General features: G+C 43.8%; 4 protein-coding genes across 13 annotated transcripts; 2 read left to right on the top strand and 2 right to left on the bottom strand.

Annotated features, from left to right (window-relative positions):
- Nucleotides 1–13,951: 13,951 nt before the first annotated feature.
- On the top strand, nucleotides 13,952–60,314 carry NAPB (NSF attachment protein beta). 2 transcript variants are annotated; one of them, XM_032859331.1, is made up of 11 exons: nucleotides 13,952–14,117; nucleotides 30,626–30,705; nucleotides 33,407–33,523; nucleotides 35,431–35,477; nucleotides 35,632–35,709; nucleotides 46,387–46,442; nucleotides 46,619–46,703; nucleotides 54,694–54,798; nucleotides 55,815–55,883; nucleotides 56,255–56,305; nucleotides 57,322–60,314. In XM_032859331.1, exons 1-11 carry the CDS (start codon nucleotides 14,020–14,022, stop codon nucleotides 57,430–57,432), a joined length of 897 nt encoding a protein of 298 aa, XP_032715222.1. In that variant the 5' UTR covers nucleotides 13,952–14,019; the 3' UTR covers nucleotides 57,433–60,314. The 2 variants fall into 2 exon arrangements, with proteins under 2 accessions (XP_032715222.1, XP_032715224.1); XM_032859333.1 differs by lacking the exons at nucleotides 13,952–14,117; nucleotides 30,626–30,705; nucleotides 35,431–35,477 and having other exon boundaries at nucleotides 33,464–33,523.
- Nucleotides 39,524–41,082, top strand: LOC116868695 (ubiquinol-cytochrome-c reductase complex assembly factor 1-like). The gene is given in 1 exon segment (XM_032859334.1): nucleotides 39,524–41,082. A coding segment is annotated over 1 exon segment (576 nt). The 5' UTR covers nucleotides 39,524–40,302; the 3' UTR covers nucleotides 40,879–41,082.
- Nucleotides 60,315–62,635: 2,321 nt separating the features above from the next.
- On the bottom strand, nucleotides 62,636–99,501 carry GZF1 (GDNF inducible zinc finger protein 1). Of its 8 annotated transcripts, XM_032859323.1 has the most exons (9): nucleotides 99,395–99,501; nucleotides 79,860–79,993; nucleotides 76,008–76,092; nucleotides 75,302–75,555; nucleotides 68,534–69,932; nucleotides 67,109–67,203; nucleotides 65,390–65,557; nucleotides 64,656–64,813; nucleotides 62,636–64,287 (listed from the first exon to the last, which is right to left on the bottom strand). In XM_032859323.1, exons 5-9 carry the CDS (start codon nucleotides 69,907–69,909, stop codon nucleotides 63,937–63,939), a joined length of 2,148 nt encoding a protein of 715 aa, XP_032715214.1. In that variant the 5' UTR covers nucleotides 69,910–69,932; nucleotides 75,302–75,555; nucleotides 76,008–76,092; nucleotides 79,860–79,993; nucleotides 99,395–99,501; the 3' UTR covers nucleotides 62,636–63,936. The 8 variants fall into 8 exon arrangements, with proteins under 8 accessions (XP_032715214.1, XP_032715212.1, XP_032715216.1 ...); XM_032859321.1 differs by lacking the exon at nucleotides 76,008–76,092; XM_032859325.1 differs by lacking the exons at nucleotides 75,302–75,555; nucleotides 76,008–76,092.
- NXT1 (nuclear transport factor 2 like export factor 1) lies at nucleotides 95,865–99,507 on the bottom strand. Of its 2 annotated transcripts, XM_032859330.1 has the most exons (3): nucleotides 99,395–99,505; nucleotides 98,941–99,240; nucleotides 95,865–96,605 (listed from the first exon to the last, which is right to left on the bottom strand). In XM_032859330.1, exon 3 carries the CDS (start codon nucleotides 96,550–96,552, stop codon nucleotides 96,130–96,132), a length of 423 nt encoding a protein of 140 aa, XP_032715221.1. In that variant the 5' UTR covers nucleotides 96,553–96,605; nucleotides 98,941–99,240; nucleotides 99,395–99,505; the 3' UTR covers nucleotides 95,865–96,129. The 2 variants fall into 2 exon arrangements, with proteins under 2 accessions (XP_032715221.1, XP_032715220.1); XM_032859329.1 differs by lacking the exon at nucleotides 98,941–99,240 and having other exon boundaries at nucleotides 99,395–99,507.
- Nucleotides 99,508–129,145: the final 29,638 nt, after the last annotated feature.

The raw sequence follows: 129,145 nt of genomic DNA, 5'->3' as shown, positions 1-129,145 counted from the left end.
ATACAGCCTTATCCCCCATCTCTGGGGATAAGGATGTCCTCCCTCTTCCTGGTACATGGAAGTTTCCTTTCACATGGGCGATTTGTCTTCTGTTTTCAGGGAAGAACAGCTCCGGGTAGAGGGTGGGGGATGAACAGAGTGTCCTTCCTGCTTCACCATTTTCTCAAACTCCTTCGGCTTAAGATCTTCAATGCACCGAAGTGCCGTATTTGGGGGTAACATGTCCTGAGCCCATCACCTGCATCCAGAAGCCTGCAATAGCTCCCCATTTTAAAAACTTTTAAAGTGGTATATTAAATGGGGTCCTGCCACAGAAAAAAAAGAATTAGTGGTACAATTAATGAAATGTGAATCAAGGCTGTAGATCAGTTCATAGCACTGTACCAATGTTAACTTCCTAGTTTTTACTGTTGCACTGTACTTACATGAGATGCTAACATTTGGGCAAGTGGGGTGAACATTTTTTTTCTATTCTTGTACCTTTTTTGTAAGTCTGAAATTATTGCAAAATAAAGGTTAAATTTTTAAATTTTTTTGCTTAAATTCAATTTAGTTAACATACCCTGTATTATTAGTTTCAGGGATAGAATTCCCTTCAGCAGCCCTCAGTTTGTTTCTTAGAGTTGAGTCTCTTATGATTTGCCTCCTTCTATGTTTTCATCTTATTTTTTTAATTAAATTCAAATAGCCAACACATTATACATCCTTAGTTTCAGATGTAGTGTTCAACAATTCATCAGTTGCATATGACACCCACTGCTCATCACATCATATGCCTTCCCCAATCCCACCACCTTGTTACTCCATCACCCATCCACATTCCCTCCAGAAACCTCAGTTTGTTTCCTATAGTTAATAGTCTATCATGGTTTTTCTCCCTCTCTGATGACTTCCCCTTCAGTTTTCCCTCCCTTCTCCTATGATCCTTTGTGCTATTTCTTATATTCTACATATGAGTGAAACTATATGTTTATCTTTCTCCAATTGACTTATTTCACATAACATAATACCCTCCAGTTCCATCTATGTTGATGTGAATGATAAGTATCCATCCTTCCTGATGGCTGAGTAATATTCCATTGCATATATAAACCACATCGTCTTTACCAATTCATCTGTTGAAGGACATCTCGGCTCCTTCCACAATTTGACTACTGTAGACATTGCTGCTATGAACATTGGGGTTCAGGTGCCCCTTCATCTCACTATACCTGTATCTTTGGGGTATCTTAGTAGTGCAATTTCTGGGTTTTCATCTTATTTTATTTTTCTTTCCCTTCCCCTATGTTCATGTTTTGTTTCTTATATTCCACGAAATAAAGGTTAAAATGTTCAAAAATAAATAGGACCTTAGTCTTCAGGAAGCAGCACACATGCAGCACCACCTTGCAATCTGAATCTCCTGGGTAAGAATAGGAAAACTACTAATCTTGGTTTGTGGTGGAGACTAAATCAGGTACCAAACAACCCGTTCCCAGGTCAGGCATCATCCAGAGCTCAGAAACATCCTCTAGGTGATTCTTCCATGACTCTGAATGTACATGCAGAAGCCCATGGTCTGTCAGACCCCAACTGCCCAGGGACAAGATCACCCTCTAGTGTGAAAATCCTACTAGGACTTGTTACAACATCCTCCCTGACCCTCAAACCCTGCCTTGTAGGACTTGTCCAGCTGATGGAAGTGGCTGCTTTGGAACAACCTGAGCCAGAGCTGCAGGAGCACCACTGTCACATAGATGCATAAGGATTCTGACTGATGTGCGTACAGACTGGCCTGGAAACCTGAGATATACCCCGTGGACCTGAAGAAGGCAAAGTAATATTCAATGGGTCGTATTAGAAAATCTATGAAGATGGGGCCAAATACATAAAAAAAAATGATCTACTTAAAGTAATAAGCAGTGTGGCTATATCCATAAAGTAAGGGAAAAATGAATTCCCAGTAATTTGTGTGGAATAAGAAAAAATATATAGACCATGGTTCTCCCCATACAATTAAACAGAAAAAGGGACCATATCTGTCACACCTGGAGTTCTTTGGCTTATGGTGGCATAACAATCTCTACCCCTGTCCACATGGCCTTCTCATCTGTCTCTTTGTCTCAAATCCCTCCCTCCTTTCTCTTAAGAATGCCAGTCATTGGATTTGGGACCTACCCTCAATCCAAGGTGTTCTCATCTCGAGATCCTTAACTTAATTATGTCTGTGAAGACTCTATATCCAAATTACTTCACATTCATGGGTACTAGGGGCTATGACTTGCACATATATTTTTGAGGAACACAATTCAACCCACTAACTTGTCCACAGAATATGAAGAAAATTGGGAGTACAAGTGTGTCCATGTATATTAGTTTCCTATGGTTTTGTAACAAATTCACATGAATTTGGTGGCTTAAAACCACAGAAATGTATTGTCTTATAATTCTGGAGGCTAGAAATCTGAAGTCATTTTCACAAGACCAAAATCAAGATGTTGGTAGGGCTGTATTCCCTCCAGAGGCTTCAAGGGAAAATCTACTGGCTGCTAGCATCTCTTGGTTTGTGGCCACAACACTCCATCTCTGCTTCATATGCCCTCCTTCTCTTCTGTCTGCCTCCCTCCTATAAGGATATATGGATGGTATTTAAGGCCCACCCAAAAAATCCAGAATGATCTGCCCATCTCAAGATCTTGAACTCAATCACATCTGTAAAATCCTTCTTTACCACATAAGACAATGTTCACAAGTTCCAGGGGGCCATTACTCAGCCTACCACATCATGGATTCAGGAAAAATAGGAAGAGTGATTATTTCCACGGAGGGAGGGTGACAGGGGCCCTGGTCATGTCCCTGGAGAAGGAAAAAGGAGAAACAGACACATCCATGGGAATAAGGGGAAATAGGAGGGCTCATCAATTCTGTGCTTAAAGGGAAAACAAGTATCCTGGTTATGTCTGTGGAATAAGTGAAAAATAGGAGACCTGATAAAATTCATGGGCTAAAATGCCATCTCATATGCTGAAAAATAAAAATAAAATAAAATAAAATAAATTTTCTTCATTCTAAATTAAAAAAAAATTCACGGGATAAGTTGAAGATAGGGATCAGCGTTTATGCATGAATCAGAGGAAAAGTACAGGAGGATGGATGGTTTCCATAGTTGGAGGGGGAAATGGTGGTTTTGATTATGTCCATGGAACAAGGAGAAAATAAGATTCCAATAATGTTTGTGGTATGAGGGATAAGCATGGGGTGTGGTAAAGATCATAGAATAAAGAGAAAATGAACAGGCTGGTTATATCCAGAGTCAATTGTGAGAAAAGGCAGTAATATAGGCCATAAAATGAGGGGAAATGAGGGACCCTGGTCATGTCTATGGAATATGGTGAAAATAAGGTGTCTAGCAGTGTCCATAAATTAAGAGAAAAATACTGAGCCTCATAAAATCCATAGAAAGGGAAAATATTAGGGCTGATATTTCCATTCAATGAGGAGAAAATACAGGGCTGGGTGTGCCTGTTTAATGTGGGGAAAGTTGGGGAATTGGTTGTGTCAGTGGAATAAGGGGATGAGCAGAGTGTTCTGGTCATATCTATGGAATAAAAGGAAATTAGGCAGCTTTGTTGTGTCCATAGAAAAAGAAATAGAGAGGATGGCTATGTCCATGTAGTAAGGGGAATATAGGGACCCTGGTTATGTCCATAGAATGTGAGAAAAAGCCCTAGTTGTATACACGAAAGAAGAGAAAACAGGGGATGTCCGTGCATAAAGAGGAAAATAAGAGGTCTTATAGTGTCTGTGAAATAAGGAAAAGCATGAGGTCTGATTGCTTCCCAAGGAATAAAGGGAAAATAAGGGTCCTAGGTGTTCAGGAATAAAAAGAAAATTGGAAACATGGTCATGTCCATGGAATAAGGGGGAAACATATGGCCTGGTTAAGTCTATGAAAGTCTATAAGGAAGATGGGGGGTGCTGATTATATCCATTTAATAGCAGACACAGGGAGTCTGGTCATGTCCAGGGAATTAGTGGAAAAGAAAGCGGGGTCTCTGGGTGTTTCCATGGAAAAGGGGAAAGTAGATAAAAAGTAAAAACTCAGCTTCCCAGCTTCCCACCTGTGTAGGGAAAACCCTAGCTCTTCCCTATGTTCTCCTGGGAACTCCGAGGAGTCTCCTTTTCTATCTTACAAAACATATTTTCTGACACTTCTGGCTACCAAATATGTGAGTTTTTCCTCACAAGCAATTCTCCCCAACACAAGTTACTTGTCCTTTATAAGTCCACTCTACCTGGAGACAGCCTCAGACCCCACAGATGAAGGGCTTAGTCTGCCTATCACCACCTTCAGACGCCAGGTGCAAGTATAGGTTGTCAACTGGGCTTCAGTGACCCACTGGCTATAAATCCAAGGTTCTCATGACTCCCTTTCTAGGTTTAAATTAATTTGCTAGAGTGGCTCATAGAACTCAGAGAAACACTTTTCCCCAGCTTATTGTAAAAGCATACAGATGACCATCCAGATGGAAGGATGAACCGGGCAAGGTATGAGGGAATGGGTGCGAGGCTTCCATGTCCCATCCTGGAGGGCAACTCTCCCAGCGTTTTTACATGGTGACCAACCTGGAAGCTTTCCAAACCCTGTATTTTTAAGATTTTATAGAGACTTCATCATATAAGAAATGATCTATCTTTGACTCCATTTTTACCCTTCTCCCTTCTCACAAGCATAGAGGGCAGGGCTAAAAATTCCAAGTTTCTATCCATGGGTTGTTCTGTCTGGTGACCAGCCCCCCACCCAGGAGCTCACTCAAAGTCATCTCATTAGAACAAAAGGCACTCTTTTCACCCAGGAAATACAAGGATTTTAGGAGCTCTGTACCAGGAACCAGGATCAAAGACCAAAATCAAATATTATAACTAAAGATGCTGTTCGTACTCTTACCACTTAGGAAATTACAAGGGTTTCAGGGTTCTGTGCCAGGAACCAGAGGCAGAGGCCAATACATATATTTTATATTATCTCATAAATTAAAACCTATTTATGTCCCTAAAATAAAAGGGAAGTAGAGGCCCTGGCTCTATATATGGCCCAATAATGTCCACAGAACAAGAAGAAAACAAAGAACCTATTTATTTCCATAGAATAATAGGAAATTACATTGTCAGTTACAATCATGGGCTAAGAGGAAAATAGGGACCTGATTATCCATGGAATAATGGTATATAAGGTGGGCTGGTTATGCTCCCAGGAAAAATGGAAAATAGGAGCCTCATTTTGGTCAATAAAAGAAGGGAAAATGAGGTTCCCAGTTATAGCTTGAAATTATAAGAAATATGGAGTCTGTGTATGTCCATGAAATAAGAGTGGGTGGGTGGGAGGGAATGCAAAGGGACATGAGGAAACTTTGGGTGACAGATGGGTTCATTTTATGGAATAGAGTGGTGATCTCACAGGTGACACACATCAAAGCTCATCACATTGTGCAGTTTATTGTAATCAATTATACCTCAATAAAGCCATTTGGTTAGGTGGGTGGATGGATGGATGGATGGATGGATGGATGGATGAAGGGTGTGGAGGAATAAGCACAGAGCTTCCTATGGGATAGATTTGGTTGCCCTTGTGCCCCTTTCCATGACTGGTACCCAGGGCACTGAGAAAGAAAAAGCTTCCTTTGTAAAGAGCCACACGGGTGCAAGTATGAGAACAGTGAGGACTGCAATGCAGCATCTCCCACCTGCATGGGCCCAGGTCACCTTCTCACTTGCTGCTGCACCCTTCAGAGGAAGGCAAGTCAGCCTCATTAGTAGTTGGTGCTTAAGAAAGAATAAGCATCTTTCCCAAAAGCCCAGCACACCTGGCCTTCTGACTCAAAGGCTAAACCTGGTAGCAGGGCCACTGCTGGAGCAGTCACAGTGGCAAGGACATGAGATTTGTCTTAGATCAACCCACAGCTGTGTGGTATGTGGGTGACACGGTGGTAGGCTAGAGGGGGTTGTCTGTGAGCTGCTTAACTGCCTAGTTGTTGCCAACCAGGCTTGGAAATTCTTTGTCAGGCTGCTCCCAGGGAAAAAAAAAAAATAGCAGAGAACAGAGGGAGAATGTATCTTATCACTGCAGGCAGTATGGCTCTGCTGGTATGGGGCGAGGAGTCTGGAGACTGGGAATTTCCTGGCTGCAGCTTTTAATCTACCCCTTTATCTTACCTTGTCTTTACTGCCCCTCCCCCCCAGAGGAACTTCATAAGCTCTTCCTTGACCCCAGTTCTCTTGGGCCTGCACAGACCACTCACCAGTCTGGTCAAAACCATTGCTCATCATGATTTGCTTCTGATTGGAAACCTGAAGCAGGGTGCTATTGCTTCCCAAAGTGGGAAGGGACCTGGAGGTCATCTAGCAGGTGAGACTCCATGCCCCAGGATGCTGGGTATGTTCCAGGACAGGTAGCTAGGTAGACCATCCCCACTGAGTCTAGATCTCCAGGCTGGTCAGGAGATCGCTGTGGGGCCAGGGGCTGCCATGAAGAGTAGGAGAGACGCAGAGCAGAGTCAGACGTGGAGCTGCCTTTCCACAGTTGCTTGGCAGCTGCTTCACCTCCTGAGTCTTAGTTACCTCATCTGTAAAATCCATATAATAGTAAATACATCAGGTTATTATAAAAGGTACGGAAGTATCTAGCAGTGCCTGGCACACAGGGCTCAATCATGTTGGCTATTTTAATAAGAAGGGGAAACCTCTGGAAGCCTTGAGGGTAAAGCAGGTAAAACTGCCCTGGGGGCTTCAGGCTATTTCCTGGGAACTTCCCCCTCCTGGCCTCTCTCCATCCCCATTGCCATTGACATCACACGACATAGAGAAGGGTCGCGGTGTGATAACTCTCAGAGAACAAATATGCCATTGCAAAAAGCAGGGATGATCTCACTTGGGTTCTTCTCCCCTTATTTATTTACTTACTTATTTACTTACTTACTTATCTATTTATTTGTTTGAGTACTGTTTGATAAATTCTTCCTTGTTCTGCTGTCCACTGGCTGCTGACCTGAATATTACCTCGACAAGAAGCAACTCTATTTGAGAGCCCCCCCCGCCGCCAGAAACCCTTCAAAGCCAGCCCATCGTCTGGGCACCTGCTTGAAGACTCTCCCAAGCACGGCTGCAGGGGAGCATTGCTTTGGCTGCTAGTGGCAGCTCCAACGACAGCCCCAAGCCCCTGAGCCCTCATCCCTGGAGCTGCAGCAGAAGGACACGGCTGACATTGGCTGGAGATGCCCGCTGGTCCTGGGGAGCAGGCCAGCAGCAGGCGCAGAATGTCAACAATGACAAGGTGGTACTACAGATGGCTCAGAGCTGGCATTGCCCCAAAAGGCTCAGTGTACATTTTCCCTTTCCAGACAAGGGAACAGGGGAAATCACAAGGCTCAGAAAGTCAGAGATGTCACAAGACACGGAACATTCTCAATGTCTCTGTAGGACCTCCACCTGGGGACTGAGGGTGACAGGGTTTGTCGTCAGGCCATTGTCCTCACACAGCCTTTGGTCTCCTTTCTGTGGCCATTCTCCCTGGTACAGCATCGGCTTACCAGCTCCTAAACAGGCTACTCCATTTAAGGAACCCTCATGTCTCATTTTGAAAGCAAATAAAAAGCACGTAGTCTCTGCAGATGGCGGTGCTCCAGCTTCTGCTATCCAGCTGGACTTCTGTTTTCCTGTGAGCAGGCAGCCATCCTCCTGAAGCAACAAGCAGCAGAAGCTGAAGAGGCCCAGCCTTCGTTGTAACCTTCAAGTGTTCAAGTTCAAGTCCTTTGTCCATCTTTTCTATGTGGTTGTTGGCCTCCTATTGATTTGCAGGGTTTCTTTATCCTTAGTAATAACTATTTTGGGGTATATTTGCTACAGATACCTTTTCTGGGTTGTGGTTTTGTCTTTTCATTTGAGTTATATGCTATGTTAGTGAAAAGAAATCCTTCATCTTAATGGAGTGAATGTATTGATTTTTTCTCTTATGGTTTGCAGTTTTGATATCTCACTTAGGAAGTCAAGGGCACGAAGCTACTTTCCTGTATTTTCATCTAAAACTTCTGAAAGATTTCACCCAAAACTCACGTGACATCAACTATACTTCAATAAAAAACAAAACAAAACTTCGAATAGTTTTCAAAGTTAAGCATTTCACACTATGTCCATAACCATCAATATTTTTGTGCCAGGTGTATTTGCTAATATCTCATTCAGAATTCTTGTATCCATGATCCTGAGTGAGACTGGCCCAAGATTTTCCTTTCTTATACAGGCCTTTACTAGTTTGGGTCTCAAGATTTCACCTTATACAACAAGCTGGGGAACATGTCAGTCAGGGTCCCTGCAGTAGATAGAGCCACGATGAAAACAGGAAGGTTTATTTAAAGGGGGTACTTACAATGTTGTGGGTATAAACGAATCCAAGGGCACAGGACTGTCATTTGCTGGAAGATAAGGGGAGTAATCTAAATGTCAGGGAGCCTCAGCTGGCCACCTGGCAGAGGGACCAGGGAACAAATGCCATGATCTCACTCACTTTCTGCCCTCTGCCTCAGGCTGGGTAACTCATTGGCCTCCTGCACCAGAAGTCAGAGGACATGGGACCCTATTGGTGGAGTGCCTACAGATAAGCCTCTTGGGGCAGAGAGCAGCATAAAGCAAGTTAATAAATGGGATCCGCAACCCACTTAAAAAAAAAAAAAAAAAAAAAAGGCAGTGTTGCTTTGTCCAGCCTGAGCTGAAAACATGTATATCATGTCACTCAAATTTTTCATGACTCTGCACATGTCTGTAAATGACTGCAGAAATGCATAGTAATGATTTGAGGTTTACAAATGGATTTTAGCAAATAGACAAATTTGCAAATACAGAACCCGTGAATGCTGAGCATTTACTGTATTTTCAAATACAGTCACTATGACAGCATGGAGTGGGCTTAATTGCAAGATTAGTAGCAATCTGGAAAATGCTTATGTATCCTAAAAACAAAATACAAACAGATATACATTCTAATAATACCTGTGCCTCTGTAGGTTTAAAAAGATTTGATAGAAACAAACAAACAACAACAAAAAAAACTAGTAGAAATGGGTGACTTTTTCCTAAAATTTCTTTTAATTAAAGAAATTTAGATCAATTAAATTAAAATAATAATGTGAAAGGAAATCAAAACAGTCCAGAAGTACACCCATTTTCTTTGTAAGCCATTGTGCCTGTAGCTTAGAACCATAACTCTGGCAAGAACTATATCAACTATTGAGAAGAAAGGTCTTAGAATATTTCATTATATAAATAAAAGTAGGATAATCTTGTTTCTTATATCCATCTGGCATTTTAAAGCATCCAGTTAATTTTAAGCTGTGTGGTGGAATTTCATATCAGTTAATGAAAAGAATAACATTAATTAATGACAATACTACTTTTTCAGAAGTATTTACTTGAACTTAATTTACCATTTTCTATGTTTCCTTTAACAGATATTTTGTAAATTTAATTTTGCTTTTTCTAGTATTTTGGTCTAAATTACACAGAATAATTTCTTAAGAAAATAATATTAACAAATATAATTACATATAATAAATATAAATAAATAATTAAATATGTATTTAAATATAAAATAAATATAAGTAATTAACAAAGCTGTCTTCAGGAATATTTGTAGCAATTTCGACATGAAATCTCTCTCAAACACACAAACATACACACACTACTACTGGCTTGAAGGTTAAAAAAATATATAATAAAAACCACTTATTTAATTATCCCTCTGAAGTTCCCCATTCAGTTTTCTCAGGTTTTGCGAGTCCATGAGGAAAATGAAAAGAATGACCATAAATAGAGCAATTAAATTCTATCCTCAAAGCTGCACAAACTGCGGAAGCCCAACCTCATCATGAATAGAGAACATTTATTTTCATGAATTCATTACGTTGATGCTTTTGAATGAAGAACCTTCTGGAATGAATTCTTTTCCTCCCTGCCTTCTAAAGGGGACCACACTGGAGCAGCCCAGGCCTTCTCCCTCCCGACACCTCTGAGCCACCCTTTGAGTACAGACAGAAATAAGGCTGAGATATCAGTGGAGGAGGGAGCCGAAGATGGGGCAGAGCCTCCCAGGGTTCCAAGGCCCTTGCAGGTGACAGGCTGCTCCCCAGCCTGGGGGAGTCCAGCTTCACAGATTTGTTGGTGCAACCAGGCTCCCTTGAATACAGCTCTGGTGGGTTTAACACATCTGCAAATCCTGTAAGACCCTCTCCTTGAATACAGGTGGACCTGAGCAATTTTCTTCAGGAAAACAGAAGTGATGCTTCAGAACTTGAGATATTAAATCATAAAAGTAATTCAGCAGCTGCCTGGCTACCATTCCTCTAGCACCTTTGGAGCCCTGGCCACCATGCAAACATTCAGAGAGAGATACCAGGAAGCTCAGCTGTTCTAGCCTTTCGAGTCTTCCCCTCTCGGGCAGCAGACATGAGTAGAGAGCCCTAAGATGACCACAGCTCCAGCTACCACCTGAGTGAGAAACCCTCAAGTGAAAACGACCCATCTGAGCCTAGTCGGGGCCCAGAACCACAAGTGATAACAATAATAAACAACTGCTATAGCTTTAACACCCCTACATGTGAAGTGGCAACTGGAACCCCAAGTATACAGTTATTCACAGATGACAATACGGGCTTATGAATTTGTAATGAACATCATGATTGTGCCTGGGTACCAGAACACACCTACTGTTCCTCAGTGCATATGCCCCTGTCTTAGTTTGTGTTGTCCCAGAAGCAGACCTTGAGACCAGGATTCTAGGGAAAGTAATTTCCTGGGAGGTGACACCAGAAGGCAGCACCAGTAGGAGTGTGGGGAAAGGCAAGGGAAGAAAGTCAATAAAGAGTACAGAACAAGCAATGTTCTACTGTGAACAGCTGGAGCTCATTGCCACTGTGGATCCCTAGGAGAGAGTGTAAAACATTGCTCAGAGTTGTCCCACCAGAAGGGTATTTATCTTCCAATTTTCCGACACTCATTGATTGGGGGCTGCTCCTATGAGGCCAAGAGGTATTAATTTCCTTGTTAATGTAGTTAATTAATTCTCCTCATTTCTTTGGCATTCAAGCAGAGCAGCCTAGAAGGCCAAAGAGAACCCTGAGGAGAATTTCAGGTGCTGGCAGTTGGGACCCACAGACATGGGAACACCCAATGCTAGTCATGGCCAGAAGTTTCCTACAGACTTTGGAATCAAAGGGAGGGGAGGTGGATGACACTAGGTGAACTGCTCCTCACGTAGCTGCTGCTCAGGTGTGGGGCAGGCAGTGGTCCTGGGAGCCAGCTGTACTCAGCAGCATGGGAGATACTCACCCAGTGCATTGGGCCGCTGCACTGGCCACTCAAGACATCAGTCTGGGGATACAATGCATTTGTGCCCGCTGCACCTTCCCTTGGTGCTGGTCTCCACACAGGACTCTTCTCATGCTGCACCCCCTTCTATGAACACATGCAAAGGACCATACCTTGTTTTTCACCCAGATCATTTTCCGATCCTGCCTCTCTAACAGCTGGCTATTCTTAAATGGCTTCAGCCTTGCCTTTGCAGAGCACCTCTCAGGGTGGACAGTTGGACACTCAAGATTCCAGTTTAACTTCCAGTGTGTTCATTCAGTCTGAATGCCCATGAGTCTTCCTTGATGGTAAGGAAAGGCCTGCAGGTTGTTTTTTGTTCTGTCTGGTAAAGTATGCAAGCTCCCCCTTTCTTGCTCCATCTTCTAAGAAACTGTTTGAAGTCTCTTCTTCCAAGTGTCCAGAGCTGCTGAGAGGCAAGACATGCCTAGACCAGCAATGCCAACTTTGTGCAATAAATCGAAATGTTCTGTATTTGTGCATTCCAGTTGAGCAGTTGAAATGTGGTTAGAGTGAGAAACAAAATTTTACATTTGATTTCATATTATTTGAGTTAGATTTAAATGGCCTCTTGTGGTGAGTGGCTACCATCCTGGTCAGCACAGGTGTACATCATGGGTCCTTCGGGCCTACTCTAGGACAGTTTCTACTTGAGGGCTTCACTCTCTCCCTGGCCCACAACAGTGCAGGTCCCCATTTTCTTCCTGCTTGGAGGATTCCTCATCTGTCTCTTGTTATCCTTGTTCTTTGAGTTTTGTCTCTCTGCCCTGCTACATTCCCTTATCTAGCCCCTGGAAGAATAAAACAAGTGCTCTATAAAATTGTGATTTGAAGTTTTTTTCCCACTTGGGTGTGGACTGGGGAAGGATGGAAGTGCCTGTCAGAAACAAGAGAATGAAGGAAATACCCAGAAACATAAAAAAATGTCAGGATGTACACTGTCACCCTAGCTGCATGTTCTGGCTTAGAGAAGGCAATCTATTCTACCTCCTTTTGAGCTGATCACAGATTTCAGAATCTAGAATCATATGCTTTACAATAGTGCACAGAGAATTCTTTTTAAAATGTACATTTCCTAGTCCCCAACCTCAGGAGATCCTGATTTAACAAGCTAGCAGCTTAGGGATCAGTATTTTTGAACATCCTTTACTTTGGGCCAGCATTGTGAGCTGCTTAAATCAACATATTGATGCTGCATTTAGGAGCTTTTGAGTTGGGCCCACTCCATGAAATCCCCATGGACTGCTCTGCTTTTCAAATGTTTATGTCTGATTTTGCAGTTTTTCTCTTTAATCCTACATTTACTGACACTTCTAATTTCCTGCCTCCTTATTCTCCAATACTGCTACAAAAGAACACAAATTAGGTTTCCGAAGTTAGAATACTGCATTTAGTAAATAAATTCTGCCTGAAGATCTGACACTTCCATCTCTAGAGTGCCTTCGATGTATGGACTCTGCAATATATGCTTTAGTTACCTTTCTAGGAGTTTGGCCTTTGTTGCCTTGATCTCTGAAGACAGCCTCATTCTCTTAGATATATTTCACGTGCCAGTGCCCACAGTGTATTTATTAATAGTTTGACTTTGTCACAAGTTCTCATTTGGCAGTGATTTTCTTGTTTCACCACCACTGCTTTAGCATTGCCAAATGTAAATGGTCTAGATTTTGTATAAAACAAAAACAAAACAAAACAAAAATAGCCACTCCCTCCAGGACAGGCCTGGAAATTGTTGGCACATGATAGCATCTATCTATGGATACTTCTGCCCTGAAATTAGAAGTCCTCTGGGCAGGCCAAATTGTGCCCCAGGAGACTCGGCCTCTACGGCCAGCACCGTGTAAAGAATAAGAGAGCTCAAAGCCTCCCAATCATGGGAAATAATTCAGTCAATTAAAAGAGTGGATTATGCATATGTAGCCTAAATGCAACTTATTTATAACCAAGGAAGAGAAGACCGACATTAAGTTGTAACATGGAGAGACTGAAAAATAACTCTGAGTTTATACTGGGGAAAATGATAAATTCTTAAACGCCTTGCTCTGGAGATAAAAATGGCTCTTTCTGCCAGCTGTTGCTGGTGGGTGGGTGGGTGGATGGGCATCACATGGTTAATGAATTTGCTTTCGGTGGCTGCGTTAGATTCCCTCCTGCAGAACTTGCGCGTAGGCTGAACGTTCCAATCTGTTATCCTCCGTTTCCTCGTCCATCCCCTCGCCAGATGTCAGTCGCGGTGACCAAGGGATTCCTGAACCAACGTGATACTGCGTGTTTGAGGTTATCCTTACTAGAGAGCCGCGCATCATCTTCCATTTGCCCCGCATACTTAAAAGATTAAAGTTCACCTTGGACTAAGACCCCTATGGAGAGTCACGCCTCTCGCCCCGAAATCCCCGGCGCGGGCAGTCTGCAAGCACCGATCCCCACCCCGCCCCGCTCTGCGGCCTTCTGGGAAATGTAGTTGACGCCTCACATGTCTTCGCCTTCAGGACCGGACCCGGCACTACAAGTCCCGACAGGCCTTGCGCGCCTCGCCGGCGCTCCCCGCCTCTGGGAGAGAAGGGCGAAGGCGCGGAAGGCGCGTCGGAGCCGGCTGAGGAGGTTGTGGCGGCGGCAGCGGGCGACATGGACAACGCGGGGAAGGAGCGTGAGGCAGTGCAGCTGATGGCGGAGGCCGAGAAGCGAGTCAAGGCCTCCCACTCCTTCCTCCGAGGGCTGTTTGGGTGAGCACCAGACTGCGAGTGCCCTGAGGGGGGTCTCCGTTGCGGGCCCCCTCCCCAACCAGCCGCCCCCACGCGTATCCTGTTGAATCCCCTCTCTCCCCTGAGACGTCTGTGGGTCCTCATTTCCCCTGCATCTTCCCGACAGCTCCTAAGCCTTAGGGCATCCTAGAAGCACCACCCTCCAAAAATGCCCCAGTGGCTCTCAGAACCCCCGCCCTCCCTCCAGAGATCCCCTTGGGTCCCCAGACCTCAGCCCCGTACCTCCTGGAACCTCCAGAATCTCTCGGGGTCCCTCAGCCCCCACACACCGTCCAGACAGCTCCTGGGGTCCCCAGAGGGCCCCCACACCCTCCACGCCCCCACCTGCCGGGTGTTATCCTTGCGTTGGTGGGGGGGTGTCCCACGGCCTCGCCTGGAGGGTGCTGTCGCCGCGGCTGCGGGACGTATTTGTTCGTTTCGCCACGGTTGAAGCTGCATCGCTAGGAGACCCGTGTTGGTGGGAGGCGAGCCCAGGAGGAGCCGGAGGGGCGGGTCCGGGGACCCCCCCCCCACCCCGCCCGCCCCGGCCCCTGACCCTTGCATCTGGACTCATCAGGCTGGGCGGTGGGCCCCGCGGAGGAGCAGACTGGCGCGGCGCCCCCATTCCAGAGATCGTGTGCGGGTTTGCCTTGCGCCAAGTACATATTTAATAAACGTTCGTTGGAGCATGAGTACGTTTCCTCAGCGTAGTATTTTTACTTCAGCAGAGATTGATGGGTTTGCCAGGGCCTGCTCTTTTGATTAAGGATAACGCAGCTCCTGTCTAAGTAGGTGTCTTTTGGGAATCCCGTTAATTTTCTGTAATTCTCCCATGTTCTCCTAGGGAAGGTCTTCAGTTCACACTTAGCAAAAAGCAAAGCTTGCACTGACAGTTCTGGGCGGTTAAATATGTGAATGATTCAGCTGTTTAGGATTAGGGAGGCTGAAATTTCCTGGTGGTTTTTGTTGTTGTTTTTCTTTTTGAAAGTGAAAGATCTGCCGAGCAAGAGCATATTTTTATTTTTGAGAAGGACCAGTACTTAATCGTTGCATTATTAGACAGTTTTATTTCTGCACTCAATTCAGTTTGGAATCTGCTTGTTTTACCACTAGGATTCTTTTGATTATAATAAAACACTACCATCAGGGATACATCCCCAGGAAATGCTTAGATGCAGGTTTCATGCAGAGCACTGTAGTAGGATGCAAAGATGCGTAAAGGTGAGGGTTCCTATCCTCAGGAACCTCTCAAAGGGCATTTATCCTAGCTGGTTTTTAAGTTTCTCATAGGATTTGTAGTTCCAAACATAGCAATTAATCACAAGTTCCCCCCTTTAAAAGTTACCCAGATATAAGGTGATACTTAAGGAACACTGTTCCCCCTTTAAAAGTTACCCCCATATATGCTGTTACTTAAGGAGCACTGCCTAATACTTGATGCTAACACCAAACAATAGCTCCTTTCTGTGATTCACAAAACGTTTAAAATATATCCATATAAAATTTAATGTCCTAGCACCTCCTGCCTAGAGGTGATATTAATGTCACAGAAGATTTCAAGTCAGAATCTATAATTGGTGGAGGAAAATATTACTGCACTTGATACTGGTCTCAGGGGAACCCTCCTTTTTGTGAAGAGGTGTCGTGTTTATTGTTTTTATGAAATTGGGCCAAGTCTTGAGCCAGTAATCCTAAAAGGATTTTTTAAAAGGCTTTTGTTTATAAACAAGCGTCTGTTTTCTCCTTGATTGTTGATCACCTCTTTCACTGACAGAAGGTATAGGAAGACTTTAACCTTCACTCTTTACAGTCAGTTTGCACAAAAGTAACTTCATCCTAGGCCTGGATATGGCAGGCTAGTTGATTGTCTTAGCTATTGAATGGGGGGTGTGGGGCGGGGGGGCAATGTACTTAGCCTCTCTGTGCATTAGTTTTGTCTGTTATAAAAAGGGGTAATAATAGTATATCTTATAGTGAGGGTTGAGTGAGTTTATGCTTGTAAAACATTTAGAACCATTGGAGATGGTGATTATGAAATATTAATTAGCATATTCATCAAAATTGTCAGCCACTACTTACCAAGGAAGCAAAGAGCCAGACAGATTAAGTGACTGCCAGAATTTCAGAGCCAAAGACCTTTAGGACTAGGTCTTTGGTCTTTTTATTAAAGATTTGAAAGAGCTTTGTACCATGTAAGTTTATTTATCCTATGGGAAACTGTGTTATTTTTAGTGAGTATCGGCTCCAGGAAAGTTTAGGGAAGAAGAGTACTCAGGGTTCTATGAGTTTTAATGGTATATAATTACTTGAAGCCAAAAACCAGGCCTAGTTTCTCTGTCAGTAACAGTAGGAAGACCGATTCTGTATCAATTTTAGATGTTTAGAATCTTCCAATATATTTGACATCATTTGTACCTCTCCTCATCCTTCTAGGCTGGAGCACATGTTAGTCCACCCTGCCACCCTTCCTTTGATGTAGAAATTTCCCATCTACTTGTTATCCTTTCTTGAAACCACAGTGTAATCCATCTCCCTGTGTCAGACTCCTGAATTAACTGAACTTACATAACTGATGTGTATCATGAGTATCGTCCAAGCCCAGTGTAGTTAAGAGCTGACCAGTTAGTGCTTTAAAGGGGGCAGGTGATACTGTTCTGAAGACATGGCAGCCATGAGAGGTGCTCAGCATATTGTAGCGTACTTTGTATGGACTCATTCTCATAATCCAGACTGCAGATTAAAATGTATTAGGAGCTTATCTTCTTCACCCCCTGTTTATCCACCACCCACACAGGTTTTATGGCAATACTGTATTCTCTGTACTATTCTTTTTCTCTTCTTTGTTGCTTTCCGTAAGGTTAGATGAAAATACACATTGTATATTCCTGAGAAAAGGTCAATCATGTATTCTGTGTAAAAGGCATAACAAGACCCATTCTTGTCTCCAAGATGTTGGTGAGCCACTGAGGGATGCAGCCATCACAAAATACCTGTTATGCGTGTTCTGCTTTTCTCCTTGACTGCCAGTTAGACAGTGGTGTGTTTTTATAGCTGTAGTGTTGAATTAAAATTTACTATTTCTGAAGCGCTTAGCACAGTATAGCAAAACTACCACCGAAAGAGCAGTGTTTTCATTTCATTTGTTCCCAGGGATGAGCTATGGAATTTTGTAGTTAATTTCAAATTCAATTATAGAATCTTAATGAACTGCCAGTAAGATCTTAAACTGGCCTGAGTGTGACGTAAAGTAGTTTTGAATTGCTAAGGTCTCTCTTACTGTCTTTTTCTTGTTAATAGGAGGCCAGATTGGGGATAGCCTGCACAGTGTACATCACAAGAGAATGTCTGCTTACGAATGACAATTGGAAGATGTTCTGCATGGCTAATGCTGTCTTTCACTTTGGGATGTTGCCCAGCCATAAAACTTGTAAAGAGCCATGAATTTGGCAGTATCAAATTTAATGAAAGACCCTATTGGGTTATCTTGATGCAATTATGAGTCTGTAATTTCTTAGCTATTTTTGAAAATTGGGAATATTTCGGGGCGCCTGGGTGGCTCCCTGGGTTAAGCCTCTGCCTTTGGCTCAGGTCATGATCTCAGGGTCCTGGGATCCAGCCCCGCATCTGGCTCTCTGCTCAGCAGGGGCCTGTCCCACCCCACCCCCACCCCGTACCCCCTGCCTCTCTGTCTGCTTGTGATCTCTCTGTCAAATAAATAAATAAAATCTTTAAAAAAAAAAAAGTAAAGAAAATTGGGAATATTTCTTAAATATTGTAGGCCATTAATTATGAGTATTCTTCACGCAGCTTTATTTCTATAAAGACTGTTTTTAAGTTTTGCCAAAATGTGGTAAGGACATATGATAGCATTTGTAAAGCATTAGGGGCACCTGAATGGCTCAGTTGGTTAAGCAACCAACTCTTGGTTTTGGCTCAGGTCATGATCTCAGTATGGTGGGATTGAGCCCTGAGTCAGGCTCCTTGCTAAGTGTGGAACCTGCTTGAGATTTTCTTCTTCCCTCTCCCACTGTCCCACCACTCCTCTCTTAAAAAAAAGGGGGGGGGGTTGGTTTTTTTTTGGTTTTGTTTTCTAGTTTTAGTGCCAAGTTATAGTTTGTGTATCAAATAATAAAATCTTTCTAGCTTGGCCTTATTCTGTTTGCATTTGCAGTGTTCACCATCTGTTCTCTCATTGTTGTGAGCTCTGTGAGGTACACTTGTTTAGAAGAGGTAGGGAGGACCCATGGTGGTGTGTAGCTCCAGAATGTAAGCTCCTGGGGAGTCCTCTGTCATTGATGTCACCCCACACCTCACTCGACGTGTGTCATGCAGTAGGCACTTGGTGGATATTGGTGGAGAGAATGTGTGAATCCTCCTACCATGCTGATTTTTTCTCTTTTGCTTTTGTTTAGTATTCAAGAGCAAAGGCAACAAAGTGAAGGGGAGTTCATGTCACTTCCTTCTATGTTTTACTTAAATATGTGTTTATTATAAATGTAGTAGCTTCTACATATGTGAGAAAAATGCAAGGACTATGGAAAAGTTCCAGTTAAAAAGTAAAGTCTTCCCTGAGTCTCCTCTCTCCTAAAGAAGAATGATACTCCCAAGAAGTAATGATTTTGAATTTCCTTTTAATTTCTCTGATGGTTACCACTGTAATTCTAAATAATTTTGGAATACTTCTACTTCCTGATTTACTAATTTTAGACCGTATCTATTGACTCTGCTAAAAATGATGAATAGTTGCATGGCCTTGTATTTTCTCTCTTACCTCTTGATTTTACTTAATTAACTGTCAATCTCTGAATATTAACATTTATATATGAATAACATTTAAATTGTAATTCTAGTTTTAATTTTTAAAAAAAATTTAAAAATTTTTAAATTTTTTTTAAATTTTTAATTTTACAATTTTTTAAAATTAAATTGTAATTCTACTTTTAATTTTTTTTTCCAGTGGTTCCCTATTTCTGTGAGTTACATAGTGGCCATGAGTAGGTTGTCCAAACTGGGATATTTTTGAGATGCCAGGAAGATGGGTGTAAGCCAAGGGTGTCTGTCCATCCAGCCAGGACACAGGATCATCCAAGTTCTAGGAGACTTTGCAATCTGTTCTTATGCTTCACTTTGTGTTCATTTGATTAGATGGTAAGATCAGTAAAGCTTTTGTACCTTTAAAGCATTTTCAGTGACTAACACTTAGGGTTCATCTCTTTAATCTTAAGCCTTTTCAGAATAGCTTTATTTTAGTTGTATCTCTCCTATTGAGCACACAGTTGGCTTTTGTTTTATGAGCAAATCTAAAAACCTTCAGTCCATTTACATTGTTTGTATGGCTGGTATATAATTGGTTTTTAAATCTGTCATCCTGCTTTGTTATATTTATTATGTCTTTGTATTGATTATGTATGATGCTTTTATTTTCTTTCTTCAGGTGATCTCTTTTTTTTTAAGATTTTATTTATTTATTTATTTGACAGAAAGAGAGAGGAAATGCTAGAAGTAGAATTTCAGAATGCTAACCATTTCTGTATTTAAATGGACTTACTATAAGTAACGGTAATTTAATTATAATTGAAATAACAGATCATTACTTTCTTGGCTTAAAGTACATATTCATGATAAGGAAGTCTCTGTCAACTTCTGTTTTAATGAGTGTTTTCATTAAAAATTGAAGAGTTATATTTTAAAAAAGATTGTATTTATTTGAGGCAGAGGGAGAGAGAGAGCATGAGGGGTGGGGAGGGGCAGAGGGTGAGGTTGAAGCAGACTCCCTGCTGAGCAAAGAGCCAGACTTGGGGCTTGATCCAAGGATTCTGAGATCATTACCTGAGCTGAAGGCAGACTCTTAACCAATTGAGCCACCCAGGTGTCCCAAGCTTATATTTTGAAGGCCTCTTTAGTATCTGTGGAGACAAACACGATTTTTCTCCTTAGTTACTAATATGTTAATGAATGGATGTCCTCATATTAAACTGCTCTGGCATTCCTTGAATAACCCCTCTGGATTATGATATAATTTATATTTTTTAATGTGCTATTCAATTCTGTTTTTAATTCTTTTCTTTTGAATTATTTTCTTTATGGTTCTTTTGTGTATAGCCCATCAGGTTGAAGTATCAATGTTACGGGTGCCTCATAAAACTAATGTAGAGATTTTCCTTTTAACCTCATGCTATGGTTTTGAAGGTTTAAGTGAACCCTCAAACGGATTTTTTTGAACGTTCTTTAATTCAGTAGTTTCTTCCCTCTGTCACTTCTGTGTTTTTGCATTTACCCTTTTTTCTTGATTCTTTTTATCTTTTTCCTCCAAACAACTAATATTTTTGACTTATGGGTTTTATTACTTTCCTGTTTTCTGCTTTTACCTCGATAGCTTTCTTCCATTTTTCCCTCTGGCTTTTTTGGGGTGAATGGAAGATGGTTTTTTTTTTTTTTCCTACCCCACTATTTTCATTATTGTATTTATATGGATCCGAATATTCATGAATGAATTTTCCTTTAAAACTGTATTAATGTTTTAAATTGTATCCCCCCCCCATCATGATATATAGTGTTTTTTATTGTAATTTTTTCCTCTTTAGCCCAAGGGTTTATGGGTTGTGTTCGAGGTGGAGGTGCTTTGATTTCTAGTTTTCTTTCATTATAATCAGAGAGCTTACTAAGGTTTTCTTTGCCCCTGATATATGATTGGTATTTATGAATGGCCCTTGCGCACTTGCAAAGAAGGCAGATGTTCTCTTATTGGAGTGTATGCCTTGATAGAGATCCCTGAGATCTAGATATTGATTATGTTGCCAGGCCTTTCACATCTGTGTTTATTTGTTGTCCACTTGACTTTCTTGGAGTAAAAGGGGTATGGTCATATCTCCTTTTATAAATGCATTTCTGTCTATCTTGCATTTCTTGTAGTTTCTGGTTTATAAAGGTGGCTACTTATATTTTGGTAAGTAGATGTTCACAATTAATATAATTTTGTTATGAATTGTATCTTTAGCATTAGCAAGTGAATTTCTTTCATTTGGTATTTTTGAGCCCAAATTCTGGCCTTGTCTAATACTGGAGTAGCAATCCTTGCTTTCTTATTATTTGCATTTGCCTGCTTGAGGACTGTATTATGTAAGAGGATTATACATTCAGCCTGCTGCCATGTCACCTGTGCTGTCTGGCTCTGGGCAAAGTGCACTTCCCCTCCCCATTGAGTCTTCTCTGGCCCATGACTGACTTTGAGGGAGTGTGTGGAGGGGGGATGCACACTCTACTTGAGCAGAAGCTGCAGGGGTCATCCCTTGCTTCTGCCCTGGTTTAAAAAAAAAAAAGAAAAAAGGGAAAAAGAAAAAAAGAGTACTCCAGATAGGGCTACATGCCAGAATAGAGAGATGACACATGGAGAAAGAACAAGCACAACTGGCCTGTAGTTACAGGTAAACTGAGTGAGAGAGAAGCCTTTGAAGATTTGAGGGTTATTTGTTGTTGCAACAAATTAAACAAAAGTTGGTAGATGTATGTGGTATACTTTTGACAATCTCTTTAATCTTAAGCCTTTTCAGGATAGCTTTATTTTAGTTGGATAGCTTTATTTTAGTTGTCTCTCTCCTATTGAGCACACAGTTGGCTTTTGTTTTATGAGCAAATCTAAAAAACCTTCAGTCCATTTACATTGTTTGTATGACTGGTATATAATTGGTTTTTAAATCTGTCATCCTGCTTTGTTATATTTGTCTTTATATTGATTATGTATGATGCTTTTATTTTCTTTCTTCAGGTGATCTCTCCTTTTTTTTTTTTTTTAAGATTTTATTTATTTATTTATTTGACAGAGAGAGAGAGAGAGAGAAAGAAAGAGATAGCAAGGGAGAGAACGTATGCAGAAAGTGGGAGAGGGAGAAGCAGGCTCCCTGCCCATCAGGAAGCCAGATGCGGGACTTGATCCCAGGACTCTGGGATCTTGACCCAAGCCGAGCCAAAGGCAGACACCCAACAACTGAGCCACCCAGGCACCCCCATGTGATCTCTTTTATGTGCATTTTTTTGGAGAGGGGGAATTTTGTATTTTTGTTCTACTGGTAACCTTTACACTATGAATCTTTTTTAATGCCCTTAGCTCTAGTAGGCATTTAGTATTTGTTTGATGTGGAAAACACCCTTTACCTATGTGCCAGTCCCTGAGCTTGTTCTAAATTTTTCCTTATGTCCAGCGTATGTATGTGGAAGGACAGGGTTCAGTTATTTGTACTTTATTGGAACAGATGTCTCCATTTTATTTTTCTACCCTGTCTCTACATTTTTTTCTCTTCTCTTTGATCTGTAGTAAAACATACCTTTTCACTGATGTTCCTTAGTCATCTCCGTAGTTGGAAGCCAATATGGTATTCCTTAAGTCCTTGCTGCCATCAGTAGTACTTATTTGTCGACTTGGCTGACTGTGTGATCTTTTCTTCCCTTGAGTTTCTTTAAAAATGTTGTTCCCCTGTCACCTTGCTTTGTATGTTGTCTTGCTTTGTACGTTGGTGTTGAAGTCTAAGTCAAGCTAACCTGATTTTCTTAATTTTGTAAGTGAGTTTTCCTGGAAGCCTAAAGATTTTCTTGATTTATAAAATCTGATAGTCTTGAGGTACCTGGGTGGCTCAGTGGGTTAAGCCTCTGCCTTTGGCTCAGGTCATGATTTTAGGGTCCTGGGATAGAGCCCCACATCCGGCTCTCTGCTCAGTGGGGAGCCTGCTTCCCCTTCTCTCTCTCCCTGCCTCTCTGCCTACTTGTGGTCTCTTTCTCTCTCTCTCTCTCTCTCAAATAAATAAATAAAGTCTTTAAAAAAATCTTTAAAAAGGAGCACCTGGGTGGCTCAGTGGGTTAAAGCCTCTGCCTTCGGCTCAGGTCAAGATCCCAGGGTCCTAGGATTGAGCCCCGAGTCGGGCTCTTTGCTCCGCAGGGAGCCTGCTTCTTCCCCTCTCTCTCTCTGCCTGCCTCTCTGCCTGCTTGTGATCTCTCTCTCTCTGTGTCAAATAAATCAAATCTTTAAAAAAAAAAAATCTTAAAAAAAAATCTAATAGTCTTACTAGATGTGTTTCACTGGGTCAGTTTTCCTAGTACATGATGGACCCTTTCAGTATTTAGATTCACATCTTATTTTGTTTCTATAAAATTTTCTGAAATTAGAGTTTTAAATATTATTTCAATATTTTGTTTTACTCCCATTTTCAGATACTACTTTTATCCTATCACTTTTTCTTGAATCCATTTCCTTTTCTTATTTCACTTCCATGCTCTTGGCTGTTTTCATTTTTCTCCTCAGTGTTAATAGAATTTGTTCTCCCCATAGGTATGTTCTATATAAGACTTTACTTCTGAGGTGATTTGGTCTTTTTCTTTCTTTCCTTCTAGAATTTGAAATAGGAGTTCATGGTCTTATTTTTTATGTGTGCATGTAGGGAAGGAAGAACTTCGCCTTTGTTCTTTACTCTCCTAGGTTCTCCAGACAGACAAGAAAAAGTAGTTTAGTGAACACAGGTAGCAATGAGTAACTCAGAGGGGTAATTAGAACTGGGCTTATAGCGCCTTAACAAAGAACAAAGTATTTGTAGAGAAGTGTCAGGACAAAAGATTTTAGTTTTCTAAGGATGGCAAACTGGAAAACAAAGGAGTAAAGTTTGTGGAGGCTCATTTCTGTATGAACTTTCCATCTGCTTCATGACCATAAAACTTTCCCAAGAGAGGGGATTATGGCAGTCCTCATTTCTTAGAAATTTCTGCGTTTAGTCAGATGGGGAAGCTCTGAGAAGGTGTCTTTCTGGATCTGCTATTCTCATTTTCCTCCAGCTTAAAATAATCTTTATGCCAAAGTGGTGTATTTTGGGGTGGCATATTCTGGTCCCCTGCATGCTCTTGCATTCTGAGTTTTAAGTTTCTGACCCGTGATGTAGTTTCATATCTATAAATGTTTGTTTAATAATCTTTAAATTATATGGAATTGTTTTTGTCTGCTTTGTGGTAGTTTGGGGGAACATTTTTGTCAGTTGCAAAGGTTTTATTCTTCTTATGTAGTAGCTTTGTATGGATGCTGCTTGCCTTCTGTTTAGAGTGTCTTGGGTTTTCTTGGGATCATAATAGCATATGTTTCTGTAATGGGAGATAAAGGGTTTGGGTGCTTTCACAGGTTTCTTAGTTTAAATCCTCTCTTCCATAGATACCATTAAGGACTTTTTTTTTTTTTTTTTTTTAATGAAAAGTGTTAGGGAGGGGTGCCAGGGGTGTGGTGTGACTCTTGGTACTGTGATACTCCTTTGTTTCACAGGACTCTTAGTTTATTTCTATCACTGGTTTTCTTTCCCTTCACTACCAAACTTCCATGGAGCTGCCTCTGCCTCTCCCAGAAGCCAGTTCTTCTGGAGGCCACCACCTCTAGCCAAGTTTTCCTTGCGTTTCCCTAGTTCTAGTGCTCCAGTGGCTGTGATGTTGTGATGTAATAAGAAATGTATATTTGTTCTTCATCCTTGGTTCCGGGCACAGAACTTGTAAAGCACTTGTGGGATCCTCAGTGGTAAGAGTGAGAGAAGGATCTTCTGTACCATAATAAACCCCTTTCAACATTACTAAAGTTTTTGCTAATGAGGTGACTGTTGTTGGCTTCAGAATGAGGGCTGGTCCTCAGAGGAGCCAACCGTATGATTAGAGGGTTGGAACTTTCAGCCCCACCCCCAAACCTTCCCAGGAGAGAAGAAGGGTTGGGGATTGAATTAATCACCAGTGGTCAGTGATTTAATCAGTCATGCCTTTGTAGTGGAGAATCTTCCCAGAACCCTAAATGGTGGGTTCAGAGAGCTTCTGGGGTGGTGAACATATGGAGGTATTGGGAGGTGGTGCCCCTGGAGAGGGTGTGGATGCTCCTTGTACTCCTTCCAATATACTTTGCCCTGTGCATCTCTTCCATTAGCTGTTTCTGAGTTACATCATTTGTGATCTTAAGAAAATGTTTTCCTGAGTTCTGTTTTCATTAATGTTTCAATTAATGTTTTCATTAATTCTTGAAAATTAATCATATTTGAGGAGGGGGTTGTGGGAGCTCCTCATTTTTAGCCAAGTTAGAGATGTGAGTACCTTGAGGACCCACTACTTGAGAATGTTGTCTGAAGCAGGGGCAGTCTTGTGGGACTGGCCCCTTATCATGTTGGGTTTGCATTGACTCTGGGTAGTGTCATAGTTGAATTGAATTGTAAGACACCTAGTTGGTGCCTGCAGAGAACTGGAGAATTAGATGTGGAAAACCCACATGTTTGGTGTCAGAAGTGTTGTGAATAGGGAAATAGCATTTCAGTTAATGGTGGAGATATTTTAAACAGAGTTTGAATTTTTCTCTCCTTTCTGGATACTTTTTGTGTTTGCTTTTTAGTTTGGGTGATAAATGGGAAAACTTCAAAAAAAAAAATGTAATGTGGGTAGTTTCTTCTACCCAGATCCTGAATGGTCAGCATTGTTATTGAGACCTATGTGCCAGGTCCTGTCTGGTCTCTGTCCCCAGGGTCAGCCTAAGGGCTAAAGTAATGTTGCTCACAAGTAGTGAAAGTAAGGAGCTGTCCTAGTTGGTGGGGTTTTCCCCCACGGGTCCCAGGCACTCGGAAAAGTTATCCCTTTTTGCAGTCCTCTGATGTAGTTTGACATCCATTCAGGATACTTCGATTATGATAGAGTTGAATTTTGTCTCTAGTTCTGCTTTCACATTGAAACAACACTGTCAGTGTCATTTTTTTATATTTCTTCTCTGCTACTCTGTGATTTTAGAAGCAACTTTACTTCTCCCTCAGTAGTTGTCTCCTTTTCTTTTGGGTACATCTCATGATGTGTGTGCTCTTAGTCCCCATGATGCTACTTAACGTCCCCCTCTTCCCACCCACGGTCCTAGAAGAGCATGTACTATGATTGCCAGTGTTTTGTACTGCTCCAAAAATAGTTCTTATACAGGATGAGGAAAAATCAAGACTTTAGATTATTTGAGGATTAGTTTTTAAAAAACCAATGACTGATCTGCGTTTAGATGTTATGGGAGTTCTTTGAAATAATGGGCTGTAGTTTCCTAGGCTGGATTCTCCTCCCTGTGCCCCCCAGCATCTGAATTGGAACAGACAGGATGGGATTTTGAAGAGAGGGAGGGACTTGCAGGCTGGGCCCTAGGCACAGCTCTGTGGTTCACTGGCTCCTGGTGGGACATGTTGGGGCTCTCACCATGTTTCTTCAGTGGGACATGGGAGGTGGGATGGGCACTCAGATCTTTTCCAAGACCTGAAGTTAAATATTTTTTCCTCAGTATTCTGATCTCTTCATGGGTGAGAACATTTTTTTTTTTCTTAGTGTTTTCTGACACTGATCTCAGTGAATGTCTCCTGAATAAGCAATGTCAAGAAGGGAAGGGAGTCCACCTTGCCCCTGGAATTGAGAGTTGGTGGAGTCAACTGAGGCTGCATGGGTGGGGTACTGATGGTGGTGGTAGAGGTGATGTTGCTGGAGGTTATGGTGTTGGAGGCGATGGTGGCAGTGGTGATGGTGATGGAGGTGACGGTGGTGGCAGTGGTGGTTCTTAGGGCTGGTCAGTTTCCTTTTGTAGTGCAGAAGGCGTTTTCTTCAAGTTCATAGTAGCATAATCTTCCCAAATAGTTAAGTGTGGCTCAGTTTGGCTTCTCTTAATGTCAGTTCAGTGCCCTGTACTTATATTTATATTATATCACTTTATAATGTAGATTCCCTCTTAGAACTTACTTCTTTTTTTCAAGGATCTTATACCTCACTTATGGAGGCTTTGAATAACAACCATTTGAATTATTTGAACATAAGTTCTGAGTATTTGTCCTTAAAATTCAGAAACATTAACTTTCACATGAATAGAACATAGTAGGTATTTGGAATGATTTCAGAAGTACATTTCTTCATAAATTGTTAAAGTTATGTTTTGTTTATGACAAGTGAGTTTTTCTAGTGCTTATAAAATGAGTATACTTCTCGTGATTCTGTTTTAGGAGAGGTGAGGAGAAGTGAGTGTCTTTAGTTTTTATAAAAATATATTCATTATTTTTATAATGATCACTGAACGTGACATCAGGTTCAGCTCCACCACTGACCTTGACTGGATGACCTTGGGTGAGCCATTGACCTCCAGATACAGTTTTGTTTTTTTTTCTTTTTTTGTTTTATTTATTTATTTGAGAGAGAGAGCATAAGCAGAATGAGAAGGAGAAGCAGGCTCCCCACTAAGCAGGGAGTCTGACGAGGGGCTCAATCCTAAGACCAGGGCTCAATCCCAAGACCCCCAGATCATGACCTGAGCCAGGCACCCACAGATAGAATTTTCTCTTCTGTCAAATGGATTTAGCATCTTTCACTGTGGTTGTAATAATGATGGAAATGACATAATATATGTGGAAATATCCAGCATAAAACCTAGCATAATGTAGGTGTTCTATTATTCCTAGCTGAATCTGTCTCCAAAAATAATAGGGTAAAGTACATTTTAATTAAGCTAGTTTTATTTGGAAACCTTTAATAAGAATGATTGAACTATAATTACAGTGTAAGATTCCTGGTACACTTTAGAAAAATAAGACAAGAAAGTGGTAAGCCTTTGTTATCTCCAGGGAATTATGGACAGCTAAGATCAAAAACTTAGAGGAATTTTCCATTGGGGTAATTAGCTAATTGTTTTGTTCTTGTTGTTTTAATATATAAGGGTGTGATTGAAAGAAAGCTTTGCTAATTCTGACAATATATTTTTGGTGTGGCTTGTCGCCATCCTGTCATTCACTGTGTGATAGCCCCCAAGGTTTTTTTTCTTTTCTTTTTTTGTGTGTGGGGTGAGGAGGAGAGTGGTACAACTTTATATATAATAAATACTATATAATTCATCCATTTAAAGTGTCCAGTTCAATAGTTTTTACCATAGTCACAAAGCTGTGCATCCATCATAATCCAATTTTAGAACATTCTTATCGCTACCAAAAGAAACTCTACTCTCCTTGCACTTACCCATTTTTCTCCCAAACTCTAGGCAACCACTAATCTGTTTTCTGTCTCTATAGATTTGCTTACTCTGAAATGATATCTTATAATATGCTCATGGCTTCTTTCATTTAACATAATGCTTTCAAGCCTTATCCGTATTAGAGCTTTAGAGTACTTCATTTCTTTTTATTTTCCAATATTCCATTGTGTGCATATACCACATTTTTTTATCTTCTCATCAGTTGATGGACATTTAGGTTGTTCCCACTTTTTGGCAGTTATGAATAATGCTACGGTGATTGTTTGTATACAAGTTTTTGTATGGGCATAGTCATTTCATTTCTCTTGGGTGTGTACCACTGGGTCATATAGTAACTCTACGTTTAACCTTTTGAGCAACTGGGGCGCCTGGGTGGCTCAGTGGGTTTAAGCCTCTGCTTTCGGCTCAGGGCATGATCCCAGCGTCCTGGGATCGAGCCCCGCATCAGGTTCCCTGCTCAGCAGGGAGCCTGCTTCCCTTCCTCTCTCTCTGCCTGCCTCTCTGCCTACTTGTGATCTCTGTCAAATAAATTTAAAAAAAGAAAAAAAAAAAAACTTCCTCGGAAGTATGATTTGAGCAACTAACTAAATGTGGCTGTAGCATTTTACATTTGTACCAACAGTATAGGAGGCTTCCAATTTCTTTACATCCTCCCTAACTTTTGTTATTATCTGTCTTTTGATTCTAGCCATCCTCACTGGTGTGAAATGGGATCTCATTTGTGGTTTTGATTTGCATTTCCCTGAGGACTAATGATGTGGAATAACTTTTCATGTGCTTATTGGCTGTTTGTGTATCTTCTTTGAGGAAATGTCTAATCAAATCCTTTGCCTATTTTTTTTAATTATTAAGTCATTTCTTTTTTTATTGAGTTATAAGAGTTCATTACACATTCCAGATATAAGTTCCTTAGCAGACAGGCATGTCCCTTATTTGTACAAATATGCCCAAAAGTCTTTATGCCTTTAGTACCTGCATGTAATTATATTAATCATCTTGATTGAGTACTGACTCTGGGTTAAGCCCTGCAGCGGCCACTATATATGGATTATTTCCATTGATCTTTATAGTGACCCACAAGTAGAGATTCTGTTATCTGCTGTTTACACATGCAAAAACTTGAGGCCCAGAGAAGTTAAAGAATTAGCTTGGGTAAGACAATTAGTAGTTACCACCTAAGGTGTGAGTCACACTGGAGTCAGTGTACTGCACTGGAGGCGTACTGACACAGAATTGTCTATGTCCCTCTGCTAGAGCTCAGACCCTCTTTGAGTTTCTGACATATGCATATGTGCTCACTGTTGTTCATATTGTGCCCACTCTCCAGGGGTCAGCCTTGATCTCCCCTTTCTCTTAGTCCTTGTGTCCTTAAACCTCTCTGAATTCCTCACTGCATATGGTGTTCTGTCTTCATTCTTTGGTTATTTATGTTTATAGTAGAGAAACATCATTTATAAAAGGGTCTTAGTTTAGCTTAGGAAGAACGAAGGCTGAATTAGAAAACTCTGGTGCAAGTTACAGAGGATTGTTTTTGCTTTTGTGTAAGAGCACATGTCTGACAGCTAAAGCTGTCCCTCAGTGGAATCAGTTGTCTAGTGGAGAACTTTCCATAACAGTATGTATTCAAGCAGCAGTAGAGTTTCCTTCTCTCAGGATGTTATAAAATGCATTTCCACATGGGGTGATGGGCTGGACACTGAGGCCCTTCCATGATGGAGAAGAGCTTGTCTCCTGCCAGAGGTGATAATGTTGCAGTCAAAAAGCACGGCTTCAGGTTTTTGTGTTTGTTTGTTTTTTTTTGTTTGTTTTTGTTTTTAAAGTTGGATAAACGTAGTGCTAAACTCTTAAAAAGCAGGGTAAAAAATGTCTTTAATCTTCAAATTTTAATCTTATGCAAATATTGTACTTCTTATTTCTCCAATTGACCTAAAACTTCAATTTCTATACATGGAAAACTCTGATTAAAAACTCTGGCTCTGAGGGGGCGCCTGGGTGGCTCAGTGGGTTAAGCCTCTGCCTTCGGCTCAGGTCATGATCTCAAGGTCCTGGGATCGAGTCCCGCATCGGGCTCTCTGCTCGGCAGGGAGCCTGCTTCCCTCTCTCTCTCTCTCTGCCTGCCTCTCTGCCTACTTGTGATCTCTCTCTGTCAAATAAATAAATAAAATCTTTAAAAAAAAAAAAAAAAAAACTCTGGCTCTGAGATGAGCCAGAGCTGTATTTGAGTCTCAGTTCTGTGGCATCCTTGCTGTGTGACCTTGGGGTATTTACTTTACTTTTGTATGCCTCAGTTTCCTCATTTAGAAAACAGGAATAATAAGTGTGTACCCTTTGAGCGAGCAGCTAAGATTCTTTACTTGTCTGGCGCATAGTAAATGCTCATTAAATGCTTATTATTTGAGGGTGGGAGAGTTAGAGATGTGGATGGTTGCTGAAGGAAAACTTAACCTCATTTTTAAATTTTTCTCAGAGGAAACACAAAAATAGAAGAGGCTTGTGAAATGTATACCAGAGCTGCAAATATGTTCAAGATGGCTAAAAATTGGAGTGGTATGTATAAAGTTTTTGGTGTTTTTTTTTGTTTTGTTTTTTGTTTTTTTTGTTTTTTGTTTTTGCTTTTCAGGCAGATAACTTTAAAATCATCTTGAAGGAAGAAATAACTGTCTGCATTCCTCCTGTTGGCTGAGACAGGTGTGCTTGCTGGAATAACTGGAGTGGCCACCGTGGCCTGGAAGAAAAGAACCTTGATCTAAGTGAACAAAGCCTGTTTTTTTGTTGTTGTTGTTTGTTTGTTTTTTTACCTAAACATTGGTTGAGAATTTCTTACTGTGGGAGGAGCTCTGTGGTAGCTGATTGAGGTTACATTGAGAAATGTGACAGTGAGAGTGTTATTTCTATAAACTCCAACAGATTTATTGTTACTTTTTAACATAATGCTTTCTACCCAGTGAAATTACACGTAACAAAATCAATTCCAAAATAGTGGAATTATTTTATTGATCTGAGAAAAGATAACTCTTTCTAACAGTGATTTGAGAAACAAACTTGTCCCCTACTATAAAAAAGAGGCTTGTTATGTTTCTGTGATAGGGTCTTTCTGTAATGAAAATGGAGCCAGCCTTCAGCTAGAACAGGGACTGGGTCTCTAGTCCTGGCTTGCACCTGCTACATGATCTAAAGTAGGGATGTTGCCATCTACACAAATCTTTTCCCCATCTGCTTTTTTCCCCTAGCTTTATTGAGATATAATGGACTATAATAGTGTATAAGCTTAGGGTATATACTGTGTTGATTTACCCATTAAGGCTGACACTTTAAAAGCATTTCAGTGAAGAAATTGCTGTAGAAATATAAGAATCTGAAAGGTCCTTTCTGAGTAAAATTCACTTATCGATTCAGTTTTAGGTTAAAAGGATATGTTATGTTTTCAAAATGTACTTACACCTGAATTATAACATATTGAAAACTATAGAGAAAAGAGCATTGTCTGACCATTTGTATCTTTTGTATCGTATAAAGGTATGGTCTAAGGAATGATTTGCATATACTGATGAGATTGGCCAGTGTATGTATAACAGGAGCCAATCTGTTGGAAGCACTTTACTTGGGAGGCCCAAGCGATTACTGTACTCTCCTGAGGCAGAGCCCATCAGAGCTGCCATTCAGTTAGCTGCTGCCACATGTGCTTGCCTACTCCCCTGGCAGCCCCTCCTGTGGGACCGCCAACCCCATGATTCACCAGTTTAAGGGTTAAAGCATGGTGGGCAAGGGTTCCCCAGCCCCATTCCAATTGGAGCCACTTCCTCTCTGATTGCTCAGGCTGATGTCTGTGATTTTCAACACTGCCTGGGCACTTTTTTTCTCTGGCCAGAGCCAGAGTTGAGTCTGGGCAGGCTGGATTGGGAGTTCGTACTGATTCTTTTCTTTTCCCTCAGGTGGAAGTCCAGAAGCCTGAGTAGGAATTGTGTGGTTACCTCTGGAAGAGGGGTCAGAATAAGGGATGATAGCCAAACCTTTGTGGAATTGAATGCTTTATTTCTTAATACCAGCAATGGTTTTTATTTTGGTGTCTGTCACGATTTTCTGTACTTCTCTGAATCTTTTTGAATTGACTATTTTTTTTTAAGTACCAAAAGGTCTTACGATGTTCGTCATCATGTTTTTCCTAGTGAGGGATCTCTTTCCTATCTATTTCTGTAAGTGCTGACTTCCCTATTCCAGACCTCACTGAGCTGTGACCCTACAGGCCTTGTGCTTCCCAGTCTGTGGTGGTGCTCTCTGAGCCAAGAACTTCATGACACTGGGGGCTCATCCTTTTCCAGGTTCCTTGTGCTGGCATTAAGGCATTAAAGCCTTCCAGAATTGTCCCCATAGCATTTTCAGCCCTCACCTCCCCTGCCCGCTGTGTTCATCCCTCCTGCAGGTGGTGTGGGCTTATCAGTGGCCTCTGTTCCAAGCTTTTTCTTGCCTTCAAGCATTTGTTCCTTGTTCATGTGACTCCTGTGACTAGGTATTCCTTCCCTCATTCTTTTCTGCCACTCCAGAGTCTACAGTCCCTGATCAAAACCTTTTCTGAAAAAATTCTGTGCATAAACCTTTCACATTATGTCTTGTCCCAGCAGAAACCTGAACCACACCTAACCAAACCCATCCGTCATCCCACAAGGAATGTGCAAGTTTTTACACTAACTGGGAGAAAAAAACATGTTAAACCTCATATGAAGTTCCGTCAGATTTTGTTATAACTTAAGAAACTTTGAGTTTTGAAATTGTGGGCCTAATTTTCACTCTTTGAGATACTTACTTTGTCCGAGAAGGTTCCATTAGCGCTTTCTTCAAAAATGACAGCCACGTCCATTGGACATTGTGAGAAAAAAGATGAGCAAATAAGTATCCCTGACCTCAGTGTTTTACCTTTCTTTAAACACCTGTAGCCTGAAGCCCTGGTTAGTGTTTAGTATATGCTGGAGTTGAATGGGACTGGCTTTGGTACTAAATGGAGACCTGTTGCCCAGGTGCCACTTGGAGGTTTCCTGGGGCTGAGAGATACTTTTGTCACTGTTCAACTTGGTTCTGGTTTCTTTACACATATCTGAGTTGCACTTGACCACATTTACATGTGCTTTTGACTGAAATGCTGTTTTTCAGTGACAAGGAACTTTTCTAGGAGTAGGTCCAGTACTTAAGAGCACAGACCACCCTAGGAACACCTGTTCCTCTGTGATTAATTGTAGTGACTTGTCTTCTTCAGCTGCAGGAAATGCATTTTGTCAGGCAGCCAAGCTCCATATGCAGCTTCAGAGCAAGCATGATTCTGCCACCAGCTTTGTGGATGCTGGCAATGCTTACAAGAAGGCAGACCCTCAAGGTAAGATGCACCTCCATCTCTACAACTAGAACCATACGGTCAATGTCAGGGACCTTTCTCACAGGGTATGCTGCTCAATCTTGGAGTCCTGGGAAAAATAAATTTTTGTGCTTTGGGATGATAGACATTTTAGTAATTTTAGGGATTTTTCCATAATCATTTTGAGGTTTTATGAGGAGAAATTATGTTCAATTTGTCCTGGCTATTTAGTTGACAGCACTGTTTTCTTAAATGCAGTTTAACTTTATGAATATATTATTACTCAGTAAAGAAAAGGAATGGTCCCTCACTCCTAAGTACCTGGTGCATTTTAAGATCCAGTTAATGGGAGATTATAATATCTGATAGGTAAAAACAACTTATTCACCCAATATTCATCTGATTTTTTGAGGAATGTTTTTCAAAGTACTGTTTGAAGAAAGAATGAACTTGTGTATTTAAAGTGGCAAAATTTTGCAAATATTATTTCTTTTCTAGTTAAGAGTATACACTTAGTGATTAAAAGTACTAACTTCTTCCTTTAGCACATGCACTAGTAGCTGTGGAGTCTCATTTTTCTCTTTTAGCAGTGCATTTTAACACAGAAATCCCAACTTTTATTATGAATATGTAATTGAGAATGAAGCTGCTTCCAGGGCTTTTGTATAAAGATTAATCACATTCTATTTCCACATGTTAAAAACTGGACATGGCCTAAATGAACAGCACGGATAGAATGGTAAAATTGTAATGCATCAGTATTTTAGAATATGATGCAGGCATTAATAAAGTCCCTGGATTCAGAGCTTCTTCAATGAGCTGGTCCATATCTACATGGTAACCAAAGAACCACATGAGAATTGAGATCTCAAATTTATGAAGAAATGTGTGCACATAGAAATGCATCCAGAAAACACTGGAAGGAAAAGTGGATCAAAATACTAGCAGTGGGTTTGAGTGGCATCGTGGGTAGGTTATTTTTCTGTATTTTTAAAGATATAATAAACCACATTTCTTAATATAGCTTGGGAGGAAGTTGCTTTTAATTTTGTTAATCTGTGCACCTTTCTAATGCTTCAGTCAGGCCTTTTCTCTTTGCTACCTCCTTTAAAGCAAAAACAATAAATTTGGAGCTGTCACCCATATGTCAGCCTTATAAAGACCACCATTTTGTGACAGGAAATTTGTTAGCTCAGTGTTTCAGAAAATTAATAGAATTTATTAGCAGTATCACTAGATTTTTTTTCTTCTTTTTGGCATATATTGGTACACCAAAAGTTAGCATCTTTTAATGTTGTATGAAATGTTGACTTCGAGTTGTTTGAGCAGGTATTTTGAAGTGCTTTTGATTTTGGCTGCATGAAGAATCAGATCTATTGAAATCATCTTCCTTATGAAGGACTGTCTTCTAGAATTCATATATATATATATATTCATATTCTAGAAGACAGTCCATATATATATATACATATGAATTCTAGAAGACAGTCCATATATATATATATATGAATTCTAGAAGACAGATATATATGTATATATTATATATATATAATATATATATGATATCATTTGAAGAATGTTTTTACATTTATGTTTTAGCAACTAGAGCTGATCAGTGTTGATGACAGCCCACATGGTTTTGTCTGCTTTTTAATGTAGTCTTGGCCCTGGCTGGGGTCTTCACTGTCAAGTTGAGAGTACTGAGCCAGTCCCAGGCCAGCTGCAGTTACCCCTGCTGAGAACTGACCATACTGAGGGGTCTGGCCTTGCGTGTGATTTCTGCTTGCTTTTTACTAACTCACCTGCCCACCGTCCACAGCAAATGCAACCTCTTTAACATTCTAGTAAGAGCCAGGAAGATAGGCTCCCCAGAACCCTCTTTGACTGAATGGATTTTTCATTGTTTTTCTTAAATGCCTTCGCTTCAGAGGCTATCAACTGCTTAAATGCAGCCATCGACATTTACACAGACATGGTAAGACACTGCCTTGCTTGAGCGGCTATGGGGTGGAATCCTGGAGATGGCTTACAGTTGTACTTTTGTCATTGTTTTTTGCTTCCCAAAGGGATTGACATTCAAAGTGGTAAAAGCAGAATGTGACTGTATTTTTGTTTTTTTTTTTCCCCAGGGAAGGTTTACAATTGCAGCCAAGCACCACATCACCATTGCGGAGATCTACGAGACTGAACTGGTAGACATTGAGAAGGTAAGCCAGGTCACAGTTCCTCCACAGCTGGGTACGAGGCAGGTGGATGACATGACTCTGGGAGCCCTCTCCCTTCCAGCAGAGTTAAGTGGTACAGCGCCATTGAGATGGCTTCATATGGAGGGTGGGGGGCCTGACAGACTGAAGACTAGATGGGCCTCTTTTGGGGTGAGCGCGTGGCCTCTGAGAGCCGGGTAAGGTTTACCAGGCCTTCCTGTTATCTCTGCTCTGGGTGACTCATGTCAGGATGGTGGTGTTAGCAGAAGTCTTTCTCTTGGTCACCAAGGCCTCTGTGGCCCTGTGAAGGAAGCTTCAGGACTGCAGGCATCTTCACACCTTTATATTCAGGCCCTGACCTGGAGGAGGAAGGGAGCTGAATGCCAGCTTGGCCACACCTGGTCTGGTTTGCTGAGCTCTGGTTTATAGTAGCAAAAGAAGAGAGGCAGGAGAAAATGCTCACTGAGCACCACTCTTGCCCAGGTTCTGTTCCTGCTGGCATGCTGTGGATTTAACTGCTTTCCAGCTTTACAACACAGAGGTCCCTTTATGGGTGTAGGAGTTTGGACTTGGAAGGACTGCTCTGCCTGGAACCACTTAGGTTGGAACCAGCGGAGCTGAGGCCAAGCTGGCCCCAGCACGCAGCTTCCTCCTGTTTCATACTGTCTTCTCAGTCAGGAGATGGCTGGCAGGGCTCAAGGTACCTCGGCAAGAGAAAGACATTTGTCAGACTCCAGAGGCTACCGCAGTTCTGGAGACAGATGTTTGTGTAACACTGTCCTAAGTACTGTAGAAGGAAGACAGGAGGTGTGAGTGAGAAGGACAAACAGTAGTGGAGTCCATTGGTTGTTCCTGCCAGGCTGATGAGCACCAGGCATGCTCTTAGGAGTACAGTTGTGTCCTATCTGAATAGTCAGAGCACTCCTTGAGCTGCTCTGGCATCAGACAGGCGTCCCTCTTCCTCTCTTTTGTCTCATGGTTTCTCTCAACCTCTGGCACATGTGCCTAATGGTGCCTCCTCTTCTCCCCACCCTCTCATGTGGGGCACCCGGGGTTGACTCCTTGTCTTCCCTCACTCCACATTGCTCCCTTGGTACTCTCTGTGCACTCAGCATCATAGCTTTACAGATCATCTGTATGCCAGTGGCTCACAAGTCCATCTGCAGTCCGCACCTCTCTCTACACCTCAGATTCTACCCTTCTGTCTGTGACCATCACCTCCAACCCAGTGTGTCTGAGTCAGAATTCTGATACCCCACCATGATGTTCTGCTCCAAACCATAGGCATCCCTGCCTTCTCCTTTTCTGTACATCCAGCCTATAGGCGATTTCTCTGATGGTGTCCTCCATGCTCCCACATCTGGGCACCTCTCAGTACCTTGGCAGCTTTCCCTGGATCTCTGCAAAGAGCCTCCAAATTGGCCTCCCTTCTTTTCCTGCTGGAGTTCTGAGTCCTGGGCATAGGGTCCTCATCACCCCTTCTTTTGGATTCACCTATTCTGTTTCTGTGCATTTTCTTAGGGAAAGGGGGCTTTATACTGACAAATAGCATGTTGACCAAAATTCCAGGGGACCATCAAGAGGGTAGGTGTAATATGGTAGCAAGTTAGCAAGATGGACACTGTTGCCAGCGTAAGAAATTTCCTCCTGATACGAAATGATAATTTCATATATATTGCACTGGTTTTGATGCTGTCAATAATAGTGACCCTCTACCCCAGTGTAAGGATTGCCAGAGCAATCCTTGTCAAAAGTACATCAGATTGTGTCTCTACTGCTTACCACCTGATGTTGCCTCCTCTTCACCCAAAGGAATAGCCTTGGAGATGGACTCTGAGGCCCCACTGATCTGCCTCTTCACCCGTTTGCCTCTCTGAACTTTCCTCTTGCTCTGCCTCACCGTTCTCCCCCATGCTATACCATGCTGTGGCCACCATGGCCTCTTTGCTGATCTTCACACATGCCAGATGAGCTCCTATCTCAGGACCTTTGTACTGCTGTTTCCTCTGTGGGGCTTTTCCACAGATGCCTACCTGGCTAACTCCCACTTGTCCTTCAAATTTTTGCTCATTTGTTACCTTTTCCATGAGACTTATCATGACCACCTAGTTAAAATTGGAACCCCGGCCTGTCACGAATACATACCCAGACACCTCCCCCACCTTAGCTTTTTCTTTTTTTGCAGCACACTTATTGCCTTACATCATATGCTACAAATGCTTGCTCATCATTCCTGTTATTCATCATCTTTCCCTACACTAGAGTGGGTGCCTATATCTGCACAGAGCTTTGCCTCTGGTTTACTGATGCATCCCAAGAACCCAGAACTCTGATAAATAAGCAGATAATGTACCCATCTCTGCCATAGCAGCGTACTTACCAAAGCACATAGAATCTTGGTGGGGGAGTTGTCTCTTACTGCTAAAGTCGGATTGGTATTGTTAACCTTTGCCCCCTGACTTCATGCTAAGCACTACCTTGTAGCTCTGCAGCACAAAATTCACTGACTTATACACAGAATTCATGATTTGGCCATTTTTTGTCATAATATGCCATGGTTTTCTAAGAATACTTTGCTTGTGACTAAATCAGGGCCACTGAGTGTGTTGCATGTGCCCCTTTTCATTGGGGAAGCTATCTGTAGACTCTGGAGAGGGTGAGGAGACCCAAACCTGAACCCTTCTTTGCTTCCTGGCGCAGAATTGAAAATGAACAGAAAGGAGATGTGTCTCGTTTGGCTGGGATATTTTTTTGGTCAGGGTGTCTTGAAGGGCTCAATATCTTTATTGAGGTTGAATCATCTTGCGGAGACAGCAGTCATGCAGAGCATCTTTCTAGCAGAGGTTGCATTGTCGACTCCTTGCCCAGCATGGTCAGGAAGGAAATCTGAGACAGGAGCCCACAGCACTGTGCTGCCTCTGCTGCCAGGGCATGTTTTTGGGCAACCACTTCATACATGGGTCTCCATAAAATTCAGAGTGGATAAAATGATCTATAATATACTTTTGTTTTCCTTCTTTATAAACAATTTTTGATTTGTCATGGCAGCTTCTAATGCCGGGATGGTTTTCCTGCCATTCTACGAGTTGGCCAGCAGGTGGCATCTCCCTTTGCTGATGTGGTATGCCTTTTTAAAAGCAATTTAAGAGTATTACTCAGCACACGCAGGGTTACCTTGTGGTGTTCCCTGATATTTGGGCTCCTGTGTTTATTTTATTTTATTTTATTTTATTTTTTAAGATTTTACTTATTTGACAGATATTGAGAGAGAGCAAGCACAAGCAGGGGAAGCAGCTGGCAAAGGGAGAGAGAAGTAGGCTCCCTACGTAGCAGAGACCCTCCCTCACCCCTTCCCCATCATGACCTGAACCCAAGGCAGACACTTAACTGACTGAGCCACCAGTTTAGAAACATTATTGCCTTTGCTTGGTGCTTAAAGTTTAAGTTTGAAAAATCAGTTATATATATTATATGAAAAATCAGTTGTATATATAAATGGAAGGTATCTTGCATTTCTTGTACTACAAATAAATTTTTTTTCCCTGTTAATACAAGCTGTTATATGTTCTCTGATTTAGTTAGTGAACAACAAAGTGTGGAGTTTCAAAGACTCACATTATTTATTTGATTTTATGAATTAAACAATAATAAATGGGTCCTCTTTAAATGGGCTTTTTAGAAAAATTTTCTTAAGATTTAGTCATTTCTTTTAAAGAGAGAGTGTGCGCGCGTGTGTGTGTGTGTGTGTGTGTGAGCAGGGGGAGGAGCAAAGGGAGAGGGAGAGAGACAGAATCTTCAAGCAGATTCCTCACTGAGTGCAGTGCTTGACTCAGGGCTCAATCTTATTCCATGACCCATGAGATCATGACCTGAGCCCATACCATGAGCCGGACGCTTAAACAGCTGAACCACCCAGGCGCCCCTAAATGTGCTTTTAAGTGACCCAGAGGAACTGTGATCCATTTCTGTTTCAGCCCCTCGAGAACATGATTTAATACTGTTTGTTACTGTGTAGGTGTGCCTGTGGCAAGTTCATGTTAGGTCCTATCTAGGGGTATATGTTCTAAAAGAATTGATCCCATCTGAAGGCCGTTTAAATCTATCTACAAAGTAGATTCTTCTTGTGACTTGGAAATTACATTTGCTTTAGGACACTGATGAGGACCACAGTCCTAGAGGGTCTTGTCTCTCATTTCAGGATTCATATATTTTCCAGCATCGTGACATTTACCAGATTCCCCAGGAAGGAATATTATTGCAGTTCCTTTGGTGGGCTACTTAAATAACAGGATAACAAGCTGGTTTTGTATTTATTGTTATGTGTGGTGTTGCTATTGGTGGCTGTGCTCTACTTTTGCTATTTATCATGGTCTTTGAAATTGTAAGAAACAGCAAGCAGATTTCTAATGGGAAGGGTCTACTTGTGCCTGGTAAATTTCACTACATTTTAAAATTCTAAACCAGGTGTGGACATCCAAAGATGACCTGTGAGGCTGTTGCCAGGCACCCGCTGGTGAAAGGACAACATAGGCAAAGGGTGGGGGCCACGGGGACTCTGGAAGCTCCCCCCTTACCCAGAAATAGTTGTAGAGGAACATGGTATTGCTGGTGCGAGTCCTTAGGAACCAGATTACTATTTCCCAGTGGGTTCCAGTATGTAGCCAATTGGTACCTCTATCTTCTACACAGGGATAGTAGGGCAGGTCTCTGTCTGGTACTTTCCAGTGTCCTCAGAAGAGGCAGTCCCTAGAATGTGGTAGATCAGAACTGATTCCTGGGATAGATGTTCAGTGGAGTAGGAAGTGTCACACCACAAATAAGCTTTGTACTACCAAGTATTCTCCACAGCCTATGGAGGAGAAGGTTGGTGCCTTCATGAAGATAATAGAAGCCATGGGATTTACAGGACCTTTGAAATACAGTAAATGGAAAATTAAGGTTGTAGCCCTGCGCAGGTATACTAGCTGTGTGGAGAAAGCTGACTTTGAGGAATTCTTTCTAAGGTGTCAGATGCCTGATACATTCAATTCATGGTTTCTTATGACTCTGCTTCACATCTGGGTGTGTCTAGTCCAAATGAAGCAGGAAGGGCAGAGTGGGAAATTCTTATGTGGGATCATAGTTCATTTTATGTGGGATGATGTTGCAGTGTGGAAGAGTCATGGGGCTTAGGATCATCTAAAGCAGAACTATCAGATGGGGTCACAAAATGGGTTAATGTGGTTTTTTCCATTACGATGTTCTCCCTACAGAGTGAGGAATGAATAGAGTTTATATATGTATTATAAAAGTCATACATGTTCATAGACTAAAAAACCAAACAGTAAAAAGCATTTAATGTAAAGACAAGTGTCCTTTCCCCATTCCCCTCCCAAAAGTAACCATTTTTTTTTTAAGATTTTATTTATTTGACAGAGAGAAAGATCACAAGTAGGCAGAGAGGCAGGCAGGGAGAGGGGGAAGCAGGCTCCCCGCTGAGCAGAGAACCCAGTGCAGGGCTCGATCCCAGGACCCTAAGACCATGACCTGAGCTGAAGGCAGAGGCTTAACCCACTGAGCTACCCAGGCGCCCCAGAAGTAACCATTGTTAAGAGTTGATGTGTATCTTTCTAGTTGTTTCCTATATAAGTGTAAATTATAAATATGTGTCCTTTAACATAACACAAATGGGCTTAACCATGCAGTTTTGCATCTTGGCTTTTTAACTGAATACATACTAATTTTTTTTTTTAAGATTTTTTTTAAAGTAATCTCTACACACAACCTAGGGCTCAAACTCAGGACCCTGAGATCAAGAATTGCCCCAATAACTGAGACAGCCAGGTGTCCCTATATGAGATATGCTTTTACTTTATGATTGTTTTTAAAATTCAAAATATTTTAACTAAGACAGAAATCCCTTTAATCATGAATCTCATTGATAACCTAGTCAGTTACCTCTTTTCAGGTGGTAATCAACTGTTTCCACTCCGGTGTATATCTTTAAAAGCTTTCTTCTGTATTATCTATAGAAAATATATAATACTGGTTTTGTGTGTGTATATTTGATTATACATATCATCCTGTGTACTAATATGCACTCAATATGTACTTAATTTTTTTTCACTCGACAGTATGTCTTGGAGATTTTTTTCATGCTACATGGGAGTTAAGTGGGAGGTCGTCACCACATTGTATTTGTTATAATTATTTTCACACACTCCTATGTCATTATCAAATGGTATCCTGTGCTTACTCTATGTATAAAATTGTGGTCTTTGAGGCTAAATCAAGGAGGTGATGGTTTCCTACGGAGAGGATATTTCCAAATTCTCATGTCTTTGGAGGAATTGTATATATAGGAACCACAGTGGACATGTGTTCATCTTAAGATGTTTTCAGTGACATTTACATGCCTTTCTCTGGGACAGCAGACCATTGGCATTTCTGTTCATTCTAAAAGGAAGATAGTGTATGTCAGAGTTTTAGCTCCTATATAGCAGCGTCATCATCATTTGTTTTGGAGTCAGTGAGTACTGACTGTCTTTGTAAGTGTGTTCTTTGGTTTCTTGTTCATTTTTTTTCACTATCAGGCCTTTCTGCTATCTTTGCTACCCAGAGTGGGTCAGCAGCCTTGAAGCTATTCATGTAGCTGAGTGTTCCACATGCCCTCAGGTACTTACTATCCAACTCTGGCAGCACCCAGTGGATATAGGGTGGTACTGCTAGTACCAAATCACTTAATGACAACCAGAGACACCCCCTGGCCAGCCAAAGCTTTAGCTGACTGCCATGCAGTGGCACAGTAGCTCTTCTAATTAGCCTGTTTTTTCTTGTCACCATTGACTAAACTTGCCTGGACGTTAGACTGCTAGAGCCATGTGGGCACATGGCTTCATTAAGTTACTGACTCTTAAACCTCAGGAACCTCTTAGTTATCACCCCCCACCATGAATTTCCTTTGGACCTCCATAAATATCTCCATCATGATCTCCAGCACTTTGAACCTTCTGTGTTACTTTATAATGTTAGTTCCACTTGACTACATGCTTTGTAAAGCCAGGAGACCTGTCAACCACATGTTTTTGCTTACATAGTAAAGCAAAACACTGAGTGAATAAATACTTGTTGAATGAATGAATAAATTGAATTTCAGCCTCTGAAATTCTGTTTTAAAGCCCCCCCCCCCAAAAAAAATGAGCTGTGACAACCTCTTTTCTGTGAAACTTCTCTGTTAAGCCACTAGATAAGGCTTTCCTTTCTACTACAGCCTCTGTCAAAACTTGGGAATATCATAAAGTTTGATTATTGTTTTAATTAGTATTATTAAAAACCAAGCTTTGGTTTTCTTTTTTACTATGATAAATCTAGTCGTAGTTTACAGTTATAACATTTCGATGAACCACTATCATTATTTAAGAACTATTAGGTTAAACCAAATTGTCCACATTTGGCCATTTATTTTTACCCCCAAAACAGCAGTTACAGACAGTTCAACCCAACACTGTTCATTGAGATCTGGTGTTGTAAGAACTGTAGAGATACGTAGTGACACTCCCCACCCGCCCCCAGGAGGTATAGGGGCCATCATTTGAAATGCAGCTTGCCTTCATTCACTTAGCATCTATTTATTGAGCATTATTGTCTGATAGACATGCTAGGCTCAGGGACATAATGGTGAGTGAAACTCTCATACAACCTGCCCTCGCAGAGCTTACATTTTAGTGGGAGAATAAATGCATTGATCAGATCATCCCACAGGCATGTATATGTGACAGCTCTGACAAATGCTCCAAAGGAATCTATCCCAGATGTTTTCTATATGTGTTTATGTATTTGTAAAAAGAGGGCCACAGTGTGTCTTTCATGTATTTTTGTTAATTTAATATTTCATGAAGAAATTTCCATATTGATACTATCTGTCATTATCTTTTTTTTTTTTTCCAGGAGGCTCCACCCCCCCAACGTGGAGCCCAACACAGGGCTTGAACTCACAACCCTGAGATCAAGGCCTGAGCTGATATCAGGAGTTGGACCCTTAATCAACTGAACCACCCAAGCACCCCATCATTATTATTTTTTTTTTTTAAGATTTTTTATTTATTTATTTGTCAGAGTGAGCAGAGGCAGACAGAGTGGCAGGCAGAGGCAGATGGAGAAGCAGGCTCCTGCTGAGCAAGGAGCCTGATGTGGGACTCGATCCCAGGACGCTGGGATCATGACCTGAGCCGAAGGCAGCGGCTTAACCAACTGAGCCACCCAGGTGTCCCCCCCCATCATTAATCTTAGGGTAGTAGTATATTATATTTAACCACTTGCCTTGTTTCTAATTTTGCCTCTGTTATAAATAATACTCAGAAAATTTATTGGGGGAGCATATTAGTTAGAGTAGGCTGACCAAAAGACCCAAACCATAATTGTTTAAACCCAGAAATGTCAGGGTGCCTGGGTGGCTCAGTCGGTTAGGCTTCGGCTTGGGTCATGAACCCAGGGTCCTGGGATCGAGCCCTGCACCAGGCTCTCTACTCAGCAGGAAACCTGCTTCTCTCCTTCTGCCTGCCCCTCTGTCTGCTGCTCTGCTTACTTGTGCTTTCTATCAAATAAATAAACAAAATCTTAAGAAAAATAATAAGCCCAGAAATGTCCGTTTTTCACACATTGTCAATGTGCTTTGTAGTCCAGACTTGGCTAATATTGGTTGTGGCCCCTTTAGCCTGAGGCCTCAGAGGTAAACAAGTTCTATAAACCAAGTCATTTTTGGTCTTGGTCATTGTACTCGTACCTGCAGAAAGTGGGGGCTGAGGCATTATGGCCAAGTCTGTCTGTTTCCAGTCAGCTCTGAGGAGCCATACCCAAAGCTTTAACATGGTTCCCTAAGCCTGTTTGGTTTGTTGTTCTGTCTTTGTGCCTCCCTTTTAAGTCATTACTTGGGACTTCCTTGAAGCTATGGGCTTAGTGGGAAGGGAACACCTGTAGACTGTTGTTTGCATAATGCCAGCTTCCTCTTTAGGACTTAACTGGGAAAACCTTGAAATAAGGCAGAGCTCTATAGACCCACCACCTGTTTAGTACACCCACAAGTTAAGATTGGTTTTACAGGGACACCTGAGTGGCTCAGTCAGTTAAGCAGCTGCCTTCTGCTCAGGTCATGATCCCAGTATCCTGGGATTGAGTCCCACATCGGGCTCTTTCCTTGGCAGGGAGACGACTTCTCCCTCTGCCTCTGCCTGCCACTCTGCCTGCCTGTGCTCTCTCTCTCTCTGACAAAGAATAGGTTTTACGGGGTGCCTGGGTGGCTCAGTGGGTTAAGCCTCTGCCTTCGGCTCAGGTCATGATCTCAGAGTCTTGGGAACAAGTGCCGCATCAGGTTCTCTGCTCAGCGGGGAGCCCGCTTCCCTCTCTCTCTCTGCCTGCCTCTCTGCCTACTTGTGATCTTTCTCTCTGTCAAATGAATAATGAAAATCTTTAAAAAAAAAAAAAAAGAATAGGTTTTGCATTTTTTAATCACTGTTGGGGAAAAAAGCAGTTCATGACACATAAAAATCACGTGAAGTCAAAATTTCATTGTCTACAGATAAAGGTTTTGGAACATAGACATGCTGCTTTTGTGGCACTGCAGGAGAGCTAAGTTGTTGCAACAGATCGTATGGCTCACAAAACCTAAAATATTTATAATTTGGGCAATTACAGAAAAGTTTGTCAGACACCTAGTTTAAAAGGTTGTTCAAGCTTACGTTTTGCTGTTTGGGATATAGAGGTCATTGGCCTTTCTAGTCTTACGAGGCCCTATCACTGGACTTTGCCTATTCCTTTTATAATTGCCTACAAACAAGCTAATTCTTTCCCGAGTTCTTCTGTCTCACAAAACTTTGCTGCCATAGAGCTTCTCTGGGAGTTTCTGGCTCCAGTAGGGATGTGTTTGTGTTCTGCCCTCTGAGTTGTCATATGCTTGATTTCACTCTGTGTTATGCCACAGGGTTTCTAGCTTTCCAGCCTGCAACTTGTTTCCTCTCCACTTGACTGTTAATTTAGCACCACACATTTTAGACTGAAGGCAACATCCTTATTCTAGATGACACTTAAGGTATTAAGGAGGAAATTCTGTGCTGCTGTGGTAAGCTGTAGATCTAAAATGCTTCATATGTCTCTAAAATAACCATCCAGTGTCACTGTCCTGGGTTTGGCAGCAGTGGGTACATGGTGGTTGAAGTATATTCTGCCCTTTGTAGTAATTTAGGAATCAGGCGGACAGCAGTTCTGCTGTCTTCAGTTTTTGGCTTCCACTATCACTCCAGACTTGGTCATTGGCATTCTAGCTCTTGGGAGGGGAAGAGACCTGGAGAAGGGTGCAGTTAGATGGACAGGCCAAGCCTGGAAGAGGCTCACAGCATGCCTCTTTACATTCTGTTGGAAACAACAGGACACAATGACTTGGAATTGCATTGGAGGCTGGGGAAATGATGTAGCTGGGTGTTTGCTTCAGGGGAAGGAAGGAAGAGATTTTGATGGATGTTAAGTATTCTGTCACTAGGCTTCTGGATGTGCATGCTCTCTTGTCTTCCCCAAAAAAGGAGGCCAGCTGTGAAAGGTGTGCTGTTGAAATAGGTTTATTATCTATAGGAATAATACCACTGCAAATTTAATGTGTAATTGTAGCTCTTCTGAGAAGTAGTTTGAATAAAATGCATGTGTGTTTTTCAGGCTATTGCACATTATGAACAATCAGCTGATTATTACAAAGGGGAAGAATCCAACAGGCAAGTGCTGTTTTTCTTAACATAATTAAATGGGTTTTGTTACGTGCGATAAAAGACAAACTTTTACTGTACTCTGTGAGCATATCGAGCTGTACCAAATAAAGGTGTTGTACTGGGATACCTTTTAATTTTTCTGTTAGATTGTTAATTTGCTCTGCTCTGGTTCTTGATTTCAGTTCAGCTAACAAGTGTCTGCTGAAAGTGGCAGCGTATGCTGCCCAGCTGGAGCAGTACCAGAAAGCCATCGAGATCTACGAGCAGGTGAGGCTGCTGTGGTCTCACCAGTTTCTGGTAGAAGTCACTGAATCTTGTTCTTTCTTAATTATACATTTTATTTAATTTTGCTTTTTATCAAGATATAATTCACACATCATATAATTCACTCTGGGAAAGAATACAAGTCAGTGGGTTTTAGTATAGTCACAATTGTGTAACCATCACCAGCACCTAATTCCAAGCATTTTTGTTATCCACTAGTGGGGAGGACTCCATTCTTCCCTCCTCCCAGTCTCTAGAAACCAGTATCTAGTTTCTGTCTCAATGGATTTGTTTATTCTAGGCTTTCTAGGATAGGTGGCCTTTTGGGACTCACTTCTTTCACGTAGCAGTTTTTTTTCAAGGTTCATCTTTTTTTTAGCATGTAATGATACTTCCTTTCTTTTCATAGCTGACTAATATTCTGCAGTCTGTTTGCCTGTTTATCAGTAAATGTTTACCATTTGAGTTTTCTTCACTTTTGAACTATTTACAAATAATGCTGCTCTGAACATTTGTGTTCATGTTTTTGTGAAGGGAGGCTTGCCATTGTCTTGGTTATATGCCTGGGATTGGGATTGCTGGTTTATGTGGCAGGTCTGTTTTTAATTCTTTGAGGAACCATCAGACTCATCCACAGCCTGCCCCATTTTACATTCCCACCAGCAATGTGCCAGGATTCCAGTTGCTCCTCATCCTTACCAGTACTGTCTTTTTGGTAATAGTTACCTTAGTGAGTATGAAGTAATTCGTTGTGGTTTTGATTTCCATTACTTCATTACCTTCATGGTTGGTGATGTTGACCCTTTTCATGTGCTTGTTAGCCATTTTATATCTTTATTGGAGAAATGTTCGTTCGATTTCTTTGCCTATTTTTGAAGTGGGGTGTTTGTTTTTTAGTATTGCATTTTAGGAATTCTTATTTCTCAGAAGTTAAAAATTCTTGTTTTAGATATTTATATTTTATTTATATTTTAATTCGTATTTTAGATATTAATTCCTTATCAGATATGTGATTTACACATATTTTCTCCTATTCTGTGGGTTGCTTTTTACTCTGTTGTTGATGTCCTTTGACATGTAGTTTTGTTTTTGTTTTTTTTTTAAAGATTTTATTTATTTATTTGACAGACAGAGATCAGAAGTAGGCAGAGAGGCAGGCAGAGAGAGAGGAGGAAGCAGGCTCCCTGCCAAGCAGAGAGCCCGATGTGGGGCTCGATCTTAGGACCCTGGGATCATGACCTGAGCCAAAGGCAGAGGCTTTAACCCACTGAGCCACCCAGGTGCCCCTGACATGTAGTTTTTAACTTGGATGAAATCCTAAGAGTTTTATAGTTAGAACCCTTAGGTTTAGGTCTTTGATTCATTTTGAGTTAATTTTTGTATATAGTGTTAGGTAAGGACCCAACTTCACTCTTTTGCTTGTGGATATGCATTTTTCCGAGCACTTTTTGTTGAATACACTGTCCTTTTGCCATTAAATGGTCTTGGCCCACTCGTAGGAAATTATTTGACTAATACTCTGTTTGACTATTCTGTCCCATTAGTCTTATATGTCTGTCTGTATGCCAGTATCACATTGTCTTGATTTTATGGCTTTGTTTTTAAATCAGGAACTGTGAGTCCTTCAACTTTGATCTTTTTTTTTTTTCAACCCAAGATTATTTGTCTATTCTGGGACCCTGTCATGTCCATATGAACTTTAAAATCAGTTTGTCAGTCCATACTTCTTAGCCAGCTGGAATTTGATGGGGATTACATTGAATCTATAGACCGATTTGGAAAATACTGACATCTTAACATTGTTAAGTCTTCCGTACTATGAACCTAAAGTGCATTTGCTTTTGTTTAGATCTTCTCTAATTTCGTTCAGTAATATCTTGAAGTTTTTAGTGTGTAAGCTTTGCACTTCTTTGATTAAATATACTCCTATTATAAATGGAATTGTTTTCTGTTTTCTTTTCAGATTGTTAATTGCTAGTTTTATATACTGCAACATTGATGAACTAGTTTATTAGCTCTAATGGGTTTGGGGGTTTTTTGTTTGTTTGATTTTTGTTTTTCTTTGATTCCTTGGGATTTTGTTTGTACAAAATCATGTATTCATGTCATCTGCAGGTAGCTCTACTTATTCTCCAGTTTGGTGGCCTTTTACGTCATTTTCTTGTTATTTGCCCTGACTAGACCTTCTAGAGCAATGGTAAATAGAAGTAGCAAGAGCACACATCCTTGTCTTATTCCCATCTTAGACAGAAAGCTCTCATCATTCAATAGGATGTTAGCTGTGGGTCTCCAGTGGATATGCTTTATCAGTTTGAGGAAGTAACCTTTTCTTCCTTTGTAGAGTGTTTTTATCCTCAAAGTATATTGGCTTTAGTCAAGCACTGTTTTATCCATCTGTTGAGATGATCATATATTTTTTGTTCTTTATTAATATGCTGTATTCCATCAATGTATTTTCATATTTTGAACCAACCTCTTACATTCCTGGGATAAATCCTTCTTGATTATTGGAAAGTTTGGGGGTCTTCAAGAGTATCTTCAGGTTTGATAATTCTCTGGAAGCTCTTACAGGATTCAGTGAAAGTTGTTATGCCACAGTTATGGCTTATTATACCAAAGGATACAGATTAAAATCAGCAAAAAGAAGAGGTGCTTAAGACAGGGTCCAGGAGAGTTGCAAGTGTAGAACTTCCTTTTGTCCTTCCCCAGTGGAGTTGTACAGACAGTACTTACTTCTCCCAACAATGATGTGTGATGAAAATATCCATGGAGTATTGCCAACAGGGGAAGAAGTTCACCTTACTGGGTGTCTAGAATTTTTATTGTGGCTCAGTCACAGATTCTCCAGTCCCTCCTTAGGTTGAGCTGAACCATATTGTCAGAGACATCCAAGTAAGCAAAAACACTCTTTCAGGCAGGGCATTCCAAGCAAGGGCTTAGAGGTGACTCCTCAGGAGCCACAGACAAAGGCAAGACCTCACTTAGGAGAAAACTAATCCTGTACTGTATAATGTGTAATCCTTTTTATAAGTTGTCTCAGTTTGCTAGTCTATTTGGAGGATTTTCAATGTATATTCATGAGAATATTGATCTTAAATTTTCTTGTGAGAGCTTTGGTTTTGGTAGCAAGGTAATACTGGCCTTATGGAATGAGTTGGAAAGTATTCCCTTCTCCTCTTCGGAAGAATTTGTGAACGATTGGTGTTCGTTCTTTAAACATTTGGTAAAACTCAATGATTTTCTCTGTACTTCTGTTTTAAGTTTCATTGATTTCTAATGTTATTGTTTCATGCTTTTTTTTTTTTTTTTTTTATATACTGTTTTCACTCCTTTATAAATCTTATGTGCTTTTGCCACTCATCCCTCTCCCGGTACCTCACACCCCTGGCAACCACAGAATTTTTTATAGTTTTGCCTTTTCATCATGTCAAATGGTTAGGATCACATAGTATATGGACTTGCCCATTGGCTTCTTTCATTTTAGTAATATGCATTTAAAGTTTCTCCATGTTCTCTGATGTCTTAAGAGCTCATTTGTTTTTAGGGCTGAATTATTTCCCATTATGTGAATGTACCCCAGCTTATTTATCCATTCACCTACTGAAAGACATCTTTATTCCTTCCAAGTTTTGGAATTGTGAGTAAAGCTGCTATAAACATCCTCAAGCAGATTTTTGCATGGACATTTTTTTCCACTTCTGTGGGTAAATATCAAGGAGCACAATTGGTGAATCTCATGGTAAGAATATGCTTAGTTTTGTAGCATACTGCCAAACTGTCTTCCAGTAGGGCTGTACCATTTTGCATTCCCACCACCAGTGAATAAAGTTCCTGTTGCTCCACATCCTCGTCAGCATTGGGTGTTGTCAGTGTTCTGGATTTAGGTCATTCTGATAGGTGTGTGGAGGTATCTCATCATTATCTGAATGTCATTTTCCTGATACCATATGATATGGAGCAATTTTTCATATGCTGACTTGCCATCTGTGTTTCTTTGGTGAGATGTCTCTAAAGATCTTTGGTCCATTTTTTAATTGATTATTTACTTTTTTTTTCTGTTTTAATTTTTTTATTTTTTTATAAACATATAATGTATTATTACTCCCAGGGGTCTGTGAATCGCCAGGTTTACACACTTCACAGCACTCACCATTCATGCTTATTTTTTTAGATTTATTTTACTATTATTTTTTTAGGGAGTTGAGATAGGAACTGAGCTTATTGGTTTTCCTCTTTGTTGTGTATGCATGCTATAAGTTTCCCTCTAAACACTGCTTTCACTATGTCTCACAATTCTGTTATTTTATTTATTTCATTGTATATATTGATTTCTGTGGATTATTTAGACATGTTTTGCTTAATTACTAAGCGTTTGGAGATTTTCTTCTTTATCTTTCTGTTGTTGATTTCTGGTTTGATTCTGTCGTAGCTGGAGAATACACTATAATTTCAATTCTTAAAAATTTGTTAAAGTTTTATGACTCAGAATATGGTCTGACTTGGCGTTTGTTCTGTGGGTCTGCTGTTGCTTCATAACATGTTCTGTAGTGTTGATCAGATCTTCTTGGTTGATGGGATTGTTGAGTTCCATATATTTGTTGATTTTCTATCTCAATACATTGTTGAGAGGGGCGTGTTGGAGTCTCTGTGGTTGTGGATTTGTCTCTCTTCTTTCATTACTGTCAGTCTTTGCTTCATGTATTTTGCAGCTCTGTTGTTTGCTGTAAACATGTTTACATTTGCTATGTCTTTTGGTGGGTTGACACTCTTATCATTATATAATGTCCCCTGATGTCCCTAGTAGTTTTCTTTGTTCTGAAGTCTACTTTATCTGATATTAATATAGTCTCTCCTGCTTTCTTCTGATTAATATTTATATTATATTATCTTTTCCTGTCCTTTTTCTTTGAACCTGCCTTTATCACTGTAATGGAAGTGAGTTTCTTATGGATAGCATATAGTTATGTTAGTTTTTAATCTATTCTCTGAATATCCAATCTAATCTAATCTCTGAATCTCTTTTAATTGGTGTATTTAGACCATTTATATTTAGTGTAATTATTGATATATTCAGGCTAAAGTCAGCCATTTTATTTGTTGTTTTCTATTTATGCCCTTTATTGTTTTTCTGTTTTCTTTTTCCTGAATTATAGTGCATTGGTTGATTATCTGTAGTGTTTTCAAGTAAATGTCTTTGAATAAATACTAGTCTTTGACTAGTTGCTGTAGGTGTAATATGTACATGATTTATCACAAGTTGATGATGTTACCATTTTATCATTTCCAGTGAAATATAGAAGTCTTACTTTCTGTCCCTTTGTCCTCCCCATTCAGTATAAATTAACTCTTTTCTCTACATATTTTGAAAACCACCTTAGTCAAGGATATAATTTTAATTTCAATCTTCTAACATAATTTAGAAAACTCAAGAGGAGAAGAAAAGCCTATCGTATTTACCCATATTTGAGTTATTGTGTCCTTTTTCTTCTGATGTTACAGGATTACTTCTTTCACTGTTTCCTTTGCATTTAGAGAACATCCCTTTGCCATTCTTTTAGGGCAGGTTTTACTGGTGCAAATTCTTGTTCCTTCATCTGGGAATGTTTTGATCTCCCCTTGATTCCTGAAGCACATTTTCCTGGGGTATATAGTTCTGGGTTGATAATTCTTTCCTTTTAGCACTTGAAAGATGTGCCACTTAGGGCCTCCGTGGTTTCTGATGAGAAGTCTGCTTTCGTTAAAGTTATTTTTCTCCTGTAGGTGAGGTATTGTTTTCTTTTCTAGCCACCTTTTTTTTTTTTAATGCTGATTATATTTATTTTTTCAAGATTTTATTTATTTGATAGAGACACGGCAAGAGAGGGAACACATGCAGGGGGAGGGGGAGAGAGAGAAGCAGGCCTCCTGCTGAGCAGGGAGCCTGATGCTGGGCTTAATCCCAGGACCCTGGGATCACAATCTGAGCCAAAGGCAGACACTTAACGACTGAGCCACCCAGATGCCCCTTTCTGGCCTTTTAAAGTTTTTTCCTTAGCATTATTATTATGTGACTTGGCTTGGGTGTCTTTGCTTTCATCCAGTTTGGATGATTCACTACTTCAATCTGTAGGTTCTGTGTTTTTTTGCCAAATTTAGGAAGTTTTCAGCCATTATTTCTTCAAGTACTCTTTCTTCCCTTCTCTCTGTCCTCTCCTCCCAACACTTAGACAACCTGAATGTTAGACCTTATTTTATAGTCATATAGGTCTCTTATGATGCTCTGTTCATTTGTTGTTTTTTTTTTTCAGTCTGTTGTCTGCTCTCTGTTATTCAGACTGAGTAATTTCTAGTGTTCTGTCATTAGTTCACTGATTCTTTCCTCTCCTGTCTATTCTGATGTTGAGCTTATCCACTTTTTATGAAGTTATTGTGCTTTTCAGTTCTGAAATATCCATTTGTTTCTTCTTTATATCTTATGGGATTTTTTTTTTCCTGGAAATTTCTTTTTTCTTTGTTGATGCTTTCTGTTTTTTATTTAGTTTTAAGCATTTTTATAATTGCTTATTGAAGCATTTTTTTTTTTTTTGAGGGCTCCTTTAAAATCTTTGTTGTATAATCTTAACATTTCTGTTACAACACTAAGAAACGAGATCTTAAGCTAAATGAAATCTGTTGGTTTTCATTTAGCTTAAGATCTCGTTTCTTAGTGTTGTGAACTACTATGACAGCTGGGCCAGATCATGTTTAAACCTTCTCTCAGGGGTGCCTAAGTGGTACAGTTGGTTAAGCGTCTGACTCTTGGTTTTGACTCAGGTCATGATCTTATGGTCATGAGATCAAGTCCTGTTGTTAGCCTTTGTGCTCAGCATGGTGTCTGCTTGAGAGTTTCTCTACCTCTCCTTCTGCCCCTCCTGCTCATGCTCTCTTTCTCTCTCCTTAAAATAAATAAACCTTCTCCTTTAGCTGGTTTTCTGTGACCCTGCTCTGGCAGAAGAAGGGGCATGTTGCTTCACTCCTGGGTGGAGGTGGCCATTCCCACCCTTGCTTGCTCTCCACCAACACCACATTGGGATTGTTCTCATTATTGCCAAATGGTGATAGAAGTCTTAATCCTACACTAGGCCTCTTCTGAAACCATAACTGCTGGGGGATTAGAGATGATGTCTCATTCCTACTGGGTGGAGGCAAGGCCCAGGCTCCCAACATAGTCTCCATTGCCTTGCAGCAGGCATGAAGGAGGATGGGCCATTACAAGCTGGCAGGGATGAAGACATGGCTTCCTTCTGGGCCTTCGTGAAGCCACTTTGGCAGGGGTTTGGGGTTCCTCCACAATTGCAGTCTCAAAAGCATTGACATCTCAGCTCCATCTAGGGTCTTTACTGAAGTAAGTAGGGGTAGGGACCATAGTGTTCTATGGCATTTGGCTAGAGTGAGCAGTAATTACCTAAACTTTTCTGTCTTGTTAGGTTGCCCTTTTCTAGGTCCTTCCGCTAGAGAAAGCAAACTTCTGAATATTCTTTTTCTTTCTTTCTTTCTTTGCTTCTTTCCTCCTGCATCTAGTGTGGCATTTATGAGTTGCTGGCTTTTTCTATTTCAAGTTGGGGATAGGTGAAAGGAAAAAACCCAGAGAACTCCCTGCTATATTTTCTTTGTGTCTCAAGGACCCTAGCTGGTCTGCTATCTTGTCTCTACTTTTCATTCTCCTTTTGTTGATTTTATATAAAGTGACTGGGGCTCTCAGTTGCTCTTAGCAGGAGGGATAGAGAAAAATAATGTCTTTTCCATCTTCCTGGAAGTAGAAGTCTTCTGGGTCATTTTTAACATGTTAGCACATTATATATCAAATATTGTTTCTTATATAGTAAAATTTTCTAATGTGTGATACTGGGTTAAAAAAATATATTCATAGCAAAACTGATGTAAGATATATATATTTTCTAAAGGGCAGGTAAGGATCAGTTTGCCTACTATAAAAAAGCAAACCTTTGAAATCTATTCTGCTTTCTGTGCCTAGGTTGGGGCAAACACCATGGATAATCCGTTGTTGAAGTACAGTGCAAAGGACTACTTCTTTAAAGCAGCCCTCTGTCACTTCATAGTAGATGAGCTGAATGCCAAGGTAAGGAGTCCCACAGCGCCAGTTTCCGCTGCACTTTACCCATGAGAACTCTCCTCAGGCCTTCTGTCATTCATGATATGCTTTGTTGGGTGATCTTGGTTATAGCAAGACCAAGCTGCATGCATTAATAATAATAATAATAATAATAATAATAACAGTTATACTACGCTGTGCATCCCAGCTGTAATCTTGATACTGCTGCCGAAGTGGTAGCTGTGTTCCTTTCAGTAGTTTGCTTTAAAGAAATTAGGGGGTTGGGGCACTTGGGTGACACAGTTGGTTAAGCATCAAGACTCTTGGTTTCAGCTCAGGTCGTGATCTCAGGGTCCTGAGATCCAGACCTGTGTCAGGCTCCTGCTCAGTGGGGAGTCTGCTGGAGATTCTCTGCCCCTCCTGCTCATGCTTGCTCTCTCACGCTCTCTCTCTCTCTGTCTCTCTCAAACAAATAAATCTATCTTAAAAAAAAGAAAAAGAAATTAGGTGGCAAAGAGGTGAGACCATAAAAGTGGAATAACATCCTTTGTTTTAAACTCCAAAATTATGTGGGAACATGGACTGGGGAGACAGGAGGCAGAGACTTGGACTGTCGTTGTGTCTGGGGCTCGGACTACAGAAGTAAAGCTGCTGAGAGGAAAGGTGTCCTTCCCTCCAGCCTTAAGCAGAGTAGTATTTATGTGGAATCTGGACATTGTTAAGGAAGGGCTTCTTTATGTAGTGAATGGTCACAGAAACCTGGTTTATGAGTTTTTACAAATTAGATTTGGTCCAAGTTGTCTTCTCTACAGCAACCTAATTCAGAAAAACTGGTTTAGAAATTTATTCTTAACTGAAGTTAGTAATTCAAACTGAACAAGGTTTCCTGTGTTGATTTTGATGTTGAGTTTAACAGCATACTTCTTATACATTTATATAGGCTGCAGATAAATCTTAACTGAAGTAGTAAGATGTTCAGGTAGAAAGGGCTTTATTTCCTGATTCAGTGAGTGGGGCATTAATGAGTGGCTTTTCTCTTTCAGCTTGCTCTTGAGAAATATGAAGAGATGTTTCCAGCATTTAGTGATTCAAGGGAATGTAAGTTATTGAAAGTAAGTAATACCACAACTTTCAAGAAGAAAAACACCCTTTGCTGTCAGGTGGGATCAGGTCTAAAATGAAACTCTAATTCTCTGAGGAACACTGGTACTCTCCTGCTTTTGTAGAATAGGTCTCAGATGCCAGCAGAGTCAAAGACATAAGCATTGTGTTCTAAACCAAGCAACTCAGAAATGTTAGCACAAAAACTAGATTCCTGACTTGGGGTAACTTGTGGCTTATATTTGAGAATTTCCTCTATTCTGTAAGGTGTTTGGCAACATCAGTTAATGTGATACTAAGGCTATTTCTGTATTTAAAGTATCTATTCATAGGTGGAACATTTTAGCCTACCAAACTAATTTTTTCATGCTTACGCTACCAGAAACTTCTAGAAGCTCATGAAGAACAGAACAGTGAAGCTTACACTGAAGCAGTAAGTTATGCATTTGCAATGTAGTACATTCTCAGAAGTTTAGAAACATCTTTTCATTGTATGAGTGCTGAACGTTTATTTGAAGATTTCTCCAATATACCTAAATTGTATTTCCCAAAGCCTATGTTTTATATGTCCCACAAACCTTTGCAATTACTTAATTCCATTAGCCTGTTGAATTTAGCTGAGAGGCAAATTTAAGAGACTATCACATACTGTTAAAATTTGCTGTTTGAATGTTTTCTTTTGAAAATAATCTGATCCATAAATAAGTATAAAGTAAAATCCGTTAAATACAGCTTGAAATATAAAAAACAGAATTTGGTATATTCTTGGCATAAAAGAAATGGAAGATTTTGTATATACTCATTAGTTTTCTGTTTTCCCATATTTGCCATCTTATGTTTATAATTAAGCAGATTGCTCAGTATCCTCCATTAATTTACTCATGGCTTTGACACAATAGTGGAAAGGAATGTTTTCCCGTTTCACTTTGGCTACCAAACCATTTGAATCCTATTGAAATATCACTCTCTGGTAATGCACTAAAATGAGTTAAAGAGATTCCACTTCCACATGTCCTGTCTCTGCAAGTACGCTGATTCATGTTCAGTGAATATTAGAACACCATGCATTTTCCATGTTCCGTTCTTATACGAGGTTTCATTTCCCTTGTCACATTAAGTATGCTCTTCCAGTTACAAAGGCAGTTAGGAGCTCAGCATGTTAGTACATAGAGTGGTTTAAAAAGCACAGGAACTTGTCACTAGCTCCATCAAAATAGTCACAGAACACACAAGCCATTTTAATGAAGAGAGTTGTAAACTGGAATGAATGATACAAACAAACCATTTTTCATGAAGAAAATTTAAAAACTAGAATGAAGGATTTAAATGAAGAAATTTGGAGGATTATCACTTAGTAATGTTTAAATAGCTTGGGGTGGTTTTTTTTGTGTTTTGATTATCTTTCCATAGACTAATTCTTGTTCCCCCCCCCTTTTTTTTTTGAACTAGGTGAAGGAATTTGACTCAATATCTCGCTTGGATCAGTGGCTCACGACCATGTTGCTTCGTATCAAAAAGTCCATCCAAGGGGATGGAGAAGGAGACGGGGACCTAAAGTGAACATTTATGTCTTTGTGGCATGCAGCTGACTCCTCTTTAGTTTCATGTTAGGGCCACATGATCTTTATGGGATGCCCATTAAATGGCTTAATTCTGTTGCACATGGGCCAAACCATCTGTGTGTTTAAGCTCCCTGTGTTTGTGTCTTCGTGAAGTGGACGGCTGGGAAGCTCCTGTGCATATTGTGGGTGCAATGGGCTATTTATTTCATGTTTGTCAGAGACCCAGAGTTTTCTGAGAACTACTTCAGAATCTTATTCCTGTTGTTTTGATATCAGCAGAGCCTGTGTTTAACTTTGTCATGTATTTTTATGTCATTTTCTTAGACTGGAGTACCCAGCCTAATCATTATAATAGATGCTTTGCATACTTTCCACAAATTCGCACCTGGATGTATTCTCTAAGTTTACATGTTTAGTTCAGGATGGTTGTTCGGAATGAGCTTTATGGCTTCACTTACTAGAAATGGTTTTTGTTGTTCTTGTGATTCTTTTGATGGTGCTAGTGACCATTTGTTTGCTTTTTATATTGTTGTGTTTGCTAACATGCATGCGGAAATTCAGAACAGCCAGGGTCTGCCAGCATCACTTACTTAACATTGTGAGAAAAGGGACCTTCCTGGCAGGGCTTGCTGATGTGTATGGGCCAATGTCAGGGTGAGTCTGATGGATTTATACTCCTTCACACACTAGAGATCTGTACAAAACAGTTTTTCCTTTTCCTGGAGATAGTTCCCACTTTTAGTTGGGGTGGAACTCTTTATATTCACATAAAAGTGATTTGAAAGGCATGTCCTTTTGTTTACTTTCACATTCATACACTTGTCCATGTTGAGATGATGCCTGGTGTGCCACTACCATGTGAATCCTCATCAAGGCCACAGAGAGACCAGGTCATTAATTTTACCCTTTAATTAAATGTGATGGGTTAGGTGGTATAAATACGGTACAGAGGTTTACCATGTGTCCAGTTGGGGAAGAAGGGCAACGAACTTCTGAGGAGAATTGATTTTCTTCTCAGCTAGTGGAGTCATTTTGGCTTGAATGTTTGAATTTAGTTGTCATTTTGGTTTACATAATATTTGCTGTATTGATTTATGAATTTAACATGCTGATACTGTGCTTTAGACATGGTCTTGTTTTCTGAATCTTCTCTGTATTTTTATGCTTAACTGACTTAAGTTTGATGTGTATTTCTTTGCCAGTCCTAGCTTGTAGCTCTTTCTAAAATTATGCTGCTATCATTAAAGACAAATAGTGAAATTTTCCATGTTAGGTCAGATGGAAACTGGCATTTGAAGGGTGTTTTCATTTTTGGATATCCCTCCACTGGGATCGGTAGGCTTTTGTTGGGCAGAAGTAGAGGGTACGCCACAAAAAGGGCTGAGTATGGAGGAAGGCAAGGGGATGGTGAGCAGGTTGGGCTGAGATGAGGGAGAAATTAGCTGGATAGGGCCAGCTGACGCCTGGTATTAGAGGCTGTCCTTCAGGTCACTGTGGATTTCCTAGCTGTGGTTGTGGGGTCACCTATGCCAACATAGCCTGGTGGAGAGGAAGGTCAGAAATGTCACAGGGTGGGCTGAATGGACCAGAAGACGTGAACACTCTAGCCTTTCGCCCTGGGATCTGATGAATGTTCCTTCCTTTAAAGGTCTGGGATTCTTAGAAGAAAGCTGGCTATCACTTAATGTACAATTTGGAATGCAGCCCTTTTGGTACTTTTTCACTTCCTGTTAGAATCTCTTATGAAGAAATGATTAGAGCAGAGTGTGGGTTCCTATGCCTCATCTGTTCCACAACCAGCCAAATGCACTTTTGTAAAAGTGAGGTATGGGAAGGAGGGTGCTTTTGTTGTCTGTGTCCTCAGACTGTAAGTCTCTCTCATCTGGAGAGCATTTAAATCCTAGCCTGCCAGGATGCTTGTTTCATTACTAGTGTGCAGGGTTTATTTTCACTTGTTAAAAGGACCTTCTGATGTGACCACTTAAAGTAAGAACCAAATGGTTTCTCTTAGATTCCTTTAGCTTTCAACATGGTCCCGTCAGACCCCTGTCTGAGAAAGAGGTGTGGTTTGTAAAAACAATACTGGTACCATTTTGTTATGTCAGTTGGAGAGTTGCTTGTTTGTCTTAAAATAAACAGTGGGATCAGTGGCTGGGTTAAGAATTTTTTGTTTTTAATATTTCACATGAAAAAAGTAAAAATACTTGTAATGGCTAGAACAGAACTGCCAGAAGATAAGAGAATGAGAAGAAAGTCCATTAACATTATTCAAACTTTTGAAATGTCCCGTCAACATAGGATAGTACCATGAGGCCCGAGTTAGGTTTTCAGGAGTTACAGAATGTTCTTTATGAATAAAATATAATGACCATTTATGTTCCGGTTCTTGTATTTTATCAAATCTGGAGTTAGTTCATAGTCAGAGTCAGTTAAAATTTCTTACAGGAAAGCTTTGCTTTTTGTGGCAACATTTTTATAGTTGTGTGAGTTCCTTTTTTATTTAATGATTTGAAAACAGTATTTTTGCACAGTTGTGACAGTGTGTGATGACATCCCTGTAACCAAAGTGTGTGCATTTGTTTTTTTTTTCTGATACTGTGCATTTAAAATGTCCAAATGCAACTTCTGTGGCTTCCTTCAGGGGACCCGGCAGCACAGCATGGCACCTGCAACCCGCCTGCCTGCAGTGTGAGCTGTGGCCTGGAGCAGGCTCCCACCTGCGCAGTGCTGTGTCAGGCACTGCGGGGTCTCCTCCCTCGTGTTCTCGGGTGGAGGATTATGTTATGAAAACTAACCATGTGACGATCACTCTACCTTAGCAGAAAGAATATGTATGTTTTATGTCACCTTGTACAGAAAATAAAGTGGAAATTATGAGTATTTTGATGGGTCTTTCCTACGTAAATTTATACAAATCAAGAGTAGCTTCCTTTCCTTGAAGGAGTTCCCATTAAGGTTTAAGGCAATGGATATTAATATTTGCTGGGCTCTTTGAATATCCATCCAAACAGTTTAGCTACCTCAAAACCTCCATCACTTGAAAATGCAAGGCACTGTAGCAGATCTGCTAGCAGAGGGTTTATGTGGAAGCCCTGGTTCTAGCCTGTAGGTGCAGTCCCTGGGTTCACATGGTGTTGTCCATTCTGGCCACACCTGACAAGGACTTTTGCTGGCATCCCTTAGGCCACAGTCACCTGCCAGGTGCAAGGAGGATGGGTTTCTAGAAAACTGTTAGGTGTGGGTGGGGGAGTGAGGAACCCTGAAGCCCCTCAAGTCTGTTCATAGTGTGGGTATTCATGTCACTCTGCAGGATGTCTTAGGGGAGTGACATGTCCCTGAGGCAGATCGAGCCACAGGCCACTTGGTACTCAAGTTCTGGGGAGGGGGTTGTGGTTGGGTGTAGGGGCTAGTGTAGGCCGGTTCCTCCCCTCTGAGAACAGTGGTCAGATCCATCAGTATATTCACAACAACTTAAAGATATTTCAAAACAAATTTTAAAAAATGAATGGTAGAACAGGCTGTTCCAGTCTAGGCATTCTGAGTTGATCTGTGTCATTCAGATGTCTCTTAGAATCCTTTCCTAATGGAAGCCACCATGGTGGTTTAAAAACCTGGTTTTGTCAGCTGTGGTAAAGGTCCTCATACAGATTGGCAGAGGTAAGCGGTTGCTTTCCAGGGCTCAACTAGGATGTTACGCCAGATGGCCTTCAAAGCCATGTTTATAGCCTGCTTGGTTATTTGAGGCCACCGTGGTACAAGTGAATGCCTCTTTCTTTGTAAGAGTGTCTCAGGCTTCATACTTCCCACCAAAATAATATTGTTACTTCAAGTAACATGACCACCACCAAGTTTATTAGTTAAGAGACAAGCATTCATTTGGTCTCCAAAAATTTCCCTGGTGTGGCAAGGTATAAAATTGAATAGGTTAGAATTAAAACTTACTCTCAAATTTGTTGGTTTGGATTATCACATATAGCAAAACTATATTTCGCTTAAAGTCAGTTAGTTTAAAGGTCTTCTCTACCCACCACCACCCCAACATGGCTTTCTTCAAATTCTGTACAACAAATTTGGGTAAAATCAAAGGTGGCAGAGTGCTTTAGACTTTGTGCTGCGAGCATTTCCCACAAAATGTTTGGAAGGCACTAAATCACCCTGTCGCCTTTCATGATGCTGTGGGAAGAACAGCACCAGCACTTTGGGCACTTTCTGATCACACTTCTCAGACCCATACACTCAGACGGCAGCCTTGTTTTCTCTCAGCAAGACTGTACTTGGATTAAGAGAAATCATGACACCCCACAAATCCCTCTGTGCTGGGTTTTCTGCAGGGTTTTTGCATTTCTCTGCTCTCGGGTGCAGCCTTACTTTCCTGGTAAGGACAGAAATGGGTCTAGTTGGAGACACAGCTGTGACGGAGCCTGTCACATCACACTGAAAAGGCCTCTCTGCATCTGCCCCAGCACCAGCTGCACAGGTGGTAAGCCGTCCCTCACAGGAGGCCAGCGTCCCTCACCACCAGGCTTTCACATCTGGAGTCAATATGTAGTCCAGTTACATAGACAATCCTAGGACTACAGACCCTGATTTTACATTTCACTGCCCATGAAATGGAAGAGAATTGTACTTGTTCCAGTTAAGAATCTTATTTCTACAGAGCCTAGATTCTAACAGTGGAAATAAACTTTAGATTTGCAAAACATTTTAGAAAGCAAACATTTATTAACACATTAAACGATTTTTTTGTAGAATTCTAAAGAAACAAATTCAAGACAAAAATTCTTCCAGTAGGTAACAAAATAATCTATTATTTAAATTCCTTCCATTAAGATGACTTTATTCCATGAAACAGTACATCAGCTGGGCAGGCTCATTCTTACCAAAAGTAAAATGCTTGTGTGACAGTTTCACTGTTGCTGTTCTGTAAACACAACCAGGATACACTGTCATCACTGAAAATTCAGTACTGCCATCTTCAAGAGCAAGTGTGAAACATGTTATCAGCACCTAAAACATCTTAGAGTGGTTTTAGTATTTACTTAACATGTTACAAGTTAAAATAAGCATTTAGGGAGAGTCTTCCCACATTAGTTTCTGGCATGGTACAGCTGTATCTTCATCCTGGAACTTAGGATGAAGTACCTTTCTCTTAGAAAGTGAACATGTTTTCACAGCAAGTTTAATAAATTAAAATATAGTGAACAAAAAAATTCTTCGGGTTCTCTCTTTAAATTATTACGTTTAGGGTTACATGTGAGTCAAAGCATTTAGCATGCAGCCACACACCCAAGCCTCTGGTACCAAGAATCAGGCTTAGCAAATAAAGAATTAACTTCACTGCAAATTCATTTTAAGCAGAAGGCCAGCATGAGCCGGCCACAGGAGCACTGAAGGCAAAGTTCCTGGTTCTTCACAATCCACTCTTAAGGCATCATCAAAGACAGGTTCCAAGGGTTTTGGTCCCTTCTGCTTATGTGCTCACATGTTCCCAAGGAAAGAAATGTGAGGGAACTACTTGCCTGTTTCAAGCTCTTGATACATAAAAGAGAAATTCTGCATTTCTAAAAGTCACAGAGTTAAGTCAGGAAAACCTAGCCAAAAATACTAACACTCTGTGTCCTAAGATGTGCCAGATCACCTCATTGCTACATGTGAATAAAAGGACTCCACAGTGTTTCAAGTGTTCTAAAGCCTCTTACTTCACGTTTTACACTTCTGTGAAAACACTACACCATTTGCTGCTAGAATCTTTGGTAGGACAGCTTTTACCTAATGAGACTTTAGGAATGAAACCCAACAGCCACACTTCATTTCCGCCGTTACTCTATGGCCAACTTCCTAGCTGTGAATGTGCTGTGAGTACAGATTACAGAAAGCCATTTTTTCAGGTGTCCAATCTGTCATTCCTTTTTTCGTGCCTACAGACAGGAGGTGGAAGAGAATGAACGCAACCATCCACTTCTTCAGTCCCAACTCAAGGGTCCCCAAGCAAATCGACTTGCTTCAGTTCAACAGTAAAGAGCATGAAAATACATGGTCCCAGTTTTATTTCAGCTTGGTAGAAAAATAGCTTAAAATCATCAGGGAACTAAACCCACACAGAGGGGTAAGGCAGGCTGAGAGACCGGGAGATCACTAACATTAACTTCATGAGCTGGGCCAGGGCTCTGTATTCTACAGTTCCATAGTTGTCCAAACTTCCTACACATCAGGACAAGCGTTATGCACACGACCTGCACCAGGATCCAGTGAGGTCATGTTAACTGCTTTGTCGATCAAGCGTAGCTGAGATCATGCAGACTGGGATTTTTTAAGGGGAAGCTCTAAAAATGCTTTGATAAAGACGTGCAAGTTAGCAGAGATTCAGGAAGATGTGCAGAAGGTATTCTTGCCCACTCTGCTCGTGGACAGTTCTTCGTCTTAGCCCCTGACGTGAACCTGCATACAGCAATCACACATGCGGAGACGCAGCGTAGGATCTGCCTGGCAGGCACCAAAGCTCTCATTCCATGTTGGTCAGCGAGTGAAGCTGTGTTGGCATCGTGTCTGCCTGTGGAGTCAGCTCGCTGAGCTCACTGATGGTGGTGGCCAGCAGTGTGTCCTGAGACACCACGCAATCGTCCGACTTGCAGGCTGGGTCTGCAGAACTGTTCTCATGCACCGTGGATACACTGCCTTGGACTGTGGCGAGGTTGTGAAAATGGCCATTTTCTGCAAAAGACAGCAATTTATCTGAAAGTTTGGATGATGTATATTCTTCATCCGGCTGCTCAGTCTTGTGCGTGTCATCGTTCTTGGGTGAGCCATCTACAATAACAAGGAAAGACTTCCATGGAGTATTCTTATCATGTATCTACAAATCAAACACAAAACAGAAGTCACAACGTGTCTCTGAACAAGTACATCTTTTACAACAATGGTCTCTTTTCAACTTCAATTTAGTTTCCACCACGGCAAAAGACCCTTCCACTAATGGCCAACTATTTCTCTACCACCACTGTCACTGTTAAGAAGCACATGTCATAGACTGTGCTCTTGGGGACCCAAGACTCAGTTCTTCATTCACACTGTGAATGTGGTCCCTGCAGAGAAAACCTGAAAAGGAAAGGCCCACTGTCGTCTTCTACGACCACCCTATGGAATGATGGCCGGCATTTCTGTCTAGAGTTACGTGCACCTGGGACCCGCGATTTGTCATGCAGAAACTGCGCTGCTGCTTACCGAGGTATGCCGCCGGAGGGTGGACTTGTCAGTGAATGTCCGTCCGCACGCGTTACACATGAATGGCTTCTCCCCCGTGTGGATGCGATGGTGACGCTGGAGAGCGTTGAGCTGGGTGAACTGCTTCCCACACTGGTCACAGCAATAAGGACGTTCCCCTGAGATGGGAAGAGAAGAAAGTCACTGGTTGATCTCTCCAGCCTACTGTGTTGAATTCTGGTATGCTCTGGAATCATGCTGCTAGGAGACCACTGGAAAGCAGCAGTCGGAAGGCTACGCTGGGAACGACTCAAGAGTCGACTGACAGGTACAAATCTACTCCTGTGATATCAGGAGTTTATGCTAAACTTTTGGGGTTTACCATAAGGGCCAAAGCCAAAAGCTGGCACTACATCTACAGAACTTCACCTGTTTTCCACAGTAATGGAATATAAAATTCCAAGTCCCATAACACCTGAATTTGTGTGTGTGTACACTAATATATCTGGACCATTACTCCGAATTCTAATCTGAAAGTGTTAAAATGTCCACATATCCACATCCACATCCAAACACTCCTACCTTTCCAGTTTGTGAGAGCCAGAAACTAGAAACTCAGAAATTTAAAAATGCTATATGACACATAAAACAATACTAAATTCTAAATAGTTTCCTAGTAAACATAAAACTTTTGGGACATTATCCTTGCCACACTAGGGAAGGAACTCCCTTCCCTAGAGACATGCCAGCCATACCTGTATGGACTTTAATGTGCTGGTAGAGTGAATTCCGCTGGGCAAAAGTCCTGAAACAAACTTCACATTTAAAGGGTTTGGATCCAGTATGGATTCTATTGTGATGTTTTAAATACTCCTTAGAAGCAAAACTCTTGCCACATGTTTCACACATGAAAGGTCTTTCACCTACATGAAAAGGTGAGACAGAAAGTTAGAAATGCTACAAGCACCAGAACCCTCGACGAGCTGGCCCACACTCTAGAACACATATGAAGTCACAGCACATGACATCTTCACATTGAAACTGTCCTAAAACATCTATGTAGGATGTAGGATGCCTGCTACTTCCTGCAAGTTCAGGTAAAATATCCTTGGGAATCCTAAGAAGGGTTCCACTAGCCTAGAATTAGATCATTAGTTGGCCCACATTTAGTAAACTTAGTCATTCCAAACAAGAAATTAATATTATAACTTGTTTGGGGGAATTGTTGGATTTTTCCAAGCAGCACTGGTGTGACACTTTATCAGGACCAAAGTGTTCCCTGAGAGGAGAGGAAGTTTACATGGATACATATGCACCGCTGTTCTGGGACAGCAACTCCAACCAACCTGGGCTGGCTTACAGAACAGGAGAAAAATGTTTCCACTTCATGTTGCATAGTTTCAGTCTTTTAATCCCACAAATCAGACTCATCTGATCATTAGGTGTGCCCCTGACTTTACAAACATCAAAATAAAAATACTGGCTTTAAAAGACCCTGAATACATTAATATTTTCATCAACTGACCGGTTCTCACTTAATGCTTCAGTGTGACCTGACCTCACCTCCATCCCCAATCTTCCATTAGGCACCAATTCTTATTCAGGGTGTCAGTAATTCCCATCATTAAACGCCTCAGCTCGGCTTTGCCTGCATTTGAACTTGAGGCTCATATGGCAGTCTTTAGAGATAAAAATTTTTAAATGCAAGCAAGAAAGAATTGGATCAGTATGATAACAGCAGTGTACAACAGTTAGATTCTACATCCTATACAACAAGGTTCTGAACCTCAGGATGGCTGTGCTCAATTTGAATAGAGTCAACTTGAATTTTCTCCCTCACATAATAAAATCACATCACAAAATTTTGAAAAATAGAAATGAGATAATCCCACCACCTAATACATTATATAGCAATTTATTTTCATCTAGTCTTCTATGTGCAGGTTTTCAATGTAACTGGAATTAGCTGTGTGCACAACTGTACATTTTCCAATCCATATCCAACCACAGGTGTTTTTCATAACGTTCACAGCCCTGGGAGTGGCTCCATCAGGTGCCGAGAACCACTTCCTTGTGGTTGGACCATCAGGCTGTTTCCAATGCTCTGTTATTAGGGAGAGCAAGAAGGGGGATGAGAGCATATAGCTTTTCCCATATTTTGGATAATTACTTTAAGACAGATTCCTGGAAACGGAATTTGGGGCTAGAACAGTAGGAACTGTTTCATACCTCTTGATACGTAAGACTCACGTGCCAGCTCCTACTGCCCAGTGTGCACGGCTGCCACCATGAGCATGCCAGCACCAGAGAGCCATGGGCATATTTGCGTTATTTGTTTTTGCTCACTTTCGAGATGGAAAAGCTATATCACGGCCTTAGCCTGCACCACTTTAGCAGATGCCAACTTCTAAATTAAATGGCAGTTTCTTCTACAGCTAGAAAGACATTCAATCACAACAGCATTGAGTATTTACCTGTGTGACACCTTTTATGATAAATCAGCATGTGGTTCTGAGTGAATCTTGCACCACATTCATCACAGACAAAAGGTTTTTCCCCTGTATGAATTCTGAAAGTACAACATTCAGATGGTAACTTAGGATGTATCTCAAAGCTCACTTTGCAATACAATTTCCACTCTAGCCTGCAAAGACGGTTATTCCAAGAGACCAAATGAGAACTGCTGAAGGGGAAGTACACAGGCCCATGACCTCCATCCCCAAGTTCGTTTCTGCTGGAGGCCAGCTGGCTGCTGTGCTTCCCCAGGGGATGCTGCAGGGCCCAGGCCAGCAGACACTCGCCTTTGCTCCCTCTCTTCACCACTGAATAGTACCATGCAGTATTTGCAAAGCTTCCTCATCAGAGTAATTGACCACCAACACCTTGGGGACTACGGCTGACCAAGCTCCGTGCGATCAAAACTGTTACCAATGATTCCTAAGATGACGTGAGCAGTCCAGAAAGAACGGTTCTCAAAATGCTGAAAAAAGCTGGTTTCTAAGGAACGTGCATCAGCATTTGAGTTTCACAACTAGTACGAAGCAGCCATCAACCACGACTCACTGCGCACTTCCTATGTCAAGGTTTTAACTGATCACAGAGTAAAAAGATAATGAACACCATGTTACCACCCCAAAGACGCCCCAGCCTGACGATGGCAGGTCTAGAAAAGAGGAGAAACTGCTTCTCTGGATTTCAAGCATAAATAGTCAGCACTGGAAGGAAACCTATTTAAAAACCAGTGTACTCCACCTACAGGTCAAAAATTATGAACAGAAAACACTGTCCTCATTCTGAAGGTTAGACTAACCAGTGGCACTTTCCAAGACCCAAAAACGAACACCTACAACCAGAGGAGGGTCCTAAAGCCCTAAGAGTCCTCTCATTGAGATCTTCAATGGGACCGTGGAACCAGCTGGTCACAGGTCCAAGTTCTAAATAAAGAGTCAGGAAAAGAGAAATGAAGGTCATTAGCCCAACTGGCCCTCAAGTATAAGCATGGCAGGCACGGTAAGCTCCAGAGGCTACTCTGGGATTGGGAAAGCCTGGCCTGCAGTGGCCGTGCGACAAGACTGGCAGGGCCTGGGTTCCATGTCCAGGCTTCTGTGCTGGCACTGGGCATAGGGTGAGGGGGATAGCCATCAGCCCGGGGCCTGTAGGAAGGCTGAATAAAGAAGAGACACCTCCGCCAAGGAAGAGAATTCACAGATGTCCCAAAGCAGACCCCCAATTTCTAGAGGCCACAAATTAAGAAGTGGAACATCTGCAGACATAGCCACACTGGTCAAACCCTAGAATGACCTCCATCTCTCCCCAACCCCATCCTCAGAACACAAACGGGCCGCATGGCAGGCAAAGAGCACCCTCGCAGTGGCTCTGGCCGGTGGCCCGTGCCCTACCTCATGTGGGTCTTCAGCGCCGAGGGCTGCGAGAACTTGGCCTCGCACTCGGTGCAGCCATACGGCTTGTGGCCCGTGTGCGTCCGCTCGTGCAGCCGCAGCGCCGTCTTGGAGCTCAGGCCCTTGCCGCACTGCTGGCACTGGTGGCGCTCGCCACCACCCTCGTGCACCTGCACCACGTGCCGCTTGACGTCCTTCTTCCGCTTGAACTTCTTGCCGCACAGCTCGCATGGGAAGTGGCGCTCGCTGCTGTGCACATGGCGCTGGTGGCTCTTGAGGTTGCAGCGGTTGGCAAAGGTCTGGCCGCACGTGTCGCAGCGATGAACCACCTCAGTGGCCACCCCGTGGTGGTGCCGGATATGTTTCAGGAAGCTCTTCTCATACAGAAAGGCTTTTTCACAGATAGTGCACTTGAAGTTGCTCTTCCTCTTCTCGCCCTCCTCCTCCTCGTCGTCATCCTCCTCCATGCGGCCTGTGTCCTCCCTGCTGCCTGCTTTTGGCAGCTCCTGGGCCGCCTCCACTGCCACTCTGCCCTCCTCACGCTTTGTGACAGGCTCCACCTCTGCTCCCATGGCCTCTGGGTTGGGGTCCTCGGGGCTTCGGCAGTCCCCCATGTCGTCCTCGGCACTTTTCTGCTGCTCTCGCAGCCTTCTTGTGTATTTCTTTTTAGGGATTTCCACAAACACCTTTCTTCCAGCCAGCCTTCCACTGGCCCTTCTGATTTTGGGATAGGGAGGCTTGATTGCATCTTTTTTCTTGTCAGGTTTCTCCTTGGACTTCTTCAGGGGCATATCTGGCAACACGCCATTGCTGATTGTCTCTACTAGGGGATCTGAGGAATCCCCAAGGCCATTAGTGAGAGGACTGTCCCCGGGGGAACTTGCCCTGGGGTCAGGAGCAACAGCAGCTTGGGAGCCACTGCTCCCTTCTGCCTCCTGAGACTCAGAGAAGTTCTGCAACTCCAAAAGTACAGATTCTAACATCTGTTTCTTCAACTGAAAACAAGTCTCTGATAAGTCCAGACATTTTAGTTTCTCAGCCATTTCCAGCATTCGCTGCACCCTATCTTCTTCTACCTGTACCTTTGCAGTGTACACAAACTCGAGAAATGAGGCAAAGTCAACAACTTGTACTTCATTTAGATAGACATTAGTCCTCGTACCATCCACAGTCTTCTCATTAAGGAACATCTCCTTAAAGAATTTGCTGGTGGCTGCCAACACCGCCTTATGAGCCATGAACTCTTCACGGACGCCCTGGTACTCCACGCTGACAGTCACATCACACAGGTGACCAAGAAGGCGTAGCTGATGCATTTCATGCAGAAGGTTGAATGGTGAGGATTTGGATTCCAGTAGAACCGCACCACTTTCCATGTTTCTTCTTTCGAATAACAGCTCTGAAAACAGAAACAAGAATTATTCATGCCTGAGCAAACACCAAAGTAAAAGGATTAAAAATCAGGATTATTTCAGTTCTCTAAAGGATATCAACTGATTAACAATCAAAACCTAGCTTTCCTTATCTAAAGAGATAAATCACACTACTTCTTAGTAAGTTCTAAAGTGAAGTCCTAATGCACCCTCTTAAGGTAGTATTTGCACAAAAAAAAAAAAAATTACTATGATTTCTCCCAATGATAAACATAATTAACCAAAGTCATACTTAATGAAATATATTACAGCAGTAATCTGCTTATCTAGATCATTTTCTAACTTGCTTATAGACACACCTCAAAACCATAATAGAATTTACAGCAACAATAATGTCTAGTTCTTTGACCAGGAAATCAAATAATTAAAACACATGGCCACCAAACCTTAGAGGATCATGTCTGCCTTTGAAAACAACCAACTTGGGGAGACTGGGTGGCTCAGCTGGTTGACTGTCTTTGGCTGGGGTCATGATCTCAGTGTCCTGGGATGGAGTCCCACATTGGAGTCTGCTTATCCCTCTCCCTCTGCCCCTTCCCATGCTGGTGCTCTCTCTCTCTCTCATAAAGAAATAAAAATAAAATAAAATAAAAATAAGAAAGAAAACAACCAACTTGGGAGCCTGGGTGGCTCAATTGGTTAAATGCCTGCCTTCAACTCAGGTCATGATCCCAGAGTCCTGGGATCAAGCCCTGTATCCCACTCCTCTCACAGTGGGGAGCCTGCTTCTCCCTCTACCTACTGCTCCCCGCTTGTACACAGGCGCATGCTCTCTCTCTCTGACAAATTAATAAAATCTTAAGAAAACAACCAACTATAACTACTTTCCACAAGGAAAACTTGATAAAGAAAAATAGTCCATAATCCATGGCTATTTCTAGCACCCCTAGACACCTCATAATTGAATTATTGTTACTCTATGAGAATAATTTCACGAGCTGTGCTACCTTGAACAAGTAACTTAATTTCTCTGAACCACAGTCTGTTCTTCTGTAGAAAGATGGCAGAGCCCATGAGGCTCCAGTGAGTACAAACATGTCAAGTGCTTACAGCTTCACCAGAGGCTTGTAAGCTACTTGCTACTGGCTTCCCATACACGAGGCCTAGGTGCTATTATCGCTATTACCTTCCCCATTTCACAGAAGAGGAACTGACAAGATTAAGTGGTTGGGCTGGGGCTTGAGCCAGGGACTCCAGACTCACACTGAAACTGCTCAGCATACCCCTCACCTAAACAGTGCCAAATGTAAAGAGCTGCTTTTCCTCTCTAGATCTTTCCATGACTGGAAACTGCAGATTTCACTCCCCACTCCAAGGTCTCCTTCCCCTGGCTTCCGTGGCCCCCTACACCAGCATAGGTCACTTCTTTACTGGAACTACTCTTTCCTCAGACTCCCTATGTGCTTTCTCAAGATGCACCCCAACCCTATGCCCAACCCTATGCTCAAGATGCACCCCAACCCTATGCACCCTTTGTAGAATCTACAGTATGTTTTGGCTCCTAAATCTCCACCCCTGTCCAAAGTACCCGTCCTCCTTCTATCCCCCTTCAGCCAGATCTTAGATGTTGCCTCAGACTCAACATGTCTAGGGCAGAACTTGTCTTCATCTTTCCTGGAAAACCATCCTCACCTCTACCAAGTTTTCCAGTCCCACCAGTGATACTGTTTCCAGGACCTGGGGCTACAGCTGGATTCCAACAACCACCAGCCACCCCAAAACACGAAAAAGACTGCCCTCTGAGAGTTCAACCGCAACAAGCCAGGAGGCCTGAACAGTTACCTGAAGACTCTCCACAGTCAACTGAGAACGCCCACCAAGCCCAAATGGGTAAGGCAGGGAAGGGGCGGTACTCTAGGCCAAGGACCATCACTGATTTCAGCCCCAGCGCCGGAGAAATGGCTGCAGAAGGCTTTCTCAATCTGATGCCCAGCCTCACCAGTAGCCCTTCACTGCCCCAAACCTCTGCCAACCGGGCCCTCAAGCAGACGTGCGAACCTACAGGCGGCGGACAGAGATTTCTGAGTCAATCAATAAAGTGGTTGCTGAGTACGATTTCCCATCCTGTCTGAACACAGGAAGGGAAGACAGGGATCATGGCGACAGGAATCCTCTGGCCTGGGTGACAGCTGCATCTCCCACTGTAATTGGCTGGCGCCCGGCTGCACCTCTGTCCCCGAGCATCTCCCTCCCGCCGGCCGTTCTCCGCGGCTCCTCCGCACTAAGGAGGTGCGGCAATCCCTCCCGGCCGAGTCCGGTCGGCTTCTCGCTACGATGGCGCACGCCCCCGCCCCCTTGGCCCCTCCAACCCGCACACCTCCAAGGGACACACGCTCCCTCTGCAAACGGATCCGGTGCCTGTTGGGCCGCGGGCATCCAGGGCGCCCGCGAGATCGGGCCTGGACCCCGACCTCGAGCCGCCCGAGGCTCCTGCACCCCCGAGGTCCGCCGCATCTCCGGGAAGACACCCTCGGCCGGCCCGCTCGCCAAGCCCGCACAAGTCGGGAGGCAGCGGCTGGGGCGAAAAGCCCCGACGGCCCGTGGGCCACACACTCACCTCCCAGCCGGCGTTGCCGCCGCCGCCGCCGCTACCGCGCGTCCACCGGCCCAGGCCCCCGGGGACGTACGGCCGACTGGGCGGGGCGGGACAACAGCGCGGGCGCCGCCGATTGGCCGCCGCGGGCCCGCCCCGCCCCCAGACGGCCCCGCCCCCTCCCGTGTCTAGGGGTGGGGGCTGCGCGCGCACGTCCGACTGCGGAGGCCGTTCGGGCAGAGTTACGTGATTCGACAGATGCTTGGAGCCCAAGTCCACTCTGGATTGCGTCACCAGCCGCGGGTCACGGTTTGCGCCTGCGCAGAAGACAACGAAGGTGGTTCCGTGGCTGTTCTTGGCGCGGCGGGGGCGGAGCCGGGCCAGCCCCAGAGGGTCACGTGAGTGGGGGAGGGGTGCGTGGTCACTTTCGGGCCTGTCTTCGGTTGCCTGCCCGTGGCACTTGTAGTCCGGGTGCTACACGTAGTCCGGTACGTTGTCCGCCACTCGAAGAAGGAGAGGATCTACGATGCCGACCGGCATCGGGAAGGAGCTGGCGTTCCGCGTGGGTCCTGAGACTGGCCGGTGGCGGACAAAGCACTCCCACGTGCTGCAGGACGGGGTTGGCTAAGGGCGGGGTGCTCGGCGGGCATTCTTCCCGCAGGGTCGCCGCCAGAGTTGGCCCCGGCCCAAGAGCCACGAGACCCCACCTCTCACCTTGCTTCAGCGCACCGTGTAGGGTCCCGGGAGTCTGCAGCCACGCACGTGGTTTGAGTGGTCATTGTGGAGCTTCCCAAAGACCCAACCGCCCTTCGGTGGAAAGAATCCATGCTCCGTCTTTGAATCCTTCAGCCCCAAACCTTGCTGCTTCCATGCATCCTTGTGCACTCTTAATCAAAATCCCGCTCTGGAAGACTCGCCTTAAATTAAACTTCCGGTTCTCGGTTAATCCGGCCTGACTTCCCGCTGCGAGCCAGTGGCTAAAGATTTGTGAGAGCCTGTTGCTCACTGTGGCCAGCGTTGCACTGGGCGGCGTCTTACCCTCAGGGTGTGTCGGTAATTTGTAGGACTATAAAACGCAGATTAAAAATAAGACACTTAACTTTCTGTTGAAAATATTTTCCTCCCCTTTTTCAGCATGTAGTTTAGAAAAGTGATTATTGTAAGTATTCTCTCTTTGAGATGTACCTAATTCCTTCTGAAGACTAGCTAAGCCCTGAGTCAGCTTTATGATCCAGAACCTAGAACAGCTGTGTTCAAGGGCTCCCGGAGCCATCTGTTCGCAGTGTAAGCATCCGGAGAGAAAGCGCCCAATCTTCCAGTTTCCTAGGAGACTAACTTTAATGGGCTCCTTGTTCCAAAGTTGCACAACTAACTCCTGTCATAAAGGTATGAGAAGTGTGTTTTTACTCTGGATAAACCAAGTAGATGTCCTAGATAGTCATCCCACTCACCAGGTAGAGAGCATGAACTATGTGTGATCAGTAGTAGTGTCTAGTCCCTTTTACTGGAGCACTAGTTATTACTGTACATTGAGACAGATTGTACCTAGTTAGCTAACATGAAAAGGCTGAGATTTCTTTCTTTGTCAATTGCCTGTGATGCATGTTACATTCTGGTTTAAGGCGTATTCAATAATACAAGTGTTTTCTTCACTACTTTTATAGAGATTAGGGGAGAAGATTTTATTTTCAATTTTATCTCAACAGAAGCCAGCTTCCCACACATAGTAGGTACTAAGTCAGTATTTGAAGAGTGAAAGAGAGGCATCTTTGCTTAGGCACACTCCTATTTGTAGTCCATGATTCCAGGAAATTGGTAGGAACACAATTTTCACTTGTGGCCCCAGATCCAGAATAATTTTTTATTTTATGATTTTGTTTTACATTGCTAAAAGGTGATTTGCATCCTCACTTAAATCTTCATTGCTTTTTGGCCATTTGTGTATCTCCTTTGGAGAAATTTTTATTCATTCAGATCCTCTATTTTTTTAGTTATTGTTCTTTTATTTAAGTTATAAGAGTTCCTTTTATATTCTAGATGAAAGTCCCTTATCAGATATATTTTGTAAGTATTTCTTTTTACTTTCTGGATGGTATCTTTTGAAGCACAGGGGTTTTTAACTCTGAGGGACTCCAGTCTATTTTTTTTCTTTCTTGCTTTTGGAAACTGTTGCCTAATCCAAGGTCATGATGATTCATCCCTACTTTCTTCCAAAAATTTTAGCTCTTACATTTAAATTTGATACATTTTGAGTTAACTTCTGTATACGTATGAGGTAGGGGTCCTGCTTAATTCTAATTGCAGGAGATTATCCAGTTGTCCCAACATTTGTTGGAAAGACTGTTCTTCCCCCATTAAACTGTGTGGCCTTCCTGTCAAGAATCATTTGACTGTGAATGCCACCATTTACTTCTGGACTCTGTTCAGTTGATCCACAGGACTGTCCTCAGTACCACACTGTCTCGGTTAGTGTGGACTTTTCCTTTTTCATGGAGAGGTTTTAAAATTCTTGCTGATCTGCCAGTCTTTTCTCTTGGGTTTCTTCTGCTGATTTTAAGCTCAGGAAACACTTCTAAATATAGAGAGAACAGGAAGAACAAAAGTGCAGAGATGGTGCCCAGAGCACCTACAGTGTCCAGAACAGGCTGGACATGTGGCTCTGAGATTCCTGGTAGCCAAAGAGAAAAAAGCCATAAAGCTTTGTCTACAGAAAGAACAATGCAAATTTAGTTTGCTCAGAGGAAGTTTTACATACAGTATGGGAAATATATGTCCTAAAGAGCATTCTTAAGATGAACTGACCTCCATGTTCTTCTCCATCATCATTTTCATCTTTTCTCTCTTCTTCAAATTTGCATTAAATGAATTTGCTCCCTCCTCTTCACAGCCAGCAGATTCCCTGTGATTGTCTCCTGCTGATCCAGGATCTGATGCTGCCCCTGTGTTCCTCCAGGTACATCTGTTTCATCATGTCTTGCCCCTGATCAGCTGGTAAGTGGGACCACCACCCAGCACACTGGCTGCAGTTTTTGTCTTGTCTGGATTCATGTATTTTTCTGTAGAAAAACAAGATGTAACTGCAGTGGATAAACACTCATTTACATGAACTGGGAAACTATAAGAAATAAGGTAAACATTGGAATGAGATATAATGCACAGCTCACATCCCCTATGTGGGGATCAAGACTCAAGGGGGAAACAGGCTGATGAGAGACCGGTGGGTTCCGGATTAAAAAAAAAAAAAAAAAAAAAAAAAAAAAATTACTCCTTCTTAATCACAGGATTTGAGGCAAACAGCTCACCCAGTCTGTCAGTGCATACCTCTCCAAGAGCTCCTGGACAGGTGGAGGCCTTGGGAACATCTCCCATCACCGTGGTGTTAGACACAATAAAAGAATGTGCTTTAGTGGGTTAGTGGTGCCAGCTCCTTGGTATTTAGTGTCCAAACATGGCAGTTCCTTGGGGGAGAGCCTAAAATCTCAGAGATGGGCAAGAAAATGGCACGTACCATTCAGAGACCTCCTGGGTGTAGAGCAGCGGCTCTGGGGTGGGCACAGGACAGGTTGCTGGAGTGGCTGCACATCTGTCTCAACCTGGGTGGTGGTTACAAGTGGGTCTGTTACTAAGTTTAATATTCGTTTTATGTAGTTTTCTGTATCTGTGTCTTATTTTTCAGTAAAAAGAAAGTAAAAGATAAAGAAGGCATGCTTATTTCTCTCTACCATGGAACATGTGTTCAGTCAGTGTGCATGCTCCATTGTTGACTGCAGACATGTGGCCACTTCTCTACTTGGTCTTTTTTTTCCCACACAGTAGTTATTGGGTCACTCAGATCACCAGCAGGGTCTCTTCAGTTACATTAAAAACCCACTTTGTTCCCACAAGCGAACAAAAGGAATGGTATGTGTCACCTTGAATTGCTGACCCTGCCAGGAGCCAAAGATCTTTCCCAAGTTAGGCTGTAGAAACAAGATTTGAAAAATTCCAGCAAAAGAGCCAACTATGTAATAACTTGACAATCCTGCTACAAATCCTTAGAAATGGTAGCTTAAATATAGCAACTGTCGTTTGAATTCATGGCCAAGTTTGCAAGAAATCTGGAAAATCTCTGCGGTCCAGAAATAAAGAGGGAGTTTAATATGAAGCCTGTTGGTGAGAGAGCTGCACTGCCCGAGAAGGGGCTGTGGGTCTGGTCTTGATAATAGAGCTGGGAGTCTGGATTTACACACACACACACACACACACACACACACAGTCTGAAAAGTAAGAACAGTGAAACCTTGCATAAAGCTGAGACTCAGAAAGCTGAGAACCACACCCTCAATGAAAACAATAGTTTAGAGAAAACAAAATCTGTCAGCACAGAGAATCAAGTAGTTGTTGAGTTTACCCTGAGTTAGGGGTGTAAAAGTCTCCCTTGAAGGTTTGTAACTATGGGCCTGCCTCTGCACATGGAGTTGTCGCTCAAGTTATGCTGCCCTGAGACCTGGGAACCCATTAACTTGGAAATTAACAGAAAGCCTGGTCTCTGGCCAGAAACATTCCAGGAGCATCCATAGAAGCTAATGCAAAACTGCTCTGGAGGGATGGACAAGGGAGCAAGATTCCTGAGCAAGTGGATGCCAGCGGTGGAACAGACAGCAGGCTGGACCTGTAAAAACTTTACTGGGACTCTCAGCTTCCACCATAAATATGTTCACATTGTTTAAAACAAAAGGAGAACTTAAATATGTGAGAATAAGATAAAGAACAAGCAGATATGAAACAGGACTAAATAAAACTTCTGAAAGTTAAAATATACTCACTGAAATCAAAAGCTGCGTTGAGGTAAGCAGCAGGTTTGGCACAGCTGAAGAATTACTGGGCTGGAAACAGACCTAAGGATATTACCAAGAATGCAGTGGAGACACAGTTGGGAGATAAGAAAGAGAGGTTAAGGAAGATGGAGGAAAGAATAATAAAGTCTAGTATATTCCCAGTAGGACTTGCAGAAGGAAGAAAGACTGAGAGGCAAGAGCCAAAGAGATATTAGCTGATAATTTTCCAGAACTAAATAAACTCTCAGGTTTGGGAAGGATGGATAAAAATAAATTTATATCTAATCACAATATAATGAAACTACAGAATGACAGAACCAAAGAGATCTTAGAATTATCCAGAGACAGACCAGAGAGGACTGAGTAAGATTATCTAAGATCATAAAAGGAAGCGTGTGATGTGAAAAGAGTCATATGGAGGGCCTCCAGATCAAGGTAAGGAGACAGGCAACCATAAATTCAGCAGCAGAAATGCTGAAGAGCAAGTAGCAGCCTTCTTTATGGAAACAAAAAAGGATGAATTCTATAGTAAAAAACAAAATTCCCCATTCAAGAATTGAGATTTTTCTTCCCCTCAATTTTTCTAGTTTCTGGTCTTATCCCATGTGTGACAGTTAATTTTGTTCCAACTTCACTGGCCCAAGGGAGGCTCTGATAGCTGGTAAAATAATATTTCTGCATGTGTCTGCAGGGGTAGGAGAAACTAGCATTTGGTTCCGTAAACTGAATAGGGAAGATCCACCTTCACCAATGTGGGCCGCATCATCTAATCCATTGGGCCCAAGTGGAACAAAAAGGCAAAGCGAGGGCCAGTTCTCTCTCTTCTTGAGCCAAGACGTCCATCTTCTGCCCTCAGAGCTCAAAGCTCCTAGTTCTTGGGCCTTTGGACTCCAGCATGTACACCATTGGTCTCTGACCTCAGACTGAATGATTCCCTGGCTTTCCTATTTCTCACCTTGCAGCCAGCAGAGTGTGGGGCTTGGCCTCCAAGGCCGCATGACCCAATTCCTGTCATGAATCTCCTCTTATTTATCTCAATATATCTAGCTACTGTTTCTCTGGAGAGCATGGACTACTACTAGGGCAAATCCACCATTCCATATCCTCTAAACACCTTGACCTTGAGTGGTTCCCTTTGCCCCCCAACCCCCATTTTAACTGTCACTTTCTGACCCTATCTGAAAATTCTTGGCACTAAGATATACTCTCAGGACAGAAAACCTATTAAATCATGGCCTCAATTAATTCTCCAAAGTTTTCAAACCACTACTTCTTGAAATATGTGTCACATTTTCTCATATGAGTCTGTTACACTGCATTCAAATTTATAATTGAAAGAGGTTTTCTTTTTAATGAATCTATATTACAATGTAAAAATTCTTATGGTTATTAAAATTTGATTTGATATTTTTATGTATTTTATATTTTGATTATCTTCAAATGAATGTCTGGTGCAAGTTCAACTTCTTATAAATACAACATTAGATGATAATTCATTCACTTGCCTACTGTAAGATTCAAAATAAGAGTCCAACCCGCAGGTTCTAAAATCAACTTATATGGGGCGCCTGGGTGGCTCAGTTGGTTAAGTGGCTGCCTTCAGCTCAGGTCACGATTCCAGGGTCCTAGGATCAAGCCCCACATCGGGTCCCTGCTCAGCAGAGAGCCTGTTTCTCTCTCTCGCTCTGCCTGCCACTCAGCTTACTGTGCGCTCTCTCTATCTCTCTGTCAAATGAATAAATAAAATCTTTTAAGAAAATAAAATAAAATTATAAGTCTCAGCTCTCTGGTGATGAAGCAAGTGTTTCTATCTGCCATTTAAACATCTTATCTTTTTTGCTTGTTCTTCATTAAGCAATTCCAATAGTAAGTCAAAGTGACTGGAAGTTTAAACCCTGACAAAACCTGCTGTAACTTACTGTGAACACAGACACTCCCTCTCTCTCTCTCACACACACACACACAAGTCCCTAGCATGAGTGTTGCAGGCATCTCACTACAGAACTTGCACAGCTCAACGCAGCACCCACATTCATAGGGCTTCCCCTAGTGTGGCTTCCACTGTGCCTGGCACACTGCACTTCGTGACAGAAAGGACATGTCTGGAGGATTTCCTCTTTCTGGGCCCCCATAGGACAAGACACTCTCCTGACACCGTCAGAGGACACTGGGATGAGGGCTGCTCTCCAGGCGGTTGGAGGACATCGATCCCAACTGCAGTCATTCAGTCGTTCAGGACTGCCCACGGTTCTCCAGGCCCTGGGGTCTGAAGAGTGCAGTCATGACTACATGGGCCTCCCCAGCAAGGCCTAGAAGCTCCCTCACCACCTTGGTAGCAGCCCCCACCTGCTGGGCTCCCTTCCATCGGCCCACAAGGCACATCTAGTTTCCATGCTCCTCCCACCGTGCCCTTTGCCTCTGGGCACTCTAGTTGCCCACCTGCTGACAAGGCTCTGTCCACACGCGTGCCACAGTTTTCTCTTGGGAGGAAACATCTACTTTTCCCATCCCTGGCCCCCAGACCTTGAGGCCCCACCACTCACACAGCTGGTGTTCTGTGATGTTCCTCCAAACCTTCCATTGGCTCTCATTTCTTCACAGATATCCAGCAGACCCTGGCACTCCGGTCTCTCAGCTTCCTCTCTTTCAGTGCAATTTTTCTGATTCAGTTTGTGCCCTGTAAATAAATTGCAGAAATGAGGCAAATTCATCGATGCAAATGTCATCTAAAGCAATCTATCTGTCAGTGTCTGGTGTCTCATTTCTGAGACAGTCCTTGAAGCAGCTACTTGAAATAGCTAAGATACTCTGCAGACCAGAACAGCTGCCAGGGTCCCCAGGTGAGCAAGGTGCAGTGTCACAGCCCACGATCCCACAGATCCCACGATCACCCCAGCCCGCAGCGGTGAGCAGGATACTCAGAGGATCCAGTCAGCAGCTTTACAACTCGTGAGCTGCTGCTGCTTCTCCATCTGGTCAGAGAGGAAAAACTAATAAGCTGAACTGAACAGGAGCAATTGAATACAATGCTAATGACCGTCATTTAGCTCTTTTTGTTCGGGGGTGAATTACAGTGTGAAAAGGACTTGCCCTTGTGAAAGCTGGTGGAAGGGCACCTAGGGTCAGTGAGCCTGGAAGCTGTGTGGCCTGAGATGACGGCTCGGCTCTCCTAGGCCACAGGCTCCTCCTCAATGCAGGGCAGATTCTTCTAGGCCCTCCTCAAGCCACCTGCACACACCTGCTCCCACTGGGTGTGGACAGGAGTCCGTGACCTCAGGGAATTGGGTTAGCCACTGGGCACAGTAAACACCCAATAGTGACAAAGCAATTCCGACTGTCCCCACCCTACTTTCTAGCTTCTGATTTGGGCAAACCTACATATAGTCTCTGCTATCTTTGTTTCAGCTTAAAAAAATATATGGCTGAACTCTGATCATTCTAGAACATCTCTGCCATCTTCCCACACCTGTTGGCTCCTCCTCCTTCCACCCACATGCAGCCCTGGTGTTCACCAGGAAGTGGATCCCACAGTCACTCCCCTTCCTCAGGAAGCTTTCCTGATGCTATCTCAGTTCCCACAGGATGGGGTTTACCCTAGCTATGTGTGCTAAGGATGTGGCCTTTCTGCAATCCAGGACTGCTCCTGCTCCTACCCCACCCAGGACCTTCCCTTTCTCCTATACACATAGATCCCCTCCCTCAACCTCCCCCAAAACTGGTCCTAATTCTCAGGTTAATAAAAATGAAAATAAGACCAAAATGCATTTCATGCTCACAGTGGGTGAGCCACAATGCCAAGTATATTGCTAGCATTACTCAATTCTCACAAAACTCTGAAGGGGTAGTATTTTTAGCCCTTTTTGCAAATGAAGGAACTGTGGCACAGAGGATAAGGATCTGAAGCGCCAGAGCCAAAAATCGATCCACAGAGCCAAGAAGCTCCAGAGTGCAAGCTCTATCCAGACCATAAGGCTTCCCGGCTCCAGTAAAAATCCAAAGGGAGCTGGAGAGGGTTGATTAAACAGCCTCTGAAAAGTGCCACATCTTCCGTTTGCATTAATCCAAAAGCTAACATTGATAAGTGTGGTTTGTGCAAGAGCCCAGGAACTCAGCCCTTCTCTGGCCATATCACCACCATCTCTCACCTCTATACTCCTGGGCACTGAGGCCAGGGCTCCAGTCTGGCAATGGCTGCACAGCCCCAGAGCACAGGCCATTTGCACATCCTGGCCTGATCTTCCCTCTTCCCCTACTTAATTCCCACATATCCCTTCCGCCTCCATTCAGTTGTCTCCCCCGCAGGAAAGCCAAGTGCCCTGTGACAGAGCCCCATTCCATAGGCTCACAGTTCCAAGTACCACTCAGTAGTCCTACACATGACAAGTGTGATGTAGTACTTATTTGGTGATCATTGGATTACAATCCTCCTCCTCCTCCAACTAGGCTGTGGGGTTTATGAGCACAGAATGGTGAAACCCTAGCAGCCAGCTCTGCATCCTGGCACCTAAGTCTTTGCTAAATGAATGAAAAGTATCAAGGAATGACCACTCATTTGTCTCTTGCACAGGGCCCCCCAGGCTGCCAGCTGCCTCCGGTGTCATCAGTTCCCTGAAAATTTCACAGCAGTTGCCACACAGCTTCCCAACCTTTCCTATCCTCATAACCTCCTCATTCTTTTGCCAATGGCTGGTCTGTCTAATTGACAGACTTGACTCTCAGTGCTGTCCTGGACATGGTGATGTGGGAAATGGGCATTGTCTTATGCCCTAGAGAAGCCAAACTGGAGAAAACCACATGATTTCAGGTGACTATTTTCGGCTTCTCCTGGCTGAATTCAGTTCTGATGCACTGAGCAAGAAGGAAGAAACACTTAGCACACAGCTTCATTTCATTTCCCTAACACCAGAGGAACACATTCAATGCACCCACTATGTGGGCTGAGGTTCTCTGGAGCCCCGGTGGCAGAAGGGGTTGCTTCGACCTTCACTGAGGACTACTCCACACAGCAGCGGTGCTCCTGTCACTTGGGATGCAGGTTATGACCACATGTTAGAGTTTCTCGGATTCTAAACCAGATGATATCTGCAGAATGCCTAAGTGGCAGCACACAGTGCATCTGTAATGCGCACTTTTCTAATTGATGCACAATTCTGGCAGAATCTAAATGAAAGTTATGGATCTCCTTTCTGGAAAAAAAAGCAACCATATACACATAGGTCATTTTGCACATAGTTTCAGAGTCTTCGCAGGCCCCCAGAGGCCCATCTGCTAAAGGAAAAGGAGGACCAGTTCTCAGGCTAATCTCCTCTTTCAGCAGATATTAATTTGTGATTTATTTTTAAGTGTTTAAATGTTAAGAGAGTCATATGTCTAGGCCAAAGTTTGCTCCTCCTTAAAGTTAACCTCAGCTCACTTCCAAACGTCTTTCCATCCCGGCTTGCAACAATGACAGTCACACCAGACCTCTCTCCACTGGACTCTCAGGTGGAGACCACTGATGTATTCTCTCAGAGCATGCTAGTTGGTAGCACAGCTGAGCCCACAGAGGGACACAGTTTCTACACAGGGATCCATAAAGATCTCTAAGATGTAGTTTGTTGGAAGTTTTTGGTTTGATGTGCTTGATGGCTTTGAGCGGAATTGGAGCTGTGGAAGTTGCTAGTTTCAGCTGTCCTAAGCTCATTTCACACAGGCTCATGAGCTGCTTCCTGTGCTCACCGAGAACAGCAAGGTGTTGGCAGCACAGTCCCAGTTTTGCCAGCAACAACTGCGTGACTTGCAGCTCACCACAGGCATTGAGAAAAACAGGTGAAGGAAGCTCTAAGCACCAAAGGTGAAGGAAAGGTCATTTGCCTTTTAAAAACACTTTTTATCTTTAAGGCACTGCTCCCTGAAGATCTCTGTATATCTTTTTACAATGCTTCTGGACTGCATCTTTCTTTTGTGTTATGAGGAAATATATATAACAACAACTTCACCAACTGAACCCAGTTTAAGTGTGCACTTTGGGGCATTAAGTACATTCACAGTATGGTATAGCCATCACCTCCATCCATCTCCAGAACTTTCTTAGCATTCCAAACCGAAATTCTGTTCCCATTAACAATAACTCCCCAGTCTGCCTCCCCCGGCACTGGCGACCACCATTCTACTTTCTGTTTCTATGAATCTAACCAGTCTAGGGACCTCATCTCAGTGGAACTATACAAACTGTGGCCTTTGGGATCTGGCTTATTTCACTTAGCACAAGTTCATCCATGTCATAACATCTGTCAAAATTTCATTATCTTTTAAGTATGAATAATATTCAATTGTACGTATATATTGGTCTTGTTTATCCATTTATCTGTTGATAGATACTTGAGTTGTTTCCATCTTTTTGCTATTGTGCATATACTGCTATAAATATTGGTGTGCAGGTATCTGAATTCCTGTTTTCAGTTCTTTCAGGTATATATTTAGAAGCAGTATTGTTGAATCATATGGTAATTCAGTGTTTCTAATTTCTCTATATCCTCAATGGACTGAAACATTTTTAAGCAAGAGATTTTTGCACATATATTATCTTTTCCACATGATATTCTCAATAGTTTTATCAAAACTCTCAATGCCCTTAATAGTTAAAAAAAAAAAACAGTTCTTAGTATTCAGGATTTGAGCCCAAATAAAACGTCTCCAAGAAAAGCCGATCTGATAATTCATGGCAGGAGATGGGGAACATACTAATAAATGACATTTTATTTTGAAAAGAGTTCAGGCTCCATTAAGAGTTAAAAATGCATATATCTTCTCATCACGAGCATCACATTCAGATAAGTATTATCCAGCCATCACATATACATAAATTTAATCTTTTAAATCAACTTTGCTTCTACATGGAATGTCAAAAAGGGTGATGAACCACTTTTTATAGAACAATTTCAAATAAAACCTTGCTGTAACACTACTGCAATCTTACTATCAAGAATCTCATGTATTTAAAACACCACATGACGTATTTAGAATCTGCTAGAAGTCTAAATAGACATAAAAACAACATATGTGGGGGGGGGCCTGGGTGGCTCAGTCATTAAGCGTCTGCCTTCTCTCTCCCCCACTCCACCTGGTTGTGTTCTCTCTCTCTGTTTCTCTCTGTCAAATAAATAAATAAAATATTTAAAACAACAACAACAACAACATATGTGAACAAGAGCAGCTAGGATTCTGTATTCCATGTAAGATAGTTAGCATTCATTGCCAGAAAGACTTCTTCAGTTGGATGTCATAATAACTCTAGTGCTTGACCAAGTGAAGAAACCAGATATGACTATCATAAATTTTATATTCAGTTCCCTTTAGAAATGCCAGATAATCAGGTTCAAAGGTAGAAATTATGTCAAGCTTCTTCACAGAACTTTTGGAAATCAATAAGATAAAAAACACCAACAACACAAAACAGAGTTAACAAAGAACATAGACAATTCACATATAGGTGTACAAATAGCAGAGATTTCACTGACAAATGAAATAGTATAAAAACAATGACAGACCAATAACTAGATAAATTGCCCAAGGTTAAATACAACGTTTGATGCAGCACAAGTATCTATGGGGAATGCAATCTCAGGGTCAGTTAGGAAAAAAAAAAAATCTATCTATCCACGGAACTGTCCTTACCCGTTAGCTATCCTGAAGAAATACAAGGGGGTGAACAATTTTCACGTAAAGGTACTCACTGGAGTGCATTTATATTACTAAAAGTTTAGAAACAGAGTACTTACCCACAAGGAGAGGACTGAATAATTTACATATATCTATGCATTGGTTTATTATGCAGTCACTGAAGTAAGGTTTAAAATTATTTACTGGAACTAGTGGTAATTACTACACAATGCATACATTTATAAAGTATGCTATAAATGGAATTTTGCCAGCTATTACTTCCAGTAAACCTGGAAAACCTTAGGGAAATGCTCACTTTATCATAATGAGTAAACAAGATTACACTATTCTCATAAGAAATGATCTGATTTAAAAAACAAATCTATAAAGCTAGATGAGAGGGAACCATACCGAACTCTACACTGGGGAGACGCGCGCGACCGCCCCGGCCCCGCCCACCAGGACACGCCCAGCCGCTCACCCAGCGCCACTCGAGCCCGCCCCGCAGGCCAGGCCACGCCCCTCACGGACTCCCAGGCGCACCACTGAAGTGAGGGCCAGGCGGCTCACCGCGCATTGGCTGTCGGGAAGCCCGCCCTTCCCCGCCGAGACCTTTCCTTTTCAGGGCTCCTCCGAGGGCAGACGGCGGAGCTAGGACGCTGGGTCACGCCGGGCGTGCCGCTGCGGGTGCTGTCAGGCCACCTTCCAGTTCGTCCTCGGTGGTCGCAGGATGTTGATGTTGGCGCCTTCCCGAGACCCGGGAAGTCCCGCTAAGGTGCGGGAGCTCTTGGTTCAGAGGGCGGCTGCAGGCAAGGGCGCCGGTTTGCGGGGGTCCCCGAGTACCAGCGAGGGGAGAGTAGCCAGTCAGGCGTTGAGGCCGCGGCGACCCAGAGCCTGGCGGGGTGTCGGTTCTCGGGAAGGAACGACGGCGCCGCCTATTGGGTGATTTTCTTAACGTTTGTATTCCCAGGCTTCCGAAGACCAAGAAGTGGTTTATTCCAGATGAAATGAAGCATATTTACATAACTTGGGGGTCAGTCAAAGTTTGAATTTTAGCACCCGCTGTAGATTTGGGCAGATCATTAGAACTTTAAGTTACTTCTCACAAGGTTAATTGGTGGCTTTTAAATTTTTTAAATGTGTATTTTTTGAGACCCCAATATGTTTCAGTGAAACCTCTACCTAGAGATTTCATTGCGCTAGGCCAGGCTCGGGTTGGCTGCTCTGTGGGGAGCAGTGAGGCCTCTCATCGGGGATACCTGCAACTTGAATGCCCTTTACACCTGCCTACGAAAACATACTCCTAATTCTTAAATGAGATTTTAATCAAAAAAGCAAAACATGCACACTATAAAAATGGAGAGTCTGAGAGAATATACACCAAATGCCTTGTCCCTACATTAAGACCCTAAAGTCCAAACCCTAAGGGCAGCTATTGTTAAGTTTTTACCAATCCTTCCAGAAAGCCCACACATACAGCGCAAGCCTAAAAGGAATCTCATTTTTTTAAACATGAAAATCAATTTTCTCAACTGTAAAATGAGGTTGGAAATAGTGCAAAACACCTTGAATAGTTCTTGGAATGTTGATTGCACTGCCTGTGATAACTATTGTTAATATTCTACAAAGATTTAAATTTTTATCTCCAAGATTTCATGTCCTTCATACCATGTACAAGTCTGCCTCTTAGTATTTTCAAGGCTGCACAATAATCCATTCTGTGGGAATATTATAATTTGCTGAATCTCTTCGTGTTGGACATTTGAGATGTTTTCATGATGATCACAAAGACTGCTATGATTAATTATCTTGTATGAAGATGTGTGTGTTTATGGCCATCTGCAAAATATTCATAGAGTTGACCCTTGAATAACAGGGGTTTAGGAGCACTGACCCCTCTATAGTCAAAAATCCACATACAACTTTTAACCACCCCCAAACCTAACTACTAATAGCCTACTGTTGTCCACAAGCCTTACTGATAACATAATAGATTAACACATAGTTTATATGTATTATATACTATATTCTTTCAAAAGAGTAAGCTAGAGAAAAAAACATTAAGAAAATTGTAAGAGAGAATCCATTTACAGTCCTGTAATGTAAAAATTCCATGTTTAAGTGGACCCACGTGGTTCAAACCCATGGTAATTGCACGTAGAAATGGAACTACAAAGAGAGTGGGTTTGAAATGTCACTTGCCCTCAGAAGAACCTGCACCGATCAGCATCCCCCGAAACTGAGCAGGAATGCTCCTTTCCCTGGACCCTAACCAACGTGGAGTACAGCAAAATGTTTTGGTTCATTATCACTATGATGAATGAAAAGTAGTAGTGATTCATGTCTGTGGGACAACTTTATTGAAAGTTGCCGAGCGGCCCATCACACTGTCTTACATGTTAAAAAAAGATTAATTGAGGGGTACCTAGGTGGCTCAGTCGGTTAAGTGTCTGACTCTTGGTTTTGGCTTAGGTCATGACCTCATTGGTTTTGAGCATGAGCTTGCCCTCTGCCCTTCCCCCCACTTGAGCTCTGTCTGGCTTGCTCTAAAATAAGTAAGTCTTAAAAAAAAAAAAAAAAAAAAAAAAGATGACTTGACTTCCAAAAGACCTGGAGGTGGTGCACATGGGGTTTGTGTTTGGATTAGTTCTATGGTGCATCAAACCACCATGCACCCAATTTCCTTTTTCCCTCTGCTCCTCAGTTGTTTGCTTGGCCCAGGTTCCTGAACCTGCTGCTCTGGCAGTGGCAACAGGATTATTCTGACTGCCTGAGACCCACTAGAAGTTTACCCAGAGATGAGCAGGGGTCCAGTCCCTTAAAAATCTATTACAAGGGGGATTCCAGGGAAATGGCCACAACATCCGACTACAGCAACATGTAATTTAAAAGTGAAATTAGGGGGGCCTGGGCAGCACAGTCAGTAAAGTGTCCCATCCAACTCTTGGTTTCAGCTCAGGTCATGATCTCAGGGTTGTGAGGTTGAGCCCTGCGTCAGGCTCCAAGCTCAGCACAGTGTCTGCCGGAGATTCTCCTTCTCCCTCTGCCCCACCCACTTGTGCATGCTCTCTCTCTCTCTCTCTAATAAATAAATAAATTAAATCTTTAAAAAAATTAAAAATAAAAATGAGGTTGGAGTGCTTTGTCTGATCTTAATAGGTCATCTGTATTTCTATGATCTGCATGCATGAATCTTTTTACAAGTTTTGCAGTTTGCTAAGCCTTTTACTGATTTATAGAAATTATGGTAAAGGAACTGGTAAATGGTAAAGAAATTCTCTTTAAATTGTTAAGAAAACATCATTGTCCTGTGACAGATATTTTCCTCAATTTATTGGCATCCTTTAGGCTCTGACAGTGGCACCTCCTTAAATTTTGCCCCGTAGGCACCTCATCTTACCCAGACCCAGCCTTCTGTCCATAGGACAGAGGAACTTCCTGCAGCATTTTTTTTTAAAGATTTTTACTTATTTATTTGACAGAGATCACAAGAAGGCAGAGAGGCAGGCAGAGAGACAGGGGGAAGCAGGCTCTCTGCTGAGCAGAGAGCCCGATGTGGGGCTCGATCCCAGGATCCTGGGATCATGACCCGAGCCGAAGGCAGAGACTTTAACCCACTGAGCCACCCAGGTGCCCCTCCTGCAGCCTTTTTACAAAGGAGACATGGTGCCAGAATTAGGCCAGGTTGTGGAGGAGGCTGGGCTGGTTTTTAAGGTCAACCAATGCAGCATCTGATCTCTGATCTTCCCCCCCCAAGACACCAAAGTTACCTGCTCTGAAAGCAGCTCCTACCAGACTGCCCTTCCCAGTCTGAGAGAATCAATATAACTTTAAGTGATTAGTGGGAGAATTTAGGACTCCCTAGTCTTGTTCCCCTGTCAAGTCTTAGCTGCAGGGTCAGACTCCTAAACGAAGCCCTTCCCATTCTGCCCCCCACCCCCCATGCTCCAGGATTGGGCCTAGATTGGCCTCATCCTCACCCCACATATGACCACCCTCTTTCCCATGTGTTTCTGCTTTTTCCCTAAAAGGTGGCGTCTATTTCCAAATCTGTTGACCTTGAACTCAGCCATATGACTTGACTGAGCCAATGGAGTGTGCAGAAGTCACAGTGTGCCAGTTACAAGCCTTGGCATCAAAGGGCCAGTCCTATTCCTACTTGAACGCTTGTACCTCTGCCATCACCATGAGACCACCCCTGGGAAAGCCCATTGATCCCAGCAGGAAGATGGGGGCATATGGATCAGAGATTTGCCAGCTAAGGTGGACCAGCTCAGCCCAGGCTAGAAGAGCACCCCCGCAACCCCCCCATAACTTGCAAACTCCAATAAGATCAGTTATGCCTCAGCCTTGTATCACCTTAACGAAGTAAAAGCTTCTGCTGTGTGCTGCTGAGGTCTGGGTATTATCTGTTACACAGCATTATTGAAACCATAAGTAACTCACACAGAACCCTACAGAAATCTGTGCAGTCTTTTCCTATTGTATTTACATATTGACCCCCGACTTCAGTCAATAAACTGCCAGCACACAGAGATCTCACTCTGGGGACATACCTATTTCCAAAAACTAGCACAATGCACAGACACCATCTTAGCCAAATTCACAGTTATTCTGACCTGTGTTAGAATCTTAATAGTCTTTATAAGCTTATATTTTACTTTTAGTAAAGACACAGGATGTTTTACAATATTGCTCTGCTGCTTTGTTGAAAAAGTGCTGAAAACACTGTTTACCCTTAGTAGTGGGGGTAAAAATACTTCGCCTGGTCATCCTTAATTTCAGAAACGATGGGGACAAGTTAGAGATGACAACCTGGACACATCTATGCAGGTCTCTGGCATTCTGCAGGACCCCCAAAGACCCCTCTCTGGTTGTTCTTGCCCCCTACCCTGGTGATTGGGAGAGGTTTCTGCTCCTGAAGGAACTGCTTTCCAGGAAACTCTTAAGGGTCTTATGGTCCGCAAGCTGGATTTTGACAGAATGCTAATCACGAGTGGACTCATTTGACCCTATTTGTCACTCTGAGGCAGACCTCCCATGGGAATTACCACCCACAAAATTTTAAACGTCTACCATGGGGTTTTAAGACATCAGAGGCAGAGTTCTGTCTGTGCCTGGCCCTTTGCTGGCCTGTTCTTTCCTCTGGTAGGTGTGGAGGGAATCCCCGGTTGTAAGAAGAGGAGGAGAACTTCCCTGAGGGTGGTCCAGGCCACACCCCATGGTATGTGGCCCAGCACCTTGCAAGTCCAGGTGGCACCCCCCATCACTGCTGGTGGAGTTGGAGGAATGATGGAGTGGGCTGCCCCAGGGCCGTCAACTCTGTGCTCAGACTTGGGCTCTAAGAGTGAGGTGGGCATGACCCCGGAGCACCCTGGCATCTCTCAGGCAGGATTCCCGCGCCCACAAGTCCCACTTAAGTATCGCGGGCCTGCCACGTGAACAAAACACTTGACAAGTCCTTGGTCAGTGAAGTTAATGTCTGGCCTGGGCGAACAGGGCACGGACAAGTAAGAACGTTAATTATATAAAGGTTAGAATGTGATGCCTGCAGAGTCGCAGAGTCTGGGGCAGGGCAGTCTGAGGCTTATGGCTCAGAATAGGACAAAGAAGGTGAACAAAAACTCAAGGGGGTGCACGTGCAACCTGGGGAGTCCTGGGAAAGATCTCCAGGCAGGAGAAACAGCCAGCGCAAAGACCCAGAACCAGAGGGAGGATGCAGGAATGACATAGCTGGACACCTGGGCCCTGCCGGAGGCCCCTAGCCCCCGTCCAAGGGCCCAGCTGATGGTCCAGAGAACCGCTGCTCTTGAAGTGCTCTAGAGTGCATGTGGAAATAGGGATCAGTCTTTGAAGACTCAGGCTGCTTCCTAGGGTTGCGGCTCCTGATGTCCCGAAATGGGAACACTTCTGTGGTCGCCTTGTTCAGTGTCCAAGATTATGGCCTCTTCATTGTATTTCAAGAAATGTCATGAGCAAAAGAAAAAAAAAAAAGGAAAGAAATGTCATGAGCTGGTGTGCTCGACTACCACCAAGTGTTGATGTTGACTATACCAGCATGGATGAAGAGAGGGACCAGCTGGCCATTGGTGGAGGACGCCACACTGATGTGGGATGGATATCCCATGTCTAGACAGAAGTCTCAGGGTGAGTTTTTCAGCTCTGGGCCTTCCTGGTCATTCCACGTCAGCACAGTCCAGTGCCAGCCCATGAAGCCCCCAGAAACAGATGGCCAGATGAGTGTCTTCATTGTGATCTATGGGACAGTGAAGTTTGAGTGCTGTCCACCTTTGTTTTGAAACCACTCACCTGGTCACCACCCACAGATAGGTTTCAGGGAGCTGCCGGGGGTGGAAAGGGCTCGCCCTCCACAGGGGGGCGCCCTCCACATGATCTGTAGTGTGGAGGCAGGCCTCACTTCCCTTGCGGTTGTGCACAGGGCTGCTGAAGCCCTGTTCTCTACTGAGGTTTACACCTTGCACATGAGCAGTCTATCTGCTGAGTAATTGGCAGTTTTCTGTAAGCTATTTTTTCCCTTGCCCTATAAAAGGACCTAGTTATGAAATCCTGAAATATAAAAATTCAATGGCAATGTTGCCAAGTTAGTGCAGCTGGGATTGGCGGTGGGGGGTGGTTGGAGGAGTGTTGGGGGAAGGCTCATCCATGGCAGCCGGCCCCCACATGCACAGCAGTTCACACGTACGCAAGGCATTCCTTAGGGAAATAGCTCATCCTCAGGCTAGAGCAGAAGAGTCAGGCACATACTCTAGCCTTTCCACTCCCACTGGACCCTGTCAGGAGAAAGAATATTCTGGAACTGGATTGCCTTAATCACTTTGTGCCAGTCAGTGAAAAGAAGCCGACTATCACCTAACTCATCTCCCTCTCCCAGCTGGGAGGTGACAACTAAAGAAGGACAGCGGCAGAGCACAGGCAGGTTGCTGAGGTCTATCCTGCCTTGCCTCCATGGAACCTTGATGGGCAGGAGAAGTTCTCTCATTAGATGAAGTGCGGTTTCCGCATTTCCTGTCCTGTGCCCAACAAGGACCGTGGAACCCTGTCTGGTTCTGAGACATATTCCAGTTAAGGAGCTCCCTGTACCCTCTGAACACTTAGGCCCCAGTGGTGGTGACATTCTTTCCTCATTTCAGGATTTCCCAGCTACCTGGGAATGTCTCTAGACCAGCAATTCTGCTTCCACTGTACCATCCAATACAGATGGAACCAACCGCATGTAGCTATTCAGATTTAAATTAATTAAAATAAAATAAAAACCCAGTTCCTCAGTCTTATGAGTCACATTTCAGGTGCTCAGGAGTCCCAGGTGGCTGGTGGGACATGCCTGCCCATGAGGTCTCTGTTGGAAAGCCTGATGACCCCCTATTCTCAGCACTGGAGGCCGCAGCTCCCACCACTCCCCCTCTTCCCTGTTTCCAAGGATCACAGGCGATTTAGAGTTTACTGGTCTGCAGTAATTGGGCTAAGAGCAGGATGACCAATTAGTCCTAGTATTTCTAGGACTTTATTTATCTTAGCACTGAAAGCCCACCTCCAGGAACACTGTCCTGGGCAAACTGGGTGATCAGTCTATCTGGCTAAGACCCACAGAGCAAAAATGTCTAAGGGGACTATTTGTGGGATGGGGCCAGAGCACAGTTCATGCTGCCATACATGGTCCCTTTGGTGGGGACACCTTCGCCATTACCCTGATGACACTGTATTCTCACTCTTAGATGAAACAGTCCTGCATTCACCTCAATTCCACCTCCCTCCCCAAAGCCTCAAGTGTGAGTAGAAGGCTCTGTGCCTTGTCCCTTCCCTCAGCTGGGTCAGCCACCATCTTGGAGGAGGCAGAGGTCCCCCTCTGGCCACTTGCACGCACCTCTGTCACTCCTGGGTTTCTCAAGCATGAGCCTTTGGAGGTGAATGTTCTGGTAAGAGGAGTTTGTGCTCTCTGAACTTGTTATTTTTTTTCCTCTCTGAGGGTACTCGAACGGCTTTTCTGAGGCCCCCCACATCACTGAGGTGTTCTGGCCTTGGAAAACAGACTTCTTGTTCTGGGGGCTCATGCCTCCCTAGCGACTCTGAGGAACCCTAAGGGCCACCTCCACATTCCTGTCAGCCTTTCCCAAATGCCACCCAGCCTGCGCTCCCTGCTCAGGCCCTTGTCTCGGCTTGGAAAACTGACCCAGGCTTGCTCCTGTGTACAGGCTCACCCCAGTGCAGTAGCTGCTGCCCCTCCTCCTACACTGTCCCCTCAGTACTGAACCCCAGGGTTCAGACTTTTTTGTTCCATGTCAGAGGGAAGTTAAGACCCTTCCCAACATGGCAGCAAAGGCCTACCTAACCCAGCCATCCCAGGTGGATGCCACAGCACCGGCCTCTAGTTGCTTCAGGCTGTGTCCAGTAGGGTCTCATAGACCCCTGACTATCCATGTCAAGCTAGCCAGACCTTTTTGAAGTCCTTTCTCCCTGGGCTAGAGGCAAGGGAAGTGGCACCCTAGCACACTTCCCTGATGAGGGCCCTTGGAGCTGGGGTGGGGGGACAATTTCCTCTCAGGAAATCTCTTCCCAAAATGCTTAACTCCCCTCCCCCTCACTCTCTTCACCCTCACTCTCCCATCTTATGAAGAAATCGACACTCACACCCTGATGGTCCATGTTGGCTAGCAATGGGGTCTGGGGTTTTCTGGCTGTTGCCAGTCTGACTAGATGGGAGATGGTTAACTCCTGCCATCACTGAAGTGGTCGCTAAACAGGGAGGGGGATAGAAATTGTTAGTTTATGCATCTTCCTTCCTCCCTCCCTCCCATTGCCCTTCCATATATATATTTTGCCTGTCTTTTTCTTGTGCTGTTTTTTTTTAATTGATTTTTTTCTCTGACTTGAGAGTTCTTCGTATAGTAAAGAAATACTACATCTGTCCTTTGTTGTACGTACTTTTCTCCAGTTTGTTACTGATGAGTACATTTGGCTACGTGTCTAAGTCAAACAACAGTGGCTTCAAGAAGATGAAAGTGCATTTCTTGTTGCCCGAGAGCCAAGGGAGGTCATCCAAGACTGGTGAGGGACTCCATGAGGTTGACAGGGACCCCAAGACCTGCTTCCCATTCCTCCCACTTACATATGGCCAAATAAGCCTCATAGCCCAACAGAGTTTCTAGTACATCAACTGTCATACCTGCTTTCCAAATGACAGGGTAGAGGAAGATTGGGTGGGAGGAAAAGAAAGATTGGCTGCCCCAGTCTTTCAAGGACACTTCCCTGAAGTGTCTCATAACCCTTCCTCATACACCTCACTGTCCTTATCGGGTCTCAGGGCACACTAACTGTGTCGTCTAGGGAAGGGTGGTCTTTCATCTGAATGCTTTCCCAACTAAACCCGCTCTCTGTTGTTCCTGGAGGGGAGAATGGGAGCCCACCAGAGGTGCCCTGGTGCTCTTCAGAATGCCGTCTAGACTTTTAATTTCCCAAACCTGTTGTCCCACGGCAACACCCACAGCTGCTGTCTTAAAGCTTTTCAGGCCAATGTGATTCAGACTTGAGATTTCATGTCAAGCTCTCTGATGGCCTGATGGGACTCGCACCCTTTATCCAAGGCTGAGGTGACAGGTGGCATCCTACTTCACCCCTTAAGGACAAGGGTTTTCAGCTCTGAAGGCCAGCATCTCCACCACATCAGTCTCTGCACTAATCCTCCCAGCCCACTCCACTCTCCTCCCTATGGGACAGAGCTCCAGGGTCTGACAATTCCACATAGTGATTTGGGACCTCACTTCCAATCTTGCAAGTATTTCACCAGCATCTCAGCTGAACTGCTTGTCTCTGCTTGCTAGGCATGTATCTCTATAGGAGTGATTTGAATGCTATTCATATGTGGCTTTGAAACTAAATTTATTTACCATTTTAATGTCTTGCCTCCCAATTAGACTGTGAACTGAATTCCTGAGGGCACCTGGGACTAGTCTAGTTCTCCAGGACACTATGCAGAACTATTCCCCTACAACACACTCACTGTCTTCCCCTGTTGCAAATCTTTTTCCTCACTTGGGATTAGGTTTTGCTATGGCTGGTGAGACATGCCCCAAACCAATAATGTCTTACAGATAAAATCTCTCTCATTTAAAAAGAAATCTAAGGGTAGGTGAACTAGGTCCATTTGGATGTTTCCACATAGTTATCAAGGATCCAGTTTCCTTCCAACTTAACACAACCCTACTTCTAGGGTACAGCTGCCTCCACAACCCAGAATGAGCCAGAGCCAGTGGTCAGGCCATCGTAACTGCTCTCTAGGAAGCAGGACAGAGGACGGAAGGGTCTACAAACAAGAAAATTCCCACAATTCTCCATCATTGGGCAGAACTTAAGTCATTATATCAAACCCTCTTTTTGGTGGGTACTTTGTCCCGCTCACTATTGGGCTTCAGAAATTAGATAAGGAGAGGGGCATGAGGAGGAAACTGCCATCTGTGCCTCCATTACACATCAGTATTCTCCTTCTCAGAAATTCCCATTCCAATATCCTGGCCCATAAACCTATCTCAAACCTAGCACTCTTATTAAAGAAAATGTAACTGGGGAAGCCACATGGCCATGAGATCTCATTTATTGGTCAAAGGATGATAGAACCTTCTAGTTCTGTTCTTTTTTTACAGTGGGAAAACAGAATTAGAGTCGATCTTCAGGATCCATAAAATCAGCTTCCTCTTAAAAGCAGTTCCTCACCATCTCTTTACAAGAGTAGTTAATACAGCTGCTTCATTTATAAGCAGTTATTAACTAACTTTTTAGTATTTTCCTGAAGAATTTCATTTCAGGTGCTTTCTATTAAGCTTCTGCCTTTAACCCTCCTTTGACTCTGCCTCCCTCAAAATCTGGACAAACACATCAAGGAATGGAAAAGAAGCAACATTTGTACTATTTTATTTGTCAGAATTTCCAGAACCAGGGTCTCTACCGGACAAGTAGAAAAATAGAAAAGCTGACTACTTTGAAAAGGCATCTATGACAAACAAGAATACACTCAGAAAGGGGCTCACAGGACTCCAGCAATTGCAGAGTTAAGCCAGGGCAGTGTGGCCTGGAATAGGAGAAAGGAACTTGTGTCCCCACGTTTTGAGATGTGCATTTCCCTACAGAGGTGGGCTACAACAGAGGCCTTTCCTGGCCCTACTAGCTGGCCCAGTCTTGGAACCGGAAGCAGTCACTTGCTATCTTCCACACCGTGTTGCTGGGTGAGGCCTGGGCAGTCAGAATGAAGTTTTGGTTAAAATCCCGTTGTTTGTTGCCTTCAAACTTCACTGTTCCACAGATCACAACAAGGACTGTGGTCTGGCTCGGGGTGGCTTCATCATGGACAGGCTGGCAGTCTACCACGTTGATTTGGAACTCACTGGAAGGTAACATTTCAAAAAACTCACTCAAGGACTCTTGTCCTGACACAGCGTTTCCGTTCCACACCAGGGTGGCCGTGCCCATGTACAGGCGGGACAGCAGGCGCCGTCGTTTGTCCATGGTGGTGTAGTACACATTCACAAACTCCTCAGCAGCTCTGCAGGCCTGATCCACGTAGGTCTTGAAGTCCACTGATGCCATCTCCGCCCCTGATGAAGGAGGCCCAGGTGCTCGTGCGCCTGAGGGAGTGGAGGCTGCGAAGCAGGAAGGTTGAAGAGAACCCATGTGAATGCCCTAGTTTGTTCTGCCCCAACAGTGGAATAATTCTCCTTTTCTACTGGTAGCAAAACAATTACATACTGTAGGGAGATGACTCTAGGCTCAAATTTTGTTGACACCTAATCTTACTAAGCCTCAGTTTGCTCATTTTATTTATTTATTTTTTTTTAAGATTTTATTTATTTATTTGACAGGCAGAGATCACAAGTAGGCAGAGAGGCAGGCAGGGAGAGAGGAGGAAGCAGGCTCCCTGCTGAGCAGAGAGCCCGATGCGGGGCTGGATCCCAGGACCCTGAGATCATGACCTGAGCTGAAGGCAGAGGCTTTAACCCACTGAGCCACCCAGGTGCCCCAGTTTGCTCATTTTAAAATGGAAATATCACCATTCATGACATAGTTGTAATGTGAGACTTAAACAAGACAGTGTCCACCAAGTGCTTAATTAAAAAGCCTGATACCTACATGTTCAAAAATACGGTAGCTATTACTACAAATTTAAAAATCTCATTTTGTAAAAGACAGTACATTTGACTATGGAAGGTCACTTTTTCCTGGAAGCATGGACCAGGTGTGACTGCCCCTAGAGAAGTGGAGAAACAGACAACAAAGGCAACAGTGGCCCAATAAAGACCAATCAGATGGCATATGATCCTCAGCTGGTGGCGAGTCTGAGAAAACCTATCATGAGCTCACCCAACAGATACTGGGAGAGCAAAGAGAAAGCAGATTTCTTAAGAGGCTAAGAAAGCAAATGTCACTACTGTCACTAGGACAGTACCAAAATAGTGGTCACAAACCTCATGACAAGCAAACCTGGCAGCTGACTGGGAATAAGAAGGGAGGGCACCTAGCTTCTGTGAGCACAAATACCTACCAGGCAAATCCTGTGAGCCAAAATGAAAGACAAGTTAAAAATGGAAAGGCAAGTTCTGGAGCACCTGGGTGGCTCAGTCTATTAAGCATCCAACTCTTATTTCAGCTCAGGTCATGATCTCAGGGTTGTGAGATCCAGGCTCCCATCTGGCTCTGAGCTCAGCGCAGAGTTGGCTTTTCCCTCTCTCTCTGCCCCTCCGCCCCCAACAAATAAATGCAAATCTTAAAAAAAAAAAAAAAAAAAAAAATCAAGCAAGTTCTATGGGATAGAAGGTTGGGGTGGTGGCATCAAAAAAAGAATCTCAACTATAGCTGAAATGTCACCTTCCATTAAAAAAAAAGGAAGTCCAAAAGCATAAAGAAATATTATTATTTGTTTGTCTCAGAGTACGGTATAACTGTTACAGTTCTCTGCTCTCTTCTGCGTCATTAAAATATTTCACTAAAAGTGGGGCACCTGGGTGGCTCAGTTGATTAAGCATCTGCCTTCAGCTTGGGTCACTCTGCTCCAGACCTTCAATGGGCTCCCTGCTCAGCAGGGAGTCTGCTTCTCCCTCTACCCCTTCCCCGTGCTCGTGCCCTTTCTCTGTAATAAATAAATCTTTAAAAATGTTTAAAAAATATTTCACTAAAAGAAAAAAGTTCATGAGAGAACATTACTAAAATAATGGATATGTTTAAATATACAAACTTAAACTTTTTTATTTCTAAGACATTAACTTTTTTTTAATATCATGTCATGAAATAGATAAAAGATCTCACATAGAGTTGGGAAAGAGTCAAGTACTCCTAAGGACTGAGCAAGGTGGAGGCCACTGCCTCTAGTAAAGAACCATAAAGAGCAGGTAAGGAGCTTGGTCCTAGAAGTAAGCAGTGACAGGACCAGGCACAGACAGAGATTCTGAACTGGGTATCTGCTGCTTACTTTACATACATCACACCTCATTAATGGTCACCACAAAAGGATAAAACAATTTTACAAAGGAGAAGGGAGAAACTTAGGGGTTGGATCTAGGTCCTGGCACACTCCTGATGTAGCTTTATGAGAAGGCACCTGGCCTTTGAAAAATGTCAGGACTATGTTGTCCTTTTGCTTAACTATCCTTTACCTGCTTATCTTCAGCCTTCACTTGTCCTTTACCTGCACTTAAGAAATCAAGTCTCTAAGAGCACCATTCCAGAACTGCTAGTCTGAAGTTGTCCTTTCAGCGGCCTCAATTTTTCTCTTGCTGGAATTCCTGACCACCCGACACCCACATTACTCCTCACCCTCAAGTGCCCCAGTCCCTCCACCATCTCAAGTCATTCTCAGAAACACCCCCTCCACCACCCCTGCTCAGTTCTGCCAAAGCGACTTTCCAAACACACCTTAGCAACCTGTCCTGGTCCCATACCAGTAGGATAAACACCTCCTTGTCTTGTGGTTCTGCTACCTACCAGGCTGAAAGCTTGCCCTTCTATACTTAATCAGGGATAAGAATCATGAAAAGCGAGATAAGCATGAGGCTGTGAACATGCCGCCTTCTCTCGGAAGCCCACACCATCAGGTTCTCTGGAGCTGGACCAGAGAAGATGCAACAGGCCTCATTTCTGGCGGTGAGTCGCTTTTCATCCACGCAAAAAACAAAGCCAGCCCGCCCTGGCCATCTCTGGGTCGAGACCTCCAGAGCCCCCACTCTTCATCGCCAAGAGGATTTATTGCCAAGCACGTCGCAAGGGCAAAAACCTGAAGCAGCACTGCAACGACACCACGAGGGAAAAGACAAAACCCGGCTGATTCCTGACAATGGGGAGAGAGCGTGGGGGTACACGTGGCAGATGTCTCCAAGTCCCTGGGCCGGCCCTGGGGTCTTCAGACTGCCGGCCGCGGGGGACGGTGGGGGACACCTACCTTCGCGGCTGGTGACGTCCGGGGTCAGCGCGGGCGGAGGTGGTGTCCACGGTCAGCGGGGGGGCGGTAACCCCGGTAGGCGGGGGTCGGCGACCTCCGCCAACGTGGGCGGCTCGAGTCAGCGCGGGCGACCCTGGTTAGCTGGGCGAGGCCCTCGGCTCGCGCGGGCGTCTCCCGGTCACCGTGGGCGGCGGCACCCGCCCCCCGCGCGACCCCCAGCTCCACGGAGTGCCGGCCCCCAAAGGTCGCGGGGCGGGCCTGCCTAGGATCCGCGCTCCTCCGCCGCTCGCCTCAGGAGGAACCGGAAGAGCCGCCCTTCTCCCACCCTTCCTCCCGGATCCGCCGGGTCGCGGAGATTCCTGAGCCCGGAAAACTGTCGGCGCTATCCGCGGCTTCCCGCGCGCGGCCCACCATGCGCTGCGCAGACGCCAGAGCCCACGGCTCCACCCACGCCCGCCTCCCATGACGGGCAGCTGTGCCAGCCAGCGGGACGGAAGACCGGGAGGCTAGCTCCGCCCAGTTGTGGCTCAAGAGAGGAGGTGGCTTCCGGGAGAGGCACTTTCCCAGAAGACCGCAGGAAAAATCAGCGGTCGAGTTTTCATTGGTTTAACCGGTCATAGAAACCAGTCCAACTGGTCATGTGCGATTCTTGATTGGATGAAATCTCCTAGGTCCCGCCCCCGGAGCTAGAGACGCGCGAATCTCTCCCAGCTGAGTGGAGGCCCGCTTGACGGTAGAGGATGGGCAAAGTGTGGGAGGCGGGATGAGATCCTTGCCCTACGACCTCCTTTCACCCGCAGTTGGGGTAATTCTAGTTAAAATTCTAGTTAAAAGACGACTTGATGCAACCTCGGGAAACCACCACCAGCAGCAGTGACCCAACTAAGGTTTTCACACAGACGTGGGGCGCCAGAATGTCCCGCGGCGGCTGAGCAGGTGAAGCCGGCAGGGCCCTTGTTAACTCTGCCTGATGAAGTATCTTAGCAGGTTACTCTCCTGGATAGTTTAAGTCCCTCCGGACTTAGGAGTTGACATCCTAAAGGACACATGGAAGAAAACCCATTTTAGTTAAGTGAGAAACTCAATTGGAAGCAAGAGAGGAGCCCAGGGTGGGAGGAGTCTAAGTTTGGGAAGCAACCGAAGTGTGTCAGAAAAGGAAACAGGCAGCTTCCTCTCTCGTCCTGGGAATTGAGGAGCTCCGAGGCTCCAGCTGTGGCCTAGGTGGTATGTGCTTTTATTCTCCAGTCCTGAAACTAGCTGCATTTCAGCAAATCTGGAACCCGAACTTTTCTTTAAAACGATAGACTCAACAGGATGGAAACGGTTAGTGTGGGGCTTGGGAAACAGTTTAAAGTTAAAAAAAACAAAAAACAAAAAACCTTTCTTCAGATACAAGATCCTCAACTCCATCCACTGGTCTGAGAGACTGAGTAATTCCTTCAAAACTGGGAGCCCTCTAAGCATGATGAATTTACTGATGTTGCCATATCTTTGGAGTATAGTGCATTTAACTTACACCATCTTGGCTACTCTTTGGCGTACCTTTGCTTGCATTCCTGAGAACCCTTGCTCTCAGATTTCATGACACATTTAGAAACTGGATGGGCTATTTCATGTAGGCAAACCACCTCCTCCACTTAAATCAAGTAGGTGAAGAATTTGGACTATAATAAAATAAGGTGGGGCTGACTAGAGAGGGTGAAATAGCATCTTTGGAACCGTATTCACACAGACATGTCTTTATAAAGCCTGGGACAGTGAAATTAGGATTTAATGTACAAAAATCCAAATCATCACATCAATGGAATGAGGGTTGACTTGCTACCTGTGTGGTAGGTTGGAGGCTGTGATGCTTCACGTCTCATCATGTTTCCCATGTAAGTATTTTTTGTTTCATTCTTGTAACTTTGGGAGAGGTATTGTTATTTCTGATTTTATAGATGAGGAGGCTGAAAGACGTTTAGTTCCACAAAGCTGCTTCAAAAGTAGAAAAGCAGGTTAGGAGAACACAAGTCCAGCTCCAAAGCCTTGTAAAAACCACAGGGCTTTAGCCCTGAGAGGGAGTAGAGCCAGCACCAGCAACCGTAGGGTGGGAGGGCAGGAACCTTCCAGGTTTGTCTCCAGCATCTAGAATTGTGCCTGACCCCCAACAAGGTCTCAGTCAGTACTGTTTGAATGAACAGGCAGGTTGGGGTTCAAGTCATTGCTCCACAACATTCTAGTTACGATGAGTCCTCTCTAATAGCCATTCACTAGCAGAGTGATAGTGGCAGGTGAGTTAACCTCCCAGAGGCTCAGCTCCCTCGTCAGTAGAAGCGGAACAGTAACAATATTCCTTTCCTCGGGTTGATATGAGGAACAAATGAAACAAGGCCTGGTAAGTGCTTAACACAGGCCAAGCACAAAGGAAACATCCAGAAGACTTTAGTCTTGATGTTTTGCATTGGCAGCAACTTCCTTATTGGCCAACAATTCCTCCCAACAGCAGGCTTTTAAACTTGGGGCACATCTGGTCACCCAGGCTGAGCCTCTGTTAGCTCTGAAGACAGACTTATGGACGTGTAGGTCCGCAAACACAGGATTGAGCTTTTCCCCATCACCAGCGTAGCTCTTTGGTGCAGGATCTAACAGCATTTGTTCACTATGGGAGGCTGCTTCACTTCACCAGGCAATTTACAGCAGAGGCTGGGCAGTTGTGCCCACAGTGTATTGTCACCAAAAACAAACGTGTGGTTTTTCTCCCCCTGTCTTAGCAGAATCGAATGAGCTGCTGCTGGACCAGAGTGAACTGGGGCTATATTTCTGGGTCACTTGAGGCCCTGAGTTTGGGAAGATTCTGGGAAGGCAGGAAGAACTGCCCATATGCTTAGGAGCTGAGGTGTGGCCTTGAGCAGAGAATAAATTAAGGAGATGTGGAGAACTATGTCGCCAGAGAGAGAGGGAAACAGTGTGAGCTAGTTTATACACACACACACACACACCCCTCTCATACTTACACATACACACTCACAAGCTGTGGAGAGCGGATCCCTAGATTCCAGGTAGTTTTTCTTCCTCATTGTGACAGATTATGTTTTCCAAAAATGCCCACAAAAGTATTTTAGTCCCACATCTTGTCTGGAACCTTGCTTGCTACACTGCCCTCCACTCAGGCAGGCTCCTGTGAGTGTGTAACTTCTGAAATACAGCCTCTGCCAGGTTTTCTTGGTACTCGTGCTGTAAGTAGCCCAGGCCACATGGGCAGGCCTGTGTGGAGGGGTACCCTGGCAGCCAGAAGTCCTTTGAGTGGATGGCCTTGGAAATGGACCCTCTGGTCCTGGGTTGGGCTACCTGGGGCCGGGGTGGCACGGGGGCAGAAATGAGGCTTCCTTATCTGCCCAAATAGCAGATTTGTGAGCAAAATAAATGATTGTTGCCCTGTTAAGCCACCAGGGTTCATGGCCGTCTGTTACAAAGCAAGAGAGCCAGGGCTCTTGATCACCATCATCCCCAAGTCTTGCTAAGGCCCTGCCCCAAGACTTTAGGAGAAAGTCTCAAGTGACAATACCTCCCCTTTAAACTGACATTTGTATGAATCAGGTTTGTCACCTGCTGCCAAAGGAACCTTGAAGATGGGGCTCCAAGAGGCCTTATAAGGCAATACCACTTCAAGGAACTCACCACTGTCTGGAGGGTGGCTCTCTCCTGAGCTCTGAGAATTAGTCAAGGCTGTACTTTTGAGAAAGGTGTCAGTTTGTTATCTACAGCCAGAACCAGCTTTCCAGGCACTAGCGTATGCCCCTTTGCAAGACAAGCATGTTCTCTGTGAGCAGGTGAGAGGGAGCCCCAGATAAGCCCCGTGGGTCAGAACAAGGAGAGGCAGTGATTGCATGATCCCTGCAGCCAATGGGCTATGGAGCTGACCGGGCTGAAGGCCCTGTGTTTCCAGGAAGAGAAGTGTCCCTGGTGGGGACCAGACACTGAGTTCATGAGCAGAGCTCTCTCCTACCAGCACCACCTATGCTTACCCCTCTTTTTGTGAGTTTCAGTACTCAGATGGCAAATACTTCAAGCTGTTCTCTGACCTCATAGCAGTGGGGGCTGGAAGCCTCCTTTCTCTTAAAGATGACATTTCATTTGTCTGCTCCAGTCAGTGTTTCACTCACTTTTAACCCTGAGGGGATGGTCTTAGTTTTCTGTGTCTAAGTAGGCTCATGAATTAATGTATATGAAGTGGCTGCTGGGCAGATGTCTTGGTTTGGATTGCTTCTCCAAGAGGCGGAAGTCACTGATTTGGGAGGTGCAGGAGCACCAGTAGGGGAGCGGAGAATTGAGAAAAAGTAGATATAGTATTGTGATTTATAATAAGAAATATATATTTGGTCTTCTGTTCCTAGCACAGAGCTCCTAAAGCAGTCAAAATTTCCTAAGTGTTGAGAGCCATAAAAGTGTTGATTAAAGCCTTTTTGTTATGTTAATGAGGTATTTTTTGGGAAAGTCCTTGGATCTCTGAGGATGGGGGCTGTTTGCCAGGGGAACCAACCTTGTGATTAGAGGGTTGGAACTGTCAGTCCCACCCCTCAACCATCTAGGAGGGCAGAGGGCCTGAAGATTGAATTTTAATCACCTCTGACCAATAATGTAATCAATCATGCTTGTGTAATAATGCCTCCTAAAAGCCCAAAAGGATGGGGTGCAGAAAGCTTCTAAGTTGGTGAAAACGGAGATTTGAAGAGAGTGGCGTGCCTGGAGAGAGCAGGGAAGCTCTGCATCCTCTCCATCCCTGCCCTGTGCCTCTGTTCTGTGTGATTATTCCTGAGTTATATCCTTTTATGACAAACCAGCATCTAGTAAGTAAAATATATCTCCAAGTTCCATGAGTCATTCTAGCAAATTAATTGAACCCAAGGAGGGGAGCACATGGGAACCTCTGATTTATAGCCAGTAGATCAGAAATATGTGACAACCTGGACTTGCAAGTGACACCTGCAGTGTGTGCAGGGGGCAGTCTTGCAGGACTCAGCCCTTCCTCTGTGGGATCTGATGCTGTCTCCAGGTAGATAGTGTCAGCGTTGAGTTGAATTATAGGATAACTGGTGTTGGAGAATTGTTCGGTGTCAGGGGGAAAAACCCACACACTGGAATTGGTGATCCCAATTGGTTACTCAGCCAGCTCCCACCATGGTCAGTGGAGCCTAACCATGCTGCAGAGCTCAGCCTAGAACAGCAGGAGAACACAGGCTTCAGATAGATCTTCCTTAGAGGGCAGGGTAGGAGGGAGCTGGGGTATTCACACACCAACTCTTGAGAGTTGAGGGCTGCTGGGGAGGGTGTCATTTCCCTGGCACTTCTGGCCTGCTGGGAAGAGGGGCCAAGAGGTTTCCCTTCCAAATACGGAGAAAGCCCTTAGGCATTTGGAAATCAACCTGTAGTTCACTGTTAAAAAGGATAAAGCAGGCCCCAAATGAGATCAGTTGTGCTAAACCTCATGCCATCAAACCAAGACTTAATACTTAAGACTTAAGTTTCAGCTTCCCCCAGAAGTGTAACTTTTAGCCAGTCACATGGAATTACCTGTTCTGCACTAATGAGATAATCCACCCTGCAGGCCCTTCCAGTCCCCTTTGGAAGGCAACTTTCCCTGAAACAATGCATTATTTGCTAATAATTTCCTTTTATGATCCCTTTCTGCCTTTAAAAACCTTTCCTTTTCTCCAACTCAGGGGAGCTCCTCTCTACTTCCTAGATGGGATGCTGCCAAGTTTATGAATTGTTGAATAAAGCCAAAAAGATCTCCAGATTTATTCAGCTGAATTTTCCCAGGCCCGTGGTGGACCCGTGGTATCCACTGCAGCAGACATTGTAAGTGGTAGTGCGCAGAGTGAGTGAGCTGGCACACTCAGTGTCCTTCATAGACATCGCTAGAGGGTGTGGCCTGTGAGGTGGCTGGTGACAGGGTTATCATCTCCAGACACCCAGGCATATGGGCTGACTGCAGATCTGGGGGGTGGTGCCCCAACTCCTCTGTGTACCTCCTTAAGCCCTGGTGCCCTGAGCTGACCACATGGGGGAGAGTAAGATGTCTCCTGCCCTTCATGAGCCTAGGGGAGAGAACTGTCAACGTGAGAGCCTCAGGGAATGATGGATGATCCCGTAAAATGGCTTGCCCTGGAAATGCAAATCAAAACCCCAGTGAAGTCCTCTGTAGCACCCTCTAGAATGGCTACAATTAAAAGATGGAAAATAACAAGTGTTGGTGAGGATGCGCAGAAATCAGAATCCTCCTACATTGCTGGAGGGAATGTATAATGGTGTAGAATGTAGAACGGTGCAGCCACTGTGGAAAACTGTCTGGCTGTTTCTCAAAGAGCTAAACAGAGAGGTACCATGTGACCCCACAATTTTACTTCTGGGTATACACGCAAAAGAATGAAGGACAGGTACTTACACAAGTATGTGAACATGGGTAACCAAAAGGTGGAAATAGCCTAAATGTCCATCTATGGATGAATGGATAAAGAAATTATGGTTTAGCCACACAATGAGATATTATTTGGTCACAAAATAAGTGAAATGCTGACATATGTTGCAATGAAAACATTATGCTGAGTGAAAGAAACCAAACACAAAAGGTCACATGTCCTATGAGTCCATTTATATGGAATATCCAGACTAGATAAATCCAGAGAGACAGAATGCAGACTGGTGTGTGCCAGTGTGCAGGGAAGAAGGGGGAGAAACTGCTTTGGAGCTGAAGGGTTTCCCTTCGGAGTGACTGTGATTTCTACAGTGTGTTAAGCTCCTCTTGCTTCATGAGGCTCTGTCTTGCTGTGTGCCAGTCTTCCGTCTGCCTGGGAGAGCACAGGCGCCTTCCTTCCGCACTTCACTTTGGTCTCATTGTCGCTCATGCCCCCGGAGCTGCTGTGTGGATTCTGGAGTTCAGGCTCAGTTGTCTTTCTCTGGAGCCATTAGAACAATCCAGGTGGGTCAAGCAGAGAGAACATGGGAACTTGGAGTCATATGGACTTGAGTGACCTAACCTTTGGAGCGCTCAGTTTCCTCCTCTAAAACCGGGACGACATACCTAGTGCTGACACATGGATAGACAGGCAATGCCTGTGCCTGAGGGGCACAGTTTGTCACGACAGCATCCCAACATCTGCTTCCATCTTTCTTCCTTTCCTTACTGGGATATTGGCTTTTCTGATCAGGAATTTACCCAGGAATTGGTCAAAGGGATTTGCCCAGAGCAGGGCTCTCACCATGCAACATGGGCTCCCACTCTTCCTCTCTCCCTCTGCCAAGCTCCAGCCACACGGGGTGCTTGCTGCCTTCTACAGCCCTCAGTCTGCTCTCTCACCGTGCCTGTGCTGTTGGCATTCTCCACATCTGCACAGATTCCCTCGAGCCTTCAGGATCAGGTCCAGGTATCGCTGTCCTCCCAACCTTCCCCACTCTCCCGAACAGTCTGTGGTGCATCCGCTCTCTGAACTGTTCCTGTGCCCCTTTGATGTGGGAGACCACAGTAAGGCTTGAGACGAGGACCAAACCAGGCCCTGACTTGTGCCTCCTTTAAAGGCGGAATAGCTGAACAAAAGGCTGAGGTCGATAAAGTCGAGTGGCACTGAGAAAGTGTCTGTGCTATGTGTTGTGCGCTCGCCTACGTGACTTCACACACATTTGAGAGTCAGAGATGATTTGGTCGGGGTCAGAAATTCTTGGCTGGTCCTTGCTGTCCTTGCACGGGCTAGAGACTACACCACTGTAAGACTGTGCTGTGCTTACATAAACTATGTCTTGGGTGGCCTTGAAGTCAGTACATCTGGCGCTAGAGGGTCTGCTATTGGTGCTTGGGAAATAGATAATGGGAAAGCTTGAAGGATTTTCTGTGCATGTTGCAAACTCTTTAGTAATCAGCTAAAAATAGATACCTTCTTATGATTGTTTCTGTTAGCTATATAATGCCTCACAGCCTTGAAATAAAATCGGCACTATTGGACATCCTCCTTGGTGCTCCTCCTGCCCCCATCTCTTTGTCTCTTAATTTCTTTTCACCATCCTCTTACCCTCTCAACCCTGGTCGATTTGTCGCGCCGGCCGCGACACTTTGACAGTTCTTGTTTTGTGCTGTCTGATCCATCTCGGTCATCTGTGGAAGAGCTCTCTCCCAAATGCGGGCTGGGCGCAGCATTCTGTGTGGGCCTGCCATTATTCAGAGTTAGCATAGATAGTTGAGCGGTGAGTTGATCTTGGGCTGATCCTTGTTTTCCGAGAGGCAGCTCTGAACTGGGAGCTATGGGGGTGTCTGGGAAAGGCACTAGCCCACCGGAGCTGCATCATGAGATAAAGTTGGAGGACTCTGGTAGCAGAGCTGGTGAATAAGCAGTGCAGTGAGAGGGCCCCATGCCCAACTTCTGGGTCCCCATCCCTCCCAATAAAAGAGATTCGGGTGTCTGTGAAGGAGGAAGAGGAGAAGAGGAAGAAGAAGAAGGAGAAGGAGGAGGAGGAGGAGGAAGAAGAAAAACAAGGAAAAGAAGAGGAGGAGGAGGAGGAAGAAAAAGGAAAAAGAAAAAACAAAATTGCACTTGACTTGATGGGTTTGGTGCCCTGATGGGTGAGGAGGATTTGAATAAAGAACTAGAGTCTTGGGAGCTCCGAATGGAATTACAAGAATTTTCCTTCTTGCCAGCAATCTGGGGAAGCTGCAGGGAGCAGATGATGGGGATGCCTTCCGTTTTCTCCTTGGATGAAGGTCCTCTGGCCACAGACTCTGGCCTCACCTGGAGCAGGGCAGGATGTCCCAGGGTCATGTGTGTGTTTCGAGGGGCTGCACCCAGGATCCTCCCTCAGCAATGACAGAAGGGGAATGGAGGATAAATATCCCTGATTTCATGACCTTTGGGTGGGACATGCCCTCCAGCATCCTCAGGAGCTCCCCCAGGACTGAACCCAGGCTCTGACAGTGCCAACTTACTCATGGACACACCTTCTGCTGGCTTCTCCCTATGCCCCAACAGGTGTATTTTGTAATCACTTCACCAATACACTGCTTATCCTTGAGTCTCAGAGTCTGTTGCTGGGAGAATCCACTCTGAGCCTTGAGCAAGAAGACAAGACTCTCAGGGCTCCTGGGTGGCTCAGTTGGTTAAGCGTCTGCCTTCAGCTTGGGTTGTGATCCTAAGGTCCTGCGATCTAGCCTCTCATCAGGCTTCCTGCTCATCGGGGAGCCTACTTCTCCCTCTCCCTGATGCTCTCCCTGCTTGTACGCTCGCTCTCTGTCAAATAAATAAATAAAATCTCTAAAAAGAAAAAAAAAAAAAGACGACAAGACTCTCACCATTAAAATTCCTGGGGAATCTCCAGAGGTGTTCTTCTGGTCCCTTGAAGGGTCAGTGTTTTGGTTATTAGGTCTGTTTCAGTGACAAGCAGTAATAAACCCAACCACATCTAATTCTAACAAACTATAAGCGGAAGTTCCCAAACTTGAGGATTCTCTGGAGGGGTTGTTAGCTCACAGATGCCAGAGTCTTAGCCCCAGAGTTTCTGCCACAGTGTTCCGGACTGTCCTGCCACAGAGTTTCAGACAGGGTGAAGACAAGATTTGCATTTCTAACCAATCCCCAGGGAATGCAGAAATGCTGGTCCAGGGACCACACTTTGAGAACCACTGCTCTCAATTAAAGAACAAAGCACCTGTGGATAAGGGCTGGGGTGTTCCCGGCTGAGGGCTGGTGGGAAATGCTCATTGATGCAGAGGTTTCCTAGTTTCTGCTGACAAAAATAACCCCCAAATCCAAGCCAGAATTGCAATGTTTTTCATGATGTTAAAGTACTAAATAAAGACTATTTTCCACTCCCCTGGCAATTAGTTCAGACCTGCCCGTGGAGCATAGTTTTCCTACTTAAGAAGCCATCTGGACTCCTCCAGCCCTTCATTCTGAGTTGCTGTTCACAGCAGCGGCCACAGGAGTGCGGTCTACACTTTGAAGAAAGCTGTTCTTGGATTCTGAGCTGGCCTCGGAGCTGATGGCCCCAGGACTGTGAGCCAGTTCTTACCATGAATGAAAGGACTCCATTCTAGACCAAATATTTGAAAATGTTGCAAAGTCCAAGGACATCTTATTTGACTTGACAGGTGGCTGTGCTGAGGGACTTTTTTTTTTTTTTCTTCTTCTTTGCCTAAGAGGAAGTTTTAGAAGACTTTTGGAAAAGTAGATGTCCCTTTGCCTTCCCAAAGCAGCAGAGCTTGCATTTTTTGGTGTTTGCTGTTTAGAATCCCTGAGATGCTGTCTTAAAATGCCACTTTGTTACTGGTTTTGGTCAGATGTTTGATATTTTGAATTTCTGTCCAGGAGTGGTTTCAAGGCAGTATGAATGAGTAGTATACAATAGGACAAAATGACTAAACAGGTGAGAGGGTGGAAGAATCAGTTCAGGTCCCCCAGGCAGCCAGCTCTTATTAGCCAGATTCAGACCACATGGGGGAGGAGTTGCTATGACACTGACCCCCACAGAGGCCTGCCCCTTGGCTTCTCCGCAGGGCATCAGATGGTCAGCACAGGCCAATACTTGGGCGTCTGGGCTTCCTACTCCATGTGCCTCTAGAGGTTCTTAAGGCAGCAAGGGATCCCAGCTCTGCTGGGCATACCCTGGGGGCCCTGACCAGGAGAGCTGCCCCTACCCCAAGCTTCCTAGTCTCACCCTCCATAATCCTTGGAAGGCCTGGCTTTCTGGGGTTCAGCGAATGGCCAGATAGCTCAGTCCACTTTCTACTAACTGTCAGTCCTCCTCCACCCTGAGTGGAAGCAGAGGCTGCCTTGAATTTAATTTTAAAACTGAAGTCAAACTTCTGGCACATGTATAGAAGAGTTTATAAAGCAAAGATAGTGCCTCTTGTACTACCCTTCTTCCCCTCCCAATCCATGTCCCTGGGGCAAACATTTGCAACTGTTTCTATTTTTTAAATAGATCATTGTAGAGTGATTTTTAAAACAGAAACAGTTGCAGGTGTTTGCCCCAGGGACTTTGATCTCTGTTATCTCTATAAATCGAAACAATCAACTTGTGATTCAATTGCTTGATTTAACAAGTTTAGACTATCTCCAATGACCCCATTACAATGATAGCTCAGTTACAGCCTACAAGGTAGGTTCTTAGCAAACTTCATGTTTAGTTCCATCACATTTAGTGATCTTTGTAGCTTTAAATAAATCATCACCCCTCTGCTTCTTATCCCACCTGTGATAGTATCAGCTCTCTGCTCTCTCAGAGGTGGTTAGCAGTTTTCTCAACCATCCCTCCTAAAGTCCCATCTTCATACAGAATGAGATGCTGTCCCACACGGACAACCAGCTTAAAGACTGTGCTGACTAGTTTCTCTCACAACTAGCTGAGATGTCTGACTCTTTTGGTTGTTGAGATATGATCTGAAGTGTTGTATGGGACTTCCCAAAAGTAAGCAGGCTGAGCCATTCTCCCTCCTTCCTCCATTCTACTATCTGAAATGCAGATGTGATGACTGGTGCTCTCACTCCCCTTTTTGAGCCAGGAAGATGTGCCCTGTCTCCTAGTGATGGTAGAGTGGAGGTGGAAGGACTTGGCTTCCTTGTGATTTCATGGAGCTACCTTAAGAGCTCTGGCCTGCGTACATGCAGACTTCTTTTAAGTGACTGAGAAATACAAGCCTATTTTCTTTACATCGTTTGGGGCTCATTTGTTAGATGCTATAAAATCTAATCCTAACTAATATAGTTGGGAATATCTTTGCATTTACGTTGAGTATATTAACCTTCCATGCTACAATGATTATATCTCTTATTCTTTGTATGGATGGAATTTAAATATTGAGAACAAATAAATAGAGTTTACATTACTATGCCTGTGTAACTCTGGATCACTACAGATCCATATAGTATGTGAGGATTTGCTCTTCTCTCTCTCCCAAATCTATACCACCCCAAGGGTGATGTTCTCAGATTCAAAGTCCAATATGTTCTCTTATTCTACACTTCTTAAATCTTGCTCACTTTCCTTTGCTTCCGTGGATCATGTCTTTATGGTGTAACATTTTGTTTTTCTTGGAATTAATTTTTTAAAATTTATTTATTTTTAATAATCTCTACACCCAACTTGGGGCTCAAACTCAGAAACCCAAGATCAAGAGTCACATGCTTTTCCAATTAAGCCACCAGACACCCCTTTTTCTTGGAATTTCCAAAAGTTTTTTTTATCTTTGTTGCTCTTGCTGTTGACAAGATAATAGTGTGCCTTAATCACCTCCTACAGTCTCCTAGCCTTTTAAGAATACAGTTAATTGACTGAAATACCCTTTACAACTAGAGTCATTCCTTTAAAAAAATATGTTTTATTTATTTATTTGAGAGTGAGAGCGAGAGAGAGAGAGAGAGAGAGAGAGGGCGCGCACAAGCAGGGGGAGTTGCAGGCAGTGGGAGAAGCAGGCTCCCTGCTGAGCAAGGAGCCCTGTGCAGGGCTAAGGCATATGCTTAACCAACTGAGTCACCCAGATGCCCCACTAGAGTCATTCCTTATGGACTTTTGGATCTTTCCAATTACATGCATTTCTTTCAACTTGGGAAATGTTATTCTTTTTTCTTTTTTTTTTCTTTTTCCTGCATGAATTTCTCCTCTCTACCTTCTCTACCTTTTCTTTTCTCATAATTTGAAACTTTCTCTCTCTCTCTCTCTTTTGCCTATGACCTGTGTGATGATAAATTTTACATGTCATCTTGACTGGGCTAAGGGATGCCCAGATAGCCTGTAAAATATTATTTTGGGGGATGTCTGTGAGGGTGGTTCTGAAAGAGATTAGCGTTTGAATTTGTAAGCTGAAGAAGAAAAGATGGTTGCCCTCACTAATGCAGGTGGGCATGATCCAATCCACTGAAGCCCCGAATAGAAGAAAAAGACAGAGGAAGGGCAAATGTGTTCTTTTTCATTGACCTGATATGGTCATCTTCTTCTGCACTCTGATATCAGTGGTCTTGGTTCCCAGGCTTTTGGTCTCAGACTGAATTAGACCACTGCTTTTCCTGGTTCTCCAGGTTGCAGACTACAGATCATCAAACTTCTTGCCTTCCATAATCATATGAGCTAATTCATATAAGTCTCTCTCTCTCTCTCTCTCTCTCTCTCTCTCGTATGTTTCTCTAGTATCCCTAATACATCTGGGAAGTAAAAAAAAATAAAACTATCTTGCATCCTTTCTATTGATTTATTATTTGTTATAATTTGCCAATTATATCTTTCTTTTCTATTTTTTTAAGATTTTATTTGTATTTGACACAGAAAGAGAGTACTAGCAGGGGAAGAGACAGGCAGAGGGATAAGGAGAAGCAGGCTCTCCGCTGAGCAAGGAGCTGAATGTGAGGCTCAATCCCAGGACCCTGGGATCATGACCTGAGCTGAAGGCAGAGGCTTAACCAACTGAGCCACCCAGGTGCCCCTATATTTTTATTTTCTAAGTTTTCTTTCATGATCTCATGTTCTCGGACTGGTCCTATTTTCTCATATTCTGTTCCACCTTACTTTTTTCTTTTCTTTTTCTCCTCCACCACCTCCTCCTCCTCCTTCATTTTTAATATAATGCTTATTATAGCTTCTCAGATTTCCTGAGACCATGATTAAGTCCATGGAAACCTCTGGGCAGCCTGGGTTCAAGTCCTGATTCTACTGTTTACAGCTGCATGGTCTTGGGCAAGTTAACTAATTCCCCCCCCCCCCCCCACACCCGCCTTGCTCAACTTCATCAACCATAAAATAGGGGAGGCAACAGAAGCCCTCTCATTATTACCACCTGTCAAGTCTCTGGTGAGGGCTATGGCAGACTGTGTCGTCTCAGGTGGCCACACAGTGTTGTAGATCACCCATCCCACCTGCCTTTATATGGCTAATGTGCCCCCCACCCGGGGATCTGGACAGAAGTTGAGTTTCCAGCCCTGTTACAAAAGGTGAGATGGTTTCCACCTGCTCCCTCCCCATCTCTCCCTGTCTCTGTCTCAGGACACTGGCTCTTAAACCCAGCTACCACGCTGTGAGAAAGCTTGAACAGGGCCAGTCTGAAAGAGGACTTGGAGAGGCCCATGTGAGAAGGACCCCAGGCCCAGGTGGCAGTCAACATCGACATTCAGGTGTGTAGTGAATGAGCCTCGTGCCTCTGAGTTTTCTAGCTGAGGCCCCAGATAGCAAGGAATAGGAACCAGCCATCCACACTATACTGAAATTCCTGACCCACAGACATCATGAGTGTAATGGTTGTTTCATGCCACTAAGTTTCAGGCTGATTTGTTGTACAGTCAGAGTGAGTGCCACAGGCCCTCAGCTGTGTCCAAGCACGGACTGATCTGATTGGGTAGGCCCAGCCTTGTGCCCAGGTACAGGGTAGAGTTTGTGACAGCGGCCAAACTGAAGTGCCCTGGGGCCCCCAGGAATGAAAACGTGCTGGAAGAATCACTGAGAGAAAGCACAGACCCAGAGGCTGTGCAGCTCTGTGTCTGCTACGTGGTACCCTGGTGCCCTCCCGGCACAGGTCTCCTTCCCCTGGAGAACAGAGACTTTGGGGAGCACACAGAGCCCGTGGTCTTAGCGAGCAGCCATGCAGGCAGCCTGGTGTGCAGAGATATGGACAAGTTGAGAAGCCTCTCCTAGGCAGAGGCTGCCACACTGACCACTGCCCTCCGGGCCACCTGCAGAGCATGGCTCCACAAGAACCCTGCCTGGGAGCTCCACGGCACCCTGAGGGGTGGCAGGACTGAGGGTACTGAGGCAGCTGTGTGGTATCTAACGGTCTAGAACACTCCTGTGTGAGGCTGCTCATCGACACAGTTTGCCCCAGAGAACAAAAGTCTCCAAGAAATGCTACCAGAGCTGCTCTTGGAAAAGCCCTTCTATTTTCCTTGGAAACATCTGTCTTTAGTTCAGAGGACACTGAAACCACGAGCCCTCGCAGCGTGGCCCACATCCTGCCTGGCCTTAGGCCTTGGGCCAGAGGGATGGACGGGGAGCATCCATCTCACCTCTGGATTTGCTGCGGAACCCCTACCAGCCTCACTTTGGTAGCCTACAGCTAGCCTATGGTCAGTTTCCGAAGGAAGTTTGTCCAGAGCCATCAGCACAGCAAAAGAGCCAAATGTGAAGTCAGGAGGAGTCTGTACCAAGAAGTTAAACAGAAGTGGTTGCAGAGCCAAGCTGCCGCCCGGGCCACACTGAAATCCTCATGGTCAGCTTTCGGGCCCCTGGGGACGGTTTTCCTCAATCAGGAGCATGGGGGAGTGAGGACTGTGGGCGACAGTGAGAAGAATAACGGGTCAGAGTCCAGGGCATACCACAGCAGGCAGGGAGGGGGCAGGCCCTTGGGCAGAGCGGCTCCCTTCAGGTTGGGGAATGAGAGCCCTGGCCCTGGAGGAAGGGAAGGGTAGCTCAGCTCAGTACTCCCTGCACATGGGTACTCTCAGGATCCCTTGCTAAGTGCAGAAGAAGCAGACTCTGAGAAGCAAGAGCCTTGCGCAAGGGGATAAATCCACTTGGGGGCGGCATTGTTCCACGGCCCAGAGGTCCTGACCACATAGCCAGTCTACCTCCCACTTTCCTGTGTGATAAATGTGGTCACAGTGAAGACTTAATTGGATTGCCACTGTGAGCGGCTGGTCCATCTGAGTCCATGGGAGAGGTGCTGGAGCAGTAACCAGCTTGGAGACAGACATGCAAGCAGATGGGTTCGTATTCCATGGTCATGGGCTGTGCACGCAGCCCAGTGTGCTCAGCCTGTCAACAGCAACACTGCATTGCCTGTAAGGCCCATCCAGGGTCGACTGGGAGCTATTGTAGGGTCCCACCATACTCCATTCCCTCCCACACACCCTCTGCACCTGCCTGACAGAATGTAAAAAGTTTTTACAAAAGCCTTAGCTGGGTCAAGTCATGTATACTATCCAGATGGTCTCAGCACCACATCACTATCTGAAGGCTATGTCCTTGGGGCAACCTCTGGGAGCCAGTAAGACAAGCAGAATGCACATTCCAAGAACAGGGGAGGGGGTGAAGAGTGTCTGATTATTGAAGTCCACCTCATGGGTAAACTGGCTGTCATGTCCTCTCAGTGACCTCCCCCAACACTTGGGGAAGTAGTCCCCAGCATTTGTTGCCGGCCTCTCTCATTGGTCACCAGCCAAGCCTTGTTCATCCTGTGGGGTCCAGTTCGGGTTCTAACTCTCCACGGTGTTTTCTCAATGAACTCCCTCCCACTTCCTACTCAGCTTTTTTTTTTTTTTTAAAGATTTTTATTTATTTATTTGATAGAGAGATCACAAGCAGGCAGAGAGGCAGGCAGAGAGAGAGGAGGAAGCAGGCTCCCTGCTGAGCAGAGAGCCCGATGCGGGGCTCGATCCCAGGACTCCAAGATCATGACCTGAGCTGAAGGCAGCGACTTAACCCACTGAGCCACCCAGGCGCCCCCCTACTCAGCTTTCTTGATATGAGGAGGATTCATGCCACATTCTGTGGGCCTCCACTGAGAGCCAGGCATGTGCTGGTGCTCAGAGAGGACAGAGTCCAGGCCCCTGTACCTGGAGGGAAGGTGAGTGAGGAGGTAGACTTCTTTAGCTATTGCATACAGAAGGCAGCCACAGTCAGGCCCCTGCTAAGTACCTTAGGAGCATGGGGTCCTTTAGCTCTCAGCAAACACTGTGGGAGGCTCGTGTATCTCCAGTGTGGAGAGAATAACTGGGGTTTGGAGAGTGGCCACCTTGAAGTTCCAGCCAGGGACTGTGTTGCTAGGGGGGTCCCCCACCCAAGAATGGGCCCCTCCATCCAACAATGCACCACTGACCTGAGAATGGATGTCTTGACCTAAGAACTAGACTCCCCAACCTGAGTATGTATAAACTACCAGACCTGAGCATGCACTCCCCAACCCAATATAGATTCACACCTATAGAGGGGGCAGAGGGGGTAGAGGAAGAGGGAGGGTGAGAGAGTGGGTGAAGGATGGATGGTGGATACTATTGGCCCTTTTATGACCTAGCCTTGGCAGTCAGACAGTGTCTCTTCTGATGTGTGTTGCATTTGGGATGGGATATAGCTTGAGTGGCCATCTTTGGAAAGGGCAGCCTGGCAGCTGTTAAATGACCTGACATCATGGAGGGTAGCTTTTGGCATGCTAGATGGAGGCAGAAGGACAAGCTAGAGACCAGTGCAAGGGCTCTATTGAATGCAGTAGCACAGGGGGTGGGGAAGGATGAAACAAAATGAAATACAATCCGGGAGAAAGTCTCAAAGACGTGGGGGCTGATTGCAGGTGGTGGGGAGAGGGAAGAATGAGGATGAGCCCAGGATCCTTACTTGGACCCCTCCATGTGTAGTGATGTCATCAGATGACACAGGGGAGACAGAAGGAGGGGACTGGTATAATTTTGTAACACTGTGTTGAGGGGGGTATGTGTGTCCCAAACTTGTATTGGAGTAAGTGCAGGTGAGACTTCTGCTCAAGGTGCATTTGGGACTGATGACAAGTAGAAGACAAAGCACAGGCATGGCTAACTGGGTTGGCCTTGGCTCGGAGTGTACAAAATGAGAAGCAAAGGAGCTTAATTCTTGGTGTTCTCGGAATAGAGGAGGCGCTCAATAAATGGCAGCCATCATTATCATATCACATTGTATGTTTTTCCAAAGGTCTCTTGTGTTGTTGCATCAGCCAATATATTATCTGTATTTTACTCTCTCCACAGGTGCTTCTTTCTCTGTCGAATATTAGAATTTATTTTACTTCCAGTGGGATAGAGAAGTAGGCATGGTGAATCAGATGGGAAAACAGAGCTCCTTTCAGAGTAGAGTGGGCTCAGAAAAGATTGCAGGGGTGCGATGGGTCAGCTCATGCAGTCGACTGGGGAGGCCTTAATGACTCAAGTATCTGAAAGAACAAAGCAGGTGGGTGATTTGTGGAGGAAACCCACCAGGGAGAACTAGGGGATCTTTGGAAGGGCTAAGGGGGAGGGGCTTTGGTGCAGTTCCCAGAAAGGACTGGGGCCTGAAGCCACTGGAGAGACATGAGGGGAGAATCCGGGGTGATAGCCACCAAGAAGGGCTGGCCTCAGGCTGAGTGGTGGTGGGAGGAACCTGGAGAAGCAGTCTGAGCCAAATCTCCAGCTCTGGAGATTTCCACTTTGTAGATATCCATCCAGCACCTTTTCTGAAGCATATCTGTGCAGGCCCCTCAGCCAAAGTTTTCATCCAGTAACAGATAAAGGAAGCAAGCACCGAAAGGCAAATAGATCACATCTGGGACCCTGTACCTCAGCAAAGGTGTGAATGCAGAGGGCTGTCCCTCTGGGCAGTGCTTTATGGGTGGTAATATAAAGATGTTCTGGTTTCATGAAGGAGAGGAGAAATGAGATTTGGGAGGCTTCAAATATCCATTCTGATTTACCTCTCTCCACATAAAACAGGCTGGGGAAACATAATTAGCAGAGGAATGAAAACAAAACAAAACAAAAAAAAAACAGGGGTTAGTTGGCATCAGACAGAGGCAAAGGCAAGTGACATCCTGGTTCCGAATGATTTGTCTTATGTTTTGCTTGTTTTTCATTGATTATAGCTCTTATAAGTTGAATCCATATAAGAAGGGCTTGAGAAACTTATGGTAAAAAACATAAAATGGAAATCAAGTTTATAAAAGCAGTATTTATTCAGGAAATGGTGATGCTGTTTTACAATATTGAGTAGTAATTAAAAATTTTAATGAAAACCCTCAAGGATGAGTTAGATGATGATAGGGTTGATGCCCTTCTGCTGACCAATTGACACTGACCGAAGCAAGGCGATCATGTTTTACAAATGAGCAATGCAGAATAGGACTTTCCAAAGAGAACCTAATTCTGTGAAACATTGTTTTTTACCCTGGGTGGAAACCAGTTCCATGAGCAGCTATGCCCGGCTTGTTCCCATCACGGAACCACTGGCGGGAGAGATCAGAGCCCACAGCTGACCTTCAGTCACCCAAAACAACCTGTGTGACCTCCATGTTGCACACCTGACCAGTTTCAAACCAGAAAAGAGGGTGCATGAATGTGTGTGGATGAGTGGTTGAGGGAGACATTACTGGTATTGGTAGGAAAATAGGAGTTCCACCTCTGGTGAATTGATTCATTTTTCCAGGGTCTGGCATTTTATTTGAATGATTCTCAAGAAATATTTAAAAATTTCTGCTAAGCAAAGGTTTGTGCAAGTGTCAATCAATAGCTCACCTTTATCCTAAAAGGTGAGATGGGCGGTCTGGCAGTTTCTTTGTGGAAATGAAGGGGTTGAGTCTAATGTATTTTAAGATTTATGAGGGGAAGGAATGGGGACTCATCAGAATTCTGCTGTGATGGCTTTGAGGATTTTGTGCTCTGGATTGGTTCCTAGAAAAGGGCCTTGGCTGGTCAGATATGGCTTTAGGGAGCAGCTGAAAAACAGAAAAAAGAGATGTGCGTATGATCCATTTCTGTTAATGATACCTTCATCTTCCCAGTCAGTCATGCCCAAAACATGGCATTGGTCCCTTTTCCCTCCACTCCCAGCCCCACCATAGGTCTCATGTTGTATTTTCTAGTACTTCACTTAGGAAAAACACCAAAGAAAAACAGAAAAACTATGCAAACAAAACCATCAGATTCTGGAAGAAGCAGCGTATTCTCCAGATGTCATTTCCCTTTTCCTTTAAATGCCAATAAATACTGCCTCCCGTCATCAGGACACTAACATGCTCTTGAGGAATATATTTTGTCCTGTAAGCTTGTATGCTTTGTGGGTAAATGGGAAGGTCCTGGTTGTCTCCGGGGTGCATGGTAGACCCTCCCCTGCCTGGGTCCTTAAACTGGTCATTGCACCAACGATGCCTGTGTCTCTAGGTGAGATCAGCCCCATGGCTACCATTCAGGCTTCAGCACTCCTATGGGGCCAGGCTGAAGCTAAGGGCCTTGTTCAGCTAATTCCCTACCCTGTTCTGCATCCCTCAGTCTTTCTCCTGAGCCATTCTTTGAATCATGAGCACCCATATTTCTGTCTCAGGCTAGCCTTTACATATCTGGCTCCAGAGGGGCGTCTCAGCCCCTTCTCTCTCCAGCTGTATGTGGCCCTGCTCTTCTCCATTCCTTCCTCCCCTCCATGACTTCACACCTGGGTCACTGCTAGCGCCTCCCGGCTTCTTCCACCTCCTCCAGGAGTGTAGTCATCCCCACCAACTGAATCAATTTTACATGAGCTGCTGGATCCGCTCCCTCATACAGGTCCTTGTTGCTAAATATCTATAGTTTGATTCTCATACTGTGTGTGATGTACAACCATGAGGCTTGCTCGAAATGCGGATTCCCAATACCCATCTCTGATGTTTTGCTTCAGCGAACCTGGACAGGGCCTGGGAACATGCGCTTTTTGTAAGTCCCCTCCCATCCAGGTGAGTTGAATTTTGAGAAGTAGACTTTCTGTGAGACTGATTTTTCCCCACTTTCCAGAAGGGTTTGCGCTCATTTTGTTCTCCTTTCTGGAGCAACTTCAAGGAGAGAGTGTGCAGACTTTCACCTCCATGGAAGACAAGATTAGCCCAGTCTCTGAGTACAGTCATCCCCCATCATATGTGTTTGGTAAAGGAGAAAAGAAGAAAAGTCAAAAGGAAAGAAGTGCAAGGCCAAGGAGGCACAGCAAGTGTGTGGGTGTCACTGGGGACATTATGGAGTTCCACTGGAGTTCCACTGTGCTTGGTGAAATTTTATTGCATGCTTGAGCTGTGTGTGCCTAACTGTTGAGAGTGGAGGGTAGTCACTCAGAAGAGTGAGTTCCATTGTCTTTGATGGAGAAATTCTCCCAGCTTCAGTCTGTGTATGGTGTGCCAAAAAATGCACCCAAGACATATCGTGGAACCAAGAACAATATCTTACTTTTTCTGATCAAATTCTTCAGCTGGGGTAGGCATTTCAGTTCTCAAGGACATAATCTTTTCAGAAGGCAGCAAATAAGCACATTGGTGAGCATGGCATTATAGCCAAAAAGAAGGTGTCCCTCTGTCCTGGGGAGACTGACCAGTCTTATTTAACTATTTTTTTTTTAAACGGAGGGAACCCGCTGTTGGTTTTAGCAGCAGTGAGCCTCACGAGGTCTCGTTAGCTTCAGGCTTGCTGAGCATATGCGGAGGAAGGGTACTGACAAAATGGGTCTGGATCCAACTAGAAGGCATGGATGGGTACTAGGTCAGATGTGTTGGGATACCCACAGGGCCTAGGGAATGGTGAGATTGGGAAGGGGGTACCTTGGTGGGACCATGCTGCATGACAGTCAGGAGACCTTACAGCTCACTTTGGGAGGGGGTGTGGGTCTTAGTGCATGAAGACCTGCTGCTGGAGGAGTGGAGGGAGGAGAGCAGCTCATTCTATGGGTATTCAGGACACAAGCCTCAGCTAACCTTAGGTCAACTAGCCTGAGGTGGCGTCGTGAAGCCTACGTTCCTGGCCCAGAATAAGAGTGTGGTGTTTGAAACCTTGGTGGTTTGGGAACAGGAGAAACAGTTAGGAGCTGTTTGGGGCCACATTGGGCCTATGGTAGGACATATGGAGTGGCCCCAGGGACATAGATCCTAGACCCCAGAGTTGGGGGTCTGCCTTGGGGGGTCCACTGCTTCCCTGAAGAAGAGGAGAAAGTGTCTCTGAGGGAGAGGACATAGACACACCCAGCTATGGCTCATCTTCACCAACCATGACCCTGCTGACATAGTTTGAGGCCCTCTTTCAAAGCTCTCTGTTCTCGTCAGTATTTCCTGAAGCCTATGCTTGTTGTTTAGGAACAAACGTCATGATCTGGAAATCGGATCAGATGGTATTTCATTTTAAAGAGCTGTATAAAACGATTGCAAACTTATCATCTTGCACTGTCAGGATTCATGACTGGCAGGAGCTCACAGGTTGCAAGACTTTTTTTTTTTTTTAAAGGAGGACAAATTGATGTTCAAAACTGAAAACAGTTTTTCGAGATTCTGAGTTAACAACTGTTTTTACTGTCTTTTTTTAAAATTTTATTTATTTATTGGATAGAGAGAGAGATAGAAGAGGAAGCAGGCTCCCCGCTGAGCAGAGAGCCCGATGCAGGGCTCGATCCCAGCACCCTGGGATCATGACCTGAGCCGAAGGCAGAGGCTTAACCCACTGAGCCACCCAGGCGCCCCTTTACTGTCTTAAATAATAGCTACTTCCATCTGTGTATGGCTTTATACATATTTTACAGAATTCTTTACAACATTTCTGTTGTAGGTAGGTTTTAGGATTATTTCCATTTTACAGATGAGGAACCCTGGGTTGACAGGGTGAGGCATTAGTTTGGGTGGCAGGTTAGTCTGCCCCAGCTGCCGTGACAAAGTAGGCAGGGTTGCCTTCTTCTGAGGCCTTCTCCTTGGCTTGTTGGTGGCTGTCTTTTCTCTCCCTCTCTTCACATGGTCTTCCCACTATGCACGTGTCCTAATCTCCTCTTATTTAAAAAAAATATATTGTTTTTGTTTTTCCCCCAGTTTTATTGAGATATAATTGATGTATATCAATTTGTATACCAAATTGATATGTATATCAAATTGATGTATATACAGGGAACCTGGGTGCCTCAGTCAGTCAAGGGTCTGATTTCAGCTAAGGTCATGATCTCAGGGTTGTGAGATCAAGCCCCATGCTCAGCGGGAAATCTGCTTGAGATTCTCTCCCCACCCCGCCTTTCCCCCTGTTCTCTCCCTCTCTCTCTGCCCCTCCCCCTGCTCTTTTTCTCACAAATAAATAAATAAATCTTTAAAAAATAATTAACATATAACATTGTGTAAGTTTAATGTGTACAGCATGTTGACTTGATTCCCTTAAATATTGCAAAATGACTGTCACAATAGTGTTAGCTAATGCTTCTATCATATCCCACAGTTACCATTTGTCTGTGTGTGTGTGTGTGTGTGTGCGTGTGTTGGTGAGAACATCAAGATCTCTTCTCTTAACAACTTGCAAGTGTATAGTACAGTATTATTAACTGTAGTCACCATGCTGTACATTATGTCCCTAGAACTTATTCATCTTATAACTGGAAGCTTGTAGTCTTTGACCAACATCTCCCCATTTCCTCCACGCCCTCTCAGCTCCTGGTAATAGTGTTCTACTCTTGGTTTCAATGTGTTTGGCTTCTTTGATGCCATATATAAGTGATATTATACAGTATTTGTCTTTCTCTGTCTGACTTACTTCACTCAACATAAAGCCCTCATGGTTCATCGACTCTGTTGCAAATGTCAGGATTTCCTTCTTTCTTAAGGCTGAATCATAGTCCATTGTGCGTATGTATGTGTCATACCCGTTGATTTGCATACACTGACCTGTACTTGCACTCCAGGGATAAATCTCACTTGATCAGGGTGCATTATCTTTTAAATGTGCAGATGAATTCAGTATGTTAATTTTTTTGCATCTGTATTCGTTAGGGATACTGGTCTATAGTTCTCTTTTCTTGTAGTGTCCTATGTGGCTTAGTAGGGCAAGGCCAGCCTTCTAAAATGGGTTTGAGACTGTTCCTTCCTCTTCAATTCCTTGGAAAAGTCTCTGGCAAGAATTGATATTCATTCTTCTTTAAGTGGGTAATAGACTTCACCAGTGAGACCATGTGGTCTTGGGCTTTTCTTCACTAGGAGGTTTTTGATACTGATTTATCATCCTGGCTTGTTATTTGTCTGTTCAGATTTTCGTTCTTCCTCATTCAATCTTGTTAGATTATATGTTTCTAGAAACTTATCCATTTTTTCTAGATTATCCAATTTGCTGATATATAATTGGCCCTTGAAATCTCTTATGACCCGTTGTATTTCTATGGTTATCAGTTGTCATGTTTCCTCTTTCATTTCTGATTTTATTTATTTGAGTCTTTAGCTAAAAGTTTGTCAGTTCTGGGTTTTCAAAAAGCCTACTCTCAGTTTTATTAATATTTCAAGTTGTTTTTTTTTCTGGTCCCTATTCATTTGTTTCTGCTCTGATCTTTATTATTTCCTAACTTCTGCTAACTGGTCTCAATTTTGTTACTTTTCTACTTCCTTGAAACATATAGTTAGGTTATTTATTTGAGATCTTTCTTTTTTCTTAATGTAGGTGTTTATCACTACAAACTTGCCTCTTAGAACTGCTTTTGTTGTTTTCCATAGATTTTGATAAGTTTTGTTTCTGTTGTTTGTCCCAAGATAATTTTTTATTTGTGTTTTGTTTTCTTCCCTGACCCTTTGATTGTCCAAGGTTGTGTTATTTAATTTCCACATATTTGCAAATTTTTCAGCTTTCCTTCTGTTATTGATTTCTTATTTCATACCTTTGTGGTCAGAAGCAATACTTGGTGTGATTTCAGTCTTCTTAAATTTGCTAAGACTCGTTTTATAACCTACATATGATCTATCCTGGAGAATGTTCTGTGTGTCCTAGAGAAGAATGTATAGTCTTCTGATGGATGACATGCTCTGTGCATGTCTGTTGGGTCCATTGGTCTTAAGTATTGCTCAAGTCCAACATTTCCTTGTAGATTTTCCATCTGGATGATCTACTCACTGTTGAAAGTAGCATACTGAAGTCCCCTTCTGTTAGTACAATGTTGTCTGTTTGTCCCTTCAAATATATTAGCATTTGTTCAATATATTTAGGTGTTCCACTGTTGGGTGTGTGTACATATATTTATGATTTATATCTTCTTGATTTATTGACCTCTTTGTCATTATATAATTACCTTCTTTGTCTCTTGTTACAGCTTTTGGCCTCAAGTCTTTGGTTTCTTTTTGCATGGAATATCTTTCTCCATCTCTGCACTTGGAGTCTATGTGTGTGTCCTTAAAGCTAGAGTGAGTCTTCAGTGGTCTTTTTGTCTGTTTGTTTATCCATCTAAACATTCTTTGTCTTTTGATCAGAAAATTCAACTTATTTACATTTATAGTAATTACCGATAGGTAAGGACTTTTAATACAGTCTTAGTCATTGTTATTTGGCCGTTTCATAGTTCCTTTGCTCCATTCTCCTCCTCTTGCCTCCCTCTCAGTGTTGATTTTTCTGCAGTCATACACTTTGATCACCTTCTCTATCTTTTGTAGACCTACTGTAGGTTTATGCTTTGTGGTCATCATGAGGTTTACATATGACCTCTTAGAGATATAGCTGTTTATATTACACTGATTATGGTTTAACTTGTATCTCATACAGAAACTCCACCCTTTTACTCTCCCAGTTTTATGTTTTTAATGTCACAGTGTACCTGTTTTTATATTGCATATCCATTAGCAAATTTTTGTGGCCATAATTGTTTTTTATACTTTTGTCCTTGAACCTTCGTGGTGGAGTTAAGTAGTTAGCACACTCCCATATTACAGTATTTGAGCACTATGAATCTGGCCACAGGCTGCCTTTACCTGTGTTGCATGTGTGTGTGTGTGTGTGTGTGTGTGTGTGTGTATGTATTTAAAGATTTTATTTATTTATTTGACAGACAGAGATCACATGTAGGCAGAGAGGCAGGCAGAGAGAGAGGGGGAAGCAGGTTCCCCGCTGAGCAGAGAGCCTCATGAGGGCCTCAATCCCAGGACCCTGGGACCACCACCTGAGCCGAAGGCAGAGGCTTTAACCCATTGAGCCACCCAGGTGCCCTTACTTTAATATATTTTCCCATTACTAATTGGTTTCTTGTTGTTTCAGTAGATTGTCTTCTATCTCACTGATTGTTTCTTCTGTTTGGTTAAGTTTGTTGTTGAAACTCTCTGTTAAATTCTTCATTTCAGTAATTGCGAAATTCTTTTTATATGTTAAATTCTTTATGTGTGTTCTCCCGAAGTTCTCTGAATATCTTTAGAACAATTCTTTGTCAGGAAAAATTTGAATCTCCATTTCTTCAGGGCAGTGACTGGAGGCTTATGGTATTTTTTTTTTTTTTCTCTGATTCTCCATGATCCCTGTAGACTTGTGTCTATGAATTTAAGGAAGTAATCACCTCTTCTAGATTTTATGGGCTGACTTTCACTTGCAGGCGGGGCATGCTGGTGTGTGCTGTGACCTTGGGTGTAGAAGTGCGGGATGCCAAGCGTGGGGGTTTGTGACAGCACTGAGTCTGGTGTGCATGATGTCTCCAGCTCAGGACCCAAATTGGGTGGTCCTTGGCATGCATTGGAAGGTGGATGCAAGGGCTGTTGAGGTCCTAAGCGGCTCCTCCAGGTCCAGTGGCTTGGGACCAGAGCAGGCAGTGGTGGTGGCTGGGGCTGGTGGTGTGCACACGTTCAGCCACAGAGGCCTGTTGCAGGTGCCTATTTAGTGGTAGAGGCTAGGTGCAGGCACATATGCAGTCTTGGGGGCCAGAGCAGATAACAGGGTCCAGGACAAAGCACAAGCTTACTGGTAGCTAGTTGCAAGGGCCTTGGCTATTGGCATGCTCGCCCATGTCTACATAGTCTCCCCCTCTCGTGTGTGCACATTGCAGCAGAGGCTGGTAATGGGTGTCAAGCTGGTGGTGTGCAATGAGCAACTAGAAAGGCTAGCCCAGGGTTCACACAGCAGTGGGAGTCTGCTGTGGGGGTCTAAGGTAGCATCTGGCACTTGCACAGATACAGTGGCCTGGGCTGGCTGCCCATGTGGTTGCTGGGTTCTAGCGGTGGGGCAGGAAGTAGGAAGAGACTCAGATGTTCTCAGAGACCCTGCCAGAACTCGTTATCCATCTACCCAGTAACGGCTAAATATACCTCATATTTATTGAGTACCTCTGTCAGAAGACACTATGCTAACCATGTGATAGTGCTTCCCTGGGCCTCCTCACTGTTGGTGCCAGCTTGATGCCAGTTAGAGACTGCCTTCTGGTTGTCAGATCTCTGAGTTCTAGGAAGGAAAAGTAGAGCTTAGACCATGTCCCTTTACTCCAGGGTCTGACTTCCGGGGTGGGCTGTGGTGGGACAAGTGGAAATATAGTATTTTGATTAAACTCAGAGTAACAACAAAATGGGCTCTAGGAAGGACTGACTCAATGTCTTCTGAGCTATCCTGCCTAAGGAACTAACTCCAGACCCCAAATTCCTCCCCTTTATTTGGCAGGTATAGGCCCACACCAGGAAATGACAGTTTTGCAATCTGGTTAGGGCAGTTTTACTCCATCTTGACAGTTCCCAAGCTGGTCTTCAGGCTGTGGGGCAAAGGGAGGGCTCCTTGTTCCACATATCACAACTGGATCACTTGACTTTGACGGTGGGGTACAGACTAAGTGGTGATTTCCACCCTGCCAGAGTGTCCAGACCTCTGTGTGTGCCCTTTCTATCTAGAAGCAGTTGATGTAGTAAGACAGAAAGGGCCAAAGAGCTCAGCCATCCATCGTCTACTGCAGAAGTCAGTGAGCTTTGTGCAATCCAGAGTCTCCCATGGGAAGTGGATGCACACAAGTTAAGAGTGGGCTTCTGCCTCCTTGGTTGGGGGGTATGGACATGGTCAGGTGATGTAGCTCCATGTGGCCCTGGGTTGCTCTGCTGTGTGGCTGTCCCTGGGAATGTGGGTAAACCCCATCTCTATGGCCCTGTATCAACTCTACACACTAGCACAAGAGGCTCCCCCACCAAGAACACCATGTAGTGTCTCTTCTCTAAGGGTAGAAGATGGCTAAGGTTGGAGGAGGAGGCCCTGCCCCAGGATTCCAACCTTCCTTCATTGTCTTGGCTGGAGTCAGGGTGACTGCTCACTCCAGTTTACCTGGGACTGTCCTGGTTTCAGCCCTAAAAGCACCATGTCCCCAAAAACCCTCATTCCCAGGATGATTGGTCACCCTCCAGCAAGCCTGTTTCCCTGGCTTAACACCCATGACCAACCAGGGTTACAGGCATGAACTAAAATCCTGGATTTGCATGACAGGGTCTACTTTCCCTGGCAAAGTCTGGAAGAAGGAGATATCGGTTGAAGCCAGCAGTCCGAGTGGCTCAGAACACTTGCACTGACAGTGGGCCCACAGTTACCCTGTGCTGCTGCTGGCCAGCCGCCCCGGGCAGCATGGGTCTGCCTAGCATCCTCATTCTCACCCTGGGCCCAGTGGTAACAGAATGGTGTGGGGATAGAGGGAGAACTTTACTTCCCATTTGATATCTTCCTCTATTTTTATGTGATTCAAAAAATCATGTACACTTATAAAACTTAATTTAAATATAGTCAATCAATGAAACAGGCTAGCCCTCCCTCTATCCCGTCCTCCCAGGGACTCTTACTATCCATATTGGCACTAATACGGGGTCAGAGGCTGTCACTGTGAACACACAAGAGGTGTGCAGGAAGCTGGGCCAAGGCTTGTATCATTAGAGCAGGGAGGTGTTACCATATGTCATATCATGACATCGGGGAATTATGTATCAAGTATTATAATAGCTTTGAGTTGTTATTATACATATATCATAGCAGGAACGAGGTGTTTTCACCTACCATATATTCTAATAGCAGTGAGCTGTTTCCACACAGCATATCCCACCACAGCGGTGAGCAGTTACCATGAGGCATATCCCCATAGCAGTGAGCAGTTACTACACGGCATATCTCACTATAGCGGTGAGGTATTACCACGTACATCGTACATCATAACAATAGTGACCCCAAGGTGTTCTCTCTCTCTCTCTCTCGCAGACACACACACACACACACACACACACACACACATCACAGTGCCAGGAAGGATGGTATGAATTAGAATGTGCAGGAGGCTTCATGTCCCTGAAGGGTAGACACTCCTGCCGTCAGGCTAGGGCTGAGCTTGCAAACCTGTTGGCATTTTCTGAACGGCTCTTGGATGACTCTAAACTTTCAGTTAAATCCCTGATCCCTGGGAGTCAAGTTTAAAAGAACAAAATAAAGTAAAGGAGAAGCACAGGAACTGCAGCATTAGTGCTGACACTCTGCTTGGGTGGCCTCCCAGGTACCTGCCCAGTGTCCTCTCAGATGAGGGACTTCCACCCCAGACAGCAAACCAGCACCCACCGGAGCAGCCCCTGCACCACCATCTTGGCTCCCTGTGCCTCCTGCTGATCTTAGTGATGGTAACTATGTCTCTGAGGCTTTCCCGCAGGTGAACCTTGTGGTAATGTGGTTGTGTGGGAGGATGGAGCCGGCTGCTGGAGCAGAAAGAGTGAGGAGCTGCTTGTACCCCTCAAGGACCCAGTGCCCCAGGCTCCAGGGGGAGACGGGGCTTCCCACCCCCACCCTCATGTGGGGCAGGGGGTTAGCACCTCCAGTCCTCAGTTCTCTCCTGTGTAGACTCTAATAGCAGCAAGCAGGCCTGAGGTGGTGACATGTATAGAAACATATCCCCACCAAGGCTGCAAACAGTAGCCCCCGAATCTTAATTGTTTTATTGAAACATAACACACACAAAACATTCCAAAATGTTCCCACATTCTGTGTCTAGCTCCTAGTGAAACCTGCACTCATACTGAGCACCCTATAATCTCCCCTATGCCTCCAGCCCGTTATCTCCCAAGTGAAACAACTGTCTGGGCAGCCAGCAGCCCAGATTTGATCTGCCTGCTTTTGAACTTCCCATAGATGCACTCACCCAGCCCGCTGCCTCTGTAGGCGGTGCCTTTCTCTCCATGTTATGATCTGAGGCTCACTGTAGGCTGTGTGGAGTTGCAGATTGTTTATTCTCCAGGATAAAGATGGCTCCACTGTGCATTAGGCTATGATCCATTAATCCGTTCTGCCACGGTGGGCATTAGGGCTGTCTTTATTGCTAAGACCC

This window comes from Lontra canadensis, unplaced genomic scaffold (assembly GCF_010015895.1).
Source record: "Lontra canadensis isolate GAN:19392208 unplaced genomic scaffold, GSC_riverotter_1.0 scaffold16, whole genome shotgun sequence".
In the NCBI taxonomy this organism is placed as follows: domain Eukaryota; kingdom Metazoa; phylum Chordata; class Mammalia; order Carnivora; family Mustelidae; genus Lontra; species Lontra canadensis.
Note: the sequence above shows the minus strand (reverse complement) of the source record. Positions and strands in the feature narration are given on the sequence as shown.

Bases quoted from the DNA above. Each gene is read 5' to 3' on its own strand.
- GZF1 (XM_032859323.1), bottom strand. From the start codon at position 69,909: ATGGAAAGTGGTGCGGTTCTACTGGAATCCAAATCCTCACCATTCAAC. The intron at 67,204-68,533 runs GTAGGGCACGGG...TTGTACTTTCAG, and splicing joins GCGCTGAAGACCCACATGAG to AATTCATACAGGGGAAAAAC. The intron at 64,288-64,655 runs GTAAGCAGCAGC...TTTGATTTGTAG, and splicing joins CCCTCCGGCGGCATACCTCG to ATACATGATAAGAATACTCC.
- NAPB (XM_032859331.1), top strand. From the start codon at position 14,020: ATGGACAACGCGGGGAAGGAGCGTGAGGCAGTGCAGCTGATGGCGGAG. The intron at 54,799-55,814 runs GTAAGGAGTCCC...TTTCTCTTTCAG, and splicing joins TAGATGAGCTGAATGCCAAG to CTTGCTCTTGAGAAATATGA. The intron at 56,306-57,321 runs GTAAGTTATGCA...TTTTTGAACTAG, and splicing joins GTGAAGCTTACACTGAAGCA to GTGAAGGAATTTGACTCAAT.
- NXT1 (XM_032859329.1), bottom strand. From the start codon at position 96,552: ATGGCATCAGTGGACTTCAAGACCTACGTGGATCAGGCCTGCAGAGCT.